The sequence below is a fragment of the Pinus tabuliformis genome, chromosome X (assembly GCF_031772625.1).
Source record: "Pinus tabuliformis cultivar Carrire ecotype Pingquan chromosome X, CPIR1, whole genome shotgun sequence".
NCBI classification, from domain to species: Eukaryota; Viridiplantae; Streptophyta; class Pinopsida; order Pinales; family Pinaceae; genus Pinus; species Pinus tabuliformis.
The window spans coordinates 309,630,241-309,774,419 of NC_142308.1; the positions used below are offsets into that span (position 1 = coordinate 309,630,241).

Here is a 144,179-nt window from a genome sequence, read left to right on the forward strand (position 1 = left end):
AGTGCAAGAGGAGAGCATACTCAAGAATTATTAACTTTTTTTCCAGATGTAAGAAATAAGGTCTCCTAATTACACTTCCCCGGCAACGACGCCAAAATGTCTAGTCAATTTAATGTCTTAAATTGCTCTACATAAATTATCAATCCGGGTATCGTAAACTGATGAAGTGTGGTGCACTATATGTGCTTAGTTAACCTTTCTCTTACTTCGTTGTTTTATAGTTTATTTTGTTTTTGGGGTTTTGTTCTTGTTGGTTTTCTAAGGTCTTAAGAATACTTTTAAAGGACAAGTATGGATAAAGATTTCAAGACAAGGCCTATGTCCTTAATGGTAACTTCCAAAACTTAGCACTTCAAAAGAACTTAAAACATGTTATCGATGGAGTTAGTATTTAAACAAAAGTGTAAATATACAACTAGTTCAATCAAAATAAAATGCAATAATCAAATAATGAGAGAATGACTATGAGACCCAGTATCCTTGCTGCTTCAGCAAAAGGACAAGATGATTCTATCACGTCATTAGTTCATTAAAAGGCTATGTTCATCACTAATCTACAATCAACTTGAAAGCAATTTATGTACAATAATATACATGTTAAAAAGAAAATAAAATGCAGTAATTCAAACTGTACATTAATATACATGAAAATCAGAAAAAGAAATACAAGAAATTAAAGTGACAACTATACAAGGCAGGGGCCCCCTTCCACCTATGAAATCAAATGCTTAAAGGAAAATAAAGACATCAAATAAAGGACTAAATGACATCGGCCCAGTATCTCTGTTGCTGATTTAAAATGAAAATGAAATGTGAAATCTAAGTGACACTACATAAAGGAGACAAATCACACTACTTTAACCTTTTCTTAACCTTTTTGCCTTTCAGCTAGTTATGAACAAGTCAGCAATGTGAGTCTTAAAGCAAACTAAACCAAGTTGTACTAAGTGATATTTTGGCTCCAATAAAGTTATTTGATTATGGAGAAAGAACCATCAATAGATGAACAACTTGATATCTAAGAGCAAAAAGTGAAGTGCAAGTTAAAGAAATGATACTAATGAAAATCAAACTACAGAAAAATAAAGGTCAGCAACATAGACAAGATGATCACACATGCCACTAGTCATGAAATCAAAGTAAAATTAAACACACTTGCATGAATTGAAATTGCATGAATGAAAAATCTAATCTACCTTACATTCTACAAAGCAATATTTACAAAATGAAATCTACTCTACTTACATCCTAATATGCTCCATGACATCTACTTCACATCTCCTTCCATGTTGAGAACATCAAAGCTTTATTCAATTTCTTCAAAAGTGCAAAGTACAACAAAGCTCTCCAAAGCTTTCAAAAGCCATGGGACTAACAAGCTAAAAGGACTAAGAAAAGACTAAAAGGGAAGACTAACAAATGAAGGAGAGAGATCTCCTATTTATACAAAAAGATGAGAGCCATCTCATTAATGATAATCCATGAATCTCTCCCTCTACCTCTAGAGTCCTAATCAAAATAGGAACTGATAAGACACATGTCTTTTTAGAGTTACAATACAATTAGGAGATGTGACACATATCCTCATGATCCCATGATTCTTTCCAACCAAATTCGAATTTGGCCTTAGAGTGCCACATAAGGGTCTTCTAGAAGTCTCCTTTCAACCTACACATGTCAACAACCTCAACCCATTTGTTAGGTATAAGCATATGCACATTATTTTCTAATTTTTAACCACAAATTCACTTAAAAGACTTAGAAATAATAAAGATTGGAAAAACATAAAGGTGGCCCAATGATAATGAAAGTGGGATGAATGTGGTGACATAGTAGTAAAATGGAGGTGAAATGGAGGTGATATAATGGACATAATAGTGAAAGTGTAATGGAAATGAATGACATTTTCAAGGCTCAACAATTCCCTATGTTGTTACGATATTATTTTGGTGATATGTATATTACTGACATTTGAATGATGAAGATAATGTGAACAAGAACAAACATGGCAAATTAAGGGGGAGATATGGCTATGAAAAATAAACATTTAACAATGATTTTGTACATGGTTCTTATGAAAGAAATTTGCATGTATACGCGGTATTTGATCTAGATAGTCATGTATGCTTCTCTGTGATGAAAAACAAGTGTCACAGATTCAGGGGGAGATTCTCATATGCTTCCATTAGTTCATTATTAGCATTTTGGTTATGGAATTATTTTATTATAGATTATTAATGATGCCCATATGTTGCTTAGGAATGTTGGTTCATGATGAGATTACGAGTTATTGCAAAATCTTATGTTGTTGTTGTTGAAATGGTTCTTTGGTGCATTTTTTGATTGATGAAGATGGATATAATATTTGAATTGATGGTACAAAATTTGGCACGGGTTCAGGGGGAGCATTTTCTATGCTTCTAATAGTTCATTGTTGACATTATGGTTTCTTGAGCACTCCTTGTTGCATGATGGTGTTGATGATGAGTTCATGGTTTACTCACTATTTGTTGGCATCTTTCATTGCTGAAGATATATATGTTATTGTCATTATGTCATGGGTTATTAATGATGCATGGATATTATGTGGTGAAGTTATTAATAATGCCTATATACCGCTTGAGTTTCATTTGGTAAAGTTAATAATGGTCTCCTAATTTTTCTTGATACACTTGATAAGGAGGATATGTATATGTTGGTTGATGATGCTACAAGTAAGCTATATTATATGGCTTATGATGTTCGACATCCTTGGTGATGCTTGGAAATATTGCATATTTGGTCACATGTTGGTAATTGAAAATACTGATGCTACTTATTTTATATGCTTCTTGCTGATGAGGATATTCATGTTGTCATTATGCTAATTATGTTGTTTGTGTCAGATGATTATGTTATGGTGCATGGTGGTTGTTTATGACTATCATGATTTTGCTACTTCATTGTTGAGATTATTATTTATGGTTATAAATGTCATATATGTCTCTTTATGCAAATGTCATGACAAAGACCCATGTTGAAATCATTGTAAAAATTAGTCGTGGGCTATTTGGGCCAAGTCATGTCATGTATGAAATCCCATTCTTTTGGGACATTGATGTAAAATTCGGGTCCAATATGTTAGGTGATTGATGTAATCATGGGAGCATAGAGTCATTGGTGATAGGAAATTTCATATTTGTTTGAGTCATAAAGTCTTGTAATTTATTGCATATCTTCAGAAAGTCCAACAAATGCTCAACGGGAGCATGGTCAGTGTGCAAAGTTCATGATTCATATCGGCATATTTTTCAACATGTTGAGACTTGTACGTGGTTGTTGCACATAATACGCATGTATATATGCAGATCTTATTAATAACAATCGTGTATATATTCTGAGTTATATCTGATCACGGATTGCAGTGTTACTTGATGATGAATGTTGATGTGTTATGTTATATTTGTTATAGTTTGTCAATGATGTCTTGATCTGGATGGTTTACATCTTTTATGGTTTGGTTTTTAATTGATATGATCTAGTTGCAATGGTTGATTTAGTATATAATTGGATGATGTTACAGTGATACAGTTGGTTCATTGATTGCATTTCAGATTTAGTATTCAGTTTGATATTGAGCATAATGTTGGGTGTGAGTCCAGTTTGAAAATATGATGAAAGGTGGCCTACAAGTTTTGATGTTTGTTTGAGACAAGTGGATCCACTATGAAATATTATGAAACGTGGTCCACAAGATATTTTGAGGATTGGAACCTTCAGCAAGGGAGTTAGAACTTCCTTCTAGTTGTAGCTGGTAAATTTGTTCAGGGGGTAGGTGCTCCCTTTTGTTAGAAGCCAATAAACGAGATTAGGGGGTTGTAGCTCCCTTTAGTGGGTGTTAGAGAATGAGTGGAGGTTCTAGCCTCCTACAGGTGGGTGCCTACGTGATGGTAGGAATCTGCACCAGTATAAGAGATAATGAATATTTTCTTTATAAATAAGAAAGAAGACAAAGATGACGACAACGGTGGTTTTCTCCCATATTGGGTTTCCATCTAAAATCATGGTGTTCTATGTGTGTTGCCTATGTGTTTTGATTTATTTATTATTTATTGCATTCTAGATAGTTAATGAATTAATAATGCAATGATTAAGTTAACTCACTGATGAAATATATGATAAATTAAGTAATATGGATATACGCGGTTTGTATTCACTAGAGTCGTGTACACACGCAGGTTACATGAAGAACAATAGCATACAGAATTTTGAATGTGAAATTAAAAGTTAAAGTGAATTAAAAATATTGATTCCCCCCCACCCTTCAGTATTTTTCCTAACATCTCACCCTTATCTTCTAGAATTTGAATATTCCAGGGATCCTCATCATCATCTCCTCTTTCTGCCACATTGTAGCATCCTAAAAAATCATGTACCTGTTGTAAGTGTTGATGTGCGTCACAAAGCAATCCATCTCTAATCATGGTTGGGTCATCCTCAACAAATATTTTTCATCACAACACCCTTAGAACCTCCTCTAGTGCCGACTCCTCTGCTTCAAAGCTAAATGTTACCTTGAAATTTGCACCATTGTGTCCCAATCCTGTGTTCCTCTATGAATTTCCAATTCAATATACCAATTATATGGAATGACATCTAAGGTATGTATGGATCGATGTACCCATTCTTGCTATTGTACTCGACACCATTTCAGGTGGGTCCTAGGGTATTCTACACCCAATTATTTCTCTCTAGGGACCCCAAAGCCAATCCTGAACCTAACCTTCAAAAGGTCCTTACATTGTTTCCATCCCACAACTCACGCCTTGTGCGTAACCCACCACCTTGCTAGTGTAATGTACAACGCAACATCCAATGCAGGAATCCTCTGACTCTTTGGTATCTACTCTTCATATTCCAAAAAAATATATATCTATTTCTGATAGCTTGTTGAAATGAGATGGATTACATACCCCAGTCCCTATCCAGTGCATCATCCTCGTAATGTGTGTGCATCTTATAGTGTTGACTTCATGCAATTGATTCTACAAATTCTCTAAGGCTTCATCTAAGTCAAAGGCACAGGATCCAATGTTGTGCCGGCTTAGGACTCTTTTAATGGTCAGATTTACATAATCATCTCATTAAACTATATCATTATAAATATTATCCAGGGCCTCTCGACTAAGTTATCCTTTCATAGGATCGACATATCAATCCTCTTCATATGGATCTAATGGTGAAATGACCTAGATGTCTCCACCCTCAAAGATGATCTTCCTCCTCTTTAAATTAATAATTAAATGGTTGTCAAAATCCAAATCAATCCCCAAAAGAGCCTTATAGATATCAATATCATTCATGCTCTCGATTACTTCGAAATCTACAGTGCTAGAAACCTCGTCGATGTCAGTAGTGCTTGAAACCCCTGACAACCGTCCAATAGGAAAAATTAGATGTTAGTTGGCCAATCTGAGTTGAATTAAATACAAGTTAGCTTAGGTCTCCCCATCATTTACCATGTACTTTTGGGTAGAATATTTACATCTTATCCCAGGTTCAGAATAATATTTTCCATCTCGTACTCACTGATTTGTGCAACAAACCAGAATTCTTTATTGGTCCTCTTCCTATGAGCAACTTGATTCACAAACTTTGGTGAAGTTCACATAGTACTCTCCTCAGTTTCATCGGTGCATTGATCCGCCATTTTCCTGAACTTATCCAAGGACTAGGGATCTTTAACTAACTCTAAATAACTTTGCAGTAGACTCTGGACTAGATCCACTGTGGTCCTTTGCTCCCTGCCTATAATGGCATCAAATATCTCTGGTATGGCCACTTCATGCTCAGGTACTAGCCTATCCCATTCTTCTGTGACTATTTCCCGTTGAGCCTCCTTATATGTGGTCTTTTCTTTTCCCAGATCAAATTCTGGAGGGGGTTCAAGAGCTCTCCTCACCTAGTGGGGTTGTGACGTTCATGGTATGCCATTGTAGCTTATGATTCTAACACTACCTTTTGTTATCACACCTACCCATTGTTGATCCCTATGTGGCTCGACAGCTATCATCTGTGCATTGGGACCCTAAACTCTAGTAGATTTGCAACTATCACACAACTATGACTAACACATGACCCTGATCAACACTTTAAACCTTATCAGTCAAGAGGAAATTCGTGCTCATTCAGATAGAAATGACAAACACAACACTATAGGTCCATACTAGACCAAATGATCATCACCATAGACCACCATTCTGAAACACATTAACAGGATAATCATTGGGATTGATTAACAGAAGAATAAACTAGTAACATCGTTATAGACCATCAGTAGAAGTTGAAGTAAACCATATTTTAATGCAATACATTCACATAAATGTGAGATTATAACAAATACTGCACACATATATGCATTAAAAAGACTACAATGGTTTCTCCAACCAACAGTTTATATTCACAAAATATTCTAACAGTTTCTCCAACAATAGTTCACATATATATTAGTAGGAAAGGAAAAACATCTAGAGTTACATATGCTAGTTCACCAAACTCTCCATCCATCCATGATAGCATTAAAAAAAATCAAAAACATGGCCATAAACCATCCATAACAAACTAATGCCATCAAATACTATTCCCATTACAATACGGTTGCGAAGAATCAGTAGACTCGACTATAGCTTACAGATTACATCAAAAATATGTTAGCAAAAAAATTGACTCTAGACTCAGCATGTGAACACTTATGACCAATGTCCAACCCCAACTTTTTCCTCACCAGGCCATCTTATAGTTGTTCAGAAGTATCTCGAATCCTCTTTCATTCCCTCCCATCTAGTCCAATTGTCTTAAAAGTCGTTGAGATATTTCCCTTGATTCCTCCTAAGTTGTCCCATGTATGGAAATGGTTGTCCAAAATATTTTATGCCTTATTCAGCTACACTCTGCCTTGTCTTTTCCTTCTCCGAAATATCTACAACCTTGTGCTAACCACGATCCCCCTAGTCAACTCCTTTTCCTGTAAGATCATAAAGGTTGATATTCCCTATGCGCATTCTTCTCTCCCACTTATTGTTATCCTCCTACTACGCAACGTCCATCTTCATCGCACTCCATCCACTATAGCGCCATCCCTATGCTATGATATACTTCCTACACCAACCCTCCATTGTGTTATACATTGTCCTTTATGTGCTCCGCATTCCTACTACGAAATCCCACTATGCCTAAAAATTTAAAAAAAAAAATTGGCTCCAACAGGCCCCCAACACAAAAAGGTGGCTTGTCCTCGAGCCACTCAGTTCTTTACTGAAGCAATCTTCTCCTTGAAAAAATTTTGCAAGGTTCCCCAAGTTTCTTCATGTGCTTCAATCTTTGTGTTTATGTGCTCCATTCCAGCAGAGGGTTCCTTAATGACAGTTTCAGCATCCTCATTGTTTAAAGTTTGCACATTCTTCAACAGTTTGTTGACCTCATCCATAATCACCATAACTTGGTCCTAGAGATTTGTCTAGGGATTTTGTTCCTTGTAGAGTTTTCTCATAGATTCACTGATTCGTGCTTTATCGTGCATTGATTTCCTTCTATCAATGGGGTTCATCTTCCCCATAGTTTGTTCAAACTAAAGGATTTGGTCATCCACTACCTGTATTTGCTCAGTGACTATTTTTACCATTGGAACCTCGAACAGCATGTTCCATAAATTTTCACTTTGTTCTTCCACCTACTAGAATTTCCTCTCATAGTCAACGAGCTTCTCTTTCCTCTCTCAGGTCAGCTCCTCACCATCATTGTTCCTTCAATGAAATTTGAGGTTGTTGTCTAGCTTCAACCTCCTTGACTAGTTCCTTTAATCCTTGGATGGCTTCTTTAACTTGGGTTTCCATTTCCTGGCCAAGGGTTGTCTCATATATTGTCCCTTAAATACACTCCTCATAAATCTGGATGAAGGAACTATGCCATTCTAGGTTATCATCTTTCAACTTTTGCTACTCCTAGCACAGTTGTTCCCTCGTTTTCTAACTCTACTCCAATTTAGTCTCTGTGGAAGTGAGTCTATCCTATAACACTCAAGTAGTGTTGTGTTTTAGCTACACCAAGTCCTCTAAACTCAGCTTTGATAGACTAACCTCAATATTTCACTGGTAGCCAAAGGTTTCTACACAGGCCCTTCCCAAATTCCTATCGTGACACTCGGAATTTTGTATGCCCTTCTCAGTTGTTGGGGCAATGAGGTCGCATGGGTCTGTGATCAATTATGAGGTTGTGACCCTAGTGCCAAAGGAGGTCTCTCTTCTAAATCTGCAGAAAATTTCAGTTTAGAGTCAATCTCCCTTATAAGTTGTTGTAAGTGTTCATACCTTTTCACAATGGCATCTGCCACTCAATCCCTGATGCGCTCAAAATCGTCTTCCATCAATAGAGTCTGTACTAGGGATGTGCAGCTAGATTTTTTATTTTTCCTTGCCTTTATGGTGGATGCAGTCCCCACACTTCTCCTCAACACTCTCTTCTTTCCTGATTGTGGTTTTCATCGTGGAGTAACAGATTCCTCCTGCAGTTTTGTCTTTGGAACAATTGGTGACTATGCTTCCTACTGGTCTTGGCCTTTCGGGGTGCCATTAATTTCTTCTTCACTCAAGATCATCTCCACTTCAGATGATTATTCCTTCAGGACCTTCCATGTAGGGTCCCATGCATCCACTATAATCTGGATCTCGGCCGCAATTAATCTGTAGAGTTGCTTCTACCAACACTTGGAGGGGTCCTGTCGTGCCATAACCCAAAAATGGTGAGATTCAGCCTAAAAATTTTCTATACATTTGTACTTCTCCAAAATTTCAGTAGTTAATTGTGGTGTTTCTTTAATAATATTTTGTATCATAGCCCCATACAAGAAAAATACAATAATACTAAACTTTTTGCTCTCAGGTTCATTGGAGGCCCACAAATTTTAAAATTCAGCTGTCGTGATAGGTTAGATCCGGCACCAACTGGAAATATTTTGGTCTTTCCCACTCAACCAGTGCTATCAGAATTAACAACCAAGCATAATGAAACTCTACGTTCAGCTCTTGAGCACCCAAGTAGTCTTGCTTGAATTCCTTCAATAGAAACAAAGCCCAAGCAAATCTCTCTCCCTTGGCACATTGATCCACTACCACAATAACTACGGCTAGAACTTCGTTCACTTGACATTTATGCGATAGATTTTAGGCAATAGCATGCGCCGCAAATATCACAGTCTAGTCAGGTACCTATGAAATAAAAAATCATCGGTTCCCCCTCTTAGTCTTATATGTGTTGGCCATAGTTGCAGCGAGAGTCATATCATTAATAAGCAGCCCTGGATCTTCCCCTTCCATAAAGAGACCGTTGATCCTATAGATTAATTCAGTAGTAATAGGTATGAGGTGGTCAAGCCATAAATATCCATCATGCACTCAGACTAGTAGGAATTTGGTAACAAAGGTTACCTCATCTCCTCGTCTGAAATGTGGAATGAAAAAAAGTTCAAAATACCTACAGTTTCCATATTCTCAGCCCACTCCTAGGGTTTTAGCTCAGGCACCTTATGCACATTTGGCACCAGCCACATATAGTCTTGAAGGTCTCGTTGTCAATAAGGATCACAAAGGTCATGGTCAAAATACTTGATTCACTGCATAATATTCCTTATTCTTCCTTGATGGAACACTCTAATTGGTAGTGGTGGCACTTGTGTTGTATACTTGCTTCCCTTCAATGTTGTCATTTGCATTGGAGATCCTGACAATGATGGTGTTACCCTAGCTCATATCGAAAACACACAATTGTTTTTAAATCCACCGCTTCTGCACTAGACTCTGAGCTTGTATCTTCTTGTATTGGCTCATAGCTATTCTTATTTGGATTTGCCTTGCTTTTTACCACCTTCTTTTTCTGCTCTTCGGGCGGGGATAGCTAGAGTTTTCCGCGCATTTTCCACTCTTCTTTTTTTGGGCTCTCTTCTTTCATCCTGGTCTACCTACTTCATTTTCTCAATTTTCTCCCTTCTCTCAACTCTCTTCTTCTCCTTGGATATTTTTGTGTTACGAATCTTCCTTTCCCACTTTAGTTTATGACTCTTTTAATAACTTTTAGTACTTCCCACTCGCATGCATTTCACCCACTTATCCATGACATCATGTCCTTCTGACACCTTTACCGATCATGATCTATCATAATAATGGTTATTCACTCATGGTATGTGGATAGGATGGTTTCCTTTTCCTGCCATAATGGCCATTCTTTTGGTAGTAGTTTCCTCGTACCCCCTTGATTCGCGTCATAATCACTGGTTACCTACCGAAAATACATTCATTAACTGGTCATCATGTCTTCTTTCCCATTACATTTCTACCCATCATTCCCCATCAACCATAACTAAATTGATGTGATTGGAATTCCTTCTAGCAGTGATTCTTGTGCCACTTGACTAGCCACATCATCACATTCAGCAACTTATCTTGGACATGGGTACCCCCAACACTACGCGCTACCTAATATGCCTCTCTACCTACACAATGATTTGTTCCTCTAAAGCTCAACCTACCCAAATAATTTTAGCCTGACTTATTTCTTATTCTATATTTCCTACTCCCTATTTCAAACTACCTTGTTTATGTATAACTGGTAGACCAGAACCCTTCACCCTCTATCTATGGTGCATGTAATTTTGGTTGTCCCAATAGAGTTTCAACCTACTCCCATTCAAGAATCCTTTGTGCAGCGTGTCATCTATATTCTTCAGTTGCACTATGCCACCACCCGTCACATGTTGAATCGCATACAGCCGTAACCAGTGCATCTAGAATTTTCATGGATGCTTCAAGAACTTGTTATCGTATAGTAGCACCAAGTCTCCCCCCTGAAATGTTCTATGCTTGATTATACGGTCATGCCATGCCTTATCTTGTGTTTTCTAGACTTCCTGGTGAAAAATTTCTAATGTCCAACCTTCCTCCAATTGTAGCAGATCATGCAGCTACTTTTCCACCCCTTTGGATTATTTCATCTGAGTGGCTAGCACAATGTTCAGACTAGGCACCAGGAACTCCATTGGGATGACAATTTCCATCCCATACACCAACCAAAATGCGGTTTTCCCAATCAATCTTTTACACGTGGTGCAATAGGCCCATAAGACTGCAGGGATTCTCATGTCCTAGTTGTCGGGTTGTACATTACATACCTTGGTGAGAGTCGTTTCTAAAATTTTGTTGAAATCCTTTGTCATCCCATTGGCTTGGGGATGATATGGGGTACTCTTCTGATGATAAATCTCAAACACTTCCAATAGTGATGCTATGGACTAATTCAAAAAATGTGTCCTCTGGTCACTCATCAAAATTTTGGGGCACCCAAATTTGGTCACCACCTGATCAAACAGAAACTACGCAGTGGTCTCCGCACTGTAGTCCTTCACCAGCGCAGCTTCATCCCATCTAGTTAAATAATCTGTAGTTGTGATAAACCATGTGTCAGCTCCCCTTGTCGGCGGGTCAATTGGTCTAATAAATTCAATATCCCACTTAAATAATGTAAACTATCAAACGGGAACTGTAAATTCTAAATGAGAACTCTAGCCAAAAAAACCCCAAAAAAACATGAAAAACAACCCGAAAACAAAAAATGTTGATGCTGGAATAATGTTTTTTTCCGGTAAATTTTCAACATTTTTTTTGAAATGGCAATAAAAGCCAACAAAAACTAATTTTTTTTGTGCAAAAAAACCCTGAAAAAACAAAAACTGTTGATGTTGGAATAACATCTTTATTTTTCAAGGTAAATTTTCAACATTTTTTAGCAATTATGTTAAGAATAAAATATAATGACTCCGAAAAAGCTTAAAATTCCAACGATTTTCAAGCATGATATTAAAGATAAAAATAACATGTCTCTGAAAAGCCTTAAAATTCCAACAATTTTCAGCCATGGTGTTAAAGATAAAATATTTATAATTGTTTTTAACCATAGTATTAAAGATAAAATATCATGTCCCAGAAAAACCTTAAATTTTGACAATTTTTCAACAATGGAATTGAAACCAAAGATCATGACTACAGAAAACTTTAAGTTTTCAACATATTTGAACCATTGCATTATGGAAAAAATTTAAGACTAAAAAAACTTAAAAAATGAACACCTGAATGAAAGAGTCGCTTTTTCCTTAATTGTAAAAGTATAACAACTTTAAAATCTTAGCCTAAGATAACTTGACACATTGCAACAAAAACATAAAAATCAACCATCAAATTGACATGAAGTGTAGGCAAACTCAACCCATTGTAATGAAAACTTAAAGACTAACCATGAATTTGATACATTGTGGGGGCAAATTTGATCCATCAAAATGAAAACTTCAAAATCAACTATCAAATTCACACATGATGGGATCGGGTCGCTAGTCGAGGATCGACACGGACCATGTAGAAAAAAAAAAAAAAAAAACAAAATAATAAATAAATATATAAATCAATAAAAATGAAAAATACAAAAGAAAACAAAAATTAAAACATTGAAAAAAATAAAAACTAAAACTAAAATGAAAAAACACAAAAAGTTTAAGAAATAATAAGAAGTAAATAAAAATATATATTAAAACATAAAAATTTGAAAAAAAAAAAAAACCCCAAAAATTAAAACAATGAGAAAAATAAAAACAATAAGTAAATAAAAATATATATTAAAAAATAAAAAATTAATAGACACGACAATAAATAAATAAATAAAATCCAACATAAAAAATGTAAAAAATAAATAAATTAATTAATTAAAAAAAAAAAAATATATATATATATATATATATATATAAAATTAAACAAGAAAAAGGAATAAAAAGGAATATATATATATATATATATATATATATATATATATATATATATATAATCAAACAAATTAAATTAAATAACATTAAATTTAAATTTAAAACATACAAAATAATAATAACAATAAAATTAAAAAAATAAATAAACAATTTTCAAAAAATATTAATTAAAAAAAACATTAAAATTAACTTTAAAAAAAAAATAAAAATCATGGTTCCTCGCCTATCCTAGCGGCCCAACAGGGCTTGGGTCGTGGCAATTTGATTCCAAAAATCAGATTCCCACGACCCAAGGCCTATTGGGCCACTGAGCTGGGGGGGTAGGCAGCTGGCACCAACTCCCTCCCCTCCGAAATCAAATTTCCACGACCCAAGGCCTGTTGGGCCGCTAGGCTGGGGGGGGCATGGGGGGAGGCAACTAGCACCAGCTCCCTTCCCCCCCACCTGTCACCCATCCCGATGGTCCAACGGGCCCTGGGCTATGGCAATCAGATTGGGAGATGCACCGAGCTCCTTGCCCGCCCAGGTCTATGCCCACTCCTCGGTCCACTAAAATTCTACTCCCTTCTTCAATAGCCTTTCCATTGGCGCAATGATCTTGGCATATCCCTGTATAAATTTTTGATAGTATCCAATGTGGCATAGAGTGGATCTTAGTTGTCGTACTGCAGTAGGTGGCGGCAGGTCCACGATAACAACAACCTTAGTTGGGTCTACTAGCAACCCATTTTTACATACAACGTGTCCCAGCAAGATCCCAAAAGGAGCACAAAATATACACTTCTTGAGATTTAGGGAAATTTGTAATTTCCTACACGTATATAACATCAAGTGCAACACCTCAAAATGCTTTTTCAGTAGACTAAACATCATCCAATTGTCTAAATAGACTTCCCAAAAATTTTGTATTAATTCCTTAAAAGTCCATTATTCTTGAGAAGATTTTTAGTGCATTTTTCAAACCAAATGGCATCACCATGTATTGAAAACAACCCCGCTCCATTGTGAAAGTTATTTTATGTCGATCATCTTTGGCGAAACGCACTTGGTGATACACCAAGAATCCATAAGTGAAAGAGTATGCCCCTTATCCGCCTACATTCTACAGAATCTCATCTGTGAACGGATTAGGAAAGGGGTCATGCATATAGGCATCATTCAGCTTCTGCAAATCTACAAAAATCCTTATTTCCCTTTTTTTCTTTTTCAAAAACACCATTAGACTAACCCACTTTGATTCATCCACAGGCTCAATAATCCTTGCCTTCAACATATTCTCCAATTCCTTCTTGACCTTCTCCTTGTAGATGGGATTCAGTGGATACGGTCTTTGCTTTACTTGTTTCGCATCAGGCTTGAGAGGGATCTTCATTTCCCCCAATTCCCCCACAATCCCCTTCATTTCTTCAAAACTTTTGGGGAACAAATCTTGATACTCGCACAACAAGTCTGCAACCTTTTTCGCAGTATCCTCGTCCCAATAATTTCTTATGGAAGCCATCTTGGGACGTCCCTTGGTCTCGATATTAACCTTCTTTTTCTTGATCGGTTGTGCATAGTCATTGAATTATAATGGTGGTCCCTCCACTGTGCGCTCTCCTTCAACTTCTAGAATCTACTTATTTTGGGAATCCTCATCATCATCTCATCCCTTTTCTTCCACGTTGTAACATTCCAAAAATTCATGTATCCACTGCAAATGTTGATGTGTGTCGCATAGCGGTCCATCTCTATTCATGATTGGATCATTCTCCGCAAATATTTTTCGTCACAACACCCTTTGAGCTTCCACCAATGCTAGTTCTTCTGCTTCAAAATTGAATGTCGCCCTGAATTTTTGTGCCACCTCATCCCAATCCCAAGTTCCTCTACACACCTCCAACTCAATATACCAGTTAGCTGAGATGACTTCCAAGGTTTGGATAAATTGATGCACCCATTCCTGTTGCGGTATGTGTCCTTTCGTCCATGTTGTGACACACTGATTCAGGTGGGTCTTGGGCTAGTCTCTACCTAAGTATTTTTCTCCAAGAACTCCAAAGTTGGTTCTAAACCTAACTTTCGGTGGTTCCTTATATTGTCGTCATCCTCTGACTTGATCTTTGAGCACATCCCGCCACCTGGTTGGTGTAGCATGCAACATACGTCCAACTTGAGGATCCACTGACACTCTAATACCTGCTCTTCACACTCCCACACAAAAATGTCTACCTTTGACATCTCATCGAAGCAAGGTGGGTTTTTCACTTCAGTCCTTATCCAATACACCATTCTCATAACATGTGTACATCTTATGGTGTTGACTTTGTGCAACCAATTCTACCAATTCTCCAAGGCTTCTTTTGAATCAGATGTGCAGGGCCCGATGCTGCACCAACTTATTACTCCATCGGTTGTCAGGTTTACATAGTCTTCCTATCAAGCTATGACATTATAAATATTATCTAGGTCCTCTCGACTTAATTCAACTTTTACAAGCTCAACATATCAAACCCCTTTTCATAGATCCAATTGTGTAATGACTTGAACATTTATTCCCTCAAAGATCATCTGCCTTTTCTTTAAATTGATAATTACTTCGTTATCAAAGGCCCAGTCAATCCCTAAAAGAGCCAAATAGGGATCAGTGTCATCCACGATTTTGATTACCTCAAAATCAATCATACTTGATACTCCTTCATTATCCACAGGCGCCCCTCACAATCGTTCAATGGGAGAAATCTGATGTTGATTGGCCAATCTACGCTGAATTGGGGACCACATCACCTTTGCCTCCCCATCATTTACCAGTTTCCTTTCAGTAAAATATTTACGCCTGATCCAAAAACTAGAATAATATTATCCATCTTGTACTCACCTATTTGTGCATTGAACTGGAATTATTTTCTATTCCTCATCCTACGAGCGACTTGATTCATAACCTTTGGTGAATTTCATGCATTAGTCTCCTTCGTTGCACCAGTAAATTGTTCCACTAATTTTATGAAATTATCCAAGGCCTAGGGATCTTTGACTAACTCCAAGCATTGTTTTTGCAAAATCTGGACTGGGTCCACTGTAGTCCTTTGCTCCCTGCCTATGGTGGTATCAAATATCTCTGTCATAGCCACTTCACGCATATCTCTTGGCTTGTCCCATTATTCCTCAACTATTTCTCATCAGGCTTCCTTGTAGATGGTCTTCTCTCTAACCGGGTCAAACTTTGGAGGCAGTTCAGGACATCTCCTTAGCTACTAAGGTTGTAGCGTTTGGGGTCTAGCAACATCATCTCCTATCTTAGCACCTCCTCATATGATTGCATCCACCCATTGTTGAGTTATGTGCGGCTCAACAGCTATCATCTGAAGATTGGGCCCCTTCTTTTCTTACCACTTAGCGATCAAATGAGGAAATTGTTTCGTCAGATGATCTAAGGATTTATAATAAATACATGTGCAACATGGATTGGTGCAATCCCAATCCAAATGTCCCTTCTACTCGCAACTGTAACAATTTATGGTGCTTTTCCCTCAACCAAATCCTCCTCATCCCCTACCAGGTCCTCGAGGCCCTCTATCCACCATACCTTGTCCTCGCCCTTGCTTATTATATTGTCCACCTTGATTATACCAAAACTAATTAAATCCAACTGTTGTAGCTTGGGCCCCTTCAGGCCCCTACAATCTAAAGGAGTTAACTGTGTGCTCACACATTAGCTCCAGTGCACAAGTGTGATGAATACCGTGTCACACTAACTTGCAGAAGTTGCAAAATAAAGTCCAAGATGTGGCCTCATATTTTTGCATCATCATGAAACTAGATCATATATGACCCCATACCCTGCAGATGTTGCACCACATTCCCTTGCCCTGCGTAAGGGGGTTTTTTGCGCCCGTCACCATATAATTCACAAATAGCTTGCATTCATTCCTATGGTGACCCATTGTTCGACAAATAGTACACCGCACTTTTTCTCGCTTTTCCTTCCCCTTTGACAAATCTTGAAGTTGAGAAGATAGCACAGCCAACTAGGACTACACCTGCACCATACCATTGTTCTCATTCCCGCCTACCGATGAGGCTTCTAACTTCAGTGATAGCTCCAAAGCCTCTGACTACGTACCAATCATATGTTGCATCAAAGGCATTCTGATGTGTGGTAGCAGTCCCGAAATGAACCATTCCTTGTGTTGCACATCAAGAATTTTGAATGGCAATCTATCCTTTAACACCTTTAACCATTGTTCAAAGTCCCATATTGATTCTCCTGGAATCTGCTTGATCTCCTTGAGTTTCGTGATGCATTAGGACTCTAACTTGGGCCTCTAAAATTATCTAATTAGCGCCTGCTTAATATCCACCAAAGTTTGCTTCTGTCTAGCTGGTGTCATGCTTCTAAACATCATGTACCATGTTAGTGCGTGATCCCTAATCGTGGCTTCCAGTTCCGCAATCTTTTTGGCCTCATCTTGGACTTGCTTAGTTGTCCACATAGCCTCACATACAAACACATGTTGTTATGGCTCTTCGGCCTCAACACTATGGAACATGTGCATCCTCAAATATACACCCACCATGGTAGTGTGCACGGGACTCCTTGATGAAGTACTCCATCCTGCATTCATTGTACTACTAGAAGACTATGCACCTATCTATGCACTACTCTGAGTCTCAATAATTTTTTTCACCCCCCTATAACTGGACCAACTCCACTACTACTACTATTTCCTCCCCCTGACTATGATTACACACTAGTTGGATTAGTGTGTTGAGTGCTTACCTCCAATTCTGTAGATGCACGCGGGGTAGTGGGTTCAACCCTGGGAATGGTCTGATCCAATTGTTTGGATTTTGAATATTTTGTATGGTGTGGACTCAGATGTTCCCTTTCTCATGCCTCCATATGTGGAGTTTTAAACTTCATCCCTTCATAACTCTAGTAGTTGGCACTACTCTATGTCCTATGATGACCTATCCTAGCCCCTCCTTCTGGGCTCCTTCTTTCTACAGGTACCGATGTTGACTGACCTCCTTTTGCATCACCCTGTCAATATCTTATTCCACTCCTCAACATGCCATCCTCGTAGCTCTCTTGATCCATCATTTCCCTTTCTCGTTTTATTCACATTTCTGGACCACCTGTCAGCTTCCACCACAATTTTTTTTCTTCTTTCCCTTTCCCACTCTTCAGGTCATCTCTCGTGTCTTCCCCACTTCCCCATCCACACAAGCTACTCAATTTATCATGGTGTTAGACTCCTCTTGCTCATGGTGTAATGATCTTATAAATCTACCTCTCGGTCCCTTCAGAAATTTTCACTCCGTTGTAGTATAAGACACCGTCGATTCCACCGCAAATTCCACAATATATCCTTCTAACACATTGTCAAACCATAAATTAACAGCATGTGAATTCTTGTTTCTTACCTCCAATAGCTGACTTACCTCCACTACTGTCCACCTTCTTGGCCCACCATGCCAATACATGGGGTTATTATCCTTCAACCTTTGGACCCCCTCCGTCAAGATATTCGAGAACTCTAAAAAGAAAACTTCATGAAAATCAATATACATAAATTTATGCAGCCACTTCTTCATGCTCTGGCCCTTGTCTCCTATTTCTTTCACAACGAGCTCATGCTCCTTCTGCATAAGCTAGCAGGTGATCTCCTTTTTGGTAGGATTCCATGGTTTCCACATCCCTAAGAGACAATCCCATCACATATCTATCTCAATCTTGGCAATGGAACCATTTGTTGGTGTGCAGGATACTGACAGACCTAGGATTTGTGACACAATGGCCAACCAAGACCTACTTATCATCAACCCTTTTAGAAACACCCATGAAGTGAGTGAATTCTCACCCAAGATGCTAATGGGTGATTGTTAGAACTAAGTTTCCGAAGTTTCATAGGATTGTCTCCTGGTTGCAATGTGTTATTCCAGACTGACACATATTACAACACCTCATTGTTACTGCACATTGTGCATGGTATTGAACATTGGTTATTCAACCCACAACGCATGCCCACAGTGTTCATGCATAGTGTGACCAACATGAAATCTTTATGGAGAAAGTCGAGTCGACCCTAGACTCTAGCAAATTTGCAACTATCACATAGCTAAGACTGGCACATGACATCGATCGACCCTTTAAACCTCATCAATCAGGTGGAACTTCGTGCTCATTCAGAAAGACCTAACAAACACAACATTATAGGTTCGCACTAGACCAAATCATCACCATAGACCACCATTCTGAAACACATTAACAACATAATCATTGGGATTAATTAACATAAGCACAACTCAGTAACAGCGTACCATCAACATAAGGAGAAGTAAACCATTGTTTAATGCAATAAATTCACATAAGTGTGAGATTAAAACAAAGCCTACACATAGATATGAATCAAAAACACTACAACGGTTTCTCCAAACAATAGTTTATATTCACAAAAGATCATAACAGTTTCTCCAACAACAGTTTCGCCAACAACAGTTCACATATATATAAAAGCAGGAAAGGAAAAACATCCAAGGATACATACGCCAGTTCACCAGGCTCTCTAGCCATCCATGATAGCATTAAACAACATCAAAAACCTGAACATAAACCATCCATAACAAACTAATATCATCAAAGACTAATCTCATTACAATACGACTATGAGGTAGTGGCAGACTCGATTATAGCTTACAAATTACATTAAAAAATACACTAGCACAGAAATAGAGTCTAGACTCAGCCTGCAAACACTTATGACCAATGGACAACCCCCACTTTGTCCTCATCAGACCATCTTATAGTTGTTCATAAGCCTCTCAAATCCTCTTTCCTTCTCACCCATCTAGTCTAGTTGTCCTAAAAGTGGTTGATATACTTCCCTTGATTCCTCCTAAGTTGTCCCATGTATGGCAATGACTGTCTAAAATATCACCTACCTTGTTTAGCTCCACTCTGCCTCGTCTTTCCCTTATCCAAAATATCTCCAACCATTTTATAACCACAATCCCCTTGGTCATCTCTTTTCCCTATAAGATCATAATGGCTAATGTTCCCTAGACACGTCCTTCTCTCCCACTTACTGTTGTCCTCCTACTACACGATGTCCATCTTTGTCATTCCCCATCCACTGCGCCGACCCTATGTTGCACTCTGCTTCCTGTGGCATCACTTTGTTGTGATCTACCTTTTCCTTTTCTCACTCCTCGTTCCTGTTATGGTCCCACTATGCCAAAAAAAATAAAAATAAAAATTGGGCTCTAGCATCAACTGTGGACAATTTTCCGCTGGATGATCTAAGGATTTGCAGTGAATATAAGTACAACAGGGGTTGGTACAATCTCGAGCCAAATGTCCCTGTTGTCCACAATTATAACAAATTATGGTGCTTTGATCCCATGCAAATCCTCCTCTTCCTCTACCCTGACCTCCAGGTCCTCTAGCCATTGTACTGCGCCCATGCCCTTGTTTGTTGTATTGTCTGCCTCGATTGTGTCTGGGCTGGTTGAATCCATTTGACGCATCTTACATCCCTTTGGGCCCCTATACTTGGAATGAATCGAGTGTGCGCTCACACGTCAACTCTAGTACGTGGTAGTGGTGATTGTCATGCCCCACTGATTTGCAAAAGTCGCAAAATAAAGTACAAGCTGAGGCCTCACATTTTTGCATCATTGGGAAACTAGATGGTATATGGCCCCATACCCTACATATTTCACACCACATTCCTCTATCTTGCGCAAGCAGATTTTCTGCGTTGGTCGCCATATAGTCCATCAACAATTTACATTCTTTCTTATGGTGGCCCCTTGTTTGATAGATGGTGCACCATACTTCTTCCCGCTTCTCTTTCCATTTTTTCAGGTCTTGGTGTTGGAAATATAACTCAACCAGTTGGGACTGCACATGTGCCATACCATTGTTCTCCCCTCCATTTGCCAGTGAGGCTTCTAACTTCAACGCGAGATCCAACGCCTCTGACTGTGTACCAATTCTTTGTTGTGTCAAGGGTATCCTAATGTGTGGTAACAATCCTGCGATAAACCATTCCTTATGCTACAGGTCTAGAATCTTGAACGTCATACTATCCTTCAATACCTTAAACTATTGATCGAAGTTTGATACAGATTCCCTTGGGATCTACTTAATCTCCTTAAGTTTTGTAATTCATTGAGAATTCGACTTGGGCCTCTAAAATTCCCTAATTAGCACCTATCTAATGTCCACCAGGGTCCTATTTAATCTATCTAGAGTCGCACTTTTAAACTTCATGTACCAATTCAGTGCGTGATCCCTAAACATAGCTTCTAGTTGTGCAATATTCATGGCCTCGTATTGGACCTGCTTAGTTGTCCACACAACCTTACGTACAAACAAATGATGTTCTAGGTCTTTGGTCCCAACATTGTGAAACATAGGCATCCTCAATTCTATGCCCGTCATGGAAATCTGCACAGTACTTCTTGACAAATTACTTCCTCGAGCACTTGTTGTGCTGCTAGAAAACTACGCACCTGACTGCACACCACTCTAATTTTGGATACCTTACTTTTCCCCTCCTACAACAAGACCAATTCCACTACTACTACTATCTCCTCCTCCCTGACTACATTTACCTTCTAAACTAATCGAATCAGTGCGTTGAGTGCTTGCCCCTATTCTATAGATGCATGTGGGGTAGTGGGTTTGACCCTGAGCATGGCTTGATTCTGCTATTTTGGTTTCAAATCCTATGTGTTACGTGGACTTAGTTGTTCCCTTTCTCCTACCCCTATCCATGGCATTTTGAAGTGTGTCCCTTCATATCTTTGGTAACTGGCACTACTCCTTGTCCTACAATGACCTCTCTTAGCCCCTCCCTCTAGGCTCCTCCTTGTGATAGGTACCGACGCTGACTAGCCTCCTTTTGCATCACCCCGTCGGTATCTTTTGCCACTCCTCGAAGTTTCATCCTCATAACTATCATGCTCCATCCTTTCCCTTTTTCTCGTTATGTGCAGTTCTAAGCCCACTATCAGCGTCCACCGCAATATGTTTTCCTCTTTCCCTTTCCTGCTTTTCATACCATCTCCCATGCCTCCCCCACTTCCCCATCCACGTGGGCAGCTTAGCTGCTCATAGTATATGACTCTAGGGGCAACACACCATGGTAATATAGCATCATCTTTATTAACAACGAGATTGAGCTCAAAAACCTTCCTCTTGGTCCCTTCAAAAATTTATGCTCCGTTGTAGTATAAGATATCGTCGCTTCCACTACAAACTCCACAAGATATCCTTTTAGAACACTTTCAAACCAAAAATCAATAGCAAGAAAGTCTTATTGCTTATCACTTGTAGATGACACACCTACTCTGTTGTCCACCTCCTTGGCCCGTCATGCCGATACATGGGTTTGTTGTCCTTCAACCTTTGGACCCACTCCTTCAAAATGTTAGGCAATTCTACAAAGAAGGCTTCATGAAAATCAGTATACATATATTTCTGCAGCCATTTCTATGTGTTATGACCCTTGTCTCCTATTTCTTTCGTGACAAACTCATGCTCCTTCTGTGTAAGCCACCGAGTGATCTCCATTTTAGTAGGATTCCCCATTGCTTCCACGTTCCTAAAAGGAAATCCCATCATACTTCCATCCTAGTCTCGATAACAAAACTATTTGTTGGTGCGCGAGATTCTGACAGACCCGAGATTTGCAACACAGTGACCAACAAAGACCCACTTAGCATCAGCGCTTTCGGTAACACCCACGAAGTGAGTGAAGTCTCGCCCGAGATGCTAATGGGTTACTGCTGGAACCAGGTTTCTGCAGTCTGACAGGATTTCCTTATGACCAATGACATGTTATTCCTTACTGACACAAGCTACAACACCCCGTTGTTACTGCGCACTGCACATAGTGTTGAATGTTGTTTATTCAACCCACTGTGCAAGCCTACAATGACTATGTGTGGCATAAGACCCCCGACATAAACTCCATATAACAAAGACCGAGTCAACCCTAAGCTCTAATAGTTTCGAGATTGACATATGACCATGACTGACACTGCAAACCCTTATCAATCAAGTGGACCTTCACGCTCGTTCAAATAGATTTAACACATGCAACACCATAGGTCCATACCAAACTAGATCGTCACCATAAACCAAAGTTCCAAAAGATATTACCAGTATAAACATTTGGGTCATTCAATCAAAGCTATCAATCATCACAGTGTTGTAAGCCATTAGTTAGGTGTGAATAATACCATAGGTTAATACAAAACATACACACATATATGATATTAGTACAAAACATTCACACCGATATGCGTCGAAAGGCCAAAACAACTTACCCAATCAATAGTTTATATTCATATCAGTGGAAGAGGCATAATACCCAGAATTACATAGGCTAATTTAATAGGCTCGTTGGCCATCCATGATAATACTAAACAACAAAAACAACCACATTGTAAACCATCAAAACCAAGCTCATATAAACAGGAACTAATACCATTACAATAAGGTTGTGAAGTAGTCACTGACACGACTACATTCCCACTGATTACATCAAAACAACATTAGCACATATACTAACTCTAGAATCAGCTCCTTTTGCGCTCAGGGGACTAACAATTGCTCAGTGTTCCACTACCATCTACTCCTGCACACACTTCCATCCAACCCTGTAGCTTCATCTTCAATAGGTTGTCTTATAGTTGTTCGGAACTCTCTCGAATCCTCTCAGCTTCCTGCCCAACCAGTCTAGCTCTCCCTCCCGAGAGGTTGTTAAAATATTTCATTGATTCTCCTGAGTTGTCCCATGCATGCTAACAATTTTCCAAAATATCCCTTCCCGCACCTGGCTCCACTCGGCCTCGTCTCTTCTCCTGCTTCAAAATATCTTCAATTTTCTGCTTACCACGATCTCCCTAATCGACTCCATCTTCTGCAAAATCATAACCCTCAATATTCCCTACATGTGGCCTCCTTCCTCATGTTCCACTATCACTCTTCTGCGCAACGTACATCTTCATCGCACCCTACCACTGCGCCATCCCTATGTTGTGCTTCCTCTCATCCTTTCTGCGCTCCTCATCCCTTTTGCGCAGTCCTGCAATGCCAACAAAATTTAAAAATTTTATGGGCTCCAACATGTTCCAACCACTATGCCAAACCATATGCCTCATTTGGGAAACAAGGAATATATTATTTGATGTTTGTTCAAATGAGCTATGAAATATCACAAAGATTCGTGAGTTTAACCTTGCAACTTGTCCTATATTAACCAATATGTTTTTCCAATGTGCCACAAAGAGTTGTATTGTGAGCACTATGGAACCAATGTAATTTTATTTTGTGGATACTCTATGTAATAATGTATTTTGAAGAAAGGACATTTTGGATCCCTATTTTTGGTTGTTCTAGAGCACGAAAGTGGATGACTAAATACCACAACCTTTGTAGCAGAGTTGAGGATGAGTAGTATTACAGGTTGGAGACTTGGTGAATGTAAGCATCACTTTTGCATCATTTAAAAGAGTAGTCACTCATTGGAAGTTGGCCTGGAGACATAGCCCACATTGGGTGAACTCCATTATCAACATGTTTCTTGTCTTTCTATTTTCTATTATTTATTTCTTTAGTGCATTCTTTTCATTCCCTCATTAAGCTAACCACACTTATCATTAATGCAAATCAAGTCAGTGAATTTCAAATCAGAGATCCTAGGGAGGATGGCCACCTAGGACAGATTTTGCTCTCGAAAGCAAGCCCTTGAAATTGTGATTCATTAGCAAGTCATCCAAAGGCAAATGAGCCATGTGGTTTACTCATGTTATTTCTGGTCAATTCAATTAGTTTTCCTTTATTTTGGATGAAGGTCGCCAATTCCTCTAATGTGCATCGTGGGATACAGACTCCCCTAGTTGCCACCACAACTTGTTATTGTATAGTAGAGACAAGCCTAAAAACTATAGTTGGGGCAAAGAAATTTGCACCTGGATCAAAGATTTGTGTATAGCTTGGCATTAAACCATCTATTCGAGGACCAAAAAGCAAGATCACACAAGGATAAAAGAACAAGGTTCCTTCTACATTATTGCATGGACTCCTTGACTTCTTATCAACAACTTGTTTAATTTGTGTCCCCCAAGTGGAGCATAAAAATTCACCTTGTTTGCAAGACATGGTATTAGGTACTAGCAGAAAACTTTTTCTATTCCTTAACGAAGAGCTTGGGCATGGTCAAGGAATGACTAATCCCATATAGGTTGAAGAATGACCTCATTATATAGACTTGGGATATGGAAAAGAAGAAGTTATAAAATGTTCCAAGACAATTGAAGCAAGAGAAGCTTCAAGAGAAGATCCCAAACCATTACAAAAATACTATATGCAAGGAGGTAGCACATCACTCCATGATGGTGAGATTGAATGCAATTCAGAATTTAAAAAAAAACAAGTACAACCCTTCAACTGTGGGAAAAAAATCAAGACAAAATGTGAGGCATCTCCAAAGAGATATGAACATTCCAAAGCAAGAGGCAAAACATGTTCCCCTCATCAAATCTGCATGAAGGTTGGCCCTAAAAGGTATGGCAAGTATTCCAAAGTTTTCTTCGATTATGAAAAGAATGGACATATAGCACAATGTTTGTGGTATGCATATCCATGTACATCTTGTGGATTAAATAACCATTGTGTGGCTAAATGATGAAAGAAGAAGCTCTTGCAAAGGAAGATTATGTCGACCAGGAAAGAAGAAAGATGCAAAGACCACTCTCCAAGTAAAGATGTGGAGAATGGAAAGAAATATTTTTTGTCCAAGAACATTGGGCAAAAACTATGGCATTCATTGTAAGATGAATTGTCATTGGGTTGATAAGTGTTGGAAGCTCTATTCACAACTTTCTATAAAGCATTGCAAGGGAGTTGTACAAGCACCCAGCAAGGAAAGGTAGCAAATGAAAGAGTTCTTCAAGTACCAACAATCCAAAAGGAAGCCCATAAAGAAGCCGACCTATCCAGGGAGGATTCCAGCAATTGGGAGCAACCCAAAGAGCATCCATTAGAATGGATTAGTAAGAGATGGATATCATTTTTGCATAGATTAGTTTGCATGCTTGTGTAGCGATTCCAAATCATTTATTTCATTTCATATGTATAAGCAAGTGTGGAGGTAGATCTCTCATTAAGAGTGGAACATGGAGTAGTCATCTCAGATGAGAAAACAAATCCACGCTTATGCCATTGATGTTATTTAGGTAATGTTTGCAATAGTGGTAAACCAATTATGTTGTATGTAAGACCACAAGAAGGGAAAAGTGTACAAATGATGACTTGTTATAACATCATTTACTATGCAATGTAGTCTTTTTTGTCTTTGTTGTGAATGTTGAGCTGCAAAGATAGTATAGAAATCAACCTCCAAGAGAGAGAAAATAAAGCCACCCATTATGATCATTGATCATGACTTTAGGTGGACCAAAAGTTTCTTTCTGTAGAGAGGTATGATCCAAGAGGGTCTTCACAATCAACAATTCAAGGAAATCTCAATTTCTGCCAAAATTTTCCACACAATGAAGAGCTCGTAAGAAGCTTTCCAAAGTTGTTTGGACGAGGTTAGGAGAACTTCATATATGAAATATATGGCTCATTGAAGTTTTAGACAAAGTGGCGAAAAGATAAAAAGGAATAAAATTTTGAGCTTAGGTTCTCGTGTATTATTGTATTTGTCATTTTTAATTGTAATAAGAAACTCATACAAATGTGAGAACTATGTAGCATTGGTGCTAAAGATACATAGCATTGTAGTTCCATAGTCTCAAGGTAGAGTTGAGATATCCATAAATTTTGTTTCCTAATCTCATGGAAAGTTAATATATTCATGGAGAGTTGTCATTCTCATTCGCATGATTGAGACATTTCCTCGAACCAATCCCTTGGATGTTGTTAGATCCTAATTTGTGAGATCTTAAGAGTTATCCTCTCCTTGATATGATAGGGTAGTTCTCAAATGAAAAAATGTTTAAACCCTCTCTAGAGAGAGTAGAAAGCGGCTTGGATTCATTAAGCCCTTCAATATAAGAGGATTCCTAAGCTTTGTAAGTATGCTAGCTTGTGAATTGTTAGACATTTTGTAGAAGGAGAAGTCATCTATGAAGGAGAATTAATGGAGGGGTTCATGGATTGAAGCAGACTCAAAGATGTAAGCCATGTGGATGAACTCCATTATCATTGGTTCAGTATTGTCTTGATTTACATTAGTTGTTTATAGTTCTTGAATATTTTTTCATCGACAGGTGCTATCCAACTCAGTATGGAAGAGATGTTGTAATGTAAAAATAAACATTTTTACTGTCAAATAAAAATAAAATTAATAATTTACCGTTGCTAGTTTTTGGGCTCCAAGTTTTGATAACCCATGGTATTTGTTATGATGAAGCATATTTAAAGGCTTGAATAAATCCATTATAGAATGCAAGAGTACCATCTTATATCCATCTTAAATCTAAATTCAATCCATCTCAACGCTCGGTAGATCCTGTTTTAAAATGGATTTAGGTTGATCTTAAGAAAATGCTAGAAAAATGAGAAATTGTTTAATTATATCTAAATTAGTAGTTTTAAGTTGAAGCAATAACTTTAGATCAACAAGCCTTGAACAAAAATATTCAAGTTACATATCTTTTTAAATATTAAGAAAGAAAAATTGTTTATTGACCTACAACATGATAACCTAGATTCATCTCTCATCAGTGATGCCTCAACCATTAACAAACTATGTTAAATCAAAGGAAAGGGATTGTGTTTATGTGTTAAAGAAAAGACAAGATATTGTATTTATGTAGTATTTGTACTCGTTGAACACAAAGAAAGTTTTAGTCTTTCCCTTGGAGCGTGTTTTAGGAGAATCTTCCTAAATCCTTGGCAATATCACAATTTAATATTATTAGTAGAACATCAAAAAGGGGATTTCACTAACATAAAGAGAGATGAAGAGAAGGTAAATTGTTGTGTTTTTAATGTTTAACTTCACGGTACTTATAATAGAGCTCGAACATAAGTCATACTATTACTCAAATTGATCATTGTCTTCTATACATTGACCTCTAACATGTCAATCACCTTTTTCTCTTCGACGGGTCTTCTTCCTAAGTCTTCGACAATAGCATGATTGACCAAATTGCACACTACAAGCCCCCCCTAAAGAAGTGCTTTGCAATATGAGTACAACAAAACTATAACTAGCACACAACATTGGCATCAAGGATGATCTAGATTGAATCATTATGTCGTTTTTCATCAATCTCGATGCTTTCAAAGTGAAAAAAGTGGAGGAATCAACTCACGGGACCGGTTTTTTTACCAACAGGGCCCAGTTTGGCAAATTGGGGCATGGAACCTTCCAAGAGCAATTTGAGGCATTAAACGACATTTTATAGGGGTAAAACTTTGTCACTTTAATGTGACATTTTTTTCCTATTCTACACACGGGGGCATTTCCAACAGTGTAAGGATCGCTTCAATCAAAGTCCAAATGCAAAAGTTATGCCACTCGGAAGTTGACCTCCCTGTTTTGACTGCCATAATTCGAGAGGATGCCATGTCAACCCCCATTACTCATGGGAAAAGGGTCAGCTACCTGATCACGATGAAGAATACTCTAAAAGAGTCAATATTATAACTCTAGTTAAGAGTTGGAGTCAAACTTAACCACTATTAGGCTATCAGGTTGTGTTATAACCAAGCCACTAGGAATAAAAGGGATTCCATTCTTTTCAAGTGCATTTTGTTCCTTAAATGAGCGAAGTAATTGAGAGAGATCAAGAGAGAGCACACACAGAGGATTTGTGCACTGCAATAGCCCAAAAGTCATAAGTCTTACTTCTTTATACTTGCATCCATTTTCTATTCAAAGAAAGAAAGCAAAGTGGCCTCACCTCCCAGGTGGGTTTTCCCCCGAAAGGTTTCCCAGGACATATCTTGCGTCAATCGTAGTTTGTGAGTTTTCATTTCATTGTTCTTTATTTTCTACATTATTATAATTTGCACGCATACACAATAAAAAGTCATTAACATATCTGACAATCTAAGGAGAAATACATCGTCATAGTGTAGATTTCAGATATATTTTAGTAGATTTGTTGTGACGAACTGTCCAATAGAATATCCACGCCAGTTTACAGATCAAAGGATGAACGAACCAAATCTATAACACTAACAACATATCCATGGCAATATGAAAATTTCAAGCTCCCCATGACAACACACTTCATGATGACAAAACTAGTACACGCTTCATGATAACAAAACTAGTATTATAAGACTTTAAGGATATTTTAAATGTTGCCCTGGCCCATACATGTCAACAAGTAGATGCCCCTCAATAACAACATCAAAGGCAAAATATTTTTTTCTTGAGAGCTTAATAATGTATTGCTACTACTACTTGTTTCATATTTTGGACAAATTTCTACCCCATGTTCTATATTCAAATATTAAATCAAAATGTGTATGGAAATAATCAAACCATGCCAAGATCTCCCCCAACTTTTCATTCACAAGTCACAATAGGTACTTTAATAAAGAAAAACAAAACAAAGAAAAATAGCATCTTGCCATTGAACTACAAATCCTATATTTTTGATCTCTTGTCTCGCAAAGACTATAACATGACTTGTTTGTGTTGTGCCAAGAGAGAAATAAATGCAACTTCAATTCATGGAAGTAAAAGTTAACCCAACTCATATCCTATGAATCATAGTTTTACAAACTGATCAAACTGAATTGGTAACTGGTCAAACCGGTCAGTCAGCAAGGTTGAGGTAATGAACCTGCACATAAATATGGTTGGGAACCGGTCGGTACTAGTCTGGTTGGTCGGCAAGGTTGAGGCAATGAACCGGCACATAAATCTAGTTTGGGGACCGGTTTGGTACCTAACCGATACCAATCAGTCTGAACTCGCCAGTTCTGCTCCAAACCGGACTGATTCATTAAAACACACACATGGTGAGGAGGGGGAGTCGCGCGTAGTTTTTTTAGGTGGTTTCTATGGAAATAAAGGGAGTTTTTAGGTGGTTGTCGCTACTGCTATTGGGGTTGCATAGGAGTCTAAGGAGTCCTCACACTATGAGCCAATGTGTTTATATAGCTCCTGATGACAATCCCATGTCTAATAGTGGTGATGAGTTTGATGAGAATTTGATGAGTTTGATGAGAATTTGATGAGTAATCATGTTGATCAGTGATTTGTAGTAAGCCAATGGCCTAATAGAATAGATTGAGTTGTAGCATTGTTTTTGGACTCTAGAGGTCATTTAGATCCTCATTGATTATATATTTTGTTGATGATATGTATTGCATTTGGTATCATTTTGATATACGCACCCTTACATGGTATATAGATGATGAGCAAACTTTGCATATTTTTCCTCTAATTGTTTGGAATCATGGTTTAAAAGCTTAAAAATAAATAAATAAAAATCATTAAAAATTAATTATTTTATGTATATCTTACAATTCCAGTTCATTGAATCCAGTTCAATCTAGTTTGAACTGGTTCTGATATGAACCCCGGTTTGATAAGCGGCCCAATTCAAAACCCAGTTCCACTTTTCAAAACTATGCTATGTATCACAGATTTCAAAGCCATTTGATTTCAAAATTAATAGATCCCAATGTAAATATGCAAGGATATGACACCAACTTCACATGACCCTTGTGCATTTTATATACGCACCGAGTGTGGAACAATGTTATATATCATCGCATCTACCCATTTTGTTACTTTAACCATATATGTACGTAAGAGAGAAAAGCAGCATGGGTAAGGTTATGACTAAACTGAAGACAAAGATAAAATAAAATTCCTTAAAGTTAGTTAGAGGTCAAATAAATCCGAAGTTTCTGCATCAAGACGTTCGAGGACATGACGAGCTTCCTCTTCTGTTGCGGGCAAAACTTTACGGATCTTTAACCCACCTTCCAGAGCATCAGGGTGTACTGTGAATGAGAAATAGAAAGTATTGGAGACCTGGTCAAAGCCACAAATACAGTTGTATAAATCTCATCTTACTTTGAAAGACTGAAAGCACCAAGAAAACCTATAACAAGCCATACTGACTTATTAACCAATGCATACTGACTTATTAACTGATGCATTAGACAAGATTCTGGCTGTGAAACAGAACACCACTTTCTCCCATGGAACACAGCACGTCTCATCATCAACCCAGACTTACCTCACTACTTCTTAGTTCAGGTCTGGTGACATGTGCAGCAACTTCAACATCTATGAGTGGTCGCTTTGGATCGTCTAGTTGTGTGAATAGAACAGAGGATTTGAAACGAAGGAAGTCCCCAACATCAACCTGCAATCCCAATCAATATAGTTCTTCAACTTGATACATACTGATAAGTTTTTTATTGATCAAATATGTTCTGATTTTTAATTCTTCTTTGTATTGACTTCTGGCATTCATTTTATTAGCACTAGATTTGAACTAAGTTGAACTAGGATCAACATATCATTTTACCTGGTCAGTTAATTTTAAGGATCTGAGAATTTACTACTCTAGCTTCTTAAAATCAACAAACTTGCCCTGATTCAGCTTTGATTGGCCATGGACTCACGTAAGCTATATGAAACATAATTCCAAATATTTGCAGGAAGTGAAACTTACTGGTCTCAGAAAATCGACATGATCAACTTCTAAAAAGCAAGGAGTGTGCCCAACAAAAGCATAACATGTAGCAAATGCCAACTCAAAAGCACGATGCATCAGAAACCCTCCAAAGATTCGGCCATGTAAGTTGCGTTGCTGTGGCTGGCAAATTAGTGCATTTTCAAGCCTTGTGTCTTTTATCAGCATGCTGTCCCTGTCTGCTAAAGCAGGCATATCACACAACACACGACCTTCTCTCAGCAAAGCTTTCAGTCTGTCACCATTACAATGCAGCCTATGGCCTTCCTCAAACTCCTTTCCCTGTCTTTGTCTCTCTTTCTTCCTTCTCATATCTCTTGCTTCACCTTCTGCTTGCAATGTCTTTTCTTGTTCTGTTTGTGCTACAAGCCGGTTAACAGGGGCCGATTTTCCTGTTATTGAGTCTCGTGCAACAAACATAAAGTTTGCAGTTAGAGCAACGGAGTCACCTGTTTCAGTCTCCCCTACAATAGAACCCCAAGCAAGAAATTCATGTGAGTTTATCTAATTACAGCATGGAGAAAAGGTGGCTAGAGATCATCAGTGAAATTAGCCAATGTTCAAATTCATGCTACAGTGCAAACTGAAATATACTTCCAACCAACTGAAATATATATGCGTACGTGTGAACTGTGAAACAAAAGGCACTGTATATATATACACAGATATTTCCAAAAACAAACACACACATGCCAGTGCCCACTCCTCCCCCGCACACATATAGAGACAGAGAGAGCACAACAATATTCTTTTACAGTATTTTGCAGTATTCACAACTATGGTTTGGTAATCGGAAGCATAAATATAATGATTGTGTAGACTAAGTTATATTTATTATTTATATTACTGGTCAAAACTTAGTAACTTGCCCTTCACATTTCAACAGCGTATGCATTTACTCAGTCATACTAATTAACGAAGCCACTCTTGGAAACAGAACAATTCATTGATATGCAGCTTAGATCATAAAATATTAGTAAGTTCACTTTCATACATCCAAGGAGAGAGTACATTTAATTTGAATGGTTACAATAAGAGATTTAAACAGCTGATACATAATGTTGGCTTCTGAATGACAGTCAAAGGCAAAAGACTGCAGAAGATGTCTAAATTGCCGCAAAGCCAAATGATATGAAGCTATTGGAAGACTTAACTAAGGAAGATTAACAGTGGAAAAGTGATAAAGCAGCAACAACAATGGACTGACAGACAACACCCATGACAAAACTATATTTAATAATTAACAGAATATCTTAACAGAAAACTTGGAAAACACATGCACATTGCCTCTGGGAGATAGTTCATATAAATACATACACACATATATCTTGAGCCTTGTACATGTATGCATGGGTTATGCATGGACAATTAGATGTATCATGCTTGAGGGAGGTAACAGGATTTGGATGGATAATGGTAAAATTGCAACTAGGAGTGAGAGAAGGACCCCAAAACTTTGTCATACTTTCATTTAGGTAAAGTGAAGCTAAGGCATGAAAGATGATCATCATGTCTCAATGATAACAGTGATGAAGGCAAATAGGCAAATGACGGAACTACGCTATCCCTCATAAAGCTAAAAAGCTGTCTAGTCTTGGCAGCAGATAAAATAACCCACAAACATCACGCATTTCACCTGAAAGTAGAACTTGAAATGTAAAAATTATGTTTTATATTAGAAATATTCCAACAAAACAATCAAATTTCAAAGCATACCAAGATGATTTCCAAAATTATCACATAATATCTCAATCTAAGAACAGAACTAGAAAAGATAAGCATCCAACACTGACACCAATCCACCAAAAACATGCTCCATTGATGCAGGGGCATCCTTGATTTGAGCATATGGCATCACCCAAGAACATTTGTTTTCCAGTTGGTTTAAATGTCCAAGTTAGTTTGTTTGGCAGGTCGAAATAAGGAGGTCAGTGGTTATGTTGCTGCAGAAGACTAAATGTCATAGCTACCAAAGTCTATAGCTCAAGACAAGTTACTGTGCTGTGGAATCCTGCTGAAATCCATGGAACCAAGAATTCTTGTTGTGGAAGCAAGATGTGGATGTTGGAACCTTGTGCTAAGGATTGGGTGGAATTGTTTCTTTTCTTGGCTGTGGAATTCCAAGACAAGGTTGTGGAACCAGGAGTGGGAAAATCAGAAACAGCTAAGAGGAAAATCACCCATGTGCTGCAGAAGGGGAATTGCTGAGGAAGGGTGATTGATCTTCAAGCTGGAGAACAAAAGGACATGAGAGGATTTTATAATAGTTTAATCTTGTCAGAAATAGGGTTCAACTCCTGAGACTTTCAGAAAGATAAGCTAATTGCACTGATGATCACATTCTCCTCTCTTGTTTTGTGTTTGCCTACAATGCTTTAATGGTTTTGACAGCCATCTCTTCCACAGCTTTCACTAACTCTGTGTGGAGGTGCAGCTTCTGTAACTGACAAACTGTAGCACTCTGACACTGCAAGCTTGATTCTGCAACAGTTGTTGTTTGAATCTGCCTTGCCTAGACTTGCACTGTCCAGCCAGAGAACAAATTGTGAACTCAATTATAGCAAAACTCCAACTCTAATTCTTTGTCAAGGGGCCCTTCACAGGATTTCCTTGTTTGAGTTGGAATAGAGATTCAGTTAGATCCAATTTATAGCTCTAATTTCATGGATGTGAGCTTTTCATTGTCCTCCATTATTTATTAAACATCCCTGGGGTAAGTAAATAACTTTGGAAATTACTAATAGTTATGAGATCTTTGCAAAGCATCTCCTTATCTCCATAGATACTATTTAGCTTTGAAAGCTGTCAATCTGCTCCACTTTCTATTTGTTTTTAGTGGTCTGAAAAGTGTCATTGTCTCTTATTCGGCTCATAGCTATAACACCTTTCTGAGACATCGTCATCATATTAGCTTTGACTTACGTGTGACTATCATTACAATTAGAGAAGTGAATATCTAGGTCAGGAAGGCAACCTAGCTGCCATGATACGTAATGATTACTACCTAATTTACAAAATGGATTCAGTATAGATTTGATTTAGATTTAGTATCAACAGGAACACAAAACAGTAAGCTATTCTGATCTAAATACCTTCAGGTGGCTGAGTTATGATCATTTGAATCTCAAGTGATGATCGGCCAACCCAAGTAACAGCACCAGCAACTTTCAGGTCAGTATCTACATGAATTGGCTTTTTCAACACCATCTTGTCAACTGATGCTGTCACTAATAACAATGGTCTTGTTATGCTGTCCTCATCAGCACAGTGCTGCAAGAGAGGAAACCATTAAAAATATAATGTAAATTTTTCCACTTTCAACCAAAAAAAATTATTGCATAGAAATCTTTACATCTGCAACTTTCCCAGTAGCATTTTTGATCAATCTAGATTCTAAACAACAGTAAAAAATACAGATTCACATGCCTACAACACAGGGAACATTTTAGGGTTCTTTCTAATTTTCTTTTTTCCCCAAAAATGATTTGCAGGTGTCCACTTTTTAACAAAAATGATTCACCCAGACTCTCCACAATAAATTTCAAATACTTAAATAATTGCTAAAATTTTATAGAAATTATATAAAATCCTTAGAAATTTGAATATTTTGGCAAAATATTGGCAAATATTTTATAGTTGGCATTTTAAGAATCAGCATTATTCACCAAGGTTGTTAACTTGTTACACTTCAAGATAAGTATGAATCTGTAAAATTTTCCCTGGTTGACAAATTCATTCGTCACTGAATACATAGAATTGAAATTTAAGCTACTGAAGCAAAATAGGCAAAACCGGCCAAAACAAACACTCTATTGAAGTAACTACTTTGGAAAATTGTTACGAAACTCAGTCAAGTTGACTAGTACTCCCAAGTCAAACTTGACTCAGCATAGAAAATGAACTGAACTGACTTGTTAATGAGTCAAACTTGCCACCAGCTAGTTTGACTCACTGACAGTGAGTTTGAGATGCAAGTACTCACAGGTCAAACTCTGTCCTGCAAGTACTCACCAATTTTTCACAGGTCAATGAATTTGACTCACAATCCTAATGAAACTTGGTGGGGCCCTTTATAAGTTTATATACCACAAACAGGAAAAAAATTGTCTTTCTGCTTAGATAGATTAGCTAATTTTTCCCAAGCTTTTGCCATGTCTGAGTCAAATTCTTGCTCTCCCACCTAGCTGAATTTTTTGTGGAGCCAAGGTTTGTATTAGCCTGGGAATAAGCCTATGGTCACATTTTAAAGTATTGTAGATCATTGCTGGGAGAGGCCAAAATGATAATAGTCAGCAAATCACATTCATACCTTGTTTCAAAACGACTACATTGAATTTTCAAGACCTGCCAGACTACTATATACAAATAAATCTGAGTTGAAGTTCATCTAACAAATTACTTGTCATTTAGTGATTTAACAACCAGCATCAATAAGCTGCGTAGCCAAGCATGTGGCTAACAGCATCGGACAATAGATACACAATCTCTACAGCTAGCCAAAGGTATGGGAAAGGCTCCAGTATGGTTGGGATGGAAGTTAGAACAATAAAAACCTTTACAGGAACATATGACTTCTCATGCATCCTCCTATGCCAAAGAAATTGCAACCTTTGCAGAACACAATTGTACAACAATCAGACTGGGAGGATGAGATGCCTCAACCCAAATAGAAGTCAATGAAGGAATTAGGGATTTGCTCCTTCAAAAATAGAAAACAGAAGACACTATGATTTATAGTATATACTTGGGCTAAAGTTTAAACAGACAGATCAGCAAGTGAAGAAACAACATTGTTCTCAACAAAAAAAATGTTGAACTAGGTCAACGTTTGGTAGGTAATGTAAGCCTAATGTTCACATGAGATGGTGTTAGTAGCCAAAGTACACATGCTCAAAAGAAAAATGAATAACATAGTAGAAAGTCTTGTCCTGCAAGCTGGGAGATATTTTGAGTTGGGATTAATGGCTACCAAGAAACATTTGTAAACAACCTTTTGCTAGTTCAAAATGGCAAGTAAACTGCAAAGATATAGGAAAATGAATTAAGTGCAACATGACCATTAATGAATGAACATTAGGTAAAGGTAGGTTGTTAGCCACAATGACTATATGTTGAAAGTTGGTGACAGGTCTAGTGACTTGCTGGAAGCTGAAATTTGGTAATCAATGATAAGTACAAGGTGCAGAGACTCATAATATGTGCACAAGATACAAATTCTAATGACTGTGGCAGACTATGAGCCTCTACAGAAAGAAGTTTTGTTTACATAATTTAGGAATGTCATTTGACAATATTTGGCCCGTGCTTTTAATCACACCACAATATAGACCTAAGTGTTTTATTGCAGGCTGTAATGATGGGAGAAATGAAGCCAGAAATTGATGCAGGTGCATACTCTGCCGTTGATTCATCCTCTTGGATCTGACAGCCCAGATCACTGCAGATATTGGGCACTCTGGAGGTGATATCAACCTCTTTCCCATCTGCAGACTGCTGGACCACTGGATCTGTCTCCCTTCATCAGATGGCCATCTGTTTGATAAGCCACAAAACATAAATGCTGAAAACGGAAACTTGCAAACATAAAATGCACAAGAATATTGGTTCCCAAAACATCTGTATCATGTGTTTCTCAGCAAATGCATTTTCTAAGGTTTTACATAAGATCAGATCTGATTATTTTTGTCAAAGTCCATTTTAACTAAGAAATAATATAAACCAAAAATGCACAGTGCTAAAGATTAACCATGCCTTTATTATCCTACAGCTAACTATTAAGACTAGCTATAAATGATTGCCAGATGCGGCACATCACTTCCTCACTGTTTTAGCAGAAATGACCCCACTTTCTCAACAAGGGGCAAGAAGCTATGTTCAAAAGAAACCTGGGAAAGCCATTTGGCCTGAGAAGGAAGCTGGCTTTGGTGCCCAACCAGATATGTCATAATCTGCTGCTAACAAGTGGAGCAGGTGCGCAGGTCCAGTAGAGTGTCTTCTGTAGAATTTCCTGTAGATTCACAAGCTCATGCAATTTACTAAAGCACAAGACAAGAATCTACTTCTACTTTCAACTAGCAGAAGCCAATAGATCGATGAAAACAATATGAACAAGAAGAAGATAAATCAATGGCACATAACACAATAAGTATCCAGGGAAAGCCTCAGCTGAAAACCCCCACTATCTGTATTGCATTAAATCAGAAATCCAAGATGATAATACAATGCTTGTTCTCACAAGAACAATCCCAACACTCAGTATGATCAATCTCCCTGCTCACAAGCAAGCTCAAGCCAATCTCTAGCCTCTTCTGCTGCTCTCCAAGCCCCTATTTCCTTGCGCCCTTGGTCAAAGAATTTGGATGAATACAATATGCTCTGCTCAACCTTGAGCTTAACCTGCACAAGTATTTCCTATCCTCTACCTAATGACTTCCTTTGGCCAATACTTAGCCAAATTTCCAAGCCTCCAAGCTTCTAATTCTTGCACAATTCCTGAGAGAATTAGCCCGTATTTAAAGGGAAATTCCTCATCCATAATTGCACAATCCAAAATTAGGTCCTCTGATTGCATGCATGATATTTACAGCTCGGTAAACCATACAACTGATAGTACACTGTGTCTGTACTCTAGTCTCAACTAAGTCTTTCTCTGAATCGACATGCATGAGTTTCTAATGAGGGAATCTTCAGTTAACTACAGCGACACTTGTGGATGCACTAGCGCACCAATTGACTGTTAACTCTCTATTAGTTCCACAAACAGTTTGGAACTAATTTAACTAAACATAACTCAATAAACTGAGTTATCTAATTACAACTCATAAATAAACTCATCTTGGACCCCTAAAATTTAGGGATCACACTTACATGACTTCAAATAGACTTCCAACTCGAAATTCCTAAGTTAACTAAGTCAACTTAACTTAGTTAACTATTACAAGTTGCTATGAGAAAAGAATTACAATTTTAATTCACAATTTAATTCAAGGACAAATTAAATTGGAATTTTTGGATTCTATTTTTAACATTTCTTGTTGCTATTTTCAACACTCCCTCTCAACAAGAAAGAAATTCAATTTGATCCCGATCCTGAACCTTTGGAATATTCTGCATGCAACACTTCTCTCTAGTGTTGTTGCTACAACAACTCCAGAAACAAAAAAAAAAACATCCAACCTGAATCAGTATGATGCTTCTGTCATCAAAGTTTCTGACTACTATTGCCTCTGTCGACTGAAAACTTGGCGCTTCTGTTGACTCTACCTTCCTGCACTATTGCCAACCCTTCTCTGCACTCTTCAGTATCTGACTGCTCTAGCCTCTATCACTTTGATCTCTGACTGCATCAATCCCACTGATTCCTCCCGCTACTATGTACTTTGGGCTCCCATAGCAAGGTACGATCCATGAGATAAAACTTCTCAATGGACCCTGCCCAATTTCAGCACTCTTGGGACTAGCACTTCACATCGCCCCACCTCACACCTGGAGGTATGTCTGCATGTGCTCCCACTGCCCACTTGGCTCGAAATTTTCCCCTACTGGAGGTCTCTGCATGAGTGGATGCCTCCACTCGGTCTCCTCTCAACTTCTGTAGTTGTGGTTGCTCTACAACTTCCTGAAGCTGCTTCTGAGACTGCTTCTTCTGGGGTTGCATGTTGAAAGGTAATTTACTCTCCCTCTCAACCACCAAGTCTCTAACCCTTGCTTTGCTCCTCAAGACTTTGAATGCATCTTGTACCCTCTGTTTTAAGAAACGGCCGTTTCGAAAGCGAAACGGCCGGGTTGATCCGAGCCGGCAACTGAAAAACTGAAACGGCCTTTGAAACGGACCGGGAGGCCGAGTCAGCCATGACTCGGCCGAGTCATGGCTGATTCGACCAACTCGGCCGTTTCCGATATGACTCGGCCGAGTCACAAGAAACCGCCCCAGCAACGCGTATTACAGCGATTTTTTAAAAGTTTAATGGATTTTTAAATGGTTTTTGGGTTGGTTTGGACTCCAAATAGGTATATGAATTTGCTAAATGATTTTTGGGGTCCATTCCCCCCCCCCCAAACCCTATTTAACACACCCAAGTGCTCTCATTCACTCACAGCAATCTTATGCATTTGAGTGAGAGTCTTCTTTGAGAGTTAGTGAGCAGTTCTTGAGCTTGTTTTGGAGCAGCAGTGAGGAGTCTTGGAGGAGCATTGTAGCTGGAGTGAGGAGCTTCTTGGGCAGCCATTTGGAGCAGCATTGAGGAGCTGATTCTTGGAGCAAGCTTGAGGAGGCAGTTTGTGCCTGGAGGTATTTTTTTTCACCTCTATAAATCTGTTTTTGCTTAGTAAATTTTAGGTGCATATCTAGAAAGCTTAGAGAGTGTTTTTTGTCAAATAAATGAACATTGAATCAATGTTTTTTTTTTTTTTTTTGTCATTTTCAGATTGTTTGCTTTCATTTCCTAGTCAAAAAATGGCACCTAGAGCAAGAGATCCTGCTTGGGCATATGTTGAAATGGTTGATAGTCAAATGCAATGCAAATTTTGCCATAGGAAAATTAAGGAAGGTCCTGGGGGCATTAATAGGCTGAAACAACACTTGGCAGGGATTAGAGGACAAATTACCCCATGTACCTCACCAGAAATTGGGGAGATTAGAAAGAATTTGTTGGCCAGATTTGAGAAATTTAAAGAAGATAAGGCTAGGCAAAAAGACATACAGGCTGAAATTGGGAGGAAGAGGGAGATACAAAAAATGATGGCTACCAACCCCCACTATGATTTTGAGGGTTCTTCCTCTATCCCTCAAACTGAGGCATCCAACCCTTTCCGATATGTTCCTCCCTCTTTTGCTTCTGTTCAAGATAAGGGAAAGGGTAGAATGAATTTGAAAAAGGGTGATGTGACTATCAAAAGTTATTTCACTCCCTCCTCTCCATCAAATGCACATGGTCCTGAAGTTAGTAAAACTCAAATGCACCCCACTTTAGATGACCATTGAAAGAAAGAATTGAGGGAGACTGCTTGTGATTACATAGCTAGATGGTGGTATGATGCTGATATCCCCTTTAATGCTGCTCGTTCACCATATTATGAGCCTATGTTTGATGCCATACATGCTGCTGGAAAAGGCTTCAAAGGCCCTACTATGCATGAGCTAAGGGGGTTTTGTTTGCAGAAAGAAATTCAATCCATTAATGAGTATTTGCAAGAGTTCAAGGACTCATGGGCAAGAACAGGGTGTACCATCATGTCAGATGGATGGACTGATCAAAGAAACCGTACCATCATAAACTTTCTTGTCTTCTGCCCACAGGAACCATGTTTTTAAAATCAGTTGATGCATCTAATAAGATAAAAGATGGCCACTTGTTGTTTCAGCTATTGGATCAGGTTGTTGAGGAGGTGGGGGTGGCTAATGTTGTTCAAATCATCACAGATAATGCCTCTAACTATGTTCTTGTTGGTAAACTGTTAGAGGAAAAACACAAGACCATCTTTTGGACCCCATGCGCTGCACATTGCATAGACCTCATGCTTGAGGATATTGAAAAATTAGATTGGGTCAAAAACACTATAGATCATGCCAAAAGCATAACAAAATTTATCTACAATCATACATTGGTTTTGAGCCTCATGAGGAAACACAATGGGGGCAAGGATATTATTAGGCCTGCCATCACTAGATTTGCTACACATTTTTTGACATTGCAATCTATGCTTTCCCAACATAGAAACTTGCAAAAGATGTTTTCCAATGATGAATGGAATCAAAGCAATTGGTCTAACAAACCAGAAGGCAAAGAATTGAAAAGGAAAGTCCATGAAGAAACTTTTTGGAGAAAGGCAGCAGAGATTGTGAAGCTTGCTGAACCACTAGTTAAGGTGTTGCGGTTGGTGGATGGGGAAAGGTTGGCTATGGGTTTCATTTATGAGGCTATGGATCAAGCAAAGGAGCAAATAAAGACGATATACAAGGATAGAGTGGCAAAGTATGGGCCCATTTGGGCAATCATTGATGAAAGATGGAACAATCAACTCCATCGCCCTATACATGCAGCTGGGTATTTTTTGAACCCACGGTATCATTATAAAGCTAAGGAGTCGGGAGCTTTGACGGGGGAGGTCAGAGATGGACTGGTTGATTGCATTGAACGCATGATCCCATTGGAGTCTGATCAGCTGGAGATACACCGACAGGGTGTAGGAATTTACAGGGTAAGTTCCTCAGAAAGAACACCAAAAGGACACCGCTCACAACCAGATCACAGATCAATACACCAGTATTTTTGACGTGGTTAAAACCCTCAAAGAGGGAAACAGTCCACGGCCTGTCCCAACGTGGGTACTACAGGCAATTTATTAATCAAAGAATGAAAATTTACATAAGCTTCTCTCATGCACAGATTACCCGAACAATGACCCTCCATGCGCTTTAAATAGAACTCATGGACCAATCGGGTGTCAAGCCACGGATCAAGTGTCGGTAATACCGAGGTGAGAGTGAACCGTCGGATCACTACATATCGTGACCGTCGGATTGTAAGTTACAAAATGTACAACGGTAAAGAAACACACTTTACCTAACTCTATACTAGACCAAGTTGAACTTAACTATTTCTTATGTGTCGGAATATCCTAACATCCCCCCTTAAGAACAACTTGGGATAGGATTGAAGGATTTACAAATATGACACAATAGGAGAAGGAAGGAGGCACTAGAGCCTATCCCCCCTTAGTGACAACTTCCTGAACTCCAAGCATATATCGAAGTTTAGTGAACTTCGCCTCTGTGAGAGCCTTTGTGAAGATGTCTGCAACCTGATCATCTGTTGAACAATATTGCACTTCAAGAACATGGTCATGAATGAGCTTTCTGATGAAGTGCATGTGTAGTTCAATGTGTTTACTGCGCTGATGCTGGACTGGATCTTTGCATAGCTGAATGGCACTTTGATTATCACACCAAAGTGTGGTTGGATGCTGCTGCTCAAAGCCAAACTCTGATAGGATCTGACGAAGCCACAAGGCTTCCTTACTAGCTTCCACGGCACCACGATACTCTGCTTCTGCTGACGAAAGAGAAATGGCAGCCTGTTTCTTACAAGCCCATGTAATAGGTCCTGAACCAAGAGTGAAGACATAACCGGCAGTAGACTTCCGATCATCAGGGTCACCAGCCCAATCAGAATCAGTGAAACCAACTAATAGAGGAGCTGCTTTGGCACTGTAATGAATCCCAAACTATACTGTACCTCGTACATAACGAAGTATTCTTTTCGCTGCTTTCCAATGACTTTCACGGGGGTTTTGCATAAAACGAGCAACAAGGCCAACAGCAAAGGAAAGATCAGGACGAGTATGGGTTAAGTACAAGAGTTTTCCTACAAGTTGACGGTATAAGGTAGCATCAACTTCAGGAGAAGTACAAGAGACTGAAAGTTTGACTCCAGACTGAAAGGGAGAAGGGGCTGGCTTACAGTCTTCCATGTGAAAATAACGAAGAATATCACAAGCATACTTGGACTGGGAAAGGGAAATACCCTCCTTGGATTGCAAGACTTGAAGACCGAGAAAATAGTGTAAGTGTCCTAAGTCTGTCATTTCAAATTTCTTTTTGAGGCTAGACTTCACATGGTTTATAAGGTTGGGATCACTACCAGTAAGGATAAGATCATCAACATAAAGAACAAGGATGATAAGAGAGTTGCCCACTTTCTTGGTGTAGAGAGTATTGTCAGAATGACACCTAGAAAAGCCAGATTCTAAAAGAAAGCTATCCATTTTGGCATACCAAGCCCGAGGAGCTTGCTTGAGACCATAAAGGGATTTCTTGAGTCGACAAACAAGGCTGGAGTCTGTTTGTATGAAGCCAATGGGTTGTTCCATATAGATTTCTTCCTGCAAGTCCCCATGCAAGAAGGCAGATTTAACATCCATCTGATGGACTTCCCATTTTAAAGAGGCAGCAAGGGAAAGAACAAGGCGGATAGAGTTCATTTTGGCAACAGGGGAGAAGGTTTCAGTGTAGTCAATGCCTTCAACCTGTGAAAAGCCCTTAGCAACAAGACGAGCTTTATGTTTATCAATTTTCCCATCTGGTCCATACTTGGTTCTGTAAACCCATTTACATCTTACAAGTTTGCGTCCCTTTGGTAGAGGAACAAGATCCCATGTATCATTTGTCAACAATGAATGATATTCTTCATTCATAGCTACTTCCCAATGTGGATGGCCTGAAGCTTCTGCAAAAGTGTCAGGATCATGATTTACTGGAGCTTGAGCCAGTAAAGAAGAGGCTCTTTCAAACTGAGAACGTGTACGTCGCTGATCTGTAGGATCACCGGCAAGATGACCTGCTGCATCCCGAGTAGCACGGACCCATCTTGGAAGTTGAGGATCCTGAGAAGGTGGGGGAGGATTATCATCCTCACTTTCATCATCTGAAGAAGAAATGTTTTCAAAAGTAGAAGAGATAGGAAGAGGTGGCACATCCGCCGGACTAGGCTCGCAGGCCGATTTATTTTCATCAAATTTTACATCTCTTCTAATGATAACATTTTTGGACTTAAATGGAATAAGTCTATAACCTTTTACATCTTCAGAATATCCAACAAAAGTACATTTCTCACTCTTAGGTTCTAAAGCTTTATGCTTTTCATCTGGAATATGGGCCCATGCTTCACTTCCAAAAACACGAAAGTGACTTACATCTGGTTTAATGGAACTCCAAGCTTCTTCTGGAGTGATATTCTGTAGAACCTTAGTAGGAGTGCGATTGATTATATAATTTGCACAATTAATTGCTTCGGCCCAAAAACTAAGACTGAGTCCTTTAGATTGCAGCATACAATTAGCCATTTCCTTTAAGGTGCGATTTTTCCTTTCAGCTACACCATTTTGTTGTGGAGTGTATGGAACAGTATGTTGCATTTGAATTCCATTTTCGGTGCAAAAGTTGATGAATGTGTTTTTAACATATTCTCCACCATTATCAGTTCTTAGCTTAAGAATTTGATGTCCAGATTGTTTTTCAACAAAGGCTTTGAAGGCCAAAAATGTGTTAAATACTTCACTCTTGAGTTTTAAGAAGTATACCCAAGTGCGTCTGGAGAAATCATCAATGAAAGTTAAGAAATACTTGCAGCCAGAGAATGAAGCAACAGGAAGTGGACCACATAAATCACTGTGCACAAGCTGTAAAGGGGCTGAGGCATGCCAAGAGGCACGTTTTTCAAAACTGTCCCGATGATGTTTTCCGAGTACACATCCGGAACAAACACCATCTCTGCAAGATACCATAGGAAGACCTGTCACCATATTTTCTTTACATAGATGCTGAAGGGAGCGATAGTTTAAGTGACCAAATCGCTCATGCCAAAGTTTGCTCACTTCATCATTATGAGCAACAAATACTGCGGGAAGATTTGATGACCCAAAGTTGTGAAACTTATACAACCTTGTGGAATCATCAGCAATACCAGTAGCTAGAATCTGTTTAGGATCTCTTAGATCCTTGATTACAACATCATGAGGTGAAAATTCAACAATTTTACCTTCACCTGAATGAGTTATCTGATATACAGATAGAAGGTTGCAGGATAAGGTTGGAACACATAATACATCATTAAACTGACCATTGTCTAGATGAACAGTTCCAGTCCCTACAACACTAAGAGATCTATCATCACCAACATATATATTTTTGGTGTTACAATCATTTAAAGAAGAAAACATGGCTTGGTTTTTGGCCATGTGATAAGAGGCTCCAGAATCAATGAGCCACTCATGAGAAGGAGAAGAAGAAGATACATTTAATGCATAACCAGACTGAGATGATTGACAACGACATGCAGAAAGTGTCATTCCGGAAGTTGAAGTTGAAGTATGCTCCACATGGATGTTATGTTTCTTCATTGCAGCTTCCAAGGCTTCCATCTTCTTAAAGCATTTAGATTCTAAGTGGCCATCTCGATTACAAAAGTTACAATGTCTATCAGTCTTCTTCCATTTGTTTTTATTGGTCTTATCATTTTGCTGAAATGATCTTTCATTTGGAGGCTGAGGACCATTCTTTTTAGGATATGACTTCTTAGGATTCTTTGAATTTGGTTGCTGCTGGGCGGCTAACGCTTTCGTGGAAGAGTTTCCAAGATTAAGAAGACCAAGGTGTAAGAGTTTTTCTTGTTCTCTTATTAAGGAATCATAAAAGGAGTCAAAGGAAGGGGCCTTGTAGTCTTTTCCTTGACAAATGAAAGCTTCCCTTGTAGAATGGAAAGTGGAAACAAATACAGAGTAGGCAGGTCCCAACTTAGTAAGGATGGAATAAATAAGGTTACCATCTTCTTTCTTAACTTTAACACCTTCCAAGAGATATCTAAGGGTCTTGAATTTGGACAAAAAATCTTCAATGCAAGAAAAATTATTAGGATCCAAAGTAAGCAACTCATTTTCAAGTTGATGGGCTCTAATTTCATTTTTAATCCCAAAAACTTTAGCGAGTTTTTCCAATGCTTCATGAGGAGTCTCAAGTTCTGCAATATGGAATCTAAGATCAGGAGAAATAGACATCCCTATCAAACCACGTGCTTGATCTTGTCTATTTTCCCATTTTGCAGCCTTGTCTTCATCTTTGGGTTTCTTCTCTTGGTCTGTGGCTATTCTGAAGAGACCTTTACTTCTAAGTAAATCTTCCATGTAGGCTACCCATTGGAAGTAGTTAGTGCTGTCAAGAATGACTTGGCATGGACTTTCCATTTTTTTTTAAAAACCTGAAGCTGAAGATGCTGAAAGTAAGTGTTCCAATGGATAGATCTCGAAAAATTAGGCTGTTTTAAAAAAAACGGCTCTGAAAAAGGCTTCCGGATGAAGAAGTTATGGCTGTTTGAAAAAAAAAATTGTTGAAGTTGCCGGCAAAGTGCGCGAATGTGCGGGAATGAAAAAATCCGCCCCCACAAAATGGAGACTTGAACCCAAGACCTCTACTCTCTTAAAATAGCTTTGAACCAATTGATCTATACAAAAAATTTGAGAGAGAGAGAGAGAGGGGGGGGCCTTGGTTTGCGTGCTTGCCTTGAGAAAGCTCTTTTTCCCTACAAAACACAAAACACAAAACCCAACACGAATATGCAAAGAAAAACGAACCTTGCGGCTCGAAGTTAGCTTTAGCCAAAAAACTAGAAATTTAAAAAAAAAATCTCAAAGTTAGCTTTAGCCGAAAAACTAAATATTTTTCTCAATGTTTCTGATTTTCCGAGATCACACTAAGGTGCAGGGAAAAGAGCATACGCATGAGAAAAATCCTTCCTTTCTGTTTCTGATTTGCCCAGATCGCACAGAGTCGCAGGGCAAAGAGCATAAGCAGAAATGAAAGGTATAGATCCGGTTAAAAAAAAAGGGCTAAATAAACCGAAACCGAAATAAGCAGAGAGAAAATAACAGTAAACTGCAAAAACACTGTATACCTCCCGATCTGAAAAATGACGCAGCTAGGGCTACCGGAAACCTTTTCGCGTGAAACGAAAGGGGTTCCTCACTGGAACAGATGCTCCGAACGCAACAGAGCAGTCCTCTCGGCCCGAAAGCAGTCAGAAACAGCAGATCTAGGAAACGACAGCCGCATGCAGTTCTACCGGCTTCAGATTTGGATCACCAACGGACGCGGCCCTCAAATAGCTCTGATACCATGTAGGAATTTACAGGGTAAGTTCCTCAGAAAGAACACCAAAAGGACACCGCTCACAACCAGATCACAGATCAATACACCAGTATTTTTGACGTGGTTAAAACCCTCAAAGAGGGAAACAGTCCACGGCCTGTCCCAACGTGGGTACTACAGGCAATTTATTAATCAAAGAATGAAAATTTACATAAGCTTCTCTCATGCACAGATTACCCGAACAATGACCCTCCATGCGCTTTAAATAGAACTCATGGACCAATCGGGTGTCAAGCCACGGATCAAGTGTCGGTAATACCGAGGTGAGAGTGAACCGTCGGATCACTACATATCGTGACCGTCGGATTGTAAGTTACAAAATGTACAACGGTAAAGAAACACACTTTACCTAACTCTATACCTAACTCTATACTAGACCAAGTTGAACTTAACTATTTCCTATGTGTCGGAATATCCTAACACAGGCCAATGTCTTCAGCAATGCAGCAGGTACCTTTGGGAAGAACCTAGCAAAGATTGCAAGAGAAGCAGATGAGCCAGGTAAACAAAAATTTCAATTTTCAAATTCTTAATAGTTTTACTTTTTTTTAAGTTTGTTAAATCGTTTATAATTTGAAAGTTAGATATAATTTGTAATTTTGTTGAGCTAACTCATTACACTCCTATGTTTTTTGCAGCACAATGGTGGGAGGCCTTTGGTGGCCATTGCCCTGAATTGCAAAGGTTTGCAATTCGTATTTTGAGTCAAACTTGCAGTGCATCTGGGCGTGAGCGCAATTGGGTTGTCTTTGAGAGGATTCACACAAAGAAGAGAAACCGTTTGGATCAAAAACAGTTAAATGATCTAGTTTTTGTCCAATACAACCTCCGGCTCAGACGAAACCATTTGCTGAACAAAAGACCGGATTCAGATCCCATTGTGTTGGAAGACATTGATCCAACATCAGATTGGGTAGTGGAGAGTTGTCCAGCAGAGTTTGATCCTGATGAGGATCTTGATTTAGATTTAGATCTGGAAACATCAATTGAACTTGAACATGCTGTTCAACTTCAGCCTATTCAGTTGAATGCAGATCCCAATCCACCAGCCTCAGTCTCACAGCCAGCAGGGACTCCAGTTGTAGGTGCTTCCTCTGCTCAGCCACGACAGAATCGCAGCCGCATATCTACTCTATCTCAGCTTGCATCTGCTGCAGTTGCACAGCCTGCTAGTGGTACCACTTCTACAGTTGCAGTTGGGGATGATGATGATGAGGAGGAGCCATGGGACCCCCTGTCTGACTCTAATGATGATGATCCAGAGATTGATCGACATGATCTTGGCTCCTCTGACAGTAGCTACTAGCCAGTGGCCCAGTAGTGCTGTAGTACTAGTACTGGAGTCTGGTCACCGTCACAGTTTACTTTTGTTGCAGAGGCCATTTCTAGCCTCCTTGGTTATGTGTTTTTTGTTTTGAGTCTTCGATCATGTATGACAGTTGACTATGTATTGCCATTGGGTACCATTTTGATATAATGGATTGGTTCATGAGCCTACTTTGATCATATGTTGTCTTCCATCTATATTATAATGCTGTGTGTTTGGAAACATGAATGAAAATCTTTAAAATTATGTTTAAAATCTTTAAAATTATGTTTTTTTATAAAAAAAATAAATATTTAATGTATTTTTTACAACGACCGAGTCATTGAAATCGAACAGGCTGAGTCATTACCGTTTCGGAGTCGGAGTCGAAGTCGATCCTCGGCCGAGTCGGAGTCGGAGTCGGAGTCTTAAAACATTGCTTGTACCTCAAGTGCATACAGGTTCTTGGCTAGCACACCAATCTGTTTCATCTGTCCCACCGTCACGAATTTTTTTGGAAAAAGAGCTCATTTTAAATCAGCGATATCTTCCTCATCCGAACTCCGATTCGGCCAATTTGTTTTTTGAATTTGGGTGCTTTTTCGCAACGAATCCAAATCTTCTATTTGTCTCTGAAAATTTTGCGCAAACATTTTCAGATCTGCTCTACAAACTCGCGGCCCAAAAAAATCCAACTCTGATACCATGTACAAAATCCTGCATATCTAACTTCGATACCATGTAGAATTTCCTGTAGATTCACAAGTTCATGCAATTTACTAAAGCACAAGACAAGAATCTACTTCTACTTTCAACCAGCGGAAGCCAATTGATCGATGAAAACAATATGAACAAGAAGAAGACAAATCAATAGTACATAACACAATAAGTATCCGGGGAAAGCCTCAGCTGAAAACCCCCACTATCTGTATTGCATTAAATCATAAATCCAAGATGATAATACAATGCTTGTTCTCACAAGAACAATCCAAACACTCAGTTTGATCAATCTCCCTGCTCACAAGCAAGCTCAAACAAGAATCAAGATACAATCAGACTCGATCACCTATGTGAAACTGTACAAACACTCCATGTCTATCCTGGAGTTATTTATAGCAAGGCTAGGGGGTGTGAAGAGCATCGGATGCTTGGAAATGGATGTGAGCCATTTTCTAAACAAAGGAGGATGCCCTATACTGCTTCTTGTGCTGGTGACGAGAGATAGTAGGAGGAATAGAGTTGGGCAGTTTGTAAGGGGCCAACCACTGGTAAGTTGTAACCATAACAGCCTGATTATAACTGTGTTGTAGGACATGTAAATAAGAATCGGTGTAGTAAACACAAAAGGCCTATACCAGGCTGCAGTGTATTACTTGGGTCTGACCATTTGGTTTATCTTGGAGTGATTTATAGCAAGCCTAGGGGGTGTGACGAGCATCAAATACTTGGGAATGGATGCGAGCCAATTTCTAAACAAAGAAGGATGCCCTGTGCTGCTTGTTGTGCTGGTGATGGGAGACAGCTGGAGGAAGAGAGATGGGCAACTTGCAAGGGCCAACCACTAGTAACCATAACAGCCTAGAATCCCACTACTTATTTTTGGTGTAGAAACACATAGGGCTTGTACCAGATTGCAATTTATTACTTTGGTCTACCCATTTATTTGTTTGCAAATGAAAGCCAGTGGAAAAAATGGAGCTGACAACCCAATAATTTCTGAAGTATCTTCCAAAAAGTGAAGAGTAAACACAAATCCTCGTCAGAAACAATGGTGAGGGAAAGGCTAAACTGCAACCAAATCTAGGGGAAACACAGTTTGGTAGTCTGTTGGAACAGGGAAGAAAGATTGCCATTTTGCAGAAATAACACACCACTATGACGATACAATCATGGTTATGGAGTGCCATCTGCAAGCCACTATTAAAATCCATAGACAGAGATTCCTAGGGCCATGAGGAAATGGCAGTGGATAGTATAATCCCTGCTTATGATTGGCTAGTTTGGCTTAGTTGCAAAGGGGGGTAGCAATGGAAGCCTCAATATGCAGCTGCATGGAGGGCCAGATAAAATATCTCTACAAATGATGTAAAGTCTCCAGTGTGCTGAAATGGCCACCACAGGAACAGGCATGAGCCTCCTGAATGAGTACTGGGTAGTCTACAGTGTTGGGAATGCACGGTTGGCTCAACTTAATAATCTAGGAAGGGTGTGCAATTAATCTCTGTGGGATGATGCAAGGCCTCTCAAACTGGACCAAAGAAAAAGTAAGCAGTATATTGGTGTTCTGGTCTTCATAGGCTGCACAACCAGTGTTGCAGGAACCATCCCCCCCCAAGGATTTGGAGGCAAAACCGCGTCTTGTACGGATCCGCCACTGATCCTTTGGTGAAACCATGAATCCTATTCCGCCTCTTTTTGGCAATTCCTGGAAAATTGGATCCATGGGGGCCCGACCTGCGGTTCCTGCTACTTGATCCGTGGATCCAGAACGGGTCAGGTGCGGATTTGTGGAGGTTCGGGCATGTATCCACCGCGGATCGCAAGCAGATCTGAGAGGTGCCCCTTAATGCTCCCTAGACGCTTCCTAGATGCTCCCTAATGGTAATGTTAAATTCTTAAAGTAAAAGGATGGAAATGAAAGACAAAGGAGAATGGTTCCAACGTTTCTTTCATTTCCATCCTTTTATTTAAATTTTTAACATTACCATGAAATGCCTCAAGATGTTTGAGAGTGGTTCCAACCTCATCAAACTTCATATGGATAAACAGAATTTCATATCCCATTCAAAATTCAGCAGACTTAACAGTTTTTAGGATCAGTGGGATTGTGGCATTTCATTGGATTATATCATGTATGAGGGCATGTGATTTGGATTTAATCAAGAGCACCAAGCCCTATATGTATCCCAGTGTTGGTGTTGTTGATTGTTGAACTCCTTTGTCATGGCCTTAGCAATTATGTACCCTTCACTCAAGTCAAAATCATTGATCATGCATGTTAAGCTTTCTCTACCATATTATAAGGCTTGAATTAAGTTGTTGGATCAAAATTAGGCAATGTTGGCTAATATCCCTATAGAATTGAAGTAGAGGCAAAGGCTAGACAAGAGAAGAGGAATCTAGATTCTAGATGGTTGATGTTGGAATAATTAATCATTGATGTACAATGGATGCCATATCTATCTTGATTTATGTAAAAATATGCATGTTTTCATGTCTTCTACAACTAATTTGATATTTTTTATGTTTTTTTAATATAAATGCAAACAAATATAAATATATATATATAGTAGACGCTTCCGAGACGCTTTGCTTCCTAGATCTTTGGGAAATGACGTTTCCGCATCCCCACTTCCAAAAAACGTCCCTGCTTCATGCAATGTTGCGCACATCAAACATTTGAAAGGTTAAGTACCCAAGCTAGAGGGTGGCTCAACAAGTTGGCAACCCAGTTGGAACCCTTTTTGATCAGGTGCTCATGTCCTAAGTGTTGTAAAAATGCTCAAAATTTAAAGTGCTCAGAACTGGTTCGAAGTTGAACGACTGGAAAGTGCTCGTCCTCCCGATTCCGGCGCCGCAAACGGTTCGAAAAACGGTCGCCGTATGAGGAAGATATGGTAAAAAGAATAATTTGTCCATAACATTAGAAAATTTAATTTTTCAAAAAAAATTTAAAAAGGAATATTCTGCAGAATATGCTTTGGAATATTCCAGGGAATATTCTCTTTGCAGCAGCCAATCAGAAGCTGCCACGTGGCAGGCCCGGAGGCCGCCACGTGGCCCCCAGATGACGTCAGCAAGCAATGGGCGTATGTAAAAAAAGTTTTGGCATCGGTTGGGTTTGAACACGAGACCTCCCACAAGCGACTCCACATGCTTACCGTTGCACCAACGCAACCACATTTGACATGTGGGCGGCACAAACTATGTTTAAAGTTTGAAATTTGCTGGGCGGGAAAACAAAGGGGGCCAGCCCCTAAAGGCCAGCCCCACCTTCCATATGACCTCGACCCAGAACCACGGGCTTAAGCCCCAACCGCCAGCCCCAAACGCTCAGCACGAAATTCGAGGCAAACAATTAATGTGACTGCAGTTTTGGCAGAAAATCTGGCAGGAGCGCCAAAATTGGCGGGCCCGCCATATTTGGCGGGCCTAACTGGACCTTCACTACAGTTAGCTGGAGTTTTTCTAGGGACAGACTGGAGAAACATTAAATGGCCATAACTTTGGCTAGGAAAGTCCGTTTTGGACGAATTTTTTTTTGATTTTGGGTCTCTTCGACCTTCTGAAGCCATTGGCATAGGTTTCACAGCCATCTGAGGTCATTTGCAGGTGTTTTAGCTTCGTGGAAGTTCCAAGAGCCACCAGGGCCAAATCAGTTTGGGAGCTGCATTGGGAATTGTGCAGCCAGTGAATGTGGAACGAAGGTCATTCCTGAAGTTTTTCAGCATTCTGAATCCATTTCTACAGCTCGTTTTTCCTTCTGAGGCATTCTTCTCACTATTTAGCTTCAGGGAAGCTTTCAGGGCCACCACGGCCATTTCAGGGATTGAGCTGTTTGGGGGCTCTGTTCATCTGTTTTTGGTGATTCAAAAGCCTATGTCTGATATTTTCGATCTTCTGAGTCTAATGGCAGAGTTTTCAGAACCAATTGAGGTCATCTTCACCTCGAAATTCTCCATGCAAGTTTGAAGGGCCACCAGGCCCAATTGGGGAAAGTACTGTATAAGGTACAAAATTCACTGTTTAGTGTTTGGGAAAAAGCATGTTTGGCTAATTCCTATATTCTGATTTTGTATTTACAGTCAGATCTGTCCTTTGAGACACCCATATTCTTGTATTAGCCTTTGTAGCAATTTTAATACAAGACGACAAGCCTAGTTGGAGAGGCTTGGTCCCGCAGATGTAGCCCAGGAGGGGGTGAACTGCTTTATCATTTTGATGTCTTTATTTGCTAAAGATGATATGCTAAACAAAACTGATATAAAGTATTAAACAGCAAATAAATATAACTTGCATACACACATAATCACCTTTTCAGCTACAGAAAGTTACTTGTCTCATTCCGCAAGACCTTAAACTTCAAGTATGTGTATGTCAAAGACTTCTAAGTGTTTACTTGGTTATTTCTTTAGGCAGAGCCTGTAGAGGGCCAGGTAGCCTCTGGAACTCATCCTCTTTTTAGAGGTGACATGTCCGGTGAATGCCCCTACAGTCTATCTCTGTATAAGAAATAATAAGTTTATACATTTTTAGAGGTCATTTGGAGTGTCTAGCTCACAGTTAAAATTATTGGAAATGGATACCTTACACCCTTAAACAAGTACATTCCATTTTCATATCAGGTGGTATCAGAGCACTAGGTTTGCTTGACTGACATCATAGCTTGATTGTGTAGCTTGAAAGGTGTCTTAAGCAGTGTTGAAGATTGACTGCTTTACTACTTGTTTTGTGAGTTTGCTGAAGCTCTTTTGTTCATTTCTATAATGACAACTTCCATAAGTGACTTCTCAAAATCGTCCTCCTTCACAAGATTCTTTGATGAAGGCTTGAAGCAAGAATTTTTCATCATGATGAATATGGTGAGAGAAATGTATGAGGATGAAAGAAAGAGCTCTAGACTTCAAGAGCAGTTGAATTCCATGAGGGAAGAGAAGCAGTTGCTTTCTGATCAATTGCAGGAAATGGAAAGCCAACTTCATATTGCAAACATGAATCTGGAAAGGATGCATGAGTTGGAGAGACAACTCCTTGTTGCCAAAGAAGCCTTAGCCAAGTATCAGCTTGAAGAAGAGGTAAACAATTCTAGTTTGTCTTCAAATTCTTATAAGAATGTTAATGTTGGTTCTTTTGAGAAACATACCAGAGGCATAGGGTCCAAGTTGATGTCCAAAATGGGATATCAAGGACAAGGATTGGGCAAACATGCACAGGGTATAGCTGAGCCAATAATGGTTGAGGTAAGGCCTAAGAATTTGGGTCTTGGTTATGGACAATCTTATGGAGAATGTTCCAAAGCAGCCATGAAGGCAATTGAAACAGTTCCTAGAAGGAGTTTCATTTCAGGGTCTTTATCTCAAGGTTGTAAAGGTTGTATTCTTGAGGAATGCAATAGTTTGAAACATGCTTTGCAAGAAGAAGGTGTGCATAAGCATGCACTTGAACAAGGGAGTGGTGAAAGCTCTAAAACCATTGAAGGGATTGATGGTGTTCCAAAAGGAGATTCTTCTTCATTTGATTCACCTCCTCATGAAGGTAATGAAGGTGAAAGACAAAGGTATAAATCTGATTTCAATCATATTTCCTTTGATCATGTAAAGCATGGAGAATTTCCACACAAGCATTGGAAAAGAATTGCATGTTCTTTTTGTGGTTTGTTTAACCATAGTGTTTCTAGATGTTGGAAAAGAATGGCAACATGCAGGAAACTTTTGAAGGAAAGGAGGCAAGAAGCCAAAGTTCCAATGAACAATGCAAATCATGCTGTCAAGAAGATGAACATGTGTTGCACTTATTGCCATAAGCATGGACATACTGCTGAAAGGTGTTGGACTCTGAATCCAACAATGCTTCCACAAAAGTTAAAGAAATTGGAGCAAGAGTATGGCAAGAATGGGAAGGAAGTTTCCATTATTGATATGTGTCAGGATGATACACATGTTGATATTGATGTGCAGTTAAAGGAAGCGCCTTTGAAATGGATTGGTAAGAAGTGGTTAGAATTCTTATCCAATTAAAGTTGCATGTCTTTTGGTTGAATGCATTTCTTTGTTAAGGGAATGCAAGTTGCAGGATGGAAAAGCTGAGTATGAGACTCACTTTATTGCAGCGAAAATTATATTCATTTCAGCTTTGAAAGTACATGTACATGTGATCGAGGATCTAGTACTTATGATTGTACTTAAGAGAAAGTTGAAGGATAAACTGCATGCATGAGAATGATATGCATGAGCACAGGGATCATGATGATTTCCTTGTATTTTAAACATGTATGTGTGATTAACTTGAAGGGTTGATTACTTTGTTTTTAACCATGCATGTAATGTAATATTGACTTGGAAAAAGTTAATTTGATCTCCAAGATTGTAAAGAGGAGAAAGGATGAAGTGTTTCATCTTTGTAAGAGCCTTCTCATTTGGGAGGCAGTTCTTCTTCTGGAGCAGAGGTGCCATGGATGGGCATCGTGACAGTGGCAAACCCACATGTTTAGAGAAAGATTTCAGCTCATATATCAGCAAGTTTCATTGCTGGTTTCTGCAAACTTTCAGTTTGTCTGGCGAACAAGCTTGGTCGGGATTCGACAAGTACGTGGCTTATGCAGCAAAAAGTCGCCATGATGACAGTTGATAAGGAAGGACATTTTGGCATCAATATGCTCTTTTGGCTGAACGGGAGAGGATATTTCTGTTCCTCAAGTGGTGTACAGTTCAGTTCAGAAATTCAGTGAGCTTTTGGGGACCAAAAGCTTCCCAATGGGGAGGCGTGATCAAGTGCTCATGTCCTAAGTGTCGTAAAAATGCTCAAAATTTAAAGTGCTCAGAACTGGTTCAAAGTTGAATGACTGGAAAGTGCTCGTCCTCTCGATTCCAGCGCCACAAACGGTTCGAAAAACGGTCGCCGTATGAAGAAGATATGGTAAAAAGAATAATTTGTCCATAACATTAGAAAATTTAATTTTTCAAAAAAAATTAAAAAGGAATATTCTGCAGAATATGCCTTGGAATATTCCAAGGAATATTCCCTTTGCAGCAGCCAATCAGAAGCTGCCACGTGGCAGGCCCGGAGGCCGCCACGTGGCCCCCAGATGACGTCAGCAAGCAATGGGCATATGTAAAAAAAGTTTTGGCATCGGTCGGGTTTGAACACGAGACCTCCCACAAGCGACTCCACATGCTTACCGTTGCACCAACGCAGCCACATTTGACATGTGGGCGGCACAAACTATGTTTAAAGTTTGAAATTTGCTGGGCGGGAAAACAAAGGGGGCCAGCCCCGCCTTCCATATGACCTCGACCCAGAACCACGGGCTTAAGCCCCAACCGCCAGCCCCAAACGGTCAGCACGAAATCCGAGGCAAACAATTAATGTGACTGCAGTTTTGGCGGAAAATCTGGCAGGAGCGCCAAAATTGGCGGGCCCGCCATATTTGGCGGGCCTAACTGGACCTTCACTACAGTTAGCTGGAGTTTTTCTAGGGACAGACTGGAGAAACATTAAATGGCCATAACTTTGGCTAGGAAAGTCCGTTTTGGACGAATTTTTTTTTGATTTTGGGTCTCTTCGACCTTCTGAAGCCATTGGCATAGGTTTCACAGCCATCTGAGGTCATTTGCAGGTGTTTTAGCTTCGTGGAAGTTCTAGGAGCCACCAGGGCCAAATCAGTTTGGGAGCTGCATTGGGAATTGTGCAGCCAGTGAATGTGGAACGAAGGTCATTCCTGAAGTTTTTCAGCATTCTGAATCCATTTCTACAGCTCGTTTTTCCTTCTGAGGCATTCTTCTCACTATTTAGCTTCAGGGAAGCTTTCAGGGCCACCAGGGCCATTTCAGGGATTGAGCTGTTTGGGGGCTCTGTTCATCTGTTTTTGGTGATTCAAAAGCCTATGTCTGATATTTTCGATCTTCTGAGTCTAATGGCAGAGGTTTCAGAACCAATTGAGGTCATATTCACCTCGAAATTCTCCATGCAAGTTTGAAGGGCCACCAGGGCCAATTGGGGAAAGTACTGTATAAGGTACAAAATTCACTGTTTAGTGTTTGGGAAAAAGCATGTTTGGCTAATTCCTATATTTTGATTTTGTATTTACAGTCAGATCTGTCATTTGAGACACCCATATTCTTGTATTAGCCTTTGTAGCAATTTTAATACAAGAGGACAAGCCTAGTTGGAGAGGCTTGGTCCAGCAGATGTAGCCCAGGAGGGGGTGAACTGCTTTATCATTTTGATGTCTTTATTTGCTAAAGATGATATGCTAAACAAAACTGATATAAAGTATTAAACAGCAAATAAATATAACTTGCATACACACATAATCACCTTTTCAGCTACAGAAAGTTACTTGTCTCATTCCGCAAGACCTTAAACTTCAAGTATGTGTATGTCAAAGACTTCTAAGTGTTTACTTGGTTATTTCTTTAGGCAGAGCCTGTAGAGGGCCAGGTAGCCTCTGGAACTCATCCTCTTTTTAGAGGTGACATGTCCGGTGAATGCCCCTACAGTCTATCTCTGTATAAGAAATAATAAGTTTATACATTTTTAGAGGTCATTTGGAGTGTCTAGCTCACAGTTGAAATTATTGGAAATGGATACCTTGCACCCTTAAACAAGTACATTCCATTTTTAGATCACTTTTCTTATATTTAATGATCGAATGACATTGTCATAGATAGGAGACTGTCACATACCCCCTACCATCCCTAGCCTTTACTAAGGGTAGAAGGAGGTAGCTACTTTGCATTGCCTCGACCTCCATAGTTCCGTCATGGAAATGGGGTCATAAAATTTGTTTTCAATTTTTTCAACTTCCTCAAAACTTAAAATGGATATCATCATTGTGTTTGTCTCATCAAGTCATATTCAACAATATAAAATTTGCATCAATCTGACTCCCGGATCAAAAGATATAACCATTTGAACCCAGCACACCACGTGGTCGCTATGCCACCTGGCAAGCCTATGTGGAAGGTGTGTCTGCCTTCATAGTCGAAGGTCAGCCCTCCCTCATGAAACCTCAAACCATTTGCACTGGAGTCCCCAACCCCATCTAGTCTAACGAGCCTGACCTCTCGACCCCGACCTAAAGGTTGGCCCCACCCTGCTCGGGTAAAATACATGGTCAGGTGCAACACCATGTGGACCCTAGCTTTCGGGCCGACTAGCCCGACTCCCAACTACCCGGCCTGCGCTCCTCTAGTCGGACTTAAACTCATTTTGAGTTCGACCTTTCAACCAACCTGCCCAACCCTAACCTGGCGAGATCCACAGGTGAATTCAGCCTGTTTTGCGAGCTTTTATACTTAGAAAAAAATTTGATTTTCTTTCTGATTTAACACAATCTCGAACCATACCGAATCCGACTGCTTGCAAAGAGACGAAACTTGCCATCTACGAGATCAAGAATTGAAATCCGAAGATCTCACGAACCCTTTCTAGCACCCCTTGAGCATGGAAGCCATCCAATGATGCACTCACACTATCAGCTAAGTTGAAGTGCACAAATGAGCTTACTCCCAGAATTTGCTGGGATGACAACAAAAACTCGGGCTATTACTTACCCAATAAAATACACAGAGAACATGTGATTTGAGTGCACTTCTTAAAATCACAAGAATTCAATCCAGCCTCCCAACCACAGCATATAGATGTATGCATTTATTTTTAGTTTATAACATCTCACCTATACAAAGCATATAAATAGCAAACAGGCTAGCAGATCATACTCATCAATTTAATGAAAGGAACACAGAGATTCATGCTCACACAGCACATATAGGAATTCAACCATTCTTTAAGAAATTATACAGGAATCCAACATTCTTGTAGCAATTACAAGAATCACATTCCTTTTCATATAGGGGATACATATCCCTCACATCTACCATGATAATTAAACCTCATAACCAACATGCATATAAAATCACTGGCACATCAATCATATTGAGCATTATTGCATAGACAAATCAGAATTATACCATTCTTCAACACTAGTCCATGCACTTAATACATCATTACACAGAAGATTGACCAAAGCAACAACATGCCAAAAACAAATTCCACAAATACGATTAGCATTCAAGCAGTTTACTCAAAATAACCAATACTAAAGATATCAACACTCCAAATCGTTCATGAAACTAAGTTTCAAACATTCAAGTAACATTTAATTCAACACAGTAGGTATTCATGTGAAATTCACTTGCACATATAAATGTACTAAACACGTATCTTATATCCAAAGCCTGGCAACTGAGATTGGGACTTCAACTCTCCACCCAACATTAGACACATTACAGCCAAGCCTTTCTTGCAGTAGTTACCCCCGAGCTACATTCCAAAGCTTGAGGAGGAGTGCTTAATTGTAGAATCAATACTTCTGACTCAAACAGCGCCTCCAAAGGTAAACCACCGTTAACCACCAGCTAGTCAGAAGTTAACACAAGGAGCAGGAATTCACTTCCCTCAGGTTTTATCAACAACTCCCAGTTGTTACATAACAAAGATTTCTAACTTAGTCAACCTCAACTCTGAGGTTCTTCCTAGCATAAAGACTTACAGTTCAATACCAAGAGGAGAGTTCTTTCAAATTTTGGGAAGGTTCATCAGCAAACAAGCTACCATGGGAGTGTGGAAATCACTCTTCCAGGTAGTTCTTCAATGAAGGCAAGCACCAGTGCTTCAACCCCAAGGCAACACCTAGTGGTTCATCAGCCTCACAAGTACTTGAGTGTCTCCACCTCCTAGCCAATAAGTTCATCAATCTACAACTTTCCCAGCGGGTTCTTTAGACCTTGGTAATCCACTCACAGTGGTTTCATCAACCTCAAGTCAAGCCACTTCTCTATAAATTCTTTCATCTAAGCTAGCAAGCCACACACAATGGTTTCATCAGTTGCGCTGCCACAGAGTGAACTCTCTCTATCAAAATGAACTTTGTTGTAAGTCTAGGAAGAATAGATCAAAACAGAACCAAATCGAGTAGCACAACACAGAACAAAACTCCCCTACTCCCATCATTGATCTCTTAAATAATTATCTCCTCATCCTCCAATTCTGATTGTTTCCCTTTCCTGGTGCATAGAGATGTTGGCCTCTTCCGTCATGTGCAATGGTGCTTGCCTCATCCATTGCGCACAAGGGTAATTCCATTTTTCATTAATTTCTCCCAATAAAGGTTATCGCCGCCGTATCTAGTTACGTGGGCATAAACTCTTTGTTGCCCCTATCAATTTTTCGACACAGCGAGACTTCCATTTAATTCCCATTCTCTCTCTTGCATATTTTTCCAAGGAACTCATATGGTTCCCAAACATTCCTTTGCCAGTCAAATTTATTGTCCAACCAATTCATTAAAGCATGAAATTTGGCATTAATATCAACGTGGTTTCCTCAAGCAAATCTCCTTCCCCAAACTCTGGAATCTATGTCCCAATTTCTCAGTCATTTTAATTTTAACAAAAATAGTGATAATATTTACAATAAAAGGGAATTCAATAAGGCTATCAAAAACCCCTCCCTCTTGGAGGAACATCATCCTCAGTGTTCTATAACCGAACACAAAACAAAACAGGTCTTAAGCCAAAAAAAAAATATCTGGAGCTTTATAGAAACAGCTCTATACAATTTATTTACATTTGCTTCATTCAGTAAACAAAAAAGGATATGTTACCCGCATCTAATCAGTGATTTCCTATGTAGCTTCCTCAGCCCCAAAGTGCCTCAATTACTCCTTGATTTATTCTATTACGCTATTCTGAAGCGTGAGCTACCTCCATTCCAAGATGCATAGAGGTTCCTGTTAGGATTCCATGAAACTCTCCTAGGTTGTAGCTCGGAGATGCCTGGTAACATATAAATTCAACTTATTGTTGCAAATAGATGAATGGAAGGAATGATGCTTTCCAAGCCAGATAACCACTTCTACTTTGCTTAACTCCAGACATGCGTGAACACCCCCAGACTACAAGGCTTTAGACCACCAACTACTCACAGTTTAGGATTGGGTGAATATGGAGAATACTAACCACACCAACAGATGCACAAGACCATGTGATGGCCGACAGCAACCAGTAAAGAAGTCTGCAAATCTAATCTACTAATACACAGACAGGATGACAACTCTTTGGCACCAAAAGAAGAGAAACCTGAATAACTCATTCAATGATACATACAAGATTTTAACACAGAGATAGGATGACAGCTACTCTACTGCTAAACATAGAGAGTTCAGGAACACGACTTATCAGGCACAGCTTGGAAGAGAAGATAAATGGAAAGTGAGCAATTAACAGCAAAAAAAGCTTGTATTAGCTGAAAATGAAGATGAGAAGCTGCAAGTGTCAAAATAGTTACAGTCTCCAGAAGTTGAACCTTACATCGAAACATCAACCATCATCCCTGATTACATCTTGTTTGTTGGTATATATAGAGTTTCATTACAAAGGCACTTGGCCAATTGAGGTGTGGAGGGGTCATAATTGACCACCAACTGCATTTAACTGTCTGATGGAGTCTCTGAGTGCGTTTACTTGTCTTGGTGAATATGATCTTCTCGGGTGCTCTGTTGTCCTCTTAAGCAGCTGGAGTGTTCGTATCCATGAAGTTCCATACCTGCTAAATGTAGTTACATGCTCCTGCTCTGTCCTTTTCCTCCTCGGTCATACTGTCTGTTAAATGTGGTTGTTGGGGAGCAACTGCGGCTGGTACTGGTAGGCCGGTCACCTCGTCCTTCGAGCACACGGAGCGGTCAAGGAACGTGCACTGTATGGCGAGTGGACGGGTTGGATGAAGGAGAGAGATCGGCCGTCGGATCGGGAGAACAGACGGCGGAGATGGTTTGGCAGAAGGTATCAGAAGAGGTAGGAGCGGAGCAAATGTGGGCCGTTGGATCTCAGGCGAACAAATCCAACGGTGATCGGACGAAGAAGGCACGCGGCGGTTATCGGGCAGGGACGGAGGTTTAAGCGGTAAGTGGTTTCGATCACACCGTCGTTGGACATTGGGCGGTAAAAGGGTGAGGGTGCGCGATTCCATTCGGCGCGTGACGCGTGGCGGCAGAGGAGAGAGGAAAACCACTCTCCATCGCGCGTTAACGTCTCATCACTTTGTGGGCGCAGGGAGAGCGACTACTATTGGATCTTCGACAGAGACGATCGGGCTGTGGGGAAACGATCGCGCAAGTCGCTTTATCGGGCGCGATGGGAGCCGTTAGATTGGCGGGCATAAATCAACGGCTGAGGTTACGGCGATGAGTTTTTGAAGGCGCAAAGTCGTATGGGCGCGGCTTTATGGGATTGTCGGTTTTAGCGCTCGAGGCTTAAGACAAAGGGGTTTTTATATGGTTTTTTAACAGGAAAGCACGGGAAATGGAAATGAAGGGAGGATGAGCAAGGTAAAGGAAAAGGTGAGAACGACTAGTATAGGCCTCCTTTGAGCATAACCAAGGACCAAGCTTACTTCCGACTTTTAGAGAAGCATCATTATATAGCAGAGTTAACACTGGCTCCTTCTGGGGATGAGATCCTCCCTATGAGGTCTCAAGAACTGTAGACCAATGCCTTTCCTGTCAAAACCAGATGAGCAAAATTTCCTAGTGTTCCATTGGGCATGGAGTCTAATTAAGCTTACACTAAAATTGATAAAACAACATATTTACAACTTTTAAGGCCTGAAGACCTTAAACAGCATAAATTTTCAAAAATCGCCCATTAATTGGGCCATCAAAAACTGTTTCTCCTTCCATACTTTGCAGCATGAAAGTATTGTTCCCTTGGATCTGAATAATGACAAAAGGTCTGGACCACAGAGCATCAAACTTCCCATGGTTGCCTTTCTTCTCTTTCAGTGCATCCCACTTAAGAACCAAGTCTCCAACCTGAAAACTGTCTGTCTTTGCCTTCCTGTCGAAGGCTTCCTTGATTCTTCCCTGATGTGCTATAGACTTTTCAACCAATTGTTCTCTGATTTGATGCACTTCTGCCAAATCACAAATCCTTTTTGCCATGTCCTCTTCCTCATCCTGCTCTTCTTGCAAGAACTTTGCCATAGGGAGGGTTAACTGAATTGGGAATACAGCCTCAATGCCATATACCAGCTTGAATGGAGAATTCTTTATGGATTTCTTGATGGTCACTCTGTCAGCCCACAGTGCATACTCATAGGTTCAAATACCAAGGACTAACTACCATGGACCAAAGGTAAGTTCTCCAACATATACGCGCTTTTCCTCATAGGTTCAAATACCAAGGACTAACTACCATGGACCAAAGGTAAGTTCTACAACATATACGCGTTTTTCCTTGCATGAAAGTGCATGAACTTTTTCTCTAAATGAAATAAACTTTTCTCTGCATAAAATTGCGTGAACTTTTCTCTACATGAAATAAACTTTTCTCTGCATATAAGTGCGTGAACTTTTCTCTACACTATAATTTATTATCTGAGATGAGTGGGTTGCCATCAAGTACAACATATGTATCATAATGCCAACAATCTCCCCCTTTGGACTTGATGGCAACAACAACCAATCACTCTCCCCCTTTGACATCAAGGGCAAAGGGTTATGCTCCCCCTAAGAACATGCTCCCCCTGACTATAAACCAGATCTGCAAAGAAGAACCATAATCCATGACCATGAAAGAGATAGAGACGTATTGCAGCAATATTCAGACCAGCATCCATGATCTCCTTCTGTACTTCCTCCATAATGCCAACAATGCATGATATGCTCCCCCTGAACCTGTGCCATTCGATCTTTGACCAATCCGCAACCCAGCACATGTACACATATACTTCAGATGAACCTTGCGTACAACCAACAATCAGAAGAGATTCAACAACAAGATGATGCATCAACAACCCCCAGCTTTTGCCTGAGGTATTCAAAGGTCTCCCTAGGCAATGGTTTGGTGAGTATATCAGCAACCTGTTCCTTAGAAGGAACATACTCCAACTTGACCTTTTGTTCAAGCACTTGTTCTCGTAGAAAGTGATACTTGATTGGTATGTGCTTGGTTTTTGAATGCATGACTGGGTTCTTTGAAATGCTGATTGCACTTGTATTATCACATAAGATGGAGATGGGTGGTGTACAAGTGATTTGAAAATCCTGCAAGGTCTGCATCATCCAAAGGAGTTGAGTGCAGCAAGATGCAGCAGCAACATATTCTGCTTCAGCTGTAGACAAGGCAATCGAACTATGTTTCTTGCTGAACCAAGATACTAATCTGGAACCCATAAAGAATGCACCACCACTTGTGCTTTTCCTGTCATCCACGCTTCCAGCGCAATCTGCATCTGTATAAGCATGAAGTGTGAGATCTGTATCTCTAGGATACCATAAGCCATAGTTTTGAGTACCTTGAAGATATTTGAAGATTCTCTTTACTGCCTGAAGATGAGTTTCCTTTGGATTTGCCTGAAATCTTCCAACTATTCCCACTGCATGCATGATGTCTAGTCGGGTACCTGTCAAATAAAGTAGACTTCCAATCATAGATCTGTAAGTTGTTTGATGCACTGCTGCTGATTCATCATTTGCACTGAGGTTACATCCTGTGACCATGGGTGTACATACTGGTTTTGCTTCTTCCATACCATATTTCTTCAAAATCTGCTTGAGATACTTGGTTTGAGACAAGAAGATCCCTCCTTCATTTTGTTGGATTTGCAAACCAAGAAAATATGTCAATTCTCCAAGCAAGGACATTTCGAATTCTTTCTGCATCACCAAGGCAAAGCTTTGACTCATAGATTCTTCATTGCTACCAAAGATAATGTCATCTACATACACAACAAGTATTAGCAATTTGTCATTTTCAATTTTTATATAAAGATTGCTATCCGCTGATCCTTTTGAAAAACCTTGTTGATGAAGATATTTGTCCAAACGATAGTACCAAGCCCTTGGAGCTTGTTTAAGACCATAGAGAGCCTTTTTCAATCTGCATACAAGATTTGGATCATTTCCAAGAATGAAACCATCTGGCTGCTCAATGTATACTTCTTCTTCTAAGTCTCCATTCAGAAAGGCTGATTTCACGTCCATTTGAAATACTTTGAACTTTTGAAAGCTTGAGAGAGCAAGGAACATTCGGATGGCCTCAAGTCTTGCAACAGGAGCAAAAGTTTCCTCAAAATCTATTCCTTCTTGCTGTGCATACCCTTTACAGACAAGTCTTTCCTTGTTTCTAATTACTTCCCCATTTTCATTCAACTTATTTTTGAAGACCCATTTTGTCCCTATAACATTCTTATCCTTTGGTCTAGGAACCAACTCCCAAGTGTTGTTCTTTTCAATCTGCTCAAGTTCTTCATCCATTGCTTTGACCCAACATTCATCTTTGCATGCCTCTTTTACATTTTGTGGTTCAGTGGAGGAGAGTAATGCCAAATAGCTTGAAGCTTCTGCAATTGTTCTTCTTGTTTGTACACCTACTTCTTTCTGCCCCAAAATCTGAGATTCTGGATGATTCTTCTGAACGTACCGGGATGGAGTCTTCTCTTCTATTCTTATCTGTTTCTCTGGTGCTCCTTGAGGTTCTTCTTCATCATTCTGTCTTTGAGGGTAGTCTTCATCTTCTTCGATATTTTCATGATTTACTTGCCTAGGAATGTATCCCTTTTCATCAACCACTACATCAATGCTGTCAACAATTCTTCCAAGTCTTTTATTGTAGCACTTATATGCTTTGCTGTGTGGAGAATAACAAAGAAGAATGCCTTCATCTGCTCTAGGTTCAAGTTTGCCAAGTTGCTCATCAGTATTTTTAATATAGCATTTGCTTCCAAAGATTTTGAAGTGCTTTACCGAAGGAGTCTCACCATACCAGAGCTCATGAGGAGTTTGAGTGTTGTTCACTCGGACATTTGTTTTGTTGAGAATAACAACTGCAGCATATGCGGCTTCACCCCAGAAAGTTGCGGGAGTTCCAGACTCATCCAGCATAGCACGAGCCATTTGTTGGACTGTTCTGTTCATCCTTTCCACCACTCCATTTTGCTGAGGAGTTCTAGCTGTAGAGAATTCTCTTCTTATCCCATGTTCTTCATAGAAATCGAAAAATTCATTTGAGGTAAACTCCCCACCTCTGTCAGACCTGAGGCACTTAATTTTGTAACCTGATTCATTTTCAACCAAGGCTTTGAAGGATTTGAATTTCTCGAATGCTTCGTCTTTGTGCTTCATAAGTCCTAACCAAACAAACATGGAGAAATCGTCAATGAATAATATCAAGTATTCTTCTCCTCGAGGTGTCCTTTTCCTAAATGGACCACATACATCTGTATGGACTAGCTCAAGAGGCATGCTAGCTGATCCTTCCTTCTCTGAAAAGTTAGTTCTGGTTTGCTTTCCAAACTGACATGATTTGCATATGGTGTTGTCTGGAATTTTGATATCTGGAAGACCACGAACTGCCTGATATTTGCATGCTTTCCTTATTTGTGAAAAGCTTAGATGCCCCAACCTCCGGTGCCATAACCAGTGTTCATCATCCTCACTCAAATAGCATTGTTGTTGTCCTTCTTCAAATATGTATAGATTATTTGGAGTTCTTCTACCTTTGATCACTGTTTTCCCTGTATCAAGATCACGAACGCTACATCCATTTGATCGAAATATTACCTCGGTTCCTTGATCGCACATCTGACTGACACTCAGAAGGTTATGCTTCAAGCCATCAACATACAAAACATTTCCAGCTTTGACCTTTTCTTTTAACTGAGCTGTGCCTTTTCCTTTTATAGTTGTTGGAGTATCATTTCCAAAAGAAACTTTCTTTCCCTTTTCTAAAGCAGAATATGATTCAAGTTTTTCTTTATCACCTGTCATATGCTTCGAACATCCACTGTCGATGTACCATAGATTTTCCTGTCCCTTTGCATAAAAGGCTATCCCACATCTTTCTGTTTGTGGTTCCTTTATTCTCCATGTTCTGGTGCTTGAGGCTTGTTCCTTTGTCTGCTGAAACCTGCTCCTGCATTCAGAATCTTCATGACCAAAGTTATTGCAAATAGAACATTCAACTTCATTTTCAAGAGCCGAAAAGTTGTTATAGGTCCTTTTTGTAATCCTGATCATACTTCTTTGTTTTTGAGCTTCTCTAGTCATGATTGTTTTATATGCAACACATTGAGCTGCTTTGTGACCAAAGTTATGGCAAGAGAAACATTGTCCATTGAAGAAACTTCTGCGATTATCAAATCTACCGGCCAAATGATTGTAATTTCTATTGCCATCCATTCTTGAAGCAAATTGAGAAGATTTTACCTGTGGCTGGTTGTAGCTTTTGTTCATCCTTAAGACAGATTGCCCCTGGTTTACCTGATAGTATTTGTTCGTTCTTGATGTAATTCGTCCCTGCTTTACCTGGTGATCTCCATTGTGCTTTTGTTCATTCCTTCTTGCTGCATCAAGATAACTCTTTGAGGTGGATGCTTGAGATGTTTCTCCATTATACCCCAGACCTGTCTTGTTTAGCGGAGAACGTTGTACATTGATGATCTCATCCAGAGTTTCAGATCCTTTGACAAACTTAAGATTAATAGCCTTTGTTTTCTCAATTTCTTTTCTAGGGCCAACAATTTCACCTTCTAACTTTTCAAGATATTTTTCTTTTTCATCAATTTGAAATTGTAGAGTATCAATGATCATATTCTTTTCTTCTATAAATGTCTTAAGTCTAGAAATCTCTTCATTAAAACTATCCACATCTATAGCATCCATGTAATCATCATCTTCAAAGGCCATTAAAAGTTTATAGTCATTACCTCGTTCATCTTCATCACTATTTGATAGACCATCACTGTCTTCATGAGTGTAGTAGCTTTTCTTATTTGCATTCTGTTTCTTGTTCCATCTAATAGGTTCCTTTCCCTTGTCGATCTTATCCTTATGAGGACATTTAGCAGCATAGTGACCTACTCTTCCACAAGAAAAGCATTTGAAGGGTAACTTACCTCTGAACCGTCCAGCACCCCGTTGAAGATTTCTGACAAAATTTGATTCTTCTTCTTCTTCTGACCCATGTCCTGATTCATAGTACTCTCCTTTACCTGAAGCCTTGAAGGAAGCTTCTTTCCTGTCAGATGGACCTCCTTTTCTCATTTCATAAGCAGTTAGAATTCCATGTAGTTGTGACATTTTAAAATGTTGTAGATTCTCCTTTTCTTCTATAGCAGAAACTTTAGATTCAAACCTAGGTGACAAAGATCTTAGAACTTTTTCAACCACAACAGCCTCTTTTATTTCTTCACCCAAATTTTTCATACAATTAACAATCTCATCCACACGAAGAAAATAGTTAGCCACACTTTCATCATTATACATTCTGAGATTCTCATACTGAATCCTGAGGGTTTGAAGTTTTGCACGTTTTACCTGTTCATCTCCTTCGTAGCTCAAAACAATCTTGTCCCATATTTCTTTTGCGGATTTATATTGCATAACCTTCACGAATTCAGATTGAGATAGACATCCTAGAAGAGTATTAACCGCCTTTGCATTTGTTTCATATTTCTTCTTCTCAGCTGAATCTGTAGGAGTAGCTGATGGAAAAGTATACCCTGTTTCTATAATGTCCCATACTTCTGTACCCAAAGATTGAAGATAGGCAGTAACTCTTACCTTCCAATATACGAAGTTTGACCCATCAAAAATCAGTGGCCTGATTGATGCTTCCCTCTCGTAGTTGCTCATGATGTTAGATCTTCCTTCAAGCGATCAAGCTTCTTCAGAAGGACCTGCTCTGATACCAATTGTTGGAAATAATACTGAGAGGGGGGGTGAATCAGTATTATCAAATTCTTTTCAATATATCTTCCTTATTTATACTTTGAATAATTCTTCAAATATTGATCATTACTTTGTATGTCAGAATCATAAAATAATGAGCAGGAACAAGAAAAGCAAATAGTCACACAAAAGAGCACCAGATATAAGGTGGAAACCCAATGTGGGTGAAAACCACCTGTTGCAATATGTCTCTATCTTCTTTTAATAAGAAACTCCTTTTAATGATTTTGTACTGGTGCAGTCCTTTACCAGTACGCAGGCTACAACCTGCAGAGAGCTACAACTCTCTCTTTCGTTTTTAGTCTCTCCTGGAAGGGAGCTACAACCCCCTACTTCTTTTCTTTCAAGGACCACTTTTCATAAATTTTCAAACTGGATCCAAGAACATCAAAAACCCATCAACTACACTTGCATCATCAATCTCTGATTTCACCAAAGCCAACCCGCATACAGATCTGCAAATATTTCCTTATAACTTTGCAGTTGTTACATCAGACATACCCAGATCATAACATGTGTAAAATAAAATATGCATCAATAATTCAGACCCAGATTATTAGATTTATAGATCAATCGTATGCCACATATCACAGATCAAAATCATATAGAGATACCACTATTCCAGCCTTAAGATTTTGACCCATCAATAGAACTTATCCTTCTCCTTACGCTCAGGTTCCTTCTTCATTTAGATCCAGATCTGCACCATAACCCAATCACAATATTCCAGATCTAGCACTTTATCAGATATTCGATAATTCAGAAGATGCCTTGCCAAATGATCTCCTTCCTCTTTTATAGCCTTAGTCCTTTCTCAATACCACGGTCCAAAACCATAGGATCAAAAAAATGTTGGACTAATACTATGAACCAACCATGAAAATGCGTGAGATCAACACTTTTGGATGCAATACCACGGGCCAAAACCATAGGATCAAAAACTGTCGGACTAATACCATGAACCAACCATGAAAGTGCGTGAGATCAACACTTTTGACGAGGTATCATGGTCCAAAACCATAGGTTCAAATACCAAGGACTAACTACCATGGACCAAAGGTAAGTTCTCCAACATATACGTGCTTTTCCTTGCATGAAAGTGCATACCATGGTCCAAAACCATAGGTTCAAATACCAAGGACTAACTACCATGGACCAAAGGTAAGTTCTCCAACATATACGCGCTTTTCCTCATAGGTTCAAATACCAAGGACTAACTACCATGGACCAAAGGTAAGTTCTCCAACATATACGCGCTTTTCCTCATAGGTTCAAATACCAAGGACTAACTACCATGGACCAAAGGTAAGTTCTCCAACATATACGCGCTTTTCCTTGCATGAAAGTGCGTGAACTTTTTCTCTACATGAAATAAACTTTTCTCTGCATAAAATTGCGTGAACTTTTCTCTACATGAAATAAACTTTTCTCTGCATATAAGTGCGTGAACTTTTCTCTACACTATATAATTTATTATCTGAGATGAGTGGGTTGCCATCAAGTACAACATATGTATCATAATGCCAACACATACTTGAGCTTAGAATCCCAGTTCTTTTGTTGTCTCCCAGCAGCTTTTTCATTATCCTTATCAGGCTCTTGTTGGAAGATTCTGCTAGACCATTACCTTGAGGGTAGTATGAGGTGGAATGAACTAGCTTAATGCCCATTGAGTCACACATGTCCACCAACTCTTTTACCCTGAAGGCTACTGCATTGTCTGTAACTAATTTATGTGGACAACCGAACCTGGTGAAGATGTTCTCCGTCAAGAACTTCATGACCACATGATGATCAGCTTTCCTTGTAGGGATGGCCTCAATCCACTTAGTGAAGTAATCAGTGGCTACTAAGATCCATCTATGCTGGCCACTGGAATGTGGATTGATTTCTCCTATGAAATCCAAACCCCACTACTGAAAAGGACCACTAGCATGTATTGGTTTTAAGGGCAGGGACTTCATTTGCTGCTTCCCTTCAAATCATTGGCACCTTTCACAAGATTTAACAAATGAAAATACATCAGAATATAAAGTGGGCCAATAGTACCCAGCTCTAAGGATCTTGTGGATTGTGGTTTTCCAGTAATGATGCCCTCCACACATGCTGGAATGAAACTGCTGCATAACCTCCATGGATTGCTCTTTGTCCAGACACCTCAAGAGAATCCCAATGGGGTCCCTCCAGTAGAGCAGATTTTCATGAATGTAGTATTTGGCTACCCTGAGCTTGATAGTTCTGGCTTGGCTTGAACTAAGGCCTGGAGGAACTTCTAGCTTCAGCAAGAATTGAGCTATTGTAGAATACCATTCACAAGAAGCTAGATTTTCTGCCAATGACTAATTTTGCCCTGGTTCAACTATTTCCTCTTCTATCTGACCATCCTCTGAATTCGTGCTTATCAAATTCATGTCCAGCATTCTGCAATTTTCTTCAGCCATTAATCTAGCAAGGCCTTGGCCTCTGACAAGCTTGGTGGGCTTCAATTCTATGTTGAATTCAATAAGCTTTGCAATCCATTTAGCCCTTCTTCCATCAGCATCTGGCTGCATTAGGACATCTTTTACTGAAGCAGAGGTCACGTATGCAATTACCTTGGAATGCAAAATCTAAACTTTGAAAGCTTTCAAAGATTTGATAAGAGCATATGCTTGTTTTTCAATGATATCATACCTCAGCTCAGCATCCCTTAAGGTTTTGCTGAAAAATGCCACTGGATGCTCTGATTCCTCATCTGCTTGCAACAAAACTGCTGCAAGGTTGTCATCAGAGGCAAACGAAAATATATGGAATTCCTTGCTGTAATCTGGGCTGATCACTGTAATCTGGGCTGATCTTGATGGATTCAAAAGATCTTCTTGTTGCATCAGTCCATTTGATTTCTGACCCCCTTTTCAACATGGAGGTAATGTGTTTTACAACTTCTGCAAAATTTGGGATAAACCTCCTTACAAAATTTACCTTGCCCAGCAAAGACTGGATATCCTTCTTTGATCTCGGGACAGACAAGGTATGTATTGCTCTTACTCTTTATGGGTCAATTCTGACACCTGCAACCGAAACAACATGTCCTAACAACTTGCCTTCTTCTAAAGCAAACTGTGACTTTTTAGGATTGATTGAAATCCCAAACCTTCTGCACTTTAGAAACACTTTCTTCAAATGCTGCAAATGGTATTGATGGCTGTTGGAGTACGCTGTTATATCATCTAGGTAGATAAGGACAAACTTATCCTTCTCTCCTACAAATGCTATATCCATAGCTCTCTGAAAGGTGGCTCCAGCATTCATCAGCCCAAAAGGCATCTTGGAATACATAAAAGTGCCCCAAGGAGTGGTGAATGCAGTCTTCTCTTGGTCATCTAGATGCACAGCAACCTAATTATACCCTGAAAATCCATCCAGGGAAGACATCACTTTGGCTTCTGAGACTTTCTGCAGCAAATGCTCCATCTTGGGTAGAGGATAATTGTCTTTCTTAGAGCATTTGTTTAAATTTCTGAAATCAATGCAAAGCCTGATTTCTCCACTTTTCTTCCTCACAACTACCAAGTTGGCTACCCACTTTGAATATCTCAGGGGGACTATGATTTTGGCAGCCAACAACTTCTTGATTTCCTTTTCAATCAGAGGGAGGAGCAAAGGATTTATGGGCCTCAGTTTCTGTTTAAAAGGGATGGTGTCTTTCTCTAAAGGGATTTTATGCTGGATGATCTTTTTGTCATACGTTTTCAGGTCACTATATTCCCAGGCAAAGACATCAGCAAATTGCTTCATTAAATTGCAGTACTCAGAACTTTGGGCAGCAGATAGATGGGTGGACAGATTTATGTATCTTGGATGCTCTGGACTCCCTATGTTATGCTTACAGACTGCAGATTGATCTTCTTTTTGGGAAGCTTTATAAGGCACATCATTCTGGTCAAACAGATTTTCTAAGGGAACTAGGCCTTTACGTATCTGATTGTTGGGCAGCTGGGCAATGCTATATTTGCCAGTTTTGTTTATAAGCTGGCGCTGGGGGCTTTCCTCCAAGGCTTCATTCTCTTGATCAATTTGCATTTCAGAGAATTCATCAATGACTTGCAGAAACCTTTTTACCTCATCATCATCCTCAAAAACTTTCCAATGCTCGACATTATCAGGCAAGGATGGTCTATATTTCATCTAAACTTTATAAACTAATCTGGGAGGTACAGGAGGGATAAACATGCTAGCAGACACAGCAAGGGAATCAGCAAGCTGATTCTTTACTCTAGGGATATACGAGATACAAAATTATCAAAAGAATCTTTGAGTCTCCATACCTCATCTCTATATGCTTTCAACCTTGGGTGCTGATTCGAATCAGATCCACAAAAGACTGTCAAAAACCTTGACTGTATCGAGTTGAACAAATCCTTGAAAATTCCAAAACAGCGATCAAAAAATGCCTTGAACCAGTGGCACTGGCCGCCAACGTAGAACAACGAGGACCTCGGTCAAAAGGTGCTGACCGAGGCCCATGGAGACTGTGTCGGAGGTCAAAGTAGCCCCTGGGAGCCCTAGATCGGGAAAAGGAGCTGGGCGAACAGGGCCAAAATGGGAAAGCCTTAAGCACTCGGTCGCGTTGGGAGCCAGAGAACCACAAGCGGAGAAACAAAAAGCGCTAAAGGACAAAGGCGAGACCCGCGCTATGGAAAACCAGCGGTATTGATCGGGGCGCCCTTGAATGGTAAGAGGTTTTGGAGGAGAGCAAAGCGATCCCACTCAGCGACCGACGCGTGGCAGCGGAGGAGAGAGAAAAACCGTCGTTGATCGCGCGTTATTAGTCGAGCAAGTCAACCGCACTCGACGTGCGTATGACATCAGATCTTGAGGAGCCCAGATCGGACGGCTGAGATTGCGCCCGATAGAAAGAAGCGGAATCGACAGGGAATTAAGCCGCGATTTAAGGGGATTTGGAATCCGTTTGACCGCCACGGTGGAGAAAGAACGTATCCACGACATAACCGAAGAAACGAATCGACGAGCAGGCTGGCGCTGTTCCGATGGGGACACGTGGCTACTTCTCGAGCGTTCATGCTGACGCCGAACAGGGAACTCCAAGCACGCAGGCGATAGTCGAATTGACGTAGGCGGGAGAGGAACCAAACAGCCATAGAGATCGAATGGCTAAAGCCATGAACAGAGATAGTCGAATTCAGAGGAATAGAGAGGAGTCCAAGCGACCAAGAGAGACAGTGAACAGTAAACCCTGAGAGGAGGACTAAACACAGAGAACAGTAAAGCCAAGCAGAGGAGACAGAGGGCCGAGCTGACCACAGGCAATGTCGAGCACCAGAGCACTTGAAGATTCAAGCCTTTCCCTAGAGGAATCTGTCCGGACTGAGCATCACATTTTCTTTCCACTGTAGACCAAGGGTCACAGTGCTGGTAAGAAGAAAAAGACTCTGTGAACTCCAAGTGGCTTGGGGAATCCAAGAACCACCCTACCAAGCAAAATCTGCTTCAGGAGAACTCACATTGAGTCCCTGTATTGTAATTTCTCTACTGTAAGACACAATAGAACAAGGCCACCACTGAAGCTGGACCGGAGACGTAGCCCTGGAGAATAGGGTGAACTCCTTACTAAAAACTGTTTGTGTCTTTGTGTTGCTTACTGTATTTCTCTGTTGTCTTTCCACTTAATTTCTATGTATTGGCAATTTGATCGATCCGTTGCTTAAATAACACAGAACACACACCATCACATGAGTCTATAATACCTTTTGTTTAATAAATCTTTAACTGAGGTCACTCATAGGGTGATTATCAGATCAAGTGATATCAGAGCTCTAGGCTGTAAAGTTAGACAAGCTTGTGTTGGTTTAGCTGTGAATGCTCACTAGATCAAAGTTCAAACTAGGAGAAGGAGAGTTGGTGGAAACTAATCCTGAAATTGGGAGAGTCTATTCTCGGAATACAATGTCAGAAGAAGGTTCTATAGGGCCAGACCCTCAATTCATAGAAAGTTTCCTAGCTATAAAGTCTATGGTAGAAGAAATGTATAGGGACTTTAGAAAGCATAAGGATGAAGATTCATCAGGCTCTAAACGAGGTAACGAAGAAGATGAATCTCATTCCCATGACCACTCAAAAGGGAAAGAAGAAAGCTTTCCTACACCTCCTAATAGCCCTGTGCATAATAAGAAAGCATCTTCGATTAAACTAGATGTTAAATTTGATTTGCCTATATATGATGGAGAGCTAAATGCTGAAAAGTTGGACAACTGGATTAGACAAATTGATGTGTACTGCAGAGTACAAAACATAGACTCAGACAAGAGTAAGATTCAGCTGGCAAGCCTACGCCTAGGAGGCACTGCCTTGGTTTGGTGGGAAGGCAGAACCCAAGCTGATATGAAGAGGCATGGTAAGACCATCTCTATCTGGAGTGAATTTGTTGCTGCAATCAAAAAGCAGTTCTATCCATTGGCCTACATGCAACAAGCCATGACGAGTTGGCAAACTCTTCAGCAGTTGAAAAGGCAAAGTGTAAAAGAGTATACTCAAGAATTTAGAAAAAGAGCATTGATGTTGGGTATCTCGTTAGACTCACCAGAAACTCTTTTAAAGTACATTGGTGGTCTACACAGCTACATGAGGCATACCATCCTCATGTTTAATCCCACTAGTATAGATGAGGTATCTGTACAAGCTACTCATCTAGAAGCTAGAGGAAAGAATGGAAATCCAGAAGTTGGGGGACCATCCCAACCCACTATAAGCAAGAGAAAGGAGAAAAGAAAGCAGAAGTGGAAAGCAAGGAAGGCTAACAGTGCACAGAAAGGCAAAGCTTCATGCACTCACTATAAAAAGGATGGGCATGATGATAAGCACTGTTGGATTCTGCATCCAGAGCTAAGGCCTAAGAAGTCCGAGGGCAAGAAGAAGAAGACTATTGCAGCTATTCAAACAGATTTGGGGTCAGACTCTGGAGATAAAACAATCATTGCAGCCACAGGTATAAAAGGTAATAATTCTGAAGCATCTACTAGTAATTCTGCTCAATATGTTATTGATGAAGAACATGAGAGAAAAAGGCATGAGCTTTTCCATATTCGAGTTGTTTCCAAAAATCAAAAGATTGATACTTTGTTTGATAGTGGCTCACAAGTAAATCTAATTTCTGAAGCAATTGTAAAGAAATTAGGATTAACAACTACACCTCATAGGAAACCATACCCATTAGAATGGTTGAATGATAAAGCACAATTACAAGTGACTAGACAGTGCAAGCTCAAGTTTTCTTTTGGGTCAGCATTTGTAAATGAGGTTGAGTTAGATGTAATTCCTTTGGATATATGTGGAATTGTTTTAGAAAGTCCTTACTTGTATGATAAAAAGGCTATTTTATATAGAGCTGAGAACAAGTATGTACTTGTTAAAGAGGGAATTGAATACTTTGTAAGGGCTCATAAGCTCAAGAATAATTATACTCTCATAAACTCAGGATAGATGAAAAGAATGATAAATTCATGCAAAAAGTTCTTACTAATGGTTGTAAAGAAAAGGAAAACTGATAAAACCAATGTATTGGAGGGCTGTAATTCTGATCAGCAAGCTGATATAGAAAAGATTGTTTCCGAGTATGATGTCTTGTTTCAAGAACCTCAAGGTCTGCCACCCAAAAAGGGAATAGTACATGATATTATTTTGCAGCAAGATGTTCCTTTGCCTAACATTGGGATTGTTGTAGATCTAACCCAAAGATAGTATGATAATAGAAATAACCCAAGAATAACAAGATAGAAATAGATAGAAATTCTTCTTTAGTATCAAACCCTTAAGGTAGGGCAACACCATACATTCACTCCTTAAGGAAGGAGAACACTCCACAAGCCATATGCCTGTTCATACAATAATCCTTCACTATTCTTCATGTGGAGTCTCTAGCCTTTATATAGGCCTCATACATACAATACCCTGGGTCATTACCATGGTTCCCTCATACTATCAACTAATACCATGGGCCCATTACATTATTATTAGCTACTTGTGGTCGCTTACATGATATGGGTTAACCACCTTATTTATTACTATGGCCCATCCCATTATTACCTTAGGTACCTCCCTTGGTACCCCATATTATCCCCCCTAGGTATATAACACTCCACCCCCCTTAGCATGTTTCGTCCCCGAAACATGGAAAGAACACAAATAATAAGATCTACTCAAAAGAGTAGTCCACTGGTACCATGCACGTGCATCTAGCCATCCAAGAAAAAGGTGAATCCTCGATCTCGCTGGTGCCTCGCTCGCTTGAGATGGAAGTTGACCATGTCAGCTCTTCTGTGTTGATGTGTAGTAGGTGGATCTTCGCTCCTCGCTATCCGTCATACGGGGGTTGTTGTCCTTGTGGCTAATTGGTTGCCATCTTGTTGGTTGTTTTCTTGCGGGGTGATGTGGGTGATGATATGTTGAAGTTTTAACCCACGGTGTCTTTTTCTTTAATTCACCCTGCTGTGGTGCCTGTTGTGGTGTCTTATTTTCCAATATGACTTCAACCACTGAACCCTCCTCTGATGTATCAACACCTGTAACCTTTTCTGCTTCAGCCTCTGTTTGTGTTTGATTGTCTATCATCACTGGCTCATCATCTAATATGTCAAACCCTAGAACATCTTCTCCTTCAGCCTCCTTGGATTCTACTTGTTTATTAATGGAAATATCCTGTAATGTAATTTTCTTTTTTTATACCAGAGCTTTAGGAATTTCTTCTGCACATTAATATTGATAGTACCCGCAGATTCCATCCAAGGATATCCCAAAACAACATCCATATTATCCATCTCTGAAGTATAAAAATCACCATGCAACACATACTTATCCATAAAAAGCTTCAAATCCTTATAAATTTGAACATCCTCATCATCAACCTGTGTGTTTTCAATTTGTTTTGCTGGAACTTGCAATTTGTTTGCCAAATTAACATTGATGAAATTATGCTTGCAACTAGGATTTATAGAAACAATGATTTTCTCCTTCTGAATCAATTCATGAACCGCAATAAGGAGATACCAGCAGAAAATAACCCTTTAGGTTCCTTGGTTTCCTTCTTTCCGATAAAATCTTTGCTAGGCTGTGTGTCTGTCTGTGTGAGCTTATCCACAAGATTAGCTTTATGGTCAAAGTGGTCCATAAGAGCTTTTGTGAATTTGTCTAAAGTCAAGGGCCTTCGATAGCAACATTGATGCCCTTGCCACCATTGCAATCTTTCAATGTCCAAGTACATTATTCCCACACTCAGTTGAGCCTTATCATCCATGATGTAATTCAATTTAAAACATTTCTCCATTTGTGCTAGCCATTTGGCTGGATGAGAGCCATCAAATGGATACAAGTCCCTCAAATTCAGATCTAGGCCCGCCATCACAAAAAAAATTGGCGAAAATTTGAAATGGTCACAATTCCGTCAATATTGCTCAGAATCCCTATTATAACCTATTTTCAGAAATGGAACAATCATTTTGCATCTTCCCATGTAATAGAAATCTTGATCCAGGCACTGGAATTTCAAATCTGCAATGCAACTCTCCCGCCGTCACCAAAATTTCTACAAAAAAGAGTTGATTTTAAATCAGTGATATCTCCCTCATCCGGACACCGATTCGACTGATTTTTTTTTTGAATTTGAGTATTTTTCACAAAGAATCCAGATCTACAATTAGATTTTGCAGATCTTACACCAGGATGTCCAGATCTGCGCCGCAAACTCGCTACCCTGAAAAATTGTCTGCAACCCCACTAATTTTTAGATCAGTGATATCTCCTCCATCCGGACTCCGATTCAACTGATTTTTTTTTTAAATCGGCTATTTTTCACAAAGAATACAGATCTGCAATTAGATTTTGCAGATCTTGCACCAAAACATACAGATCTGATCTGCAAACTCGCCGCCCCCGAAATCCTGCAAAAAATAAAAAATAAAAATTCTCCACTTTTGTGCCCAAGAAAGTGCTCTGATACCACTTGTTGTAGATCTAACCCAATGATATTATGATAATAGAAATAACCCAAGAATAACATAGATAGAAATTCTTCCTTATTATCAAACCCTTAAGGTAGGGCAACACCATACATTCACTCCTTAAGGAGAACACTCCACAAGCCATATGCCTGTTCATACAATAATCCTTCACTATTCTTCATGTGGAGTCTCTAGCCTCTATATAGGCCTCATACATACAATACCATGGGTCATTACCATGGTTCCCTCATACCATCAACTAATACCATGGGCCCATTACATTATTATTAACTACTTGTGGTCCCTTACATGATATGGGTTAACCACCTTATTTATTACTATGGCCCATCCCATTATTACCTTATTACCTTGGGTACCTCCCTTGGTACCCCATATTATCCCCCCTAGGTATATAACAGGGATGTACAGGTTATCTGCTTTAGAGAATGCTAAAATCAAGAGGCAGGTGTAGGAGTTGCTCGAGAAAGGGTTCATCCGGCCTAGCACATCACCATGTGGGTCACCAATCATTCTGGTGAGAAAGAAAGATGGCTCGTGGAGAATGTGCATTGATTATCGAGCACTGAATAAAATAACAATAAAAAATCGTTATCCCCTTCCTCGCATAGATGATTTTTTAGATCAATTGAAGGACGTTGTTTATTTCACCAAGCTGGATTTGCACAATGGATACCATCAGGTCAGAGTTGCAGAGCAAGATGTATGGAAGACTGCTTTCAAAATAAAGCAGGGATTGTATGAATGGCTGGTTATGCCTTTTGGCTTGACCAATGCCCCTGCTACTTTCATGAGATTTGTTAAACACACATGGACAACAATAGAATATGAAAGATAAAACTTGAGAGTACAATTTTTATTAACAAGAGATATACATTTATAGTACATTATGTGACCATTGGGTTCCACATCCCAAGGTCTCTTGGACTACTTTGTCTATTCAGCTTCCACACTAACCCATTTAGGATTAGGTGTCCAACATTCCCCCCCTTAATCCGAAGGGTTATGTATGAGTCCAAGAAGAGAGCTGTAATACAAAATGTGCAAAAATGCATGGCAGCACTAGGCTGAATGTGCTCTCTGAAATGTTGGTATAAAGGGCGGTGGTTTAAGGATGACCACCAACACTGGAACGCTTAGTGCAGTTCCCGGAACTCTTCCAAAACTGGCAAGAAGCTGAAGTCTTCTGCTAGAGGAAGTGCTCCTATTGTTTTGAAAAGGAAAACCTTCAACCAGGAAAGGGAGGTCTCACCTCGCATAAAAGGAAGAACTTCAACCTGAAAAGGGAAGTCTCAACCTGTGATGGTTTAAGGATGACCAACAACTCTGGAATGCTTAATGCAATTCCTGGAACTCTTCCAAAACTGGCAAGAAGATGAAGTCTTCTGCTAGAGGAAGTGTCCTCAATTTCGTTCCTGGAATTCTTCCAAAACTGGCAAGAAGTTGAAGTCTTCTGCTAGAGGAAGTGTCACAGATTACCAATTGAAGGCATGTTCACGGGCATCTTTGTCTCTGGCTACAACTCTGAAACTAGTGTGGCAGGTTGTGGCTCAGGCTCGCTTGATGTGACTTTGAAGCTTGTAGATGACCATCATTTCCCCCCTGTCAGATACAAGGTGAAATGATGGAGAAAACTCAACTGCAAGACTATTCAATACTTTGGAACAAGTTCTGACCTGTGTTTGGAATATCTTCTTGGCTGTTGATGCCCATTGCCAAAAAGCGATCCATCCAAGATGAACCTTTGTTCTTGCAGGACGTTTATTTCTGAAGCATCTGTGTGAAGAATTGGTGGTTTTATAACAGTGCTTACATGGATGAAGATCAAAACAGTGATCTTTCAAATGGACAACTCGGTCACAGTGTTGGCATTTCACAATCTGTTGTTGTCGCTGATGTGGAAGAGGGGCAGAATCTGGAACAGCTGAAGGTGAACTGTCATGAGGAGCAGGTGAACTGTCATGAATGAATCCAGCACTCTGAAACTGAATGGGCTTGGCGTAGTCTGGAATATTAAAGGACAAATCCTTGTCATATCCAAGACCAATTTTGTGCTTGTTGTGGACAAGCTGTTCCCAAGGTCTGATGATGGGCTTGGGAAGTGCAGACTGAGTTGCTGCATCTGCATGTACAACTGCTGCTTTATTGGGTACTAAATTTGAACCAGCTGTAACATTATTGACTTGCTTCTGATAGGTTGCAGTCTCACTGTTTTAAACAGAAACATGTTCAGAATGACTCCTCTTTGTTTTAATTCTTCTTGCTGTAGCTAAGTTTCGAGCTGCAAAAAAACAATTTTCTCTTGTGCATTTTGTAGACAGACCTGAATGTCTGTGAGAGAAACTTTACTGACTTCTAATATATCATGATTAGTAGACAATATCAAAGTTTTGAGGAACTCTAATACTTCACTGATTCTGGCCATTTTTTCTTCAATGTCAGATTTACACCTTAAAAAACTGATCACAACTACTACTCAATGCAAAAAAGTAATACCCACTCACAGTACACAGCAATATCCTTTATAAATGTGCACCAAATGAATCAAGGAAGCAAGGCAAAGAAGTGTTGTATTGATAAAGGAACGTGGAACAATCGCAAGTTTGCACAGTAATAAGGATAAGTTTGTTCCCGGAAATTCATCCTCAACACACAACAAGGAACTATGACTGATCTGCAAATGTCTCTGAAACCAACTTAGCTCCTTTAAGATAAGCTGCTACAGGTATCCATAGGCACGGTCCCAAGGAAGTGTCCAAATCGGAAGTATGCATATAACAATGGCCCTATTTTCTAAATTATGTCTTCTCTTTGACACCTAGAACACCCACTAATAGAACTTGATTTGAAGATGCTTTGAAACCAACTTTTCCTCTTTGGATAAGCTACAACCAACTCAGCCTCTTGAAATAGGCTCCTCTTTGTCTAGAGTTGTCACCACTAACAAGTGCTACTCGACCCCTTTGAAATGATAATAATTTTGGAACATATGATCAGTGGCTCCTTGGCCTACTGTGAAATTCCTCTTGGAAAAGTTCCAAAATAGCTCTGAGTTTTTCTGAGTTTGATGGGAGTTTTCAGTGAAGAGTTTAGTTAAACACTTTGATGACAGAGAGTTGTAAGTATATTTATTGAGTTTTACTCCAAATTGAGATGCACAGTGAGAGTATAATGCCTCCAGAAACCTCTCAATCAACAATATAATATATTCAATGATTTCACCATTAAATTAAATCACCGTTGAGCACATTACATCAGTCACTGGGAGTAATTTACTCACTGGAAACAACACAGAAGATACTAGCCATGCATCTCTACTGATTTCTGAACTTACAAATAAGAGTTTACAGTACAAAATAAGAACCTGGAACCTGCTGCAGCCCTCTAATCATATCATCACTGTCCCCAAAGAAATGTAGTGGATATCTAGTATGTAAGCAGCAAGATATTCTTCAGTAATTTTAGCAAGTTCCCCACGTGACTTTCAGCCATACAAGTTCCCAACTATAATATTTATTAACCAGTTACAACCTCTAAAGGAGCACTAAATACACGCATAACAGCTAGGAAAACTCATGAGATTCAGGGTAATATGCAGGGATTTGTCACAGTTATCTTCTGTGCTGACTCGTTCCACTGAAGCAGAAACATTCCCTCTGTACCCACGCTCAGCAGGACAAGAAATGTGGTCCATATATCACTGATATCGACTTCCTTGTAGACAAATATTACGCCCAACAAGCAGAAAATGACCCACAGCCTCTATACAGTCATGGTGGTTGAGCCTTGCAAGCCCAAAACTCGACCATTGCAAGTGTACATGCCCAACATCAAATCTAGAAATGACTGTGGCAGTTTAATGTCTTCAGCAGCAAAACCCACCCAGAATGGACTGGCAACACACCCTCCAAGAACAAAAATTCCGTATTCCAAATGTTGATAATCCACAAGAAATTTTGTTTCCAATAGTCTCTGATTTGGCACTTGATTAAGTCCACGAAGGTTGGACTTGAGGACCTTCAGGAAGAATTGCACCGAATCAGGATTACTTTGTCTTTTAAAAATGTAAAGAATCTTGAAAAAGTTTGTGCTGATCTTGTGCGTGGTGCGAAAGATAAACGTCTGAAGGTTAAGGGACCTGTCAAAATGCCAACAAAGGTCCTTAATCATACAACTTGAAAGTCTCCTTGTGTAGAACGTATCAACACCTGGGATCGTTTTGAATTACGTGTCCACAAAAGAATCACTGATCGTTTTGAATTACGTGTTCACTGCTGCTTCAGGTATCAAATTATCAAGTGGTAATTACAGGAATTGCCACAAGATCTGTGAGAGCCAGCTATAAGAGAAGGAATGGTTTCTATGTCGAGTAGTTTTGAGGCAAGGAACTGCATAGTGAGACCAACGGATGGAGTTCAACTCAATCTATTGCTTCAGGGCATATATTGGATGAAGATTCAACTACCCATATGTCACAATCCCTTGCACAGGCATGACCGCAAGGAGCAATATATTCAACGCTCCAATAATGCATTCAACAATGTATTCAAACTATGATAGCATGGAACAAGAGTTCCACCAAGAATTCAGTAATTCTATAATGATTCTAAGAAGAGGTCGAGATAAAAATATACCAAACAATGCCATTGGTGGAATTCCCCTCAACGCAAGAATTTAGGTAAGGATATGATGTCTTCAATACATAACCGCCACAACGTGGACCTGTATAAGCGACCTCTTACAAAAATGGCACAACGTGGATCTGTTTGCAGGTGATTTGATACCATCTGGTAGGTGCATTGATAAATATGATGATTATGGTGCTAGCCAAAACGCAGGTTTGCAGAACAGACAGAAATGCGGAATTGGTTGAGAGAATGTTAAGCAGAGTAACGCCAAATCTTACAGGTGAGACTAGCAGAGTAACACACAATGAATCAATGTCTGAGTGCGGGATTTTGGCAAATTTCAAGAAGAGAAGCGGATGAATATCATTAAGCAGACTGGAGAAAGATTCGGCCGCTTTTTCTACCGATTTCTAGAGGGTGAATCAGAGAAACCACAACTAGAAAATAGCTGACAAGATTAGCTCTGAGTTAAATGTAACGCATAGGCTAGGGAGAAGGCAGATGGGTCAAGTTTCAAACATGACAACAAAGAGCATTTTAGCATGTGAAGAGAGGCAGGGAGACCATTAGCATATCCATAGAGCCTTAGCATTTGAATTGTGCATATGACAGACCTAGTGATGCAGGATGATAGAAAACGCTTGAATTTATAGACCCAGGACGCCAATTTTTACTATTCTATTTATGGATTATGGGCAAAGGTGTAGGACTGACATGCACAGAACTGGCAGGTCTGCACACAGTAAAACGCTTTATAAGGTGGCAATTCTGCTCAATTTTGATTAGGAGAAAGGCAGAACTAACATATATATAGAGACCACAAAACAAGTGGCTCAAATTGGAGCAAGACCAGCGATCGCCTGCTCTGATACCATGTTAAACACACATGGACAGCAATAGAATATGAAAGATAAAACATGAGAGTACAATTTTTATTAACAAGAGATATACATTTATAGTACATTATGTGACCGTTAGGTTCCACATCCCAAGGTCTCTTGGACTACTTCGTCTATTCAGCTTCCACACTAACCCATTTAGGATTAGGTGTCCAACAAGATTAATGAATGATGTACTCAGACCTTTCTTGATGATTTTGTTATTGTGTATCTGGATGACATTCTGATTTTTAGTAAAACATGGGAAGAACATTTAAAGCATGTTACGCAGACATTGGATGTTTTGAAAAGAGAAACTTTATGTTAAACTCTCCAAATGTGAATTTGGCAAAACCTCTCTAAATTATTTGGGTCATATAGTAGGAGGAAGTGAATTGAAAATAGATCCCTCTAAAGTGGCAGTCATCATAAACTGGCCTAAACCCAAGTCCGCTACAGAAGTGAGAAACTTCTTAGGAGCATCACCGTATTGGAGGAAGTTCATTTCAAATTTTTCCTCAATTGCAGCTCCCTTACATGCTTTGACAGGATTGAACAAGGTGTTTCAGTGGGGAGGCAAACAGCAGAAAGCCTTCGACACCTTGAAAGACAAGATTAGTACATCACCTGTACTAGCACTGCCAGATCTACAAAGACCATTTGAGATCCAAACTGATGCCAGTGACTATGCCATGGGAGCAGTGTTGACACAGCACGATAAACCCATATGTTATCATTCTGAGACTTTTAATCCTGCAGTAGTTAACTATCCTACATATGATAAGGAATTGTATGCATTAGTTCAGAGTGTGAAAAAGTGGAAACATTACTTAATGGGCAAAGAAACAGTAATACATACTGATCATCAGCCACTTCAATACCTATGTTGAAATTTGGTACAGGAGGACAGGTGGTTCCCTAAGGCTTTGATCTTTGGCCTAGGGAAAAGTGTCCAAAAGAATTTAATTTTTCTCCTAAAGTGACTTTATAATTTTTATAAAGTCAAATCTAATTTAAAAGTGACTTTAAGTGATAAAATTACTAAAGTCTAATTTTAAAGTGACTTTAATAAAGTCAATGTAAAATTAGAAAGGAAAAGTGACTTTGGAAATAAATGACAGAAGAAGAAGAAGAAGGGGAAGAACCAGAGCGTGGCAGCTTTAGCAAAGGTTGAGGACTTTGCAGTTCGTTTTGATCGGGAGTTTGGGTTCACTGCGTATGAGTCCTCTAGTGCAGGATCACCTGCCACACAGGTTCAGAGGGAGCATGCTTTTCCCTCAATTAGCGGAGCATCTTCGGGTATCTGGTATGTGAACAGTGGGGCTTCACGTCACATGACAGGAGTCCGTAAGTACTTCTCGGAGCTTTCAGAGAGTGGCACTGATATAGAGGTAGTACTTGATGATGACAGAGTTGTTAGAGCAATCGATGTGGGGACATTGACATTTCAGAGGGAGTCCAAACCTTCCTTGAAGGTGTCAGATGTTCTTTATGTGCCAAGGATGAGGAAGAACCTCATATCCGTCTCAAATTTGGAGGACAGAGGATATGAGGCACTGTTTAGGGGAGGACAGGTGTTGATGTATCCCACGGGCACTCCAGCTGATTCAGCTAGAGTGATAGGTGTACGCCATGCAAAGGTGTACAAGTTTTCATTCCAGTCCCTTTTGGCGTTGAGCAGTAGTACCGACAGCAAAGCTAGCAGTTCTGAGCTATGTGAGATTTGGCACCGCAGGATGGGGCATATGTATCATGGAGCCTTGAGGACCTTACGGGAGATCACTACAGGTGTGCCAGATTTCAGTACTGATCACTTTGATACTTGCAGAGGATGTGCGATGGGCAAGTTTGCCAAATCCCCTTTTCCCAGCAGTGACAGCAGAGCGACTGGGATACTTGATTTGATTCATTCCAATGTGAGCGGTCGGATGTCTCATGTTTCCTTGAGTGGATATGAGTACTATGTTTTATTCATTGATGATCACTCCAGGAGGACCTGGATTTATTTCTTGAAGACCAAGAGTGAGGTCTTCAAGCGGTTTCAGGAGTTTAGAGCTCTTGTGGAGACACAGACAGGTCGGAAGATCAAGTCCCTGAGGTCGGACAATGGAGGAGAGTACACCCTTGGAGAGTTTGTTGACTATTGTGCGGAGGCAGGCATTAGGAGGGAGTTCACTGTTCCTTACAACCCCCAACAGAACGGGGTTGCAGAGAGGAAGAACAGATCCATCGTAGGGGCTGCCAAAGCCATGTTACATGATCAGGGGTTGCCATTGTTCTTGTGGGCAGAGGCCTGCAACACAGCTGTTTATTTGCAGAACAGGAGTCCGCATCGTGCCTTGGGGCACATGACTCCGGAGGAGGCTTTTTCTGGGAAGAAGCCTGATATTGGTCATCTTCATATCTTTGGATGCATTACATACTCCTACATACCCAAGGAGAAGAGGACCAAACTAGAGCCCACCGCAGAGAAGGGTATCTTTGTGGGCTACAATGAGACCTCAAAGGCCTTTCGGATTTACATTCCTGCACACAGGAAAGTTGTTGTCAGGTGGTATGTGAAGTTCGAGGAGGACAGGGCCTTTAGGAAGTCACAGGAGTTAGAGTATCTGGATCAACCAAACCCTCAGCAGCAATTGAGTCAGTCGCAGGGATCCAGTGGGCAGGGATCAGGAGGATCTAGAGGTACATCTATGAGGATGTCAGGTCCGTCGGTGAGCAGTGGCTCGCCGAGCCAGAGGGGTGGTGCTCCGGGCAGCATGCAGAGCAGTTCACTAGGGAGTCCACTGATGGACAGTTCACACGATACCTCAGCTTCTACATGTTCAGGTGCAGGCAGGAGGACAGCAGACATACAGTCAGGAGTTCAGGCTCCTGATGATGATGAGGACGAGGAGTTTCATTCTCCTATGGGAGAAGTGCGCTCACGGAAGAGGAAGCCCAAGTGGCTTCAGGACACCTTGAGAGATGCCACATCTGTTGCTGAGCCTAAGAGGTCGGTCAGAGAGAGTAGAACACCTGAGAGGTTTTGTAGCTATATGGCAATGGTTACCAGCATCCTTGGCTCTGAGCCTTCTAGCTATGAGGAGGCAGCTAGCCAGCAGGTCTGGAGAGAGGCCATGCAGGAGGAGTATTCTTCTATCATGAAGAATGATGTTTGGGAGGTGGTGCCGAGGCCTGAGGGCAAATCCGTGGTTACTTCCAGATGGCTTTACAAGGTAAAGCATGCTGCAGATGACAGCATTGAGAAATTCAAAGCGAGGTTTGTGGCTAGAGGGTTCTCCCAGGTAGAGGGAGTTGATTATGAGGAGACCTTCGCTCCCGTGGCTCGATATACTTTGATCCGCTCCATTATATCGATAGCAGCAGAGATGGGTTAGAAGATCCACCAGATGGATGTGAAGACTGCATTTCTCAATGGCTTCATACATGAGGAGGTGTACATTGAGCAGCCACAGGGCTTTGAGGTGCATGGGAAGGAGTCCCATGTGTGCAGACTAAAGAAGGCCCTTTATGGCCTGAAGCAAACTCCCAAAGCTTGGTACTCCAGGATAAATACATACTTGCAAGGGATGGGTTTCACAAAGAGTGAGGCAGATCCGAACCTTTACTATATTGTGATAGGTGAGGAGCCTCTCATTCTGGTGCTGTATGTGGATGACTTGGTCATTACAAGTGCAGAGAGACTCATAGAGCACTGCAAGAGAGATCTTTCGGCAGTAGTGTCATGGTTCAGCTGGAAGCAACAGTTAGTAGCATTGAGTTCAGCGAAAGCAGAGTATATGGCAGCCAGTCTAGCTAGTTGTGAGGCCATCTGGCTTTGCAAGATGTTGTTTGGCTTATTTGGTCAGCCGTTGAGACTTTCAGTGATTTACTGTGATAATCAGAGTTGCATTAAACTCACGGAGAATCCAGTATTTCGTGACAGGTCAAAGCATATCGGGATCAAATATCATTTCAGAAGGGCGCTATGAAGCTTGAGTATATTCCCACTGATGAGCAGGTTGCAGATATTCTTACCAAAGCCTTACCACGAGGCAAGCATAACTACTTCAAAGACAAGATGGGTGTGGTGAGGAACACCTTCCTCAGTAAGAGAGAGTGTTGAAATTTGGTACCAGAGGACAGGTGGTTCCCTAAGACTTTGATCTTTGGCCTAGGGAAAAGTGTCCAAAAGAATTTAATTTTTCTCCTAAAGTGACTTTATAATTTTTATAAAGTCAAATCTAATTTAAAAGTGACTTTAAGTGATAAAGTTACTAAAGTCTAATTTAAAAGTGACTTTAATAAAGTCAATGTAAAATTATAAAGGAAAAGTGACTTTGGAAATAAATGACTAAGTGGGTCTTTATTAAAGTGGAGTGAATTAAAAAACAGAAAGTGAGATCTAAATGAGCATTTAATCTCAGCCCTAGATCTCAATCTATTTCAGCCATTGGATTTAGGGATCACCCAAAAGTCACTTAGGGTTAGATTAAAGGAAGAAAATGAGGAAAAGGTCATTCATTCTTTCATGAGCAGATTGGGAGAAGGAGAGCAAGAGAGCAAGGGAGATTTCTGAACAGGGAGGAGGAGGCAACAGCTTGGCACACATTCCAAGGCAGCATTCCAGCAAGTCCGTACAGCTGAGTTAGCATACAGTGAAAGGCAGATTTTTGGGCACAATTTTCAAGGAGGCCGTACAGCAGTTTGCACAGAAATCGAGCAGAAATCTGAGTTTGCTGGCACGATTTTCAAGGAGGCCATACAGTAGTTTTCGGCACAGAATCGAGGAAATTGTACAACAGAATTTCTGGCATCTTGCACAATTTTCTAGGCAGGCCGTATAGCAGAATTTTAGGCTGAAAATTGGCACAGAAATCAAGGACGTCGTACAGCATTTATTGCTGTTCAGATTTTGCTGTTTGCAAGTTTTTCCAGTTGGCTGTGAGGCACGGAAAACGAGATAAGTTGTAAAAATTTGCTTGCTAATTTTTTTCTGAATATTTCTCACTGTAAAAAGCATTTTCCAGAAATAAGAAAGAGCTCTCGAACTGATTTTCCCCAAGAGTTGTAGGGGGTTTTTCCAGGGTCACCTTGACCAAAAACTGTGTTTAAATGTGTTGAATGGTTGTTTGTATGTGCTGATTTTTATTTCTGCATTTTCCAGCATTCTGTAATTTTTCCATAATTTGTGTTTCAGCAAAATTTATTTTCCAGTTGTTGAATGTATGGATATGGGAAAGGGCATTTAACTATTTTGGATAAATAAGGTGAAACTGTAAACCGTGGTGGGAAATGAGAAATTTTTACAACCTACACTCCCAAACTAAATTGCAGCAATCAAGACATTATAGGTGGATGGGTTTTCTACAACAATTTCATTTAGTCATCAGATATAAAAAGGGCATACATAACAAGGTTGCAGACATGTTATCTAGAACCATTATAAATGCATCTACCATACTTAAGCATGAAAGCTACATAGAACAGTATGCTCAGGACATGGACTTTAAAGATGTATATGCAACTTTGAGTCAAGGCAAAAGAGTAGAAGAATTGGACTATCATGTGAAGGACCGACTCTTATATCATTGTGGGAAACTCTGCATTCCACAAACTGAGAGAGCAAAGATAATTAGGGAAGCACACACTTCTCTGATATCAGGTCACTTTGGGGTAAGTAAAACAGTTGCACAGCTGCAAAGGTTCTGCTATTGGCCAAGAATGAGTGAGACAGTTTCTAGATATGTAAAGGGGTGTGCTATGTGTGCTAAAAGCAAGCCTAGCAACAGAAAACTAGGCTTATACACTCCCTTGCCAGTTCCTTCTCACCCTTGGGAAAGCATTTCCATGGATTTCGTGGGAGGACTGCCTAAATCTAGGAAAGGTCATGATTATCTATATGTTGTTGTGGATAGGTTCAGCAAAATGTGTATTTTGATACCCTGTAGTAAACAGATTACAGCTGAACAAACTGCAAAATTATTCTTTGAACATGTATGGGTTCATTTTGGATTACCCACTTCTATTATATCTGATCGAGACACCTGATTTGTGGGAAAGTTTTGGTCCAGTCTGTGGGAACTAATGGACACCAAATTAAAGAAAAGCATAGCTTTTCATCCACAAACAGATGGCCAGACAGAAGTAGTTAACAGGACAGTGATCCAGTTACTGAGAGGATATTGCAGCAAACATCCTAAGCTTTGGGATGAGCACTTGTGCTATGTGTAGCATGCTTACAATAGAGCCAAACACTCTTCTACACAGAGATCTCCTTTTGAGACCTGTTTTGGTTTCATACCAAGGTCTCCTTTGGATTTTGTCTTTGGTAAAGATACCATGGTTGATAGACACAGTGATGTGGACAAGGCAACTAGGTTCATTGAACAGATCCAGGAGATCCACCAGGCAGTACAGGAACAGCTGGAAAAGAGCTAGGCCAAGTACAAGGCTAGGCATGATAAGCATCGGATGGAGCATAGTTTTCAAGTTGGAGACCAAGTCTGGCTGTATATCAACAAGGACAGGATGCAAGGTGAAGGTAAGAAGCTAAAACCTATCAGGTATGGACCCTTCAAGATACTTGAGAGGATTGGTGAAAATGCTTTTCGCCTTGATCTACCAGCTTACATGCACATCTACTCAATCGTGAACGCAGATTGCTTGAGGTTGTTTGAACCTTCAACGATTGAGGACCCTGAAGAGCAGAGTCAATTACCTTCTGTTGATGACCTGCTACCTGAATATCTTAATGAGTTACAGGAAGACACAGTGTTGTACAGGAAGGTAAGGACGACGCGCAGTGGACAAATGGAGTACCTCAAGATTGGGCTTAAAGGTTCAAAGCCGAGCAGTGCGAAGTGGATTGAGATGGGACAAGTGAGACTGTAGTTTCCTCACTTAGTCGATGCTTGAAGAAAAACCAACTTTTGGTGGTCCAAAAGCTTTTTCAGTAGGGAGGCCGTGATCCGAATCGGATCCACAAAAGACTGTCAAGAACCTTGACTGTATCGAGTTGAACAAATCCTTGAAAATTCCAAAACAGCGATCAAAAAACACCTTGAACCAGTGGCAATGGCCGCCAACGTAGAACGACGAGGACCTCAGTCAAAGCACGCTGACCGAGGCCCATGGAGACTACGCAGGAGGTCAAAGTAGCCCCTGGGAGCCCCGGATCGGGAAAAGGAGGCGATTTTGATGCGCGATTGGGCGAACAGGGCCAAAATGGGAAAGCCTTAAGCACTCGGTTGCGTTGGGAGCCGGAGAACCACGGGTGGAGAAACAAAAAGCGCTAAAGGACAAAGGCGAGACCCGCACTATGGAAAACCGGCGGTATTGATCAGGGCGCCCTTGAACAGTAAGAGGTTTTGGAGGAGAGCGGAGCGATCCCACTCATCGACCGACACGTGGTAGCAGAGGAGAGAGAAAAATTGTCGTTGATCGCGCGTTATCATTCGAGCAAGTCAACCGCACTCGACGTGCGTATGACGTCGGATCTTGAGGAGCCCAGATCAGACAGCTAAGATTGCGCCCGATAGAAAGAAGCGAAATCGACAGGGAATTAAGCCACGATTTAAGGGGATTTGGAATCCGTTTGACCACCACAGTGGAGAAAGAACGTATCCACGACATAACCGAAGAAACGAATCGACGAGCAGGCTGGCGCTGTTCCGATGGGGACACGTGGCTACTTCTCGAGCGTTCATGCTGACGCCGAACAAGGAACTCCAAGCATGCAGGCGGTAGGCGAATCGACGTAGGCGGGAGAGGAACCGAACAGGCATAGAGATCGAATGGCTAAAGCCATGAACAGAGACAGTCGAATTCAGAGGAATAGAGAGGAGTCCAAGCGACCAAGAGAGACAGTGAACAGTGAACACTGAGAGGAGGACTGAACACAGAGAACAGTAAAGCCAAGCAGAGGAGACAAAGGGCCGAGATGACCACAGGCAGCGTCGAGCACCAGAGCGCTTGAAGATTCAAGCCCTTCCCTAGAGGAATCTGTCCGGACTGAGCATCACATTTGGCTCTTTCCACTGTAGACCAAGTGTCACAGCGCTGGTGGGAAGAAAAAGAGTCTGTGAACTCCAAGTGGCTTGGGGAATCCAAGAACCACCCTACCAAGCAAAATCTACTTCAGGAGAACTCACATTGAGTCCCTGTATTGTAATTTCTCTACTGTAAGACACAATAAAACAAGGCCACCACTGAAGCTGGACCGGAGACGTAGCCCTGGAGAATAGGGTGAACTCCTTATTAAAAATTGTTTGTGTCTTTGTGTTGCTTACTGTATTTCTCTGTTGTCTTTCCACTTAATTTCTGTGTATTGGCAATCTGATCGATCCGTTGCTTAAATAACACAGAACACACACCATCACATGAGTCTATAATACCTTTTGTTTAATAAATCTTTAACTGAGGCCACTCATAGGGTGATTATCAGATTAGGTGCTTTGCTTGAAATGTTTTGTTCACTTGCTGAATAATGAGATCAGCATCTCCAAACACCTTTATGTTTCTAATTCCTCTGTCTTTGGCTGCGTTAAGACCCAATATCAGAGCTTAATACTCTGTTATATTGTTGGTGACTTGGAAAGCTAGCTTAAAAGATAGATGTGTGCTTTCTTGTTTTGGAGATATCAGCACCACCCCTGCTCCTGCAGTTTCCCTTGAACATGCTCCATCAAAAAATATTTCCCAAACCTAACTTCCTTGCTCACCCAGGGCCTCGACCATTCATTTCTTGAGCTGCATTAAGGCCTTCTGAGATTCTTCAATTTGGAGAATGCATGCCCCAAAGTCAGTGTCCACAGTGTAGATAGGATGATTAGAAGGATTCTTCTCATCACTGATGATGTATGCCAGTTGTGCCTCTCTATATAATCCTGCTTTCTCCCCCAAAGATTGGGACAGTGGCATAAGATAGATCATTCTGTAACGTCCCACCTAGTCTCTTAATCCACCCTTTAGACAGCAACATACCAAACTTAGGGGGGACGTCTGCTACCACAATGTCCATCATCATACTCTTCATGGGCAACTGAGTTAGGGTAATAGCTAAATCTTTGATCAACTCCAGACATTTTACCTTTCTTGAATCAAAGGAGAATAGATCATGATAAGGTCTGGTAATATCAAGGCCTAACTCTTCCATGATAGCTTTGGACATCAGGTTGTGGCTGGCCCCTGTGTCTAGCAAGCAATTGTGGAGGATTTTGTCATGAATGGTCAAGGAGACATAAAATGATGGGGAATTATCATCAGCAGGGTCAGTCATTGGGCTAAGCACAACTGCGGGTTTGTCATCTTGCAAATTGACATAATCAGTGGAGGCTTGCGTGGCTTACAACTCAAAACTTCACCCTTTGCAAGTTCTATCAGAGGCACAGATATTTTTAACTTCTGGACTTCTGATTCAAAGCTGAAAGGGGAAGGGGACTTGTCAGGACCTCTTACCTCTTGAGCTGGTGCTTTGAGGATGACTGGGTCAGCTGCTGGCCTTTTCTGTTTGATGTTCTGATGCTCTGTGGGGACAGCAGCTCTTTGGATAGGATTCTCCTTGACATTGCTTGGTCTTGACCTCAGATTATATCTTTGATGTTCATCAGTCTGCAGAACAGCCTCTCTGTCCCACTCTTGACTGGTTTGGTCCTGGAGTAATGATTCTTCATAGGCAGCCAATGTCAAGAAGGTAGCACTGCCCTTATCTTCCATGCAATGAATTTCATCCTCTTCTTCAAACTGCTCCTCCTCCATGACTACGTTTTGGAAAGGAGCCTTAACCTTTTGTTCTTCACCAGCTTCTTTACCCCTCTGAATGATCTGCAATTGTTCATTTGCTCTTCTGAATGGATTTGGGTTTCTTGGAGCAAATGTGTTTGGAAACCTTGCCTTTCCAGAGCTTTGCTCAACCTTCAGTTTGGATATTTCAGCAGCCAATGACTCTATCATTTTAGTCATTTTATCTAATTTAGGTTCTGAAGATGAAGCAGAGGAAGAAGAAGCCTCACCTCTCTGCCTCCTTCTATCAGCATGACCTTTGAGCTTTTCTGCAGCCATGATATTAGATTCTACCTCTAGGGCTGCATCCTGCATTTCAACCAGAGTGGCACATCTTCTTTCTCTCAATAGCAGGCAAAAATCAGAGTCAAAAGCATTGGCATAAGTGAGTTTGGCAAAGGTGGGGGTAGGCTTTACTTCAGCGGGTATTTTACTATACATACGATTGAATCATTTATTAAAATCAGACAACGATTCCCCATTTTCTCTCCTGAGGCATTCAAACTCGGTATGGTAATATAGCAGGTCTTTTTTATCTCCCCGGTGCTTCAAGAATACATCATCTAATGCTTCAATGTCTGCTATAAACCTAGGGGCCAATTCTCTAAACCATTTTCTAGCCTCTCCATCAAGGCTTTGGACAAATACTCTCATCCAGACATCATCCTCACTGATATCTAGGTTATTAGCATAACTATAAAAAGACTCAAGGTGTTCTTCCGCTGTTACTCCCTCTATACCAGTGAACTTAGGCATGTATTTCTGATACTCTCTTGCGAGCATGGCATTCAAAGGAACAGGCAAGACCAGGGGTCCATACCTAGCAGCTATGATTCTTTCCATCTTTGTGGGTGCTTGTTGGCCTGCCATGACTGGGATAGATGGAAAAGTACTGGTCGTTTGGATGACAGGAGACTGAGGAACGAATGATAGAGATGAAGGAAAATGATGGACTATATGGAAGGCTTTCTTTGGACTGAGATCCAAAGGGGAACTTAATGAACAAGGAGCTTTATGAATCTTTGAGGGTATTTCTTCACTAACAATGCTAGGCTCTATATCTTCAAACTGAACATTCTCAGCTGTAATCTTCTCTTGCAGAGATACATAAGATTGTTTAGGCTTACCTGATCCTAATGCTCCTTTCTGTGATGTTTTTCTTTGCTTAACAATCTTCTCAGGGTCAGGCACCGGGTCAGTTGGTGATTCCTGAGGATTTCTCCGAGTATGCCTCACAAACTGAGCCAAAATTGTAATGTGGAGTCGCCACTAGGTTGGTCCTCCAGTAGAGTCGCCAGATAGATGATTACAACCAGAAATGTGTCCGGACTTTGTCTATCATCAAACTTGGAACTGTGTCGTTCTCCCAGGGAAGCTAAGCTTCAATCTCCTCCCCGGCAACGGCGCCAATTATGTTAGGATTCCAAGAAAATCTCCTAGGTTGTAGCTCGGAGATGCCTGGTAACATATAAATTCAACTTATTGTTGCAGATAGATGAATGGAAGGAATGATGCTTGTCCAAGCCAGATAACCACTTCTACTTTGCTTAACTCCAGACATGCGTGAACACCCCCAGACTACAAGGCTTTAGACCACCAACTACTCACAGTTTAGGATTGGGTGAATATGGAGAACACTGACCACACTAGCAGATGCACAAGACCATGTGATGGCCGGCTGCAACCAGTAAAGAAGTCTGCAAATCTAATCTACTAATGCACAGACAGGATGACAGCTCTCTGGCACCAAAGAAGAGAAACCTGAATAACTCATTCAATGATACATACAAGATTTTAACACAGAGATAGGATGACAGCTACTCTACTGCTAAACATCGAGAGTTCAGGAACACAACTTATCAGGCACAGCTTGGAAGAGAAGATAAATGGAAAGTGAACAATTAAATAGCAAAAGAAGATGTATTAGCTGAAGATGAAGACGAGAGCTGCAAGTGTCAAAATAGTTACGGTCTCCAGAAGTTGAACCTTACATCGAAACATCAACCATCATCCCTAATTACATCTTGTTTGTTGGTATATATAGAGTTTCATTACAAAGGCACTTGGCCAATTGAGGTGTGGAGGGGTCATAATTGACCACCAACTGCATTTAACTACCTGATGGAGTCTCTGAGTGCGTTTACTTGTCTTAGTTGGTGAATCTGATCTCCTCGGGTGCTCTTTTGTCCTCTTAAGCAGCTCGAGTGTTCGTATCCATGAAGTTCCATACCTACTAAATGTAGTTACATGCTCATGCTCTGTCCTTTTCCTCCTCGGCCATACTGTCTGTTAAATGTGGTTGTTGGAGAGCAACTGCAGCTGGTATTGGTAGGCCATTCACCTCGTCCTTCGGGCACATGGAGCGGTCAAGGGACGTGGACTATATGGTGAGTGGACGGGTTGGATGAAGGAGAGAGATCAGCCGTCAGATCGGGAGAACAGACGGCGGAGTTGGTTTGGCAAAAGGTATCGGAAGAGGTAGGAGCAGAGCAAACGTGGGCCATTGGATCTTAGGCGGACAGATCCAACGGGGATCGGACAGAGAAGGCGTGCGGCGTTTATCGGGCGGGGACGGTGGTTTAAGCAGTAAGCGGTTTCGATCGCACCACCGTTGGACGTTGGGCAGTAAAAGGGCAAGGGCACGCGATTCCATTCGGCGCATGACGCGTGGCGGCAAAGGAGAGAGGAAAACCACTCTCCATCGCGCATTAACGTCTCATCACTTTGTGGGCGCGGGGAGAGCGACTGTTGTTGGATCTTCGGCGGAGACGATCGAGCAGCGGGGAAACGATCGCGCAAGTCGCTTTATCAAGCGCGACAGGAGTCGTTAGATCGACGGATGGAAATCAACGACTAAGGTTACAGCGATGAGTTTATGAAGGCACAAAGTTGTATGGGCGCGGTTTTATGGGGTTGTGGGTTTTAGCACTCGGGGCTTAAGACAAAAGGGTTTTTATATGGTTTTTTAACAGAAAAGCACGGGAAATGGAGATGAAGGGAGGATGAGCGGGGTAAAGGAAAAGGTGAGAACGACCCGTATAGGCCTCCTTTGAGCATAACCAAGGACCAAGCTTACTTCCGACTTTTAGAGAAGCATCATCATATAGCAGAGCTAACAATTCCGACTGGAATTCTCCCTCTGGTTCTACCTATAGCACAAATCAGTCAATCACATGATTAAAATTTGGCACATATCTTTTAAGCAAAGAAACATGGAAAACACGGTGAACTTTTACAAATGAAGGCAAGGTCAGCCTATAGGCTATTGGCTCTTCTCTTTCAAGCACTTCAAATGGCCCACAAAACCATGGTGCCAGCTTGGCACATGGCCCAAACTTCAAGGAGCTTTTCTTGGGTATAACTCGCAAGTATACATGCTCTCCAACTTTGAACTATTTATGCGTCCTACGTTGGTCTGTGTAGCACTTATGTCTGTCTTGTGCCACTTTTAAATTCCTTCTAATAGTTTCCATTTCCTGCTCCATTTCTTTTAACATATTACTTATTCGGCCCAATGAAGACCTTATTCACTAGATCACTCCAGCTGATAGGAGTGTTACAACTCCTCCCATAGAGTGCTTCAAATGGGCTCATTTTTAGTGATTCTTGATACCCATTGTTGTATGCAAACTCCATAAGTGGAAGATATTCCTCCCACTTCCTTGGTTGATGCATTACATACATTCTCAGCATGTCTTCAAGGATTCTATTCGTCCTCTCCTTTTGCCCATTTGTTTGTGGAAGGTAAGTTGTGCTGAAAGCCAATTATGTCCCCAAGCCTACAAATAGTTCCTTCCAAACCTTGAAGTGAACTTGGCATCGCTATTCAAGATGATCTTCTTGGGAACTCCACGCAATCTTACAATTTCCTTTATGAAGACTTGAGCCACCTCACTGCATACGTCTGTAGACTTAACAGCAACAAAGTGAGTCACCTTGCACAACTTGACAACCACGACCATGATTGCATCATGATATCTGGAAGTCCTTGGCAACCATGTAATAAAGTCCGTGGAAATCACCTCCCATTTCCATTCTGGAATGGGAATAGGCTGTAGTAAACCAGTTGGATGCTTGCATTCAACTTTCACTTGTTGGCATTCTATGCATTTGGAAATAAAATCAACCACCTCTCTTTTCAAATCAGGACAATAGTAGAATTTCTTGATGGTTGTTAGGGTCTTTTGGTAACCTGAGTGGCCAGAATATGGATTTGCATGGATTTCTTTTAATATAAGCTTCTTTAGATTATCTTCATCTGACACATAAATTATGTTTCTGAATCGAATCAACCCATCCTTTGTGAGGCAATATTCCTTGTCCTTTTCACCCTTGGGTTGTTCCTGTAGCTTTTCTTTTAATTTCTGATATTTTTCATCTTGTTGCCCAATTACTTCAATCCTTTCCTTGAGATCAGTCCCATAAGAACTTATGGTTTATATATGGCACATTTTCACCCTTCTGCTGAGTGCATCAGCCACTCAATTCTCTTTGCCCTTAATGTACTTAATCTCAAAATCAAACTCACTAATCGTGGCCAACCATCTAGCTTGCCTAGCATTTAGTTTAGGCTGATCAAACAAATACTTCATCCCTCCATGATCAATCATTAGAGTGAATCTTCTTCCAAGGAGGTAGTGCCTCCACATTTTTAATGCATGGATGATGGCAGCCAACTCTAAGTCATGGGTTACATAGTTCTACTCATGCTTGTTTAACTTTCGAGATTCATAACAAACTACTTGGCCTTCCTGCATTAAGACTCCACCAAGTCCCTCTTTGCAGGCATATGTGCAAACTACAAAATCTTTGTCTGGGTCTTCTATTCTTAGCACTGGTGCATTAGTGAGCAATTGCTTCAGTTGAGCGAAGCTTGCAGCACATTCAACTGTCCATTCAAACTTCTTCCCCTTCTTTTGCAAAGTAGTGATTGGATAACCAATCTTAAGGAAGTTCTTGATGAATCTTCTATAGCAGCCTGCCAGCCCCATAGAGGACCTAATCTCGATCACATTCTTCAATGTTGGCCACTTCATGATGGCCTTGATCTTCTCTAGGTCAACAGCTACTCCCTCCTTTGAGACAATGTGTCCCAAATAATGGATTTGTGATTGGAAGAAGTCACATTTACTAAGCTTTGCATAAAGTTTGTGTTCTCTTAACAGTTGTAACACTACAACTAAATGTTCCTCATGCTCCTCCTTGGTCTTTGAATAGACCAATATGTCATCCACAAAAACCACTACAAATTTATCCAGGTAAGGGCGCAACACGTTGTTCATTAAGAACATAAAAGTTACAGGTGCATTTGTAAGCCCAAAGGGCACTACCACAAACTCATAATGCCCATACCTGCTCTGAAATGTTGCCTTATGGATGTATTCATCTTTAATGCGCACTTGATGGTATCCAGATCTTAAATCAATCTTGGAGAATACTACTGCTCCCCTTAGTTAATAAAATAAACCATCAATTTGTGGCAAAGGGTATTTGTTCTTAATGGTTACTTTATTCAACTGTCTGTAATCGATGCACAACCTGAGTGTGCCATCTTTCTTTTTCACAAATAAGACCAGTGCTCCCCATGGAGACACATTTGGCCTTATGTAGCCTTTGTCCAACATTTCTTTTAGTTGTAGCTTCAACTCAATTAGCTTTGGAGTGCTCATTCTATATGGAACCTTGAATGTTGGAGCTACCCCTGGCATAAATTCAATGGAAAAGTCCACTTCTCTATGAGGAGGCAACCTTGGGATTTCTTCAGGAAATATATCTTGGAATTCATTTAAAATGGGATGCTTCATTACACTGTCCTGACCATCACCTTTAGCACTCATGTTAGCTTCAGTGTTGTTGTTAATTTGAACAATAAATAAGATACACCCCTTCCTGCAACTTCTTTTGGATTGCATGGTTGTAATTAACCTCACAGATGTGGGTTTTAATTTCCCTTGCAATATTCTTCTCTCCCTAGACTCATCGAAACATTCTATGGCTTTCTCAAAGAAATATACCTTGGTGCGATGCATACACAGCCAATCCATTCCCAGCAGTGCATTGTACGCTCCCAGTCGTAATACGCTCAAATTAGCAATAGTTGGCATGCCATTCAACTCTAATGGGCATGCTCTCACCCAATGCTCCACTCTTTTCTTTTCTCCTGTGGCCAGTTGGACCTGCCATGATTCCTCATGCGATTTCTTGGCCAATTGGCATTGCTCCACGATTTTTGGGTTAACATAGCTATAGTTAGATCCTGGATCAATTAAAATAGAGATAGTTTGGTCACAAATCTTACCTTCCATCTCAATTATGGATGCCTAATAGTCGTTATATCCGTTGTCCAATGCTACGTAGATCTTCAGTACGCTCTAGGCCACTTCCTGGACTGTTTCGGCCTCCTGGATGTTGTACAACTTTGACCCATCATTTTTATGCTGTGGGCAATCCTTCCTTAGGTGATTTTCCCCGCAAGTCCAACATTTATGTGGTCCTCTACCAAAATTATTGATCTCTTCTCTCGTGGGTTGGGTAATTCAACCTTTGTTCTCATAATTAGATGTCTGCCAGGGTCGACCTTGATTCGCTAGAGTCAGGCCTTCCCTTTTGTTCATAGCTTGCGGCCTCCACTCCTTATGCCATTTTCCTTTGTATCTCATACCACCTCTCACCTTCCAATCGCTCTTGAATTTTGGTCTGTGTTTTGATTATTCATAACAGTGCTTGAATTTTTGGATTGCATCTTCCAATGTTCATGGCTCATCAAATTCGATTATGTCTTTGAAGGATTGTGGTAGTCCACTGATGAATCTTTGAACCTTTTCCTTTTCCTCCTTGAGGTAAGGCACATACCGTAGTAGCTCCAGGAATTTAGTAATATACTCCTCATCAGACATTTGCCCCATTCTAAGCTCATAGAACTCCTTGGCTTTGTTGTCATAATACCTTTCGGATAGATATTTTCTCTTGAAATGTCCCTCAAACTCACCCCAAGACAGTTCTTCTTCTCTTATGCTTTTTACATTCTTTAAGTCTTCACACCATATGTCAGCCTTGCCTTTCAGGCTAAAGGTAACCACCTTTGCTTTCATATTCTCAAAGTAGTCATGAACCCTAAAGAATTTTTTCATCCTGAACATCCATGCTTCAAAATCTTCCAATTTCTTTGCCTCACCATCAAATGTAGGAGGTTTAGATTTCTTAAATTCTTTTGGTAAACCCTTTCCTTTTCCTTTGTCATGATGATGATGGTGGTGGTGTCTATGAATGTCATTGGGTTGTTGCCTCCGGTGCTTTTTCCTCTACTCTAGGGTATCCAATTGAGTACCCCCTCTTACAGTGTCCTCACTTGACAACCTATGCCTTTTCTTGGATCTGCTCTCATCTGCTCCATTAGTCTTTTCTTCTTGTTCTGTGGAACTCTACCTGCCTCTATGGCTAGCTCCCAACTCATGTTGTTTTTGCCTCTGTAAGTCTAAGAGGCGCTGCAATATATGACTGCATTGACTTCTGCTTGTCTCTCTTGTTCTTTGACAAGCCTTTCGTTGTCAGCCTTGCAACTTCTTATTTCTACCCTTAAATTCCTCAAAGTATCCATTAAGTCAGGAGAATCTGCTCCTCTTCCTTGTTCAACTGATTTTTCTTCTTGCCCATGTTGTGAGTGGTTAGAATTATACACTACCATCTTGCTATCCATTTCTTAGCCCGTTGGTTCTATGTTGTACCATCCTTTTCTATTCTTGTGGTCTTTGACCTTCATCTCTTCGAGCCTTAGTGTCTTTTATGTGTTTTCATATACACACATAACTATTAGATTTTAACAAAATTTAAATACACAATAAACATTATCACCTTGGTTTATCGATGGAAACGTGTTGGTGTATAGCTAGCTACACATTTCACCTCAGTTAGTGCATTAGTATCAATAAAATCAAATACATCGTTAGTTCCATGCTACATGCATACAAAGATACACCATACCGTACACACAATCAATCCATAACAACAATCAGGTTTCTAACGCTTATCATGAGGCTTTAAGGCCTCACTAGATCTTCAAGGTCCAATGTTGAACCTTCACTTGGTTACTTCTGCGATGGAGCCCGTCCAGTCCAAGAGTTGAACTTAGAGGCTCTAATACCACTCTGTAACATACTCCCTATTATCCCTATATTTTACTAAGGGTAGAAAGAGGCAATTACCCTAGTCATAAAATTTGTTTTCAATCTTTCTCAACTCCTTTAAAACTTAAAATGGATATCAACGTAGTATTTGTCTCATCGATCCCTATCCAACGATATAAATTTTGCTTCAATCCGACCCCCGGATCAAAAGATATGACCATTTGACCCCGACACACTAAATTATACCATGTCATCCTTAACCCCCACGTGGCACCCCATGCAGTGCCCACGTGGTCGCTATGCCACCTGGCGAGCCTGCGTGGAAGGCATGTCTGCCTTCGTAGTCAAAGGTCGGCCCTCCCTCACGACACGACAAACCATTTGCATTGGAGTCCCTGACCCTGACTAGTCTGACAAGTCCAACCTCTCAATCCCTGACCTGGAGGTCGGCCCAACCCTACTCGGGTACAATACATGGTCGGGTGCAACACCACGTGGACCCTGGCTTTCGGGCCAACTAGACCGACTCCCGACTAGGGCCCCACCCGCCTACTTGGTCTATTCTCCTCTAGTCGAACTCAAACTCATTCTGAGTTTGGCCTTTCAATTGACCTGCCTGACCCCGACCTAGCAGGTTCCACAGGTGAATTCAGCTTGTTCTGCGAGCTTTTATACTTAGAAAAATTTTCATTTTTCTTTCTGAATTCACACAAGCCCAAACCATACCGAATCTGACTATCTGCGAAGAGATAAAGCTTGCCATCTACGAGATCGAGAATTGAAATCTGAAGATCTCACGAACCCTTTCCAGGGCCCCTTGAGCATGAAAGCCATCTAGTGATGCACTCACACTATCAGCTAAGTTGAAGCGCACAGATGAGCATACTCCCAAAATGTGTTGGGATGACAACAAAAACTTGGGATATTACTTACCCAATAAAATACACATTGAACATGCGATTTGAGTGCACTTCTTAGAATCACGGGAATTCAAATCTAGCCTCCGAGCCATAGCATATAGATGTATGCATTTCATTTTATAAATACAAAGCATATAAATAAGTTAAAGAGGGGTCGAGCAATGTGAAAGAATGATGAATAAAGCGTCTATAAAAACTCATGCCCCCAAGAAAACTCTTCAAGGAAGCAACAATTGAGGAATCAACCATTCAATAAGTGCTCGGACATTGGCAGGATCAACACATATCCCAATGTGATCAATAACAAAGCCCATATAGCGGATGGAGGTTTGGCCAAAATATGACTTATTGCACTTAACTAGCAATTTATAGGTCCAAAGTAGCTCCATCACCAAGCACACATGTTACAGGTGCTCCTCCCAAATTTTGCTGAAAATGAGAATATCATCCAAATACACCACAATGAAATATCCAAGATGCAGGATGAAAAATATAACTGATGAGCCACATGAAGTTAGCAAGGGCATTGGTAACACTAAATAGCATAACCATCCATTCATACAACCAAAACTTAGTCTTCCAAGAAGTTTTCCAAGTATCCCTGGGATCCATGAGGACTTGATGATAGCCCATTTGTCAAGTCCACCTCGGTAAAATAGTTGGCACCCTTAAGATGCTCTGACAAATAGTCAATCTGTGGCAATGGATAGTGATTTTTTACGGTGATCTTATTGAGAGCACAATAATCGATGATATGGCACTTGTGCACTTTTTTCTTAGGAATAATGAAGACTAGGGAGCCACAAGGGGATATAGCTAGACTCAAAGAAGCACTAGATTTAGCATTCTACTTTGACAACTTCAAGGGAAGGGGTAACTGATATGTAATTGCATTAGGTAGGGAGGCACCAAGTGTTAAGTCAATGGAATATTGGACAGAACAGATAGGGTGGATTACCATAGGGAATTTAAAGATATTGGTAAACTCATTGAGTATGGGTTGCATGTTGGATGGAGAAGACTAGGAATCATTGTTTGATTTATGAGATGAACCACACAAAGAGAGAGACATTTGCTGAGGAAGTTGGCAAATTGCAGCATTAGAAAATAGGAGGTGGAATTACAGAAGAGGTGATCTCATACGTTTGACCATATTTGAGTTTATAGGTATTGAGATGCGCATTGTATTTGGCATGATGATCATATTGTTGATTGGACACCCTGAAATTAAATTTGAACAAGAAAAATGTGTCACGTCACAATCAAGTGTGTCATGGAAAGAACTAGTAACAAAAGTGATGAAAATTTTGTTGTCTACCAACCACTTGATGCCTTAATTTTAAACCCAACCCAAGATGATAGGTTAATCGATGACCTATGGTGGGGATTTGGAGAGAGGCTACCAAGGCATGTCAAATGAGATTTTGATTGCCATTATCAAGAATCAAAGAGGTGACTCAATCTTGGATCCCATAGTGATAGGTAATTAAGAGTTCATGATCAAATGGGGAGTAATCATGAGGAATAAAGATCAAACTAGGGTTAGGATAGGTAGGGCTTGAAAGTGATATCACTGTAGGTTTGGGGTCAAACTCAAGGTTAGGTTACAACCACTTGGAACTCAATAGTGACTTCCCCTTTGATCTTGGCACCATGTCCCAAACATCATTCTTCATGATGGATGGCATCTTGCCAAACCTGTTGGTCTGCTGCCTCCTAAAAGATGGAAGGCTCAAAATCTATGATGTTACTCATCAATTCCATGTAGCCTACAAACTTCTTCAAAGGTTTTCTCTCTCTAAATGTGCTCCTAGGAGCCTCAACATACTCATGAGCATCCATTAATGTCTAAATAAACCATTCAGGTCACCTAATAGAATGGAAGGGATTAATGTCTCCTCGCCTTCACCTGAAGGCTGCAATACTTTGGAAGTCTATGGTAACCCTATCTCAACCTTTGGAGCTTCCAACTCCTCATCTTGGATGCAAAGTCTTCTTCAAACTTTACATCCCTACTCACCATTGCCCTCCTCTATTTTAGAATATAGACCCTGTAGGCCTTTGAAATCTCATTGTAGCCTACAAATAAACCCTTCTTGTTGGAGGGCACCAAATTAATCATCTTTTATACTAGTACATGGATATAAATTGGACAGCCAAAGATGTGGAAATAACTCACTATTGGCTTCACGCCAGTGAATGCCTCGTGAATGCCTCCTCTAGTTTTTTTTCCTCCAAGGTCTTGTGAGGACACAGATTTTGGACGTCGACTACTGTATTGCATGCCTTTGCCAAAGAAACATTAGCAAGTCCTAGTCATAGACCATGGCCCTAATAGACTCTATGATGGATCCATAGTTGCGGGGGAGCGCCCCCCCCCCCTCGCTCCCGCTCCCAATCCGCGCTCCGAGCGGGAGCGACTTGGGAGCGGGTCGGGAGCGCGCTCCCTAAAAAAATTTCGCTCCCTGCCTTTTCGGGAGCGTTTTGCCTTCTTTGCATTTTTTTTTTTTGTAGTAATGTTCGAAATGCAATTTTTTTTGAAAGAAACAAATAGTTTTTGAGTGGGGCAGCTTAATGATCAAGTCTAGGCCCTAGTATTGATATGCTATTCATGGTAATGTTAAATTCTTAAAGTAAAAGTGACATTTTCTTTAATTTTCATTTTCATCCTTTTACTTAAATTTTTAACATTACCATGAAATGACTCAGGATGTTTGAGAGTGGTTTCGTCCTCATTAGATTTCATATGGAGAAAATAGAATTTTAGATTTCATTCAAAATCCAGCAGACTTATCAGTTTTTCAGGATTTCAGGATTGGGGGATTGCAATGTTTCCATTGAATTTTGTCATGTATTAGGGTATGGAACTCGTATTTAATCAAGAGTACCAATCCCTCTATGTACCTTGATGTTAGTGACATTGGTTGTCGAACTCCTCTATCATGACCCTTCTAAAAATGTACGCATCACTCAAACAAAATCTTGACTTGACATGCTATGCTTTTTCTATCTTATGTTAATGCTTAGAGGGTGATATTAATGACAAAGATCCCTATACAGATACAAAGGAAATGACAAAGATACCTCTGGATATTAATGCTTGGAGGGTGATATTAATGACAAAGATCCTGATTTTGCAACAAGACTAAAAAATTAGACATTTCTCATGGTGGCAAGAGGCCCAAGCATAAGAAATAGATAATAGATTTACTTCTCTTTTCTAGTTTCTAGTAGCTTTTATAACTATTGACTCTTTCATATTTATTATGATATTTTTTTAAACAATATATGACAATTTAAGTTTGAAGTTGGCAATTATAACTCATTAGTAATGAATTATGAATATGATGCTTCATGAAAGTTGAAAGTTGTTTCATTTCATTTCATTTTATAACATTTCATTTCATGTTAGATATTATTTGTTGTAATGGTTACACTTAGCTTACAAGTACAACTTTGGTGATCAATGATGATAAATGTTATATATTGAATTTTGAAAGCTTGAAACTTTAAGATTGATGAATCATGAGACTCAATATGTTGTATGTTACTATGTTACTAACTTGCGGACGTGGTTGATGAAGATTATAACTTCTAGATGATTGTTTTTATATGGTTCAATCTATGCTTTTTTATGTTTTTTATATCTAATTTATCATTCTACATGTTTTTGTTGACATATATGTATCAAAAATTAAAAAATATAAAAATATATATCTTTTTAAAAAATCGCTCCGGGATTCGCTCCCAAACCGGGAGCTTCTGAAAATGGTCACTCCCGCTCCCGCTCCCAAGTAACATGGGATGGATCAATTCTTCTACTTTCCAACCTGTTGCTGCAAAATCTAGCAGGTCTTGGAGAGGGAAACCCTACAAGGTATAAACTTTTTGCTAATAGGTCTAGTTTATACCTTGTAGGGTTTCCCTCTCAAAGGCATGCTAGATTTTGCGACAACACAACCCCAATCTGTTATGGGTTGTGTGGAATAATTAGCTCTCTCTTGATTCCTACCTCCTTGTAGAAACCCTTGAACTACTTGGAGGTATACTCACCCTCATTGTCCAATCTCAATAATTTGATCTTCCTCCTTGTTTGGTTTTCAACTAGAGCTTTGAACTCCTGAAACCTGCTGAAAACCTAATCCTTAATCTTTAGGGAGTAGATCCAAGTTTTGTAAGAGAAATACCTGTAATGCAAATGCCCCATCCTCGTGTGCCACAACTTGTACAACCTATCACTGTTATGAACAAGGGCTCGAACAGGTTCACCCTACAAGTGTAAAGATTACCTTCTCTAACCCCTATTACTTCTATAGTACCTAGGCTAGATTCCTTCGATCTAATGAGGATTTGTTGGTTCTTGAACTCAACTACATAGCCCTTATCCTCCATAAGAAGAATTGAAAGAAAAATCTTTCTGAGACCTAGAACAAACAAGACATCATCAAAATCTAAAGAGTTACCTGACTGGAGCTGAAAGGAAACAATACCAACTTTTGCTACTACATACTTAGCATCATCACCAAGCTCAACTTGTATTCTTGAGTCTTGCTTTGTTGGACTAAAAAATAACTGTCAAGTTGATTTCATATGAGATATCCCATTGCCCACATACCGTGCATTCCTAGGAACTATGCTAGTAGAAAAGCAAGATACCATTGAGAAATCCTTCTCAAACTTGGCAACAAACTCGTTTATCTGAGTTTCAGCAGAGGTTGATACCTGCTTCTATTGCTACTCCCATTTACCCTTCTTTTATTCCGACATTATGATGCATAATATTTGTGTTTATGACAAGTGAAGCACTTGATTTTACTCAAGTCCTTTCCTAGTTGTCAAGCTAACTCTGCACTGTTTCCCTTACCTTTGTTGGGTCTTTTACTTCTACCTTATTTGTCTGACCAAATAGGGCTAGGTTTACAGCCATCCCACAACCTCTTAAAGTTACGAAGGTTCTCATGAGCACAAATGCCTTTAACAAATGGTTCTCATGAAGTTGGGAATCCATTCAATATCATATTCACTAGCTCTGCATCTGCAACCTTCTCCCCAACTATTGCAAGTTGATCACAAAACTATGTGACCTTCATAAGGTTAACAACAACTGAGTCTGATATGATCATCTCTATGGATTTGAGTTTGTTTCACAATATCATCTTTCTGTTTATGTTCTCACAATGGTAGAGGCCAACAAGGCATTGAAAATCTTTGCAGATTTCTTTCTAGATATATGAGGAATCAAATGATCCTTTATGGCATCCACGATCATCTGCTTGTTCTTCACTTCTTTCTTCTTGTAAGCTGCCAATTGTTATAGATCTACAGGAAAAGGCACAATATCCTTGACAATATACCAACGATCATTCTTTTCTAATAACAGTGTAACCTTCACTTTCCATGACAGGAAATTTAAGGTGCCATCAAGTGTATCTTTGAATATGAGGCTAGCTAAGGCCATATCTGAGATCTAATGAACATACTCCCAAATCTTAAAATTAATCAAAGGAAATATTGAAACCCTCTAACTGTTGGTCCTTCTTTTCGGTGGTTAATTTACTGTTGTAAATCCTTGAAAAACCAAATCAATGAAATTGCTTTGATACCATCTGAATTTTTCAAGCATGGGTGACTACTATCCTAACATTCTCTCATTAGATAACTCAAAACATAATTTATCTAACAACAGAAAATTGAATTTCTGAACTTTGCATCAATCACATAGTAGCTGAAAAATGAACAGTTGAAGAAATAAAACACATACAAAGGGATTTTTCCTTCTAATCAATTTTCCATTCTTTTGATCAAAACATACAAGGTGACCTTTGCAGCTTGCTTAAACCAGCAGCTATATGGTCAACAAAATAACCTCAAACAATAGTGTATGGCCTATGTAAGAGGGGTTATAACTACAACAATATGACCTACTCTATTTCTGCCTTCCATGGACACTAAACCGCTCTTTATCTCCACTCAACAGCTACAACACACTCCAGCAATCCATATAAGACTGTACATCCAAATCTAAAGGTGTAAGGCCTGTGCATAAGAAAAAAAAGCTACTGCTGGACCTTTTAGCAATTTGCTCTTCTCCTTGAATGCACTCTTCCTTCTTCTGGCACTCTTCCTCTCTTCTCATGTGTGATTCACTTCTCCTATCTTTTCCTCTTTATGCTTCAAGAGAGATAAGTAATCTCCTCAATCTTAGCTTCCACCTATCTCAACATGAGATGTATGGATAAGATTAAACTCTAATTTAAACCACTAATGTTCCAGAACTTTTAGAACATTCCATTTAAATTCTTAAGACTAATTGACCTCAAAACATAAGCTTTTCGCTTTCTATTTTATTTTTCAAGTGAAATTATGAATGAAATTATTTCCTACCTTTCCTAAGTGGTCACTAAAGAAATATCTTGAATCAACAACTGCATGTTCACATTGAAGTGTGCAATAAGTTCCTACTCAAGCTATTTTTCTCAACAGAAGTTGCTCACAGAGAAAAATAGAGAATGAGAAGATAAAGGAGAACAGAGGAAGAAGAGCCTAAAGCTCGGATGGAGACAATTCTAGTATTATTCATTGGGTGGAATCATTAGAGAGGAGAACTTTTGCGTAGAACAATATAAGGTTCTTCCAACAGAGAAGAAGTGAAGGAAAAGGAAAGTAGAATGACACAAAAGAGATCAAAGAGAAGAACACAACTACAGTTGGAACTGCTAGTTGAATTGCAGAGAAAGTGCAAAAAACAAGGTAACCATAATTCCTGGCTTTAAAGGAGCCACTGACAACTACTCTAAATGTTGAATGTGACCCTAACTGAAACCTAGACTAGTGGGTCACTGTGAGAAAGAGTTTGGCCCTGTTTTTGTTGTTGGTGGTTGTTTATGTATAATTGTTTTTGCAGCAACAGACCTTGGGGGCTGTATGCTTACTGCTTAGTAAATCCCACTTTCCATCCTATTAAAAATGAATATATAACTAAATAGAAAAGCTAGTTTATTTGTTTTGTGTGTGTGTATCATGTGAAGGAGTACTTTTTGTCCAGATTGCCCACACATCAGAATTTTTGAACATTTTATTGGTAGTATTAGGCAATTCACAGTCTATAGTTGGATGAGCCAATGCCCATATGGGTAGGGTTTGCATTCTCTTGAAAGTGTGCAGAGGCAGTCTAATGGGTTTTTACTATTCACCCCACTGATCAGTTTTGATAAGGTAGCAACCTGCAGGGTAATTAGTTGCAACTCACATAACAAACCAATTATGGGAGACACGACAAATACTTACCAGATAACAAAGGATGGAAATGGTGGACACATACCACCAATGGCAAGATAGTAAATTGCACAAAGAAAGATTACCATAACAGAAAACTACAGATTATATTCCATATTAAAAATAAGTGCAAGCAAGCCTATTTAATATGTAGAGGTCCTAGGGTATAAGGTCCTAAATGATGATCCCATGTTATCTCACTTGTGATGTTTTTTTTTACTGACTTCCTCTTATTAGGACATGGCTTGCCTGCCTTACTCCTAAGTAAAAAGTGCAATTGACACCATTCAATTTGGAATCTTTCATCCAAGAGGTCGACCACGGTGAGTGCCCATTCTAAAGATGTCCGTGATTTCCACCTGGCACCAACCACTGTTATGTGTGTTGGTGCATTCATGAGCATGAGAAGACCCTGGTTGGGGGCAATATTAGCACCCTACTTTCAAAAACTTGACAAACCACTGTTGACTTATACTCTGATGCTAGTATTAGTAATCTGTAAGAATTCTCATCTAACCTGGTTTTGTGGGATCCTTTTGTGGAGTTGATCTCAAAAGCAGCATTGGTTACCAGGACTGCTATGAGTAAAATCTTTAAGGAATAAACAACGAAGATCTAAACTTCATATGCAGTGGGCGAAAAACTCCCAAGCCTCTTAGGTTTGAGCTTGAGCTTCGCCATCTCAAAATCAAGATCAATTTGGATCCAATGCACAGAAAGTTATCATTAATTCCTTCAACATTTGGTTAATTTCATTTAAATTTTGCCTTCACATTGCGCAATTTTTCAGGGTCCTCATACAACATATATTCACTAAAGGCAATTACATAGGGATCAGAAACCTAAGTCATCTATTAAATTCAGCTCAGCTCCGGGTCGCTACCAGGCTTGTTTGGTTCGATAATAAGAGAGTAATATGAAAAATATGCTAAATTTCATAAAAGCACATGTAGAGTACCTTAAAAGCTATGGTTCCCGCCAGTGCATCTAAATCCTCCAAGAGCTTCCCAATCCTGACCTCGTTCCACGGATCCCTGTACTGTTCCCGCAGTATGTAATCGCTTGAGAAATTGTAGAGTATACTGGTGCGGCTCTGGCTGGGCGTTTTGGATAGCAATTGGCTCTGTGGGGGCGCATTCGCAGACGGTTCCAACAGTCTTTCGAATATGCTGGACCTCGCGTGCCACAGAGCATTCGTGACGGGTGAGTGGTACATGCCTGGCCACAGGCTGAGAGGCTTGCGGAGGGACGACCCTGCGTCTATCGATGGGGAATCCTCGAATGGCGAGGTAAATGTTGAAACTACAGAGATAGTTTTATCATGGGATTCGCTGGAAGCCATTGATGAATGCTCCGTGGACCGTGGAGAGGCCCAATATGAGTTATGTGGGATTGTGAAAGGAATTGTGTATGGCTGGGAATTAAGGACGGAGCCAACACGATAAATGGCAGCCCGGTATGCTGTCTTCATGACTTTGGCATTTGTACTCCCTTTGGGATTCTCTGAGATGCCAGCATATTTGATGCTCGTGCCCGTTAACGGTGGTGTTAGAACAAATAAATATGAATGAGGGCAACCATGGCGACACAACGCATCAGCCGTTCGGTCAACTGAGTTTAACTAGGCTCTCGACGCACCAAAACATTTTATGTCGAATCTTAAGACAATGTGTTTTCCGAGTGTCATAGAGTGTCATAAATATATATTTTTCAATAAATGCGTTGGTCTAATAGAGTGCCATAAAAGTTATTGAAATATATTTATTATTTTTAATGGATATGCTGATGTCATTGGCAAATATATTGGTCATACTTAAATTATATATATTTTTATACCTACTTTAGGTAGGTTATATTGCTTTTTCCAAAAATGTTTGACTTTTAATTAGTTTTGACCAATTAAAATAAAATTTATTAAAGCAATGTTTCTCCAAAAATTAAGTTATTCTAAACCTGTTTTATAGTAAATCTCTTCGGATGGATTCCTTTTACTATTGTGAGGTTGGATGGATTCCTTTAACTATTGTGAGGTTGCTATTGAAACTATTGTGATCTCTTTGTATTGTGAGGTTGCTATTGAAACTATTGTGATCTCTTTGGATGGATTCCTTTTACTATTGTGAGGTTGGATGGATTCCTTTAACTATTGTGAGGTTGCTATTGAAACTATTGTGAGGTTGTTATAGACTTAGGTTTTCAATGATGGAAAAGTCATGTTTGTTGTCTTGTTTGTTTTATTTTTGCATTATAATTTGGTTCTTTTCCTTAGACTTATTTTTTCTTGCATTGTCACTCTTGTTCTCTTTTTTCTTTTCTTTGGCTAAAGCACATGATTCTTTAACTATTATATACTTAATACATTAAGATGATAAGGCAATATTACTTTTCTTTTTCCTAAGTTTTTTAGCTTAAAGAATTCCAACCATAGTATCTAACTTTGAGTCTAGCCACTTTAACCATTCTATTACAATTGATTTAATGTATGCTTAAGTGATTTAGTAAAAAAAAAAATTAAATGCTTATAGATATATAAGATGAATTAAGAACACATTACGAATGCTAGTTTCAAAAAGTAATAGAAATATCATATTTTCATACATGATAGTACAAAGTCTAAAAGGATTATGTAGTCTCTTATATCATCAAGGTTTACCATTACTAAAATGTCGCATTCAATCCTTTTACTTTGAAAACTAAAAAAAAAAAAATGTGCAGAGAATGTGTATGTAATGTTAATGTCAAATGAACTTCATTTGGGTGTTTTCCAAAATATCATTGAGAAAAACATGAGAACCTAGTTTTAATGGAAATCCAAAAATTTGTTTTAATCTAGATTTTTGAAAAACATTATTAAAACTTTATAATTTGTTTTGATTTAATTGAAGTCAAAACCTTGGACCAAAATCCAATTATAATATAACTGGAAAGGTAGAATAATTTGTACCATATGCATTATTTTCATGTTAATATTATTTTATTAGAATATGTCAATTCTAAGTTGTTGTTTTTTAAGTTAAAAATTAGTCAAATGATAAGCAAATGTGCCATTAAGATAAATTTAGAAATATAATATAATGCAATATCTTATATTAAATGTATAGCATTTATTTACAAAATATTCAAATTAAAAATCTTTTTTGTTACAATTTCAATGTTTATTATTAATTTTACATTGTTTTAATATAGTTTATTGTTTTATATTTTAGTGTTTTAAAGTATATTTTTCATCATTTTTGTATGAAATCTAGAATAAATTGGTTGGAAATATAAGTTTGAGTGATGTAGTTTACATAATTTTAGTGTTCTATGACTTTTCTAGACACGTCAAAAATACAATTTAAACAATAGAAAGCAAAATTCTCACCAAAAATTATATTGTGAAATTTCAATTAAAAAACCATAAAATAATTAGAGTGTGTCATATTTTAATTGTAATAATATTTATATTATAATTAATAATTAACCATAATACAAGTCTATGCTTTATTTTAAAATGTTAGTAAAATCATTATTTTTTAAAAATTAAGCAAATACTAATTAAATAAATTATAATTTCATTAAAAATTAATAATAAATATATTTTTTTTTAATTTTAAATGACTTTTTGAGAATTTAGAAGTGTTAAAAATCATAGCATAATTTTTTTGACATCGATCATTTTTTGATATCACTATAAGAAATGATTATTTCTATGTACCCATATGGTCACCAAAGCTATAACTTGGATTTGTATCTCAAACATATCATAAAACATGCTTTCTCATGGAAGTTAGTGCCATTATAGCTCCTAATTATTATAGTATGTTAGTTGTCATATAACATAGGATTTGTTCTATGTATATTTGTGTCTCAAGTATATCACAAACCATGCTCAACCATGGAAGTTAGTGTCATTTAAAAATCCCTGTTAGTACCTTATGTTAGATGTTAAAAAAAAGAAATATACTTTAAAAAAGTAGGTTGAAAAATCACTATAAATATAGACATTTTGTTTCATAGTAGTAGTATTATTATTATCCTATTTACAATAAGTTTTGTTATCAATAACACATAATAGGCAAGTACTAAGCTACAACTTACACTTGTTTAAATATGTTGATGTTATTTTGAAAAGAAAAAAATATTTAGTTTCACTTGCCATGTTTTAATGTATTCTTTTTAAAACAACAAAGTTACTACAACGATCCAACTTTGAAATTTCCTTTCACCAATTTTTGTCATAAGTAAGTAACTAGCATACATGAAGTAGGGGAAGGAAACACAAAAGAATAGAGGGTGGATATATTGTAAAAGGAGAATAAAGTCTATTTTTAAGATAATGGGTCAATATCTCCAATGCAAAGTATAAGGTTTGTCAAAGACAATAACAAAGATACTTAAGTAAAATTAACAGTTTCTCATGTTTGACTTTCAGTAAAAGGTTTGTCATTTATGAGTAAGTGTTTCCCATATTTTGTGATTTATGAGTAAGTGTTTTTCATGTTTGACTTTTAATTAATGTGTAAATTTTCAAAATAATTTACAAAGTTTACTCAAGTTTTTGAACAATTTTACAATCACATTTTTATTTTATAATATTCTTTTTTGGTGGTTTAATATATATATACTTTTGATATTTTAAATGTGAAGCTACCTTTTATATAGATTCACTTTTATATATAATATTAACATATATAATCTATTTAATATAAAAAAACATCTAAAATTATTATTTCACTACTTAGATAAAATGTTCATAAGTTATAATGGGGCATTTTTAACAAAATATATTTTAAGTTTTACTACTCGGACTCCAATACTATTGCAACAACTACAAAAAAATCCAACAAACATGTGTGATATTCTATCACTTCCTATATCAATATAGAGATATTTTTTAATGCAATCTAAGTTTATCCTCTAAACTCTTGTTGCATTTGAGTTGATAAGTTGATACAACATTTTTAGATAGATGATCAACATTTGAGTTGAATTATATATATATATATATATATATATATATATATATATATATAATCATCGAAATTGGTTTTTATCTTCATAAATTAATTTCTAATTGGAATTGATATTATAGTCTCAATTTTATATTTATTGTGTATCTAATATATTGATAACTTAAAGTCTGCCAATACTTATAAATATTTTTATATTGTTTTTTTCATAAAAATATAAAACGCCTAAAACTTAATTATTCCTTTACTAACAACATATTTCAAAATAATATAATGTATTGATAGGAAATAAAAGCATCCCCTCCATTATAAATATTTATATCTCTTTGGTATGCCCCTAAGTCAATGTGTCTTTTCATAATTAATTATGTGTTCCTTTAATATTATATAATGTTTTTCTTTCAAACATTTTTACCTATTTTTAATAGTTAGCTTGATTTTATGATATTAAATGTTTTTCTTTCAAACATTTTTACCTACCTTTAATAGCTAGCTTGATTTTATAGGCAACTTGTGTAGGAGTCATATATGGCCTTGAAATATCAAGTTGTCAAATAATGCAAGGTAAAGACTTATAAGCATTTGTAGATGCATTAGTTATTTAAGAATATAGACAACAAACAAAAGTCAATTGATGTCATTTGTTGTGAAATTTTTTGTTATAAATGATTTTAATGCAAAATAGAAATTTTGTTGTTTTAACTAAACACTTATTGAATCTTAACTTTGTGAATTCAACTATAAAAATATCTCTACTTAAAAAATTCAACAATTTTATTTGTTTTAATATTTTAAAATTTTGTTTTAAAGTGGTCCGCTTGGGGTAGCTCAATTGACAATGGCCATGGAAATGAAGTCTCACCGAACCAGAAGTCTTGGGTTCAAATCTTGTGTTATCCCCCCGATCGGGGTGAGAAGTTGGACATGATGAAGATGTAGTCCTACCGAGCTTACAACAAAAAAGAAAACTTGTTTTAAACTAGAAACCTAAATTCAAAAGTTTAAGAAGATCTCAACTATTATAATGTCATCTCAAATGAAACCATGCAAATCACAAGTTTTAATAATTACGAGAATGCGTAGTTTGCATGTGTCGGCCACGACACCCTGTATGTAGTCGGTATCGCTTACAAAATACTAGTTGGTTACATTCCATCAAGGTGGATTAAAATCTTTATGCATTGGCATGAGGGGAATTTTTATCTTAGATACAATAACTTTTGCTATCAATTATTTGTTGCATAAGAGGCAAGTACTAAGAAGCAACACTGCATATTACACTTGTTAATGAATGTGTTGGTGTCATAGAGTGCCATAAAAGTTATTGAAATATAATTATTATTTTTAATGAATATGTTGATGTCGTTCGCAAATATTTTGGTTTTACTTAAATTATATATATATTTTTAAATATGTTGATTTTATTTTGAAAAATATATATATAGATAGATAGATAGATAGTTTCACTTGCCATGTTTTCAAAGGGTTTGGTGTATTCTTTTTAAAACAACAAAGTTACTACAATGATCCAACTTAGAAATTTCCTTTCACCAAATCTTGTCATAAATAAGTAACAAACATACCCCGAATTAGGGGAAGGAGACACCAAAGAGAATAGAGGGTGGATATATTGTAAAAGGAGAGCAAAGTCTACTTTTTAAGATAATGGGTCAATGTCTCCAATGGAAAGTATAAGGTTTTTGAAAGACAATAACAAAGATACTCATGTAAAATTAATAGTGTGACATCAATTATAAGAAATATGGTTAAATACATCTTATCATGTCATCAAAATAGTGAAACTTATAAGTGATAGGTGCTTCCAAATTCTAACACATTAACACTTACCAACTTTCTTGTCCCTTGAATATACCAATGGATCACATTATCTAATAGTGAAAGGGCTATACTTGGGTGGGCCAAATTTTTCCCTATTACAAGAATTACATTGATGGTCACATGGAGATGAAGATAGATCAGTGCATGAAAACCAATCTTATTCAAACAAAGGATGTTTTTGAGAAGAAATATATGGATGTCCACATGCTAGTAGAGTTTCAAGTGGTCACAGTAGGAATTAGTATCACCCACTTTCTTCGCTCTCAATTACCTTACCAATTTATAATACTACATGGGGAGGAGAAATGCATTGAATTCAAATTAGTGAAATGAAAATGGTCAATTCTAGCATGTTGCAAGTAACATATTGTCATGCCAAAAAATGTCAATTATAAAAGAGAATAAAATTTGTGTAGACTCCATATGCTCAAGTAACATATTATCACACCACCAATGTCAATTCCATGATGCTTATGTAAAATATTGTCAGACCACCAATGTTGACCCTAAAAGAGCATAGTATTTGTGCAAATACCATAACAAACTTCAAAAAACCATAGTCTCATAGATTTCAAAAGGGATTTCCACCCTTTTCTTATAATAGAACCAAAAGTATTAGTGAAAACATAAATCTTAAATGAAGATTTTAAAAACATTATAGAGAAATATCAAAAGCCTTATTTTTTTTTCAGTTGGGTATATTGTGGCTTAATTACTTTTTATTTTGAATTATTTTAACTTTTTTTCAACTAAAGAAATCGCGTTTGGAGAAGTTATCATGCATGCATAGTCCTACCCGGGATTGGACCGCAAGACTTGTGGGGACCAAACCTCGACAGGTAGTTGTTGGACCATAGCCTCGTGACCATAATGATTTTAACTTATATCAAGTCTTATAAAGGAAATTAAGACATTAGCTAAATACAATGTTGTGTTGGTTTGTTTTTCTTTGAACATGCTAATTTAGAGGTAAGAAACATATAAGAAATGACCAAAGTATGCATGTGTCAAATGAAGATTAGACATCATGGGCGAGATCAACAACTAACAATCCTAACCCTATCTAATTCCATGATGCAAATGTCCATCTCATTCCCAATAGTCCCAAGCATTTATAATGGTTTAACATAAAATACATACTATAACATGCATTTGCATTAGCAAGAATGGAAATTTGTATTATAATTATTTTTTATCATTTAATGTTTGTTGGGATTTTGTTTACTAATTAATAGGTTGGGCACTTTTACCCATGTTAGCATGTTTTTATTCAACTTACCTTTAAGGAAACTTAGTAGCTAAAAATAATTTGCTCAAAATCTGAAATAAAGAAAAACAATGTTAAGCTTTAGGTTTACCCTCATGGAAAAATAAATATAAATGTTAGTAAATTAAGTGCCACACTAACAAAATTTCAATTTGATAAAAAATTTAATTGTAACATCAAAGGAGACAAAGGTAGGATTGAGGACTACATTTCAATGAGATGGAAATGAAATGTACCTACTATGTAATATCAAATCCATCATTTTAGTATGCAAATGGGAAGTGTAATTTCCATTTAATATTTGAATAAAAATGACATTTTCTTTTTGAACATTCAAACATCAACTTTTGAGAAAATCAATGCAATAAAATAATTTTTAAAAATGTAATAACGATAATGTAACATACATATCCTAAATCATCTACATTGTTTTTCTTATATTGGCAATAAATATGAGATGCAAAACAAAAAGAAAAAAAGGTGAAAATTTAAAATGATGTAGTCTAAATTATAGATGAAATATACTTTTTCACCACAGTAAGACAATTTCAAGAAAAAATGTGATTTTTTGTTGTTTTTTTTTTCTTTTTTTTTTGTAAGCTTAGTAGATCCTTCCATTTTCATTATATCTAAGTAAGTTACAGCCACACATAACTTGTTAGGTGGCTTCAACTTGCCCAACGGGAAACCAAGTCTGTTGGCCACCTAACCGCATGATAAGCCATCTAGTAGTAAAATATTACAAGTCTTTCTATCCAAGCTATATAAGTTTGTATATCATGACCATGTCCATACTCTATTTGCCTATAAACATATAAAACATCATGTTGTAAAGTAAAATCTATCCACATATGTACTAAACAAAAATAAAACTAGCTAACTTCTTATTCATCTCCCTCAGCAAAAGCAAATTCGACCGGGGCTGAGTCCTTAAAATTGGAACCAGACAACACTGTTTGTGAAAGAAGACAAGGGAGGTGATCCTTAATTCGAAAAAGTCACCCATCCTCTTTTCATAGTTGGAATTGCAGTTTCTGAAAGTCCTACTTATAATTAGGGAAGTCTTGAACCACTGTCACCATGCTCACTGAAATCTGCTCCAAGGCCTTGCCCAGGAGGTTTTTCACAATCCAATACAAATACAAAGTTTGTTTGAACTAGGTCACTCGCCCACGAGTATGCCCAGGATTCAACACCATCGCTCACCATTCCTCCATCTCAATATATTTCGAGCTCGCCTAGCAGTTCAGATCTGCTTCCCACTCCTCAATCAATCTCTTGATTTCTTCATTGGTCCCTTCGCAATATGCATTGGCCGCATCATTAATAATGGTTACAATTGGCTTGCGACCTCTTCTTCAAGCTGAGGAACTAGGTTGTTCCTCCTGCATTGTCACCCAAGGGCTCCTACCACGACCCCTAGCATTCGTTGCCCTTGCCATCACAACCTTGTCATGGTGCTTGGTGCGAAAATGGGTGATGCTAGATACCTGTACTAGTGGTGGCCTGAGCCTAGAAGTGTTGCGCTCCCAGGTAAGCCTACCTCCCCGCGCATCTACCATGGGAGCACAAAACCATAATTTCCATATCATAAAACATTGAATCTCCGCCAATCTTAGCCCATGCATCTAATCGTGGTCCTCCAACCCACACAGGAATTCATTTTCCTTACCCCAAGACCAATTTGCAGAGTAACCAGAGACAAGGTTTAGGATCCCACCATAACTAGCGCCAACAACAATATAATGAATCCCCACCCTAAAGTGGTGTTGACCCTCAATTGTGACCCCACAGAAGCTTCCACGAGGGTCATGGGTGTGAGGCGAAGCAAGCCAAACAACCCAATATTTACAATGCAGAAACCCCCGGTTATGAAGGAGGAAAGGCTTCCCCTCAACCCCATAAAAAAAGTAAAACAGACCCTACAGGTAGAGCTTAAGGTGACCCATCCCCAAGCCCCAGGGTCTTTGAACCAAACCAGATAGTAGCATTCCCCAGGGTTGGCTCTACTATCCCACATCCCATATAACCCCATGCAAGAAAGAAGTATTTCAAAGCAAACTAACACAGATACCAGACCTGTGAGAATAACATAATGTTGCCAGACTATCAACGCTAGAGGCTTCCAACATCTTAATTTACTCGCACCCACAGATAATTTAGTGCCATGCACAACCCAATCACATAACCAGACACTCAGATGCATGGAGGCGGGGGAGAAAAAACCATTAACGTACTAAGTTACCCTTGCCCGAAGATAAATGGTCCATCGCCTTTCCTGGAGCCACATATTTTCTCTGCCCACAGAGTTCCTCATCCACATTTCTATCCCCTGAACACTAAAACGCTCAACAAACCTTGCGGATTTTTTTACACCATACTCATACACTAACTTACTATCTTTGCCACCTTCCGTGGAGGTTTTAACCTTATACATGCAGGAAGCCACCACACCCATCGCCTTGAGCGTGTGGGGGATGGTGGTTGAGTACCTCGAAGTACCTTTCATTAATTCGATTTTGATGGGATTTCCATCCATCTCTCACGTCAATCGAGGGTGATTTTTTGTTGTTTAAAATGCTTAAATAGTTCAATAACTTGAACTCCAGTTTTTAAAAATATCTACATCTTTTTGGTTATAATTAACCGGAAAAAAATGTCGTGAAAAAGGCCATTTCATGCAATTTAACGAATAAACAAAATGTTATTTTTTCGAGAATTTGGCAATATAATTGATGGGAGATTGTGATTTTTGTTTTACAATGCATAAATGGATTCAACACCCTGAAAAACCTCTACCAGAATTTGGTGAATTAACCAAAAAAACCATTTTTTTTATAAGTTAGACCATGTTATTAAACAATATGACAACCATATTAGAGAAGTAAAAATAATTATTCAGTCAATGCGATAACAATTAATTATAGTAACCATGTTTACCTATTAATTTGCACCGTACAACAAAAAATTTAATTTCTTTAATTTCTTTTTATTTTTTATTTTTTTTACATGGTTTCACTTTAGATTTTGGGGTTTCTTGGTGGTGAGGTCAGCGCACCACCACCACCAGGGCCCTAGTCCCCAATGCGTAGCATCAGCACAGTACGCAGCGGGCAACTATTGAGGAGAGGTTCAGTTCAACAATTTATTGCATCCTTTGGCTTTCATTATCAGGAGGACTACACGTTCAACATTGTGGCAGCACTTTGTCTTGTCTCACAGCAGACACAAATAGCTAGACACAAATAACTAGACTCAATGCTTGTATGCAAAACCGAAGCAGTTGATCCTCCTCTCGGAATTTGTGCAAGGTCTTGCAATGATAATCTCCTCATTGGCCTTGAAGCAAACTAAGTAGAGCAGAACCTGAAACATCAAGATGTGTCTTTCAAAACCATTGTGGTAATTCAAAAACATGTCAAGTCTATTATTATTTGCATGAAATAATGTCACTCTTCAAATTTTCCATTGAAAGGACAATAAATTCATAATGAGAGCATTTGACTAAACTTATTTATGTTATAAGTTAGTGTCACTTGTGTCTATGTTTGTGAGGCGTGATATTTATTAAAATAGTAATAAAACATAATAGTTAAAAACAAGCATTTTATGAAATTTAGAGTTATATAACTTCTTAATTCTTGTTTTTGGAACATTATTTAAGAATAACTTTTAAAAAGAGGAATAGCTTGCTTTCACTTTTTTCTAAAATGTTTTGTTATATATATCACATAATCATCTTATCTTATTTAATTTAATTTTATATTGGTTAATTGTTTAAAAAAATAAACATGTCATTGCAAATTTTTATATTTGATTCGCTTTTAAGATATATTTTTGATGTTTTGTCATATATATTTATATATTACGTTTGTTAATTATCTTAGAAAAAAAAATGTAGATTTTGTTTTTATATTTAATTTTTTATTTTCTCTTAAAGATAGACTTTAATTTTATAAAAAAAAATATTTTTAAATAGATGGTGTTTTGTTTAATAACCATGTTTTTTTTTGAAGAAAGTCGGTTACTCGATTTCTATTCCAAAAAAAGAAAAGGAGGGAGACATGCTCCCATTACATCAAGCCAAAATGGGATAAGGCATCCTAGAAGAGAAACAGAGTGCTAACAATCTTTATCTTCCAAGATCTTCCCCTTTTGTTTATGAGATTACTAATTGCATTATCCTTATAAATACTAATTCAACATCAATTTACAATCTACATAACATAAAGAACTAGTAGCGAAAAGAATTAACAATACTGAGATGAATGAGACATTTTCAATTAATTTTTGTTGACTGAGGGTTCCTGATGGGGCTAATGCCAATTCTTGCTACTCTGAATGTTGGAGTTTTCCCCAATCTGATTAATAAGTAAACTCTTCAAATAATTGATCGTTTCCTCCAAATGATTGCATTCGTGTTTTAGCATAGACACTTATTTCCTATGCTCTTCCATTTGTCTCTTTAGAAAGGAGTTCTTAGATTTGGATTTAAATTTGTAGTCTTTGACTGTTTCTATGACTTGCTCAATCATGAATTTGTTTGCTCGACAGACTACACAGTTTTTGTACTTTGGAACATTTGCCAGCGGATTCTGGTCCACATTTCCTGGAGGGAGAGGGCAATTGATCCAGCAAATCAGAGAAGGGGAAATAGGAAACAAGGAGAAAAGACAAAAGCAGCCACTAGATAGTCCCGCGAAGACCCACAGCTATCGAAATGGGAGATCAGGCACTGAAAGAAGAAGCGGCAAGACCTGTGCGAAAGCTGAAGAACTTAGGAGGCGGGGGCCACCAGAGTTGCGTGGTGGCGGGGACAACAGGTGATGCATGGAGGCGGGGGCAACAGGAGTTGTACGGAGGCGGGGGCACTAGAGTTGTGTGAAGGGAAAAAGGATGTAGTCGCCTCAAGAGCTGCACGAAGGTGGGGGCTATTAGAGTAGCGCAGAGGTAATTGGACCAAGAAAAAAACCTCCAAAGCTGCGCGAAGTAAAGAGGCAAGGCAAAATAAGAGCAGATGAACTCAATCCCCAAAGGGGCGCAACAATGAATACTTGAAAAAAGATGACGACTACTGAAACTGAGGGGAAGGAAAGGGAGGGCGAAGATGGCACAGATAAAATAAGATGAACATAGGGGGAGAATATAGAGCTGCACAACTAGCCACCTCAGGGAAGAGAACAAGTGAATTTCACGGTAAGCTTGAGTAATTGTCGAACGCTTGATGGCTGAAGATTGACTATCATGTCTGTGCTTGGGGATTTCCTTGGATTTCCTGATCTTCTGATATCTATTCATTCGAGCTAAAGTGATTGTTTCCCACCTTGATGTTCTCTCTTTGATTGTTATTCTCTGCATATTGTGGTGAGAGTTCCTATGGAATCGATTTTTGAGCAATTGCATCATCAATTCTAGATTCTCCCATAGGACGGTTGATAGCTAGATTCATCTACATGTTGGTGGTACGATTATTTTCTCTAAGAATATGCTTGAAGGTGACTTCACCTAAAAACAAGAAGTTTTTTTCCACCCTTTTTGTTATTTGTCTCAGGGCTTTGTTCTTGGGGATTCTTCTTTCCACCATCAATTGGATTATTATTGAAGAGTCTCCCATTATGACCAGATTCTTCATACTTTGCTGCCTTAAGATTTCCGTTCCCAAGAGGAGTTCATATGATTTTGCCCTTTTGTTGGATAGTTCTCCTGATCCCCATTCATAAGTAATAGGATGTTTCCCTCCTGGATCAAAAAGTATACCTCCCACTCCAACCTTACCTGGATTGGACTTTGAAGCACCATCAAATAGTAAGCAGGGCCTATTTAATTTTTTGGTCCATGTTTTGAACTCCTCTTGTTTAATTCTTATTTTCCAACTCTGCATATTGTTAGGATATTGGTTGATGTGTTTTTTTTGTTGCTTTCTCATCGCGAATTCAACCCAGCCTCTTTCCTCATGCTGCAGATGTTTGAAATCTATTGCTTTAACTCCTTTAGAGTTAACGAACTCAGATGACATGCTCCAAGTTTTGGCCAGGACTGTTCTGGTATTTGGAGTGCAATCTTTAAAGATCATATGATTTTTTGCTATCCAAATTTCCCAACACATAAATGAGGGCAAACTCCACCAATATATTGTTGTGGTTTCTTTGTTTTTGAAGGAATATGGATATCTTTTTCCCCATGTTGATAGAAGTTCATGAAAAGATAGCAATTGTTGAATGCTTACCTCCAAGGGACTAACAAGCCCTTTCCAGCAGTCCTTGGCAAAGGGGCATTTCGCAAAAAGAAGTTGAATATTTTCTTCACTTCCTTGACACATAGCACAACGCGATGGGCCTTCATATCCTTTCTTTTTGAGATTATCGGCGGTCAATATTTTTCCTTTGAGCAGCATCCACATGAAAACTTTGATTTTTGGCAGTGTTTCGATTTTCCATGCCTCCCTCGAGTAGTCCTAGTCTCGATTTCCATGCTGTTGTAAAGTAGCATAACCGGATTTGACTGAAAAAGCTCCTCCATTAGGATCCCATCAAAGGGAATATTTTGAATCTATACTTAATGGAGCATCCCCCTTAAGATGTGAGATTAGGGACTTCCACTGAGGGACAAGGCTGTGAGGGAGGTTGGGAATCCTCCAGTCTCCCCATTCTCCATCTCTCCAAAGAGATATATCATCTAGAGTAGTGATTCCTTTTGTTTTCATCCATCATCTCAGATCCTGAATATTTTCTTGGTAGGCTATGGGTTGATTTCCCATTATTTCGTCCTTCCATATTTTTATGGATTTGTCATTTCCAGGGATCTTAGAAGAGTTTTCTTTGATGAGGGAAACTATTTTTTTAATTAGATTCTAGACCTGGGGCAGGGCCTGATTGGATAACCTTTTATCAATAAGAGGATTCTATTGTGGTTCATGTATTTTGCTTCCAAGATTTGCTTCCACTAGCTGCTCTCTCATGTTATAAATCTCCATGTTATTTTTTCTCCTCGAGCCAAGTTCATTATTCCTGGTAGTCTTATTGCCAACCCACCTTTCTCATATGGTTGAGTTACTTCATCCCATTTCACAAGGTTGTTCTTATTTTTCTCCACTTTACCTCATTGCCATAGGAACCCCCTGATTACTAGCTCAATTTGTTTGTGTATACTTGTCGGGGCTAGTATTGTAGCATACTGAAAGATTGGGAGAGATGTGAGTAGGGCCTTTATGAGAACCACCCTTCCTACCATATTGAGCCAGATCATGCCCCAATTCTGCACTTTTTGTTTCATTTTCTCAATGTACTTATTCCATCTGTTAGTCTTCAAATTTTGTTTTGAGATTGGGATTCCAAGATATTGGAAGTGGCTCCACTTATCTTGAACTCAGATTTCCAAAATTTCTGATATTTTTTGAAGAGTGCGAGATGGAGTGTGTCATCCAAATATTCTGCATTTTTTATTATTTAGAAGCCCTCCAGAGGCTTCCAAAATTTTTTTTAGAACCTTATTTATTCTTCTTGCCATTATGCAGGAGGCCCCTCCCATAATCAAAGTGTCATCTGCAAATAGGGAGTGGTTTATGCTTTTTACTTCAGGAGAGATTAAGAATATTGTGATAGTCCTATCTTGTCTTCATTTCTCAATACTTCTACTCAGTGAGTCTGCCGTTATAATATATAAGAAAGGAGAGAGAGGATAGCCTTGGCGAAGCCCCCTTGAACTCTGAAAATATTCACTTGGTCTTACATTGACCAATGGTGCAATCCAAGGACTCACAATACATGCTTTTATTATATCTATTGCCTTTTTTTAGAAACCAAATCTCTGTAGGACAGCCGTGAGAAAACCCAGGTTGACCCTATCAAATGCATTAGCTATGTCAAGCTTGAAAACCATTCCTTTTTCTTTTTTCATTAGGCTAGAGTGCAAAGCTTCCTACACTATTAGAATGTTGTCCACAATTTGTCTTTTTAGGACAAATCCTCCTTGGTTTTCTGATATTATTTCTAGAAGCAATACTTTTATTCTGTTTTCCAGGATTTTTGTTATGATTTTGTAGGAGGAGTTACATAGAGAAATGAGCCTGAATCTACTAAAGGAGTTAGCATTTGACTCTTTTGGAACAAGGGCAAGGAAGGAAGAGTTTGTGAATCCTCCAACCTTGAACTTCCCGAAAACATTTATGATCATTCTTATCAAATCTGTTTTAATAATGATCCATTTGTTTTTATAGAAGGAAATAGGGAACCCATCGATGCTAGGAGCCTTATCTGGATGCAGATCCCAAACAATATTTGCAACTTCCTTTTCTTCAATTATTCTTGTGAGCTCATTGTTTTCTGCTTCACTAACTTTCCTGCGTATATGCTGCATATATTTTTCATACTCGTTATTTGATGTTGGAGATGATAATATGCTTTTATAGTACCTGTAAGCCTCCTTCTTTATTTCCTCTTGACCTTTGACTTCTTTTCCTTCATTATCTCTTACGAAGTCTATTTGATTTTGATTTCTTCTGATCCCGATCGCATTATGGATGAAAGTTGTGTTCTTGTCTCCTGCTTTGAGCCATAGGCTTCGCGATTTTAGCTGCCGTTCTTTTATTCCTTTCTGTTTTGTCTATACATCTCCAAATATGCTTTTTTTTCCTGCCATATGCTCTTCTGTGACTCCTCTTGCTGCTATTTTTCCACTTGGATTCTTTCAATTTTTTCTTCCATTTCTATCCTTTTTTGTGTGTTTCTAGTTGGTTAATCCTTGCCCAATCTTTCATCTCTCTCCTCAGGGCTTTTAGTTTAGTTTCCCAAACATAGCTAGGAGAGCCAATAATTGGTGTTTTCCATAGTTCAACAAAGATTTTTTTCCAAGTGGAGCTGAATCTGAAAGGAACTGGGCCAAGATTTTCTAACTTCCCAAGGTCGAGCCATCAGTTTGTGATCTGATGCTATATTGTGGATGATTTTGGATTTTATCTCGCTAAAAACTTTGGCAATTTTGTCTCGTATTAGAAATCTATCCAACCTTTCCTTTATGTTATTTTTCCCAATTCTTTTGTTGCTCCATGTGTACTTTCCATTGCTACGAGGCATGTCCATTAATTTGCATGCTTCAATAATAGGTTCTAACATTTCCCTATGAGGATTAGCATTATATTTTCCCCCGAATTTCTCCTCTGTGCTCGATACCAGATTGAGATCTCCTCCTACGATTATGCCTCTGTTTTGGTCTTGCATAAGATAATCTTTTAGGGTGGACCAACAGACTTCCTTATCCCTTATCAATGTGGAGTTGCCAAAGGATGGCCTTCCTCCAATGGAGTTGCCAGACAGATGATTACAACCAAAATCTATGTTCAAACCTTGTCTGTCATCAAAGCTTGAAGTTGTGTCGTCTCCCACTGAAGCTGAGCTTCGATTCTCCTCTCCCGGCAACGGCGCCATTTAATGTTATCACCCCAAGAAACTCAACTAGGTTGCATATCGGTGATGCTCGGGAACATTACAAGTTCAACAAAATAGTTGGATAAATGGTGGAGGAATGAAACAAATGCTGCATATTCAAGCCAGATAACCACTTCTACTATGATTGACCCCAGACATGGGTGAAACTACAAGGCTTTTAACCACCAATTACTCACAGTTTGAGGATAAGGTGATAATGGAGAAAAATGACCACACCAGCAGATGCACAGGACCCTGTGATGGCTGGCTGCAACCAGTTAGGAGGTCTGTAAATCTATTATCTAATACCCAGACATGATGACAGCTCTCTGGTATTGAAACAATAGAAACCTGCATGCACATTCAATGATACATCTAAATCCTAACACAGAGGTGGGATGACAGCCCCTCTAATGCTAAACATTAACAGAACATGAATCAATGCAAACCGGCACAGCCTGGAACAAGAAAGAGAAGTGGAAAGTGAGCAATTAACAGCAAAAGAAGCTTGTATTAGCTAGAAATGAAGACCAGACGCTGCAGGTTACAAGGTAGTTACTGTCTCCAGAAGTTGAACCTTACAGCAAGGTAACTTTCATCTAACACTCATCCCCCAGTTACCTCTCTATTCTGGGTATATATGGTGTTATATTACAAAATATCCCTGCTAAACATGCGTGGAGGAGCCAATAAATGGTTACCAACCACATTTACATTTAGAAATGGGCCTTTGATACAAATCTAGCTGTGTTATAAATGGATTTGACCCCTCTGGTGCTCTGTGGTCCTCCTTGGGTAGGTGGAGTGAAATATGGGTGAAACCATGACTGATAAATGCTGATCTGTTTGAGGCACGTCCTCTTTCCTACTCGGCCATACTGCTAATTGAAGGCAGCTACCTGCTGCGCTGTACTGCTGCATGCTTGCTTTAACCAGCTCCGCGCCACTGAGAAATACCGCCCACATTGCCATTTTAAAATATCAAAGGTCCACACATATATATCTTTTTATCGGGTCCGCCTTTCGGGTCGCAATGCATATCTTAACCGGCCAATCCTCTATCTCTTTATATTTTAAAATATACGCAAAACTGCTGCAAAATCATGAAAAATGGCTTTGGCGGACTTCAAATTTTAAATAATTTCGCTCAGGAAACCCATCGGGTCCGGGCTTCATCGCATTAGCATTCATATATGTAAATGGTATGCACCATTGATTTCCCCGATTGTGATATGCCGATCGCGATCCAGGCCGATACCGCTGATTCCTCTCTTTTCTTCATATTTGAAAATACATGAAAATATTGGAAAAAACATAAAAAATGCCTCCGCCGGAGCTGAGAAATATATATTTTACTTCCCGGAACCTTTCGGGTCCGGGCTTCATCGCTATCGGCGGTCGCCAAGGTTTCCTTTGTATTTCCTTATAATTCGTTATATAACAAAAATGCGCCCAAAACTATTGAAAACGGCCTAAGCGCGGACCTGAAAATTTATCAGAAATCATTCATAATGCTATCGGGTCCGACCCATCGGGTCGGATGCATGACTTATTTAAAAGCCCCGCCCCTTTTAAAAGCGCCGATGCGATACACTGACGCGATATCAGCGATTGCATAATATAAAGGCCCAGACCTCTTGTAAGTCCTCCATTGCGACTCGCCGATGCGATATCGGCGATCGCTCATCGGCGAGGTCTCCTGTGTCGCTGCCACTGCCCGCCTGCTCCGACTGCGATATGCCGACGCGATCTGGACCGTTGATTGGCCAGATCGAACGGCTGTCGCGAATTGAGCTGTTATGCCTGCAATTTGAGATTTTTCATGATTTTAGAGTGTTTGTGCCTCCCGATAGTGTATTTACGCCTTCCTAAGGGCTTTTCTTTTGCAACCATTTCGATCGGTGGAATGCTTTTAATCAAAATTTGAAGATTTCAACAGCAACAATGGATCCTTTGGCATGATTTTAAGTGTGTTTGCAGACTTTGAAAGTGTTTTGAATCTAGCTTTAATCCTTTTGTATAGCAGAGCTAACACTGGCTCCTTCTGGGGATGAGATCCTCCCTGTGAGGTCTGAAGAACCTGCAGACCAATGCCTTCATACACAAACAACTATAAAAACACTTGCCTAGTGTCCATTGGGCATGGAGTCAACTAAGCATTCAACAGAAAACTGTAAAAGAACAAACATTAAAGCCTGAAAAAATAAACTTCAAAAATTTCCCAATTGCTGGGCCACCAAGATTGCTACCTGTCAGCCAGTTGATCATATATCAGCAAAACTAGATTTATTTGATCCTCCACCTTGAACATATTAGGACATTTGAGCTTGACAGGCAGATATGGATGAACCTTCACTTCCCCTCTGTGTATTTTCCTCCTTGAATGTTCTTCATGGGAGCATTTGCACATCTGCTCGATAACCATGAATACTCTGTATTCGTCTGTGTCTATTGTAGTCTGCACAACTAATATGAAAGATGCACCATTGTATTCTTGTGTAGGGGACACAGAGACATTTTCTGCTCTCAAACCTTTGTTTGAACAATCCTCATCCACGGAGAGATTCCAAGACTGTACATCCTCTTCCTTTTTCGTTTGATAAGCTGCCTTTTCAATCTGTATGGAGGCCATCTGAGCAGGTTCCAGAAGATCAAAACTGAGGTGATCAGTCTCAGCCTTGAGAAAAGAGCTATTTCTTGCCTCAGTGTTCAAGGGGCAACTTTGAGGGATTGTCACTTGAGCAGACAGAGGAACAAAAGACGATGGGGAGCTTTCCTCTCCCTTCTTGATTACTGGACTGGGGAACAAAGCAGGCTGTAAAATTAGCAGATCTGCATAGCCATTAGGAGATGTGCTGGCCTTAGGCTCGAATTCTTGGAGGACAAAGGTGCCTTGTACTGATTTCTGCTGCCGATCAACTTGTTGTTCTGCAGGCACAACAAACTGACAAGTAGTTCCTCTTGCTAATGCTTCTTCATATGCAACTCTGGTTAGGAAAGGAGCACCTCCCAAACCATGGACCTCCTCCTCTTGCTGCACCTCTTCCATGACTATATTCTGTAAAAGGGGCCTCACCCCTTTATCTTCATTTGTATCTCCTTTTCTCTGCAAGGTCTGCACATGCTCATTGGCTTCTCTATACTGATTTGGAGTTGAAAAAGAGATGGAACAATGAGCTCCTGCTTCTACAAAATGCTGCTCAGCTTTTAACTTGGACACTTCAGAGGCCAAAAACTCAATCATCCTAGCTAATTCTTCAATCTCATGCTCTGAGGATGATGAGAAACCACCCTTCTGAAAGTTCCCAGACTCAGTATGATCATAGAGCAAATCTTTATTATCCCCCCAGTGCTTTAGGAACATATCATCTAAAGCCTCAAGATCTGCTATGGACCTATGGGCTAGTTCATTGAACCATTTTCTAGCTTCTCCCTCTAGGCTTTAGACAAAAACCCTCATCCATACACCCTCTTCATAGATGTCCAGGTTATCAGCATAAAAATAAAAAGATTCGAGGTGCTCTTCTGCTGTTACTCCTTCTGTACTAGTAAATTTAGGCATACATTCCTGATAATCTCCTTCAGGCATGGCACTCAAAGGGGTAGGCAAGACTAAAGGTGCATACCTAGAAGCAATTATTTGTTCCATCTTTGTGGGAACTTGCTGGCTTGCCATGACTGTTATAGACATTTTTGTGCCTTACAGCTATAAGCATGAAATGTCCATAAACCAAGGGATCCTAAGTCCCTAAAGATGTTTTTCCAGCTCCTAAAGAAACAAGGTCAACAAATGACAGCTTCTCCCAGAAGTTCTCCACCAGAAACTGCCCAAAACTAGTCAAATCAGGATTAATTCAGAGGCTCCACTAGCTGCCTGCGTTGCAAAGCACCCAAATACACTGGCTAGGTGCGTTACAACACAGGTGGATGCACTACCAGGGTGCGTTGAGCGGGAAATGACAAATGGCAAGCTCATTCAACGAGGTAGAAAGACACTGGAAGCTTCCAGAATCTTCTCCAATGACACTTGCCTCAATGAATTCGACTAGTGATGAGTAAGAGGCTCTCAACCTCCAAGTGGAAGCAAGAATTGACAGAGAGAAGCCACAAGTCAAAACATAAGCTGACTCATCCTCTCTTCTTACATCTATATATGGGTCTCTCACCTAGAGATCCAGGAGGCTGGAATTTTGTACTTTGCAGAGAATTGCTGTTGGTTTGAGATTGAGATTAGTGAATTGGGTGATTTATGCTTTGTTGGAGGTGAGGAAGGGATTCCTTTGCTGGGAGGTAGATGCTGGATCGGGACTCACTTGGTTGTATCTCCTCTTGGACTTTCTTATCATATCAATAAAACTATTTGAGTTTCTCCTATATGCTTGTATATCAATGATACTTTGTTATATTTGCATGTTTAGTTTAAATCTGATCCTAAACTAGTTATGAATGTAAATCTATGTCTTTTGTGTAGTTTTCCTCTCTTGTGATCTTGCAGGAACTTGGTGAAGCTGGACCAGTAAGGGAGCAGGCAGCGGGAAGCGAACAAAGGAGAGAGCGATTGGATCAACAAACTAGCGAAAGACACAGGTTAGTTATATCCTTCCTCTTCATTTACATTTCATAAAGAAGAATACGAGAATAGTTTTCCTTGTTTGTTGCTAAGGCACTGTCACACCTTAGAGTGGGATAGGGGCGTTCTGAATGGATACTTTTCCCAACAACAAATTGGCAACCATACTGGGGATCGTATCTAGTTAGTTTGTTTGTGTTTCTTTTGATTGTTTGTTTCATAAACACAAGAAGTAGCAATCGAAAAGTATTTGCCATTATCAAATGCTAAGTAGCTGCTACTTCAATCCTTTCACTAGGATTTGTTTATGATTTGAACAGTTGATCCACAAATGCCCTAATTGCCCTTTGTGATAGATCTTGGTCCTCCTTTAAATCATCCTTCTAATTGTACCTTATTGATAGCTTTTATCCGGCCAAAAACCATAGATTAAACTGCGAACCGTGACCCAGAACCCAGAGACAATTCTCGTTTCTGCTTCAGCGCAGGCTCTGTGAAGAGGTTCTGCATTTCAACGCAGGTCCCGAGAGGGCTACCTGCGCTGCAATTCAGTTTCTCTGTGCAACAGGTGCGTTGATCAGCCTTTGCCCTGTGCAGCTGTGGTTCTTTGCTTCATTTTGCTCAGTTTTGTCTCTGATTTTTGCAGCCTGTTATCAGTGTGTGTACCTATCTGAAAACCCCTTTTCTTTGCCTTAATTCCGCCTCAGTTGTATAAAAGAAACTGTATTTGTTTTTGTGTATTTGTTACATCATTTGCAGTTTCCCATTACAAAAGTAAACTAGTCATACTGTCGCCCTTAGATCTAGACCTGTCGTAAGTGTCGTTTTGATCTTAGGAGTAAGTTTGTTTGCTGTTGACAGTTGATTACGCTTTTACTTTTGTCTTTTGGTTTGAATTTGTGAATTTCTAGTGTCGAAACAAGTGTTTACTTCAAAATCATAAAGTGTCGTAATCGTCTTTTTGATTTCGAAAAAGGAGCTTGTTTGTGTTTTCACTTGAAATCGAATTCAAATTTGTACAACAACTTTCTTTTTAGGCATCAATATTAAGGAAGTGAAAACAAATACATGCATATGTGCATTTGCATCTTGACAGTTTGTGTGGATTGATTTAGGAAAAGTGCATTTACAGTGTGCTCTATGCTCTTTGAGAAAAGATTGTGTCTTTCTTTTCCCCTTGTAGCTAGGATTTTCATTGTTGAAAAGAGATAAAAGCTTGCTTATCATCTTTAGACTGCATTTAGGAATTGTATCTACATCTCGTGGTGATCCAAAAAGGCAAACTTCTAAGAAATATCAACCTAAAATAAATTGAATGAACTTAATAACGCTTTGTAACTTAACGCACAACATAGAGGTCTAGGCTAGAGACGTGTTCCGGCGTCGTAAAACCTGGTAACTGTTGCCTCACTGATGGTTGGGTGATTCCTCCTGAGAGACAATAAGTGCCAGTACGGATTGTGCTCCCACGTACCGTCGAGTATATATTGGGAGACCCCTATAGGAATAAAACCTTTATCCATAGGAAGCCATGTCGGCCGCCCTACTGATCGCAATGCACTGAACACAGCATTCGGGAAGACTGACCGCCCGTACCCTAAAAAGTATTCTGCGGTTTTGCGATTGGTTTGGCACACCCTCTACCTAGAACTCCAGAGCAGTCCCTTTCGTTCCTTTTCAGACTCCTTAACGGAAAAGGTCCATCTAAGCGCTTGTCACTTCAGGCTCATTAAAAATCGAAGGAGACTAGAGTCATCTTTTGCTTTTTCTCGACTCTTTAAAATTGAAAAAGCAAGTTGTGTCTAAAGCGTCTAAAAATTCATTTAATTCGGAAACACACTTTCCCCTTTTGTATTTTAGTTGATCGAGTAATCCGCAATCGTGGAAGAAAGTCAATTGAAACCCCGTCGTTCGCGGAGGCTTACGAGTCAACCGTCTTTGTCTCCGGAATCGAAAACAATACGGACAAAGCGAACTCGTTTAACCGGTTCGAAATCTCCTATTAAAGTTAGAACAAGTGTTCCAACAACATCTGAGATTCCGGTTACTCCAAACATTTCTGGAAACCTTGCCTCTACAGAAGAAGTTCAACAGCCACAGAGGGACAGTGATACTGATCCTAGTCTGAGAGCAAACACTTGTGTTACTGAACCAGTTCCATTTGCAACCGGTTCGGAGAGTCTTGCTCCTCAAACATCTGTCGCTGTCGATTCAACCCCTTCTTCGGCACCAGAAATATTTTACGGACCTGACGGTCTTCCCCTTCCACCTGGTTTGATTGCGATAGAGGAAATTGTAGAAGACCCACAAGCAAGTACTCCAACACATTTTGGAGTTGGGGTCACTCTATTTCCTTCGACATCAGAAGTTAGTCTACCACCAGTGGAAGTTCCTGTAGAATCGCTAGGTAATATTTTGGATAGACTCAAAATGTTTGAACAACTGTCAACATCTAGGACTGTGTCGACTGACACAGCGACAACAGAACTCCCTGCCGTCACTCCGACAATGTTTGCCGGTGTACCATCTGTCCCGACTAGCTCACAACCGCTAGAAGGAGTCCATCCAGGGACTATTTCGACAGTATGGTTCGTTCCTGTTTGTTCCTCTGGAATAATATCCGGCAACTCTTATGTTGAGACTCGACAAATTGATCCATTTGGAGGTCAATTTGGGCAATCCAGTCCCCAAGGGCAGACAATCCCCTTGAGTTCTGGATTACCACCGTATGGGGGACAGTATGCCCTTTCATTACCCCCTCCGGGAGGATATCCATACGGGAATTCACAACAGTATTCAGGTTATACTGGAATTACATCAAGTGGTTGGGTACCTATGCTACCCCAACAACCAAGGGTTGTATATTCAATGCAACAATGTGTACCTGTGTCGAATATACCTACTACACCGGCTATTGTGACAGTGTCACAAGTTCAAACGCTGCCTGTTGTATGTCAACCTCAGATTTCTCAGGTTGTAATGCAACAGCCCCTTGACCCTGTGACTCAACCACAATCGCCAACTGGTGGGGCGACACAGGTCCAAACGGGTACAATTACCCCGCACCTTGGTCCAACGGTTAGTATAGCGCAACAAAACATGGCTTCACAACCGTGGCTGGTGCAATACCAACAACCACAATTCCAACAAGTGTACCAAGGTTCTGAGCAGCAGATCTTTGCGAACAGTGGACAGCCGTACATTCAAAACGGTCAAAATCAACCATTTTACAATGGTCATGTCCACCAACCGTATCAGTCATACCAACATCAACTGCATTATGCTGGTATGCAAAGACCGACTGCTCAGACGATTCCATCGTATCCTGGGTATGCTTCACCTAACCTAAATCAACAGTTACCATTCGTGGCAACTTTAGAGTTACCTGATTTACACCGATTAACAAACGATCCAATTGCTTACGCCCCTTGGTGGCCAGCGATTCCACATAAACTTCCTTCAGATATTCCTAAATTTAATGGAAATACAGGTGAAGATCCATCGAATCACGTGATGACATTTCATCTATGGTGTTCATCAAACACCCTAAACGATGATTCGATAAGACTTCGCCTTTTTCAGAGGACGTTAACGGGTCCAGCGGAAAAATGGTATATTGAATTGCCTAGAGCTTCGTTCGACAATTTCAGCACCTTAGCCACGACTTTTTTAACCCATTTTCAATTACCGATAAGGTATGAAACGGGAACGGAAATCCTAACCAACTTCAAACAGACGACGGCCACTCACATATCTGATCGTATACATGAGTGGTGACGTCGTCGTAGGATGGTAAAAACGTACGTTCCCGATCAGCTATTAGCTGAATTGTTTATCAAATCGTTACTTCCCGCCATAACGGAAGATGTGGCAAAGGGGGGAGTCGTAACGGAAGAGCAAGTTATCGCTCGTGCGCAATATCTAGACTTGGTCTATACTCAGTCTGGCACGCTCTACGACAAAATACCTGACGCCCCTAGACCGGAATTCTCAATTCCTCCTCCTCCTAAATCAAACAATGACTCTCATGCCAGTGATGGTGTGATTGGCACGACAAACACGAAATCGACAAAGGCCACATCCAAGAAGGCTCGTAAGATTTCAAATCAAAATGCAAAAGACAAAATTCTTGCTTCGGAAGTAAATGTCGTATCAGCAGATAAAGGCAAAGAAACCAAACAACCAGGAAGCAAGAAGAAACAAAGCAAAGGGAAGAAGAAGAAACAGGATGAATCATCTCCTGAAAAAACTTCTTCAAACCCTCCTGGAAATAGGAAACCCCCTTTCGGGTGTCAGATATGTGATGAGGATCACTGGTCGAGAGAATGTCCATACAAAGCTGAGCTTAAAAGATTCTTTAAAAGTTCGCAAACCTCAGCTGTGTTAACTGATCCGTTTCCAAATCCAGGAACAAATCTGGTTGAAAGTGGAAATGCTTCCTCATCGCAAGTGCTAATGTTGTCGATTTCGAAGCAACAAAATGATGCTTTGATTTCGACAAAGAACAAAGATTACGGGAATCCGCAGCTGTCAAACGACAAGGGTAAAGATCAACCAAGTAGTTCGACAACAACTTCGACAGAAGTTGTATCACCCATCATTCCTGAATTAACAATAAAACCGCCAAAGGGAGTAGTACACAAGTCGACATTTAATCCTCGCGCTAGAGCGGCGCAGCATTATAACATAGTGGAAGATTTGGCCCAATCGCCATCCGCTATGTCGACTCTTGAAGTACTACAAAATTGTCCATCCCAAAGGCAGGCTTTGTTATCAGCCATTGGTGGGGTTGATCCTAAGGATTCCAATCTTGTATCCTTCGACCACAAAGGATACGATCCTCAGTTACCGGCTCAACTAGCTTCCTTATTCAAGCGAAAGCCCTCAACAAAACTTTTCATCGAACAATTATTGATGAGGGGGCATCTACATGTATTATGTCGATGAGTTGCTGGAAAACTTTAGGATCTCCAACCTTGTCGCGATCATCGACGACATTAAAAGCATTCGACAGAAGGACATATACCCCATATGGTATCCTAAATAACTTGAAGGTTGAACTAGGGGGAAAAACAGTAGAAATAGATGTTGAAGTCATCGATGGGAATCTTGATTACAACATCCTACTAGGAAGACCGTGGATATATGCCATGGCAGCTGTTGTGTCGACCTACTTTAGAAAGATTGCATTTTCCTTTCAGGGGGGATTACAATCGTCGACCAACAAAACTTCCTCCCCAACGGTTCACAAGTTACAGGAAGCATTCCCATGATCCATGGAAGCCCCCATTCGCTTCAGAATATCGGAGTAGGCCTACTAAAAGATCCTATACTAATGGGAACTTTCGATCTTCCACCTCCAATTGATTTGGCGGAAGTAGCGTCGATAGGTACCTGCAATATGATATCTTCCACAAAGATCTCAGAATACGATATCAACATGGATCATGCAATGGTTTTGCCCCCAAGCCCAATAGAGATATTGTAGCAATCAATGTTTCTAGCATGGGAGGCAAACCCGAATCAACGCTCGTCAAGCGTTTGGGTAGATAGGTCTAGAGAATATGGTACCCCTTCAGATCCTTGGTCGCGAGTGCATGGAACCGACGAAGGAATTCTACAATCAATGTTGATTGAAGGAGCACCATGGAATGACTGCCACCATCGTTCCCTTCTTCCGGATTGTGAAGAAGATACTCAAAACGACCTTTATCATCCTTCAGTTTTTGAATTCATATCAAATACTGTAAATACGGTGGATTCCGAGTGAAACTTATCCAATATTGAAGAGACTATAGCCATAAATATCTTGACTAAAACGGATGTTGTAGAGAATATTTATGTCGGCAAATGTTGTTCTCCTTCAGAACTGGAAATATATAACGCTCTTTTTCGCGAGTTCAGAGATGTCTTTGCTTGGTCATATGATGAAATGCCAGGCATTGACTCGAGTATCGTTGAACACGAAATTAAGATGTATCCAGATGTCAAACCGGTACGACAACGGCTCAGGCAGGTGCACCCCAAGAAAGCCGCTGCCATTAAGGCAGAAGTTGAAAAACTTCTCCATGCTGGTTTCATCTACCCGGTTCCTCTAACCGATTGGGTATCGAATATTGTCCCTGTTATGAAGAAACAAGGGACAATTAGAGTGTGTGTCGATTATAGGGATGTAAATCAAGCTTGTCCGAAAGACAACTATCCTACACCCTTCATCGACCAGATAATTGATGAATGCGCCGGATGCGAAATCTTTTCATTCATGGATGGATTTTCCGGGTATAATCAAATAAATATCCGCCCACAGGACCAGTCAAAGACTGCATTCATTTGTCCGTGGGGCACATTCGCATATCGAAAATTACCCTTTGGTTTAAAGAACGCAGGGGCGACCTTTCAGAGGGCAATGAATTATGCCTTCCATGACATCAAGAACATCATTCAACCATACCTCGACGACCTTTCGGCTCATTCGCGAAAGTGGACTGATCATCCGCAGCATTTAAGAGCGATATTTCTACATTGCCGACACTACAAGATACGACTCAATCCGCACAAATGTGTATTTTGCGTCAGTTCTGGTCGTTTACTTGGCTTTGTAGTCTCCAAGGATGGGATTCGTCTCGACCCTTGTAAGGTCCAGGCAATCATAAATTTGCCTCCACCTTCAAATTTGCTTCAGATTCAGAAACTCCAAGGGAAAGCAAACTTTTTGAGGAGGTTCATTCCAAATTACGCCGAACTTGCTAAAGGTTATACACGTCTTTTGAAAAAGGAGGTACCCTTCGTCTGGGATCAGGTTGCGCAAGCTTCCTTTGATGCTTTAAAAGATTCCTTAATAAAAGCATCATTAATGTACGCCCCCGAGTATCAAAGGGATTTTAACCTGTATCTGGCTGCAGCAGACACAACCATCGCAATGGTTTTAGTTCAAGAAGTCGATGGAATTGAACACCCTATATATTATTTAAGTAGAAACTTAAATGATACAGAAAGCAAATATTCCTATGTTGAAAAACTAGCGCTTGCAGCGGTTCAAGCAATACAAAGATTTCGACATTATGTCCTCTTTCAGAAAACTACCATTCCGTCAGATTGCAACCCCATGACTTATATATTGGCAAATATTCAAAATGGATAGCGATCCTTCAAGAGTTTGATCTGGAATTTGTAAAATCCAAGTCAAAGAAAGCTCTAGTTTTCGCAGAATTATTGTGCGATCTCCCATCGTCATCCAACGATGAAACATCCGAAGAATCAATCGTGGACGAGAATTTGTTTCTCATATCTACAAGCAACGAGTGGTATGGAGATATAATAATTTATCTCCAAACCCAAAAATTCAGGCCAAATACCTCTCACTCTGAACAAAAACGTATACGATACCAAGCAAAAGACTACATGATCGTCGGTGATACACTTTACCGTCGTGGTATCGATACAGTTCTGAGAAGGTGCCTCACCCTTGAGGAGGCCGAAAAAGCTCTGAATGAGTGTCATTCAGGCGCGTGTGGGGGACATCAATCTGGATATGCTACAACACAAAAAATCTTACGAGCAGAATATTTCTGGCCAACCATGTTTAAGGATTGCATAAACGTAGTCAGAAGTTACCATGCTTGTCAAATTTTTGATAGCAAAACCAGAAGACCACCCGCACCTTTACAGCTGATAGTTGCTGTTGGGCCTTTCGCCAAATGGGGCATCGATTTCATGACATGTAACCCCACCTCGACCGGGGAGCATGGGTATATTATAGTCGCCGTGGACTATTTTACCAAATGGGCCAAGGCGATGCCTACATTAGATAACACTGGTGAAACAGCTGCCCTTTTCTTTTTCAATCATGTAGTCGCCAGATTCGGCGTACCACAGGCTATAGTCACAGATCATGGATCACACTTTCGCAATCACATGATGGTTGAATTAGCTGCCAAGCTAGGGCTATCTCACGACAGCTCTACTCCGTATTATCCGCAAGCCAACGGACAAGTTGAAGCGATCAACAAGGTCCTGAAGCGTATGTTGCAAAGGATGATCGGAGTTCACAAAAGAAGGTGGCACCTAATCCTGTACTCAGCGTTGTGGGCTTACCGAACATCGGTAAGGAATGCGACCGGGTTCACACCTTTCCAACTGGTGTATGGCCTGGAAGCAGTCTTACCAGTCCAGTGTGAAATCTCGTCTCTTAAACTCGCAGTCGATCTCCTCCCCGGAACTTCAGAAGAAGAGGCCCGTTTCTTGGAATTAATCCAATTGGATGAAACCCGTCGTGATGCCGCTTTGGCTAACGAAGCCCATAAGAAACGAGTCAAGGCGCAGTTCGACAAAAATGTCAAACCCCGTGTCTTCTCAGAAGGTGACTTGGTCTTGCTTTACGACCAAGAATCCGATAAATTGGGAGCAGGTAAATTTAATTCTTTATGGATGGGCCCCTATATTGTTAAACGAGTGTTAGCAAAAGGAGCCTACGAGTTAATGGATTATGACGGAATTCCACTGGCGCAACCTCGTAATGGGTTGTACCTCAAGCGTTACTATGCTTAAATAGTGACCAATATGCTTTTGTTGTATTTTGTTTTCGCTAAAGTGTTCGTTTTGGTCGAGTAATCCACCTTTTTACATTTATTGCAGATGTCAAACCCATTGGAGACATGTGTGGGATATGCCGATGGAGCGAGTCGTAGTTCGCGGAACCTGTCCTCCGCAGCCTGGGCCATTTTTGATCCAAGCGGCGAGTTAGTAAGTTTCAGAGGTGTATGTATTGGTCAATCAACGAATAACATCACTGAGTATAGCGCGTTGATAGAACTTCTCTCTGATGCCATCACCCATGGTATACGCCGACTAATCGTCAAGCTAGACTCACAACTCGTAATACTACAACTCAATGGTATATATTCCGTCCGAAACCCGGCCATTTATCGCATGTTCCTAAGGGTTAAGATTTTGGAAAGACAATTTGATTTGATTCAATACCAACATATTTCCAGAAACTTAAACACATTAACCAACTCATTAGCAAACTATGTGTTAGATAGACATTTGCGACATTTATAAAAAGAAACACATCATCAATGTTTTACATGTGGATCATATAACTCAACCAGAATAAAACCCCGAAAATCAAAATATACATATATAGCTGTTTATGGTTTACATATAATGTTCTGTAACCAAGACAAAATCGGTCACATGACCCAAAAACTCAAAATGCTAGGGGGCACCCTAGTCTAGTGATGCTCATGATAGCACGTCACAGCCTGTGCGATCATGCGTAAGAGACGAGTCCATCGTCTAGGCACACTAGTAGTATGCCGCTGTAACTGCAAAGGTAACTCGTCGATCCTCACATCTGGAATACCGAGAGTAAGGCTCTCAACCTGCTCCTGCACAGCTGTGAGAGTCTCGGCCACATCAAGGTCACGAAGGATAACCCTCCCAGCGGCCTCTCCTGCTGGGGCAGCGGCTGGCACTCTCAGGCGAACTACTGGACGAACAGGACCAACATCTGCATGCACACATGAGTTTGATTAAAAGTCTTGATAGAATAAAGCACAAGGACATTATAAATAAAAACAGTAAACAGTGATATGGTCGAAGATTTTACCAATAGCGCCCCACTGCTTGCCATCCGACAGTACTAAATCCGGATCACCCTGGAAGTCCATGCCAACATATGGATACTCAGAATAGACCATCTCTTGACGCTCAAACCACCTGAAGAAGGTATCAGAGAAAGAAATCTGAGATTGACCAACATGCCTAGACATATGGTCAACCCATCGCTGCATGCGTGGTTCAGTAGGAGAAGGTAAGTCAAGTGCAATGTACTGCGGTTGCATTAGTGGTATCTTCTCCAAGGCAAAGGCGGTCAAAATAGAACCGAACCCAAAGTTCTTCAACCTCCCGTCCTTTATCTTGGTTAACTGACTTTTCATCACAAGAAGTACTGCATCACACCAGTTGAATATTTTCGGTTGGAGGCATTCCAAGGCATGCTGCATATAGGATCTGTTGGCTACATGAAGAGACGCACTCCCGGCCATCCTACCAAAAGTATACAGGATAGACCTAAGGGACCTGTCAGTAACATCAAGGATGACGATCTTGCCGTCTTTACTCGGCTGAGATCCTTCCCTGCAATACTGGCGGACATAATCTCTCACAGAGTCACTCCCTCGGGCCGAACCTGACAAAGAGATGGGGGCACCCCGCCTCGACAAGCCAGTCAAGAAGTAAATATCTACTGCGGTCAAGGGGATAGATTTGCCCCTAATCTGGAAAACTTGATTGATAGGATCCCAAGCATCGAGAAAATACTGCAATAGGTTGATCTGCTGTCTCATGCTAGAGATGCGGAAGAACTTCAACAAACCACAGTTCCGCAGCGCGTTCACCGTGACCGGATCATGTAGGGCAATCATGTCCTCTTCTTCATGTTCTCGTTCTTGCCATGTAAGGGTTATTTTGCTCCAAGATCTCTGAAAAACAAACAAGAGGGGAGTTAGATCCTGGTTTTGATGAGAAACAGGTAAAAATTTTCATCAAAAACTGTGCAACAAAATCCTTTTCTGCGCCCAACGCACCTGCACAGTGTTCCACCTGCGTTGAAGGTCAAACTACCTTCATACTGCTTGACATTCAGCACAGGTTTCGAGTGCCCAAGGTGCGCTGATGGCAGAACGAGCCCATCAAACCCCAGGGGCTCAGAAAAGCAGGAAATGAAGCACAGAATGCAGAAAGGAAACCATGAAATGAAAGAGCTCGGGTTTAGCTCCTACCTGGTCCAGACGGCGCCGAGAATCGTCCACAGAATCTCCCGAAATCAGCTGATGAAAATCAAGGGGGAAGAGGCACCTCCAAAGCTCCAACAAACCAAGTTCAAATGAAATGGTAAAATGAGAGGTAAAAACACTTTTTAATTGCTTTTTACGTAGTTCAAAGTGAAATATTAGCGTTTTAATCTCATTTTCAAGCAAATGTTATTCATTTCTAACTAGTTTGATGCAGCGATTGAGGGTACAGTACTATCTTTGAAAAGGCAAAGCTATTTATGGTAAAAAATCAAAACTAGACCATGTTATCGAGCAGTTTTAACACATAGTTCATGCTCGTTAAAAAATAAACATAAGATCGAGCAGTTTTAGCACATAGTTCATGCTCGTTAAAAAATAAACATAAGACCGAGCAAGTGTTTCAATCCGCGTTTAAGCTCGTTAAAAAATGAACTATCCTCCGGTAAATAACCACCGTGAATGTAACATTATCAGCCATTAAAGCCTTGGTCGTGTTTGCACCGTCACCTCCACTTTTCCATTGGCCGATCATTCACCTCCATTTGATTGTTTACCCATTTTGAGGAACAACTGCGAAGAGTGATTTCACTAGCCATCCTTGTGACGCTGCCATGCTTGGAAAATTCCAACCCTTACCTGGAATCAGCTGCTACCTACCTTATCACTCGTTCCTCAAAAGACGAGTCTTCTTTAAGCTCTTTTC

The 144,179-nt window shown here is 39.6% G+C and overlaps 1 protein-coding gene across 1 annotated transcript; it reads right to left on the reverse strand.

The window, feature by feature from the left end:
- Window positions 1-30,279: 30,279 nt before the first annotated feature.
- LOC149139649 (Thioesterase/thiol ester dehydrase-isomerase superfamily protein) lies at window positions 30,280-112,262 on the reverse strand. The gene is made up of 5 exons (XM_089446765.1): window positions 111,586-112,262; window positions 34,606-34,783; window positions 31,493-31,977; window positions 31,052-31,180; window positions 30,280-30,843 (listed from the first exon to the last, which is right to left on the reverse strand). The coding sequence occupies exons 1-5, from the start codon at window positions 112,096-112,098 to the stop codon at window positions 30,691-30,693; spliced, it is 1,458 nt and encodes a 485-aa protein (XP_089302891.1). The 5' UTR covers window positions 112,099-112,262; the 3' UTR covers window positions 30,280-30,690.
- Window positions 112,263-144,179: the final 31,917 nt, after the last annotated feature.

Excerpts from the sequence above, each read along its gene's own strand:
- LOC149139649 (XM_089446765.1), bottom strand. The coding sequence starts at position 112,098 with ATGAAGACAGCATACCGGGCTGCCATTTATCGTGTTGGCTCCGTCCTT. Across the intron at positions 34,784-111,585 it reads CGGGAACCATAGCTTTTAAG|CACTGTGCTGATGAGGACAG; the intron begins GTACTCTACATG and ends CCTCTCTTGCAG. Across the intron at positions 30,844-31,051 it reads CTGAACTAAGAAGTAGTGAG|GTCTCCAATACTTTCTATTT; the intron begins GTAAGTCTGGGT and ends GGCTTTGACCAG.